Source organism: Phaseolus vulgaris, chromosome 5, assembly GCF_051622355.1.
Source record: "Phaseolus vulgaris cultivar YP4 chromosome 5, ASM5162235v1, whole genome shotgun sequence".
Lineage (NCBI taxonomy): Eukaryota > Viridiplantae > Streptophyta > Magnoliopsida > Fabales > Fabaceae > Phaseolus > Phaseolus vulgaris.
In genome coordinates this window covers 35,593,805-35,737,983 of record NC_143502.1, presented here as the reverse complement: position 1 = coordinate 35,737,983, position 144,179 = coordinate 35,593,805, and the positions used below count along the sequence as shown (strand labels likewise).

Genomic DNA, 144,179 nt, shown 5'->3' with positions numbered 1-144,179 from the left:
GCATGGATTGTTAAATTTACCATGTGTTTTCATAACTGAAGAATATGTGGGGTCCATCATGGATGATGCAGTACATGATGATGTAGATGATGATCGATTGGAGGACATGATTCGTGATGTAGGAGCTCAGTCTTTTGTAGAAGCGCATGGATATGGAAGTATGTCAAGTGATACATAGACTCCATTGTATCCTAGAGCAACTAACTTCACACGGTTGTCGGCGGTGATAAGATTGATGAATTTGAAGGCAATAAATGGATGGACTGATAAAAGCTTCACGAAATTGCTTCAATTGTTGAAGGATATGCTTCCAGAGGGAAATACTCTATCTAATCGTAGTTATGAGGCCAAAAAGATTCTTTGTCCAATGGGTATGGAGAACAAAAAAATACATGCATGTCCTAATGATTGTATATTATACCGGAAAGATTTTGAATTATTGAAAAGTTGTCTGAGGTGTGGGTTATCACGTTATAAGTTGAAACAAAAAGAAGATGATACTATTGAAGATATAGAAAAGCGTGGACCCCCAATGAAGGTTATGTGGTATCTTCCCATCATTCCAAGGATGAAGCATTTGTTTGCAAACCCAAACAATGCTAAGAATCTTAGATGGCATGCAGATGAAAGGAAATGTGATGGCATGTACCAACATCCAGCTGATTCTATTCAGTGGAAGAAATTTGATGATGGGTTTCCAGAGTTTGGTAAAGAATCAAGAAATATCCGACTTGGTTTAGCTACTGACAGAATGAATCCGTTTGCTAATATGAGTACAAATCACAGTTCATGACCTGTTTTACTAGTTATTTACAACTTACCTCCTGGATTGTGCATGAAGCGAAAATACATGATGTTGTCTATGATGATATCCGGTCCGAAACAGCTAGGGAATGACATAGATGTTTATCTAAGTCCTCTAATTGAAGATTTAAAGTTAATGTGGGACCAGAGTGTTGAAGTATTTGACGAATTTGCTAATGAAACTTTCAAGCTTCATGCCATGTTATTTTGCACCATCAATAACTTTCTAGCATATGGTAACTTATTAGGTTATAGTGTTAAGGGTCATAAAGCATGTCCAATATGCGAAGAAGACATTGTTTCTCAACAATTGAAACATGGAAATAAGACAATATATCTTCGGCATCAGAGGTTTCTTAGAAGTCATCATCCTTACCAGATGTTGAAAAAAGCTTTTAATGGACACCAAGAGACTAATGGTCCACCAACTCCATTAACAGGTGTTGAGGTTTACGAAAAGGTAAATAACATAGACCACACCTTCGGTAAGTAAAAAAAAAAGTCATCTGCGACAAATATTTGGAAGAAGAAATCAATCTTCTTTAATCTTCCGTACTGGTCGAGGTTAGAAATCAGACATTGTATAGATGTAATGCATGTTGAGAAGAATGTGTGTGATAGCTTAATTGGTACACTTCTTAACATTAACGGGAAGACGAAGGATGGTCTAAATGCTCGTTTAGATTTGATTGAGATGAACATACGCGGCGAGTTGGTGCCCATAGAAATGGGTAAGCATACATATTTGCCCCTAGCCTGTTACACCATGTCAAAAGATGAAAAAAAATAGTTTTTATCAATGTCTAAAGGGTGTGAAAGTGCCACGAGGACGTTCCTCAAATGTGAAAAGCCTAGTGTCAATGCAAGATTTGAAGTTAATTGGGTTGAAGTCTCATGATTGCCACACCTTGATGCAACAGTTGTTGTCGATAACTATTCATGGGATCTTACCAAAAAGTGTTAGGCATACCATAACCCGTTTGTGCTCATTCTTCTCTTCCATCTGTTGTAAAGTCATTGATCCATTAAAACTAGATGAACTTCAAGATGAAACTGTTGTTATCTTGTGTGAACTGGAGATGTTTTTTCATCCATCTTTTTTTGACATCATGGTTCATCTAGTTATGCATCTGGTACGAGAGGTTAGATTGTGTGGATCAGTGTACTTAAGATGGATGTATCTAGCGGTATATGAAAATTTTGAAAGGTTATGTGAAAAATCATTATCGTCCAGAAGCTTCAATGATTGAAAGGTACATAACTGAAGAAAGTATTGAATTTTATTCAGAATACATGTCAAAAGCAAATCAATAGGTCTTTCAGCTAATTCATGGCACCACAGGCATTCTACAAGTAAATGTTTACGTGGTGTGAATATTCTAAGCAAATCTCGATCAGAAGTCTTGCAAGCACATTCGTATATATTGAATAACACAAATGAAGTTATACCTTACACAGAAGCTCATAAAGCCATGGTGAAGGCAAATAACCCAAGACAAGCAGAGAAATGGGTCTTGATGGAACATAATAGAACTTTCATGCCTTGGTTTAAAGACAAAGTGTTAAAGGATTCAACGGCATCGGAGACCTTGATCTGGTTGGCTGCTGGATTGAAGTTTGGTGTCATTTCTTGTAAAGCGTACGAAGTGAATAATTGTATATTTTACACGAAGTCTATGGATGAAAAAAGTACAGTTCGAAATTCTGGTGTTACTCTTGAAGCCGAGTCAATGCAGTTTTCGACTTCGAAAGATACAAATCCAATACTTGGATCAATGGCATACTATGGGATTATAGAAGAGATATGGGAGGTTGACTACACTAAGTTTTCCGTTCCAGTTTTCAAGTGTAAATGGGTTGAAAATAAAAGTGGGGTTAAAATTGATGAATCAGGATTCACACTAGTGGACTTTCGAAAGATAGGGTATCGAGATGAGCCATTTATAATGGTTCAACAAGCATTTCAGGTTTTCTATGTGAAAGATCCTACGTCTGAATATTGGTATATCATTTTACACGAGAAAAAACTGTTAGGTCTATTAGTGTCTAAGTTCAAGAGGGGAGGGGTGAATTGAAGTTATAAAATTTTCGCAAACACAATCTGGTTTATGTTGAAGATGGATGTTGTCCCTTCAAGACTAAGTGTTTGATGAAGCCAAATGTGTCTTTTTCCTTAGTGTTTGTATTTGCTTTAAGGATGTCTTAGGTATAGAATAGAGGTTGTTTAAAGTAGGCTTTTTGATGGGTAACTCACCTCTTAACCCCTGACCATGTGATAAGAACAAGCACAAGTTTTATGAAAATGTTTTTCACATGTTTTGCAAAAATATCCTTTACTGCATAGAAAATGAATCTGTTCTTCTCTAAATGAATAGATTCTTTTCTTAAACTGATGCCTTGATTAAGTGTTTTTGAAAATAATGTTTTATGCATCAAGTATCTTAACTAAGTTTTCATTCCATCAAAACGATTGTGTTTCACTTGTTAAAAAGTTATTGTTATCGTTTTGAAAATGAATATGTTCTTCTGTAAATTAATAGATTCTTTTTAGTCTGGTGACAGGTTACTCTTAAAAAGGTTTTTCACAGTTTTATCCTTGCACCAGGGAGTTTGACTAAGTCTCCTACATATAATAAAATCTCTCACTGCCTTTGAAAATAAATCTGTTCATTTTATTTTCAATATGTTCTTTTTATAACAACTTTAACTGTTTTTTGAAAGTTTGTTATAAAATGTTTCCTATAAAAAGAGAGTTTGTTCTGGCTTTAAAACGTTGTTCATATAATTGAGAAAACTGGTTTTTACAACTGAGATATAAGATTTTTCAGACGATTAGCACGAGTTCTTGAAAGATTTTTTCAAATTCCAAAGTGTGCTTGTTCTTGGTTGGTTCTAAGGCTTGGTTAGAGGTGTTGTCCCTGTGTGAGCAATTTGTTCTACTGGTCTAAGGCAGATTTCTACATTCTTTATCAGGTGTATTCGTTTCATATTTCAATTCCTTGTAAAGTGTGTTTGTAAACTCTTCTTGATAGGGTTTCTTGAAGAGTTGTGTGTGTTGGAATAGTGTTTTTCAGCAAAGTGTGTCATGTTCTTGTAGGGTTCAAGAACAGTGGTTTTTGTAATTGTTTTTGAATTGTGGTTTAATGGATTTTACCTTGGATTAGGTGAAGACTAGATGTAGCTCATTTGAGTGAACCAATTTAATTGTTTTATGTTCATTCTCTCTTAATCCCTGCACTCAATAACCGTTGTTTAAACTAATCTGTCAAGAAATAAATCTATTCAATTGTGTTTGAATCTGTTCTTTCTGGGTACGTTTATATTGTTCTTGATTTTCTAGAAAACCTTATGAAGAACTTCTGTGTAAATATGTATGTGTTGTGGAACATAATTAGAATTCGTGTTCTGTAAAAGTAAACTCAATTTGTTAATTGGTTTAATAAACGAGAATTGGTTTTTGTCTTCAAGGTTGTGATTAATTGTTTAGCCCTCTGATTTTATCCTGTGGAAATCAATTTGAACTTTGCCTGCAGATCATCTTGCTCAACATTTGAAATCACTGCATTGTGTTATTGTTTCATTAAAAAGAATAAGAAAAATAAATCGATTTATTAGTCTCTGTTCTGTGATAAATTCAAATATGTGCGAAAGTTTTAAAAGCTCAATCCACGCCCCCACCCCCCCCCCCCCCCCCCCCCCCCTTCTTCTGAACTTTGACACTATTGAACCCAACAATTGGTATCAAGAGCTAGGACTTGTATTTTACTCAAGTTTGTTTGCAATAATGTCTGAGTTTAAAGTGGTTTTTGTTGAGGGATCGTCTATCAATAGACCCCCTATGTTCAATGGGATGAATTATGCTTTTTGGAAAATTAGAATAAAAATTTTCATGGAATCTATTGACTCTTGTATTTGGGAGGTTGTGGTCCATGGACCTTATGTGCCAATGCAGGTTGTCAAAGATGAAGAAGTGGTAAAGCCAAGATCTGAATGGAGTGAGAGTGAAAAGAAGAAGGCTCAATATGATCTTGTAGCCAAAAACATCATAACTTCGTCGTTAACAATGGATGATTTCTTCAGAATATCTCAATGCAGTTCAACTAAGGAGATGTGGGAAGTCTTGGAAGTTATTCATGAAGACATTGAGGATGTGAAGAGATCAAGAAAACATTCTCTCATCCAGAGTATGTGAACTTTTCAGAATACAACCCGAAGAGAGCATTGCTGATGTGCAGAAAAGGTTCACCCACATTTTGAATCATCTTACTGGATTGGGAAAGGTATTTGACAAAGAGGAACTTAACATAAAAGTACTGAAGTGCCTCGATAGAAGCTGGCAACCTAAAGTGACTACCATATCAGAAAGTCGTGATCCGTCAAAGCTGTCCACTGCTGCACTATTTGGGAAATTAATGGAGCATGAGCTGTAGCTCAAAAGACTCAAAGAACAAGAAACAGTGGAAAGGAAACCCAAGGGACTTGCACTGAAAGCAAGGGCACAAAGTGACATCAATGGGGAGAAAGAAGATGCCGAACATGATGAAACAATCAACCTACTTACAAAAAGGTTCAGCAAATTCCTAAAGAAGAAAAGCAGAGATAGGAACCAACAGAAAAGAAGGTATCCCAAACCGAATGAATCCAACTCCTCTAACTACATGATGGAAGATGAAGGATCAATCTCTGATTCGGTAAGTGAATTTTCTATGGAATCTGATAACTATGATCAATTGCTTGCTGCTTTCAAAGAAACACATGATGAGGCAAATAGATTGGTTGTAATATGCAGTAAGTTGCAAAAGGTAAATAATGTGCTTGCACCTAAAGTGAAATCACTTGAGGAAAAACTGCATAAGGCTAAGACTGATCTTGTAAGTCTTAAATTAACATGCTTGCATGCTTCTATTAAAACCTGTGAAAACTGTAAAAAATTGGAAAAACAAGTGGAGTATTTGCTAAAAACCCTATCTAATTTTACTAAGGGAAGAGAGAATCTTGAGTCTCTTCTAGGTTCACATAATGTTGTTTTTAACAAAAATGGAATTGGTTGTGGTGTAAATAGCATAAACTTGATTCCATGAGACTTGACCTAGATTTGCTAAAGATTTGGTCACTTTCTAGAAGGATTCTCCACATGGCCATGTGCTCCTTTGATGTAAATTTGCATTTCATTTTGATTAGCATTAGGGTTGCATTATGGTCCTCCTTAGCCTATAAAAGGAGGAGCCTACACCTTGTATTTTCAAGATTGAATAGAGTATTGTTATGCTGCCAATTTAGTGTCATACATTACTCCTTGCCTAGCTTCTAGGTTTTAATCTTCATTTCACCACCTTCAAAGGGGTTGGCCGAACCTCCCCATTTCCACACTCTTCATGCACCTTCAAGGTCACCACACCTCTTAGGAGGACCTTGTTCATCTCTTCCATTAAGCTTCCGCACCATCTTCCACAAACATCCAAGAAGAGCTCATAGGAATGTCATCATTTGGTATCATGAGCTATGGTTCTTCAAAGATGAGTATCTCTTTGTGTCTTTTCTTTTGAGTTCTTATTATTTTCCTAGTTGTTCATCTTGTTTCCATATTGTCTTGCTGTTTTAATTTTCGTTTTGAATTGGTGTGCTGTTTGGAATTTCCAATCGGTGCATCTTGTTCAATTGTTCTTGAGCAATCTTTGTGCAATTTTTGGTAGGATTCCATATAGTTTGTGTTGCTGTTTTTATTTTAGGTATTTGAGTCCTTATTGCAATTTTAATTGGTTCATATTGTGTTCATTTGAGTCTTTTAATTTCTGAATCTATATGTGTTTTGTTTAGTCATGTTTCTTCCAAAAATGTCATCAAATCCTAGTAGTACTTTTTTTGGCTTAGTTGTTTCTTGTTTTTGGTATAAATGCTTGATCTGAATCTGCTGTGTTTTTTATCCTTTGGTGCTTTTTATTTTTAGTTTGAGTTCATATTTGTGTGTTAGATCCACACAAATTCCTTTCACTAATTCCATTGTGTTTCCTTTGGTATATCATTCTGTTTTTATTTTCCAGATTTACAGAATCCTCTGTTTTACACCATTCTGTTTTGGCTGATTTTGCTTATGAAAATTAAAATACACATAAGAAATTTCTGAGCCTCTGGATTTTGCAAGATTGAGGTGTTAGCAAGAGGACAAAAAGAGAATCAGTTCAAAAAAACAAATAGAGAAAAAATGATAAATATTACAAAAACAGTGTGCAATCTTGACGCTACAACTAGCGAATCTGAGCACTGATTTTAGAAAATTTATTAAAAAAAAATGGTGCATGCGTTTGGAGTGAAACCAACGCCAAAAATTTGTTGAGATCTTGATCTGTTTGAATATCAATTTTCAGAAGCAAATTTTAAAAGGCCAGCTCAGCATAAATCTGGGAAAATCACGCTTTCTGGACCACAACAACTTGTTTCAGTGGTGCTATTTTTTATTTTTAAATCAAATCTAGTGCTATTCCTTAGGTTCCATTTTGTGTGCCATCCTTTCTTTGAGTACCTTTTATTTGCTTGTCTAATATTTCATTGAAACTCTTTCTAGTTGTCACATTTAATTCCATTTGTGTGGTACTGTTTTTCAAATTAATTTGTTTCTTGCTTTAATTCTTTGACATCTAAGCTTGGTGGTGGATTAATTATCAATTGGTACTTGATTGAGTGGGAATTGACTTGAGAAGAGTCTAGTTTGCTTAATAGGTGCTGGATTGAAGAATTAATTACCTAATTCCAAGAGGAACAGAGGCAAGGGGCAGAAACAAACACTTTCTAAATACACCACATACATTGGAGGGCCCAACAAAGAGGAAACAACAAAGGAAGTGCTAATAGAAAATCAAAAAAGGGAGTTTCATCTAATTTCTTTGCAACTTAACTCTTGTTAATTACTTGTTTAATTACGGAATTAGACGGTGAGTGTGTCTTCAAGGGCTCCAAGTGTCCAAGAAGCCTCACCTAGGGCCGACTAGTTTAGAAATATCTAGCTTAGCAATTCTTAATTGTTTTAATTGCATCTTTTTACCTTTAATTAGCTACGCTTATCAAACTGTTTTGTCCTGTTTAAGCTTTGTTAATTTTGCTTGGTTGATTAGATAGTTTGCATTGTTTTCTTGCATTAAAAATTTGATTTCTCCAACTTAATCGTGTTTTAAGTGGTTTACCAAGAGAAATATTTGTGTGAAGACATTGAGGGATAGTTTTTGGCTAAGGCAAGACTTGGTATTTAAGTAGTCCATTGTGACTCACCTCTCTTACCTAGAAAACTATCTTCTTTAACTTCCCTCATTTTTCTCAAAGTAAAACATTTCTAGACCCAAAGCTCTAGTCATGTCTTCTCATTCTTCAAAGTCTATGGAAAGTGATATGAAATCCATCAAATCCCTTTTGAAACAACTCTCCAAAGATATTCAATCAATTTCATCTAAACAATTGGAGAATGAGGCTAAAACTAATAAATTGACTAAAGCAAAGGATGAGAAGTCTCAAATTTCAAAAAAATTACATTCTCATTCATATAGCTCTCAAGTTTATGATTCTTTTGGGGAAGAAAGTCTTGGGATAAATGAACCACCCCCTAGGAGAGCTAGAAAAGAGAGACAAGAAGACCTAAAGGAGGTTAAGGTAGAGCTACCTCATTTCTATGGAAAAGAAGATGTAGAAACATATCTATATTCGGAGATGAGGGTAGAGCAATTGTTTGCTTACAACCATGTGAGTGAAGAAAAGAAAGTACCCTTAGCTACCTTAAGTTTTCAATGTGATGCTCTGTATTGGTGGAATGCCCTAAAAAGAGAGAGACATCTCCACAAGGACCCTCCCATTACATCTTGGAATGACCTTAAGGGAGCCTTGAGATGTCGCCATATTCCCTCACATTACAATAGGAAGTTGATGGACAAGCTCCAAAGACTTCATCCAAAAGATATGAGTGTAGAAGAATATTGGCAAAAGATGATATCATATATTGAGAGGGCAAGGATTAACGAGGACAACCATACCACCATAGCTAGGTTTCTAAGTGGTCTCAAACTTGAGATAAGAAACAAAGTTGAACTTTTACCTTATAGAGATTTAAATGACTTGATTCAACTTAGCATTAAAGTTGAAAAACAAATTTTGAGAAAACAATCAAGTCAAAAACAAAGTTCATACTATGTATCTTATGACAAGGATGAGTTCCATAGAGAGGAAGAACATATACAAGAACCATCTCTAGAACTTTCCCAAAACCTAACCAAGCATATCTCTCACACTCAAGCTAGAGAAATTCCATGTTTAGAATACCTTGGCAATGATCAATTAGCATCTCACTGTTCCAATGAAAGATCTATGATCTTAAGGGACAAAGATGAGAATAGTAGCCAAGAAAAAGAAGCTAGTGAGAGTGATGAAAATGTAAAAATAGAAAAGAAAGAGAACCTTGTGAAACAAAAGGCGTGGGAGAAGAATGTTCCTTCCCACAAGGTCATTCAACAAGGCAAGCACATTGAAAATACCCTTGAAAACATGCTTCTTGTTGAACAACCTAGCCTTACCTCTTGTAAAGGAACACTTGCAAGCATGAGCAAAAAAGAAGAGTCTTTAAAAGAAGCTTGCATAGATAAAGATAAAGTAGATTATTTCTCATATGTGCTAGGATATCACCAAGTGAATGTCAAGTTATCTATAAGCATCTACAAAAACAAATTTTTATGTGAAGTAGTGCCTAAAGAAACTTGTCATGTCTTATTGAGACAACCATTGCAAAGTGTACAAATTCTCATAAACAATGGTTGTAACAACGAGACTATCTTTACACAGAAGAGAAAAAGTCTTCATGAAGGAGAACTCATGGGCAAATTAGAGTTGATAAAACTCTAGAGCTTTTAAAAGGAAAACTTTTGTCACCCATGAGAAAAGAGGTTCAAAGACATTACCTTAGGTACAATTCTTGTTTTCAAACTACACCTAAGGCAATGTCTCTAGAACTCTATACTCCTTCACCTTTTGTAAATGATCCTTGGGAAGACACAAACTTCATATTAGAGCTTCCTAGGACAACAAAAGGTTTTGATTCGATTTTCATGGATAAACTCTTCTCTAGAGAAGTGCTACATCTTCATGGTTTATCCTCAAGCATAGTGTTGGATAGAGCTCCAAATTTCACAAACCATGATTTGAGGATTCTCTTTGGAAAACTTGCAACTAAGTTGTACACTTTAAATTCCTATCATCCTCAAAGGCATGGTCAAAATACATTTGAAAATCTAGCTCTTTCTACTATGCCTAGAATAATCATAAAGGACAAACACAACTCTAGAGATGAGCATACTTACCATAAAGTAGTTCACAAAACTACTTGTATTTCTACTTTTGAGGTTATATGTGGGCTAAATCATCTTTCTCCTTTTAAGTTGTTACCATCTCCTATAGAATTTATGCCTAAAGAGAAAGTAACCATAAATGAACATTTCAAAATGCATAAGATGATTAGAGAACACGTACAACAATCAAAAGAGAAACATTGTCCAAAGTTGCCAAAACCTAAAGAAAAACAAAAATGGCAACATAGTAAAATTGATTTTCAAACTAACACCTATGCTTTATTTGATGATTTCTATAGGTGGACGTTTGATCCAGGAGAACAAGCTTTGGCGAAACAAGAGGCTGCTATTCGAGATCAAGTCTATAGATCTGAGGATAGATCTTCTCAAGAAGGAGGAGATGATGGACACCATCCAGCCACATCCATCCCCCTAGTGGAAGAAAAAGTGTTGGATTTGAGGACAAATCCTTTTCAAGAGGGTGGGGATGATGGAAGAGGGCCAAGCACAACCTCATATAAAAAGACAAGAGCCAAGACGTGAGCATCCAAAGCCAAACCAAGAGCGTCTAGGCCAAAGGAAGGAGCGTCTAGGCCAAAGTGAAGAGCGTCTAGCACAAGGTGGAGAGCGTCTAAAGGGAGAGCGTCTAGAAGGAAGGGTAGACCGTCTAGGACCTATTACTAGGTCCATGACCAAGCTACGGATGTGAGACTTGGGGCAAGCTATGGATGGGAGAAGAAGCAACTTGTGTATGCTACATGAAGGCCCATTAAGGATAGCTTAATATTAGTTGTGGTGTAAATAGCATAAACTTGATTCCATGAAACTTGACCTAGATTTGCTAAAGATTTGGTCACTTTCTAGAAGGATTCTCCACATGGCCATGTGCTCCATGTGATGTAAATTTGCATTTCATTTTGATTAGCATTAGGGTTGCATTATGGTCCTCCTTAGCCTATAAAAGGAGGAGCCTACACCTTGTATTTTCAAGATTGAATAGAGTATTGTTATGCTGCCAATTTAGTGCCATACATTACTCCTTGCCTAGCTTCTAGGTTTTAATCTTCATTTCACCACCTTCAAAGGGGCTGGCCGAACCTCCCCATTTCCACACTCTTCATGCACCTTCAAGGTCACCACACCTCTTAGGAGGACCTTGTTCATCTCTTCCATTAAGCTTCCACACCATCTTCCACAAACATCCAAGAAGAGCTCATAGGAAATCCATCACCTTAAATACTATCACGCACATTTTTCTCTACATGCATGACATTTATACAATGTCTCACATTAAGCACCCTCCATTATTGGAGATTAAAGAAGATGGATCTTTTCTTCCATATATTTTTTTGTTGTGACTTGCTTTTGCGACTTTCTAGTCACAACTTGAATGTCCTTCACACGTTCATATATTTGTGACCCACTTAATGTCGTCAAAGCTATTTCATTCTCTTGACAACCGTTAAATGCTTTCTTTAATTTACAAAAAAAGGGATGGATTGAACTAAGAAATATTCAATGTCCAAGTTACATAGTTTTTCTTCCATGTTGTAGTTGATAGCGACATGTGTCTTCTTCACATATAGGGCATGCTTTGTGGACTTTGGTGTTGTACCCACTCAAATTATCATATGCTGAAAAGTCAATGATTGTATAAAAAAACATGTCATGTAACTTAAAAGAGTCACATGTGTACTCGTCAAAGACATCAATGCCTTCTTCCAATAACATTTTCAAATCTTCAACTAATGGGCTTAAATAGGCTTAAATAAACATCAATGTTGTTTCCCGATTATCTTGGACCTGAGATTATCAAAGATAACATCATGTATTTGGGTTTCCTGCACAACCACGACGATAAGTTATAGATCACTAACAAAACATGTCATGAACTATGTTTACTACTCAAGTTATCATATGGGTTCATTCCATCTGTAGTAAGTCCAAACTTGATATTTTTTAGATCATTGCAAAAATGTGGAAACATCGAATCAATTTTTCGCCAATACAAACATTTGTTGGATGCCTTAACATACCATCATTTTTACATTTGCATGCCATCTAATCAATTTTGCATCATTTACATTAGTGAACAATCGTTTCAACCTTATAATTATAGGAAAATACCACGACACCTTTGCAGGAACACCCTTTTTAACATCATATTCAGAATCACCATCTTTCTTCTGATATCGTGATACCCCACATTGTGGACATTGACGTAACTTTTCATATTCCTTCCTATAAATCACACAATCGTTTGGACATGCATGAATATTTTTACCGTGCAAACCTATTGGACAATAATTTTTTCGCATCATAATTACATGTTGGCATCATGTTACCTTCAGTAAGCATGTCACTTAGTAACTCAAGCAATTTTGTGAAATTTTTATCAATCCTCCCATTTTTTGCCTTCACATTGAACAATTTTAATATCCCCAACAATCGACTTTCTCTCTCATGAGCAAAGAAAGGAGAGCAAAACCATGTAAACCATGTGCATGTTATTGAAATACCCTTTGTTACCCTACGTATGCATGTGAAATCTAGGGCACTGAGATGTGTAAGAGCAATAAGAGGAATCCATGCATCAAAGAAAGGATTTCTGGAAAACATGGAAATTTGGATCCCGAAGTTCGAGGTGAGTGAAATCGATTATCATGCATGATACATGGAAGGAAGAATCGGTTTTAAGGTTCCAAAGATGTCGAAAATCAATTAGCATGCACCTTATGTTGAAGGAAGAATCGATTTTAGGGTTTTGTTGGTGTTGAAAATCGATTTTGATGCACCTTATACACTAGCAAGAATCTCACGGACGTTATACACAACATATAATCGATTTTGCTAGCTTTAATTTTTTAACTTCTTCATTGTTATTTAGGATTTGTACTTATTTAAGATTTTGAATATTTTAAAAAATTTATATGTTTCATATTTTTATTTAAATAAGATTTTAAATATTTAAAATTTGTATTTATTTATTTATGATTTTGAATAGTTTAGGAATTTCATATATTTTATATTTTTATTTAAATATGATATTAAATATTTATAATTTTTATTTATTTATGATTTTGAATATTTTAATAATTTCGTGTATTTCTTTAAATAGGAAAAAAAATATTTAGAATTTATATTTATTTAAGATTTTAAATATTTTAAAAATTTTATATATTTCAGATTTTTATTTAAATAGGACATTAAATATGTAGGATTTATATTTATTTAAAATTTTGAATATTTTAAGAATTCATATGTTTCAAATTTTTAATTAATTAGGACATTAAATATTTAGGATTTGTATTTATTTAAGATTTTGCATATTTTAAGATTTTTATATATTTCAAATTTTTTTTTAAATAGGACATTAAATATTTAAGATTTTATTTATTTAGGATTTTAAATATTTTAGAAATTTTATATATTTCACATTTTTATTTAAATAGGACACTAAATATTTAAGTTTTTTAATATTTTAAGAATTTTATATATTTCAATTTTTTCTAAATAAGACTTTAAATATTTAGGATTTGTATTTATTTAAAATTTTTGAATATTTCAGGAACTTTATATATTTCATATTTTTATTTAAACAGGACATTAAATATTTAGGATTTGTATTTATTTACAATTTTAAATATTTTAAAGTTTTAATATATTTCATATTTTAATTTAAATAGGACATTAAATATGTAAGATTTATATTTATTTAAAATTTTGAATATTTTAGGAATTTATATATTTCAGTTTTTTTTATTTAATTAGGACATTACATGTTTAGGATTTGTATTTAGTTAAGATTTTACATATTTTAAGATTTTTATATATTTCAAATCTTTATTTAAATAGGACATTAAATATTTAAGATTTATATTTATTCAAGATTATGAATATTTTAAGAATTTTATATATTTCATATTTTTATTTAAATAGGACATTAAACATTTAAGGTTTTGAATATTTTAAGAATGTTATATATTTAGGATTTGTATTTATTTAGAATTTTGAATATTTCATAAATATTATATATTTCATATTTTTATTTAAATAGGACATTAAATATTTAGGATTTGTAATTATTTAGAATTTTGAATACTTTAATTTTTTTATATATTTCATATTTTCATTTAAATAGGACATTAAATATGTATGATTTATATTTATTTATATTTATTTAAAATTTGAATATTTTAGGAAATTATGTATTTCATATTTTTATTTTATTAGGACATGAAATATTTAAGATTTGTATTTATTTAAGATTTTTGAATATTTTAAAAATTTATATATTTCAAATTTTTATTTAAATAGTGTAAGGACCAAGAAAAATAGTGTAAACACATTCTCGCTTATCAGTTCGACGATCAGAGATTCGTGACAGCGAATACTATAAGAGTGTCTGATTATAATCTTTAATAGAGTAGGTTCTCTTAGCTCAGGGTTCTAGTGATATAGTTAGATTTTTTAAAAATAATAAGCTATAATAAACTAGGCTTTTAAAAGAAAAAATAAAAAAAAATTAAGATTTTTTTTTACAGAGAGTTTAGCTTGAGCGAAAATTTGCTCATTTGAGCAAGAACGGATCTCGCCCAAGTGAAAATTCTCTTGCTTAAGCGATATCGAACTCGATCTCGCCCATTTTTGTCTGAATGAGATTCCTTCTTGCTTAAGCGATAATGAACTTAAGAGCACCCCATCTTTCCATTCTATTCTCGCTTGAGCGAGAATTAGCTCGCCTAAGCGAAATTTGCATAAAAATCTGCATAATTATGCCTAATTTCATCATTCATAGTCAAACAAAAATAGTTTTAAATAACTCATTTCACTTCAAAAGTAACTTACACTATATCAACCATACAAATCAACCAAATTTTAAATTCAAACAAAAACATCTACCATAAATTATTCATAACAAAATCAAAATATTCAGATTTTATTTCAAACAATATTCTGCATTACTCATAAACAATCATTCCTACAAACAAAATTTGGAACTAGTGACCACGACCCCCGCATCCAAATCTTCTAGCCTAGTGTTCTATTGAAAATTTAAACTAGCTTCCCTTACCTAAACTGGAGTAGATTCTCACTGAGAGCTCCAAACCTACCAAAAGCTCAATGATAGCTTAACCTGTACCATAGAGTTATGATAAAAATCTAACTATATCACTAGAACCTTGAGCTAACAGATATTAACCCTGAAACTAAAAGAGTCACATGCAAAGTCTATGCAGACACAAACCTAACAAGTTTAAAATTTGACTAAACAAGAATAGGAAAAATGAACTTACTCTATTACATATTCTAATAAGACAGTCTTGTAGTATTCACTGCCAGGAGTATCATCAGACAAACTTTTTTTTACAAATAGGACATTAAATATTAAGAATTTTTATTTATTTAAAATTTTGAATATTTTAGGAATTTTATATCTTTTAGATTTTTATTTAAATAGGACTTTAAATATTTATGATTTTTATTTATTTAAATATTTAAATATTTTAGAAATTTTTATATTTCAGATTTTTATTTAAATAAGACATTAAATATTTATGATTTGTATTTAATTAATATTATTATTACTAATTAGAAAAAAAAATACATAAATAATTTAATTAGTTTTTTAAAATAATAGAGTAAATTTGTAATATTAATTTTATTAGGTAATAAACAAATCAATCACTCATCACATCACTCACAAACTTATTTTTGGAAAAAAATTTCATGTTTGAAGAAACTCATTTTTTTTTCAAAATAAATATTCAATGGTTCTGAAAATAGTTTACAAAATTTTAATTAACTCAAATGTACACAAAAATACTTCATATTTGGTTACTCAAATATTTTTAAAGAAAAGGGTAAATTGGTAGTATTACATTTTACACAAGTGAATTTTCCTCACACATTCACAGTAACATATCCCATTCAAAATACATTTACTTTCTTTACACTTTCTTTTCAAATCCTCGCACATCTACTCCCTAAATCCAAACACACCAATGGTGTTTGTTATAGTAATATGCACCTGATTTACCTATCTTACAATACAAGTTTTTTACTTGAGTGTAGCTCTTAGAATTAGTTATATGTTTTATTTTTTAAGCTTAGTACGACAGAGTACTAATAATTTCCTTCTTTACATTTGTACTGGAAGGATCTAGACGACCGACATCATGGCACAAGGCTTGGTCATTGGGTCGATCGACGCCTTAAATCCAATTACGCTTAAGCAAAAATTAATGAGGCTAATAAGCAGTCAAGAGCTAAGTAATGTATTTCTAAACATGACCCAAGTTCCCTAATCTGGCCCACTAAAATAATATCAATAACACAAATTCCAAGATCCAAGTACGTCATCATATACAGTGCTCTAACAACCGAGTGTCAAATACTAAACTGACTTGAGCATCAGAGTGCCTTCTACAGATACTATCCGAGTCTGGGTTATGAGAAAACTGAGAGTTAGAAAGAGTAGAGAAGAGGAAGGAGCTTTCTTGGAGAGGAAGTGATGTGTTATCCAACCAACCGACTAAGGAAGCAAAATAAATTGTCTCAATAGTTCTCTGAGCCCCAACCCCGTTCGGAAACAACATTTAAAACTGAAACCCTTCATTGCTAGGATTCTTATCATCAACTTTTACAATCCAGTGCTTATTGTTAGTTGTCATTGTTACAATTTGTTCTGAGCTCAATCAGGATTCCTCTCTTTTTCTTTTCCTAATTAGATATTTAACTGGAGATATTAAGCTAATTACTTGGATCAAAGTTTGATGTCTGGCATCTTTGTGTCATGGGAACTAGTAACTGTTTTGTTATATTTATATTTTCCCAATTTAGCAATACTTATTAATTTGCATTTTGTAAGGAATTTAGTATGTGATCTTCTTTTGAGGTGTGAACTTCATTTTTTCACCTTTAAATAAGATACTCTATCATTACGTGTTTTTTGCATGAGTTCAACTAGAGAATAATGGTAAAGATGGATTCCTCTCAAAACTTACATTACCTATTGTTTGTTTGTTATTATAGGTTATGAAATTTTCCACAGCTTATCATTTTGGGAAAATTAGAAACAGTATTAGATATATTTTTAAATAATCGAGTTGGTAGCATATCACGTAAGAAGCATTTAGATTGGGTTAAAGAACTATTACATGGAGTTTGTGTTAGTCTTGCATTCAAGAGATTCATAAAAAGGTTAAGGAGTATGACTACACTTCCTCTAGTCTACCTTCACCAAATATTGAAGAGAAGGTAGTGAAGATGGAAAGTGAGTTTGCATCTTGTAAGAAATCAAATGCATACATTGCTAGTCTACATTGCTTCTAGACTAGACGTACCGGAACATTTTGCTGCAATGACACCAAATTTGGAGTATAAATTAGTATGCTTAAAATGTTATTATAATATTATTTTCATTTATTTTATAAAAATTGAAAATGAATAATTTTCAACATATTTTTATTTATTTCAGACACCTAATGTTGGAAGTGGCGCTCTATCACCAAACCAAAACATTATAAGATATCAAGCAAAGGGAACAAGACAAACTAAGATGTGTCTAGTATTGTGTCAAATGTAGAACACTAGTTAGTGTTCTTACAAAGTCGGGTACCTTCTAGAGTGGCTTCTTTTGTCTTCTTCTTCTGGTCTTCACGGTCTTCAGGTGTGGTAGTCTCCAATTAGGTCTTCCTTTTTACCGAATGATTATTGAGAAACCTGCAAAGGCACTCTGACGATTAAGTTAGTCTGAGTACAATATGCACTTGAGTTGAGAGAAATAAAAATTACCTCACGCACTTGGCTACCTTTGGTATTTATACCTTTTGAATGAGCCTCAACTGCCAAGGGCCCACTCGTTGGTCCAAAAGAGGTCCCAATTGTGCCTTAATCATGCTTTACAGATAAATTGGCTTTATTACGGTTAAATGAGGTTTTATGGGTTTTGTTTGGATTAGGTGACTCATTCGTCCTTCTCTACAATTCAGCCATTTTGGCTATCTGGTATTACATTTGCCCCCCAGGCTTGAGTGGAATGATTTTTTAGTGTCACGTAGAGTTTGTTTTAAAGAAAAATTGCTTTATCTTTAGCTAGATGCTCGTCCCCTAGGCTATATGCACACCAGGCCCTAGTAGAGGAACTCTACGCAGGGTCTATCTGGATGATAAGCGGTTAGACGATAAGCGTTTAGTTGTTACGCCACGTGACTGGTATATCCACCTAATTATGACTCCTTGTGATCGTTTAGATGCCCCGTAAGCTGAGTGGAGAAGCTCATTGTGGCATTCGAGGCGCGTGGATGTGACATGCTATCAGAGGTGTAGGATTAGGTGATCTGGATCGTTGACACCAAAATGATCCAATGGTTCAGATTGAGTATGACGGTTAGTATTCATCCCTTCCTCCACCTATAAATATGAGTGATGGTGGGATTGATTTCTCACATTTTACCCGTGAAATTGCTCTGAAAATTTGAGAGTCGAGAGTGTGTGTTTTTATAAAAATTTTGGGTGTAGGGTTGAAGAGTCTTCAGAGGTAACCATGTCTTCCCTTTTCATTACCACTTTGTTTTCTTCTGCGTGAGGGGTCTGAGTGGGGGAAGGTGATGTGATTTGATTTTAGGATTGCACATTTTATGGGTTGCACTTTGTTTATGAGTTTTTGTTTTAAGCAACATATGGTGTGAAACCCAAAAAAGACGTAAAGTTAAAGAAAGCTTATGGAGGAAGGTAATGAATCATGCCACTTGGAGGATGGGCTACACCAAGATAAGTGGTGAAGAGTCGCCCCTTGAGGTGTTGTGCACTCAAGATATGACCCAAGGATAATAGGAGACTGAACTCACTAAAGACTTTGACAGAGTTTCTTTACTTTCAAAATTCAATGTGTGAAATACATGAGGAAAGACACTCTATTTATAGGAGAGAGTGTCTTGGAGAACAAGATAGAGGGGTATGGGTTTGATTTGTGAGAAGCCTTCTAGAAAGTAGGTCAAGGGGCAGTTTTGGAAATGGCTTCTAAAAGCTAGGATTTTTTTATGGGTTTGGCACAAGCCCAATATTATACTAAGTACACCCTAATATAGTTTATTCTTCTATTTTGCACCCCTAAAGTGAGCCCAATTTATTTACATAAACTTGTCTTTTAAAACGACCAGAAGAAAGAACATTTGATGCTTTGGCCTATGTTCAGTTCTTCTTCTACTAAGGTCCTTCTGAAGTTTGGTGGGGCCTTGTTTTGGATGTTGAGATGACTGACTTAATTGTGAAGTGTCTGTTGTGTCCTTACTTATCACCTTGTCTAGTTGGGTTGTATCAGAAGGCCAATGGTGGTAGATATTAGTACCACTTCTGATGGTACCGAGAGTATTGGCAAATCCTCTCGAGTTGTTGTTGATCCTGTAGGTAGGAGCGACATAGCGTATGTGGCGTCCTTTTCTTCTTCCCTAGGTGCATATGAGGGGGATGAGGTCCGGAAGATCGACTACGCATGGGTGGATAACCGTGTCTGCGAGGTTTTCTCGAAATTTCGACAACCATCCATGCTTCAAACCTTTGTCGATAGTGTAGATATTCTTTTAGAAGGTACCCCTGATGGGATATTATTCTTGCGTAGATGTAGAGAGTATAAGACTGTTTGTCTGGGTAAAGGGAGTGAACCCAAAGATTTTTTTCTATTTCTATTCTTGCTTGATCTCGGACATTCATGTCCACTTTCCTTTAGATAGTTTCAGCATGGAGGTTTGGCACGTCTTAAACGTGGCTACATCCAAATAGTTGGGCCGCGATGCAAGCCTTTCAGTTGCTTTATAACGTGCTTAGACTTAAGCCCACCCCTAGATCTGTTTTACATTATTTTGGTACGAGGTCGGGAGACCAGATAAGTTGGGTAACTTTAGTCGGTCAGTAAAAAACCAACGTCCTTACTCCTTTCACCACATCTTATAAGAATTTCAAAAAGGAGTTTCTTCAAGGTCGTGATTGAAGAGGAAGGCCGCCAGTTTTTTTATGATGGCGATACTTCCAGGTTTCCCTTTTATTGGAAAAATGATCCGACACACTTTCATATGTGATCGAGGTCCCAAATGATCGAGGAAGACCTAAGTGTTATCAATTTTGGATGGGCTTTCCCGCAAGATTCCAACTCGACCTCTCGTCCGTGCCTATTTGTCCCCCCAAAAAATCGTTGACGTTGACGGTATGCTTTTTTACTCATCTTGACTTATTCTTAATTTGGTGTTGACTTAACATTTTATTGTATGCAGGGATAATGGTTGGCTTGACACCTGGTGGTGGGAATAAGGACTACTTCCAAGAGCGTCGGATGCATTGACAATCCTAGAGGACCGAAAAAGTAGTCGGATCCGGCACCCCTACCGCAGAGGCTGATATTTCTATATTCGTGATAATGACAAGATAACACCTAAACTCCCATCAATCCGAAAAAGAGATCAAAGGAAAATCATGGGAAGGATTGTTGTCGCTCTTCTCGGCATCACAAAACCAACTTTATAGGCCACCACCTTTGATTACTTTTTACAGCAAGTGCACCGCGTTGTCATAAGTAATAATATGTCCCTAAGTACAGATGTTCCCGTCGGTTGACCGGGGTCGTCTTCGGGCGTGGCTTGTCCTCGCGAGCTAGGACACCTTCGTTTTGCTCCGTCTGTGAGTACCTGAAAAGAAGTGAACAAAGGGGCGCCCTCGCGGCCGTTTGCTCTCCGACGATTAAGTCAGCTAACGAGAAACATCAAAAGTGACACACCTCCGTATCGGAACACCGTAAACGAATGCTCTGAAGGTGGTCAGAAATAATTGAGTGACCAAAACTGTGTTGCCCTAATTGCCTTGTGCTCACCGTGGGTGCGCAGCAAAAACAACTAGCGTTTGTGCTCTGTGTAAAACTGCGAGAATTAGGTTAACACTCTCCTCCCCTTCAAATGCCCCAAGGTCCCTTTTTATACATCTCTCATGTTTAAAGCGCGTTAAAGCGCATTGAAAGCGTATAAAAATATTCCTTGGAATGTTCAAATCTTAACTGAATTAACGCGTACCTTGGCAAACTTTCACTGAAACCTTTAATGAGCACGTGCGCATCGTCACGTGCCCTTCTGACTTGATCGTTATTCTGCGCAGAGGGTCCCACAGCGCCGCAACCCAACTTAGGGTTATTCCACTGTGTGAGCCCTCTTTCCTCGAAGTGCTTCTGGCGCGTGGGGTGACTTTCTGGGTGCCAACTCATGCGCCCCAATCGCTAGTCACTCGCCTTGGGGGTGTATCTACCTTTCTCTCGTATCATGCACGTGGTTCTCCCCTGGTCATGGCCCTCTCATGGGTCGTATCTGTCCCAGGATCTCCCAGTAGTAGCGTGGATACTTCACGAGTCAGGTTTACCCCCTACTGGTATTAGAACTTATGGCCTTGAAGCCACCTTTCGTCGTTACTGTTCTGAGCTATCAAGGTCCAAGGCTTCCTCACGGTGTCGCCCCCTCCACACTCTTTCCTACCCATGGGCATCGGGGGGTAACACCATCGATATCTCCGCTTGGCTATGTCTTCTCTTGGCGACGCCTTATCTTGGCGACGCCTTCTTTTGGCGAATGTTCCTCTTGGGCGATGTCTTTGCTTGGCGATGCCTCCCTCGGGCGATGCCTCTCTTGGGCGATGTCAGACCACCTGATCTTCCATTATCTAACACGTCGGTGACGCACAAAGCGGCGACAACCGATTATGTATGTCGCAGAACGCCACTTCCATAAACGGCGACTATGTACTCCGCAGAACGCCACTTCCGTAAACGGCGACTATGTTGACTTCTTGACCACCCACATTTCTCTTGTCTACGTCATCACACCCGATGACCTAATCGGTACACAAGCCCCCAGTCTTGAGCTGATAACTTGTTTCAGCAAAAAGACTAAGGCCTCGCCCTATCGTCCACGTGGCATTTTGATGTGTATATGATGTGATTGCCCTTTGCTTAATTTACATCTGTCATGGACTTTATCTGTAACTGTAACTCTTGATCCTTACCTAAATGTTTATTTGCTTTATCTTTGCATACTTGCGTCTGCTTCTGCTTTCTTTGCTATATCGCGTGCGTTACCTTCGGTACTCCTTGTCATTGTGTTCGACTTTAACTCTTAAGGTAGCACGTGATCTCTTCTCTTACTCTTCCCGTTTAAGTCGTGATGCGTACCCTTCCTTTGGCCTCTCCACCAAGAAACTTACTTGGCCTTTGTCTCTGCGAGCAATCTTTCCCATGAAAGCGTCGCTTACCGCGTCATTGCTTAAAGGCAAAGAAGGATTTGGTCTCTACTATGGCCTCAATATAGCTCAAAGGCGAGGAGGACTTATCTGCTCGTCTCTGGTGCCTCAATGTCGCTCAAGGGCGAGGAAGGCTTATCTTACCTCTGCTAGGTGTCCACACTCAAGGAGGGACCTGCTCTGGGTGTCCTCAGGGCGCCTAAATACTTTGGGACAAAGGTCGCACTCTGGTGCCTACGCCCATGGAGAGGTCTAAACAAGGACTGGGCTCCCGGATTTTAACTTGTACTGATATCTGGTACCGGGGCTAGCTGTTCATACTTGAGGAGGGGGCGTCCTGAAGGAATCCTTTAACCCCTGCTCAAGGACTAGGCTCCCGGATTTTAACTTGTACTGATATCTGGTACCGAGGGCTAGCTGTTCATACTTGAGGAGGGGGCGTCCCGAAGGAATCTTTTAACCCCTGCTCAAGGACTAGGCGCCCGGATTTTCAACTTTCACTGATATCTGGTACCGGGGCTAGCTGTTCATACTTGAGGAGGGGGCGTCCTGAAGGAATCCTTTAACCCCTGCTCAAGGACTAGGCGCCCGGATTTTCAACTTTCACTGATATCTGGTACCAGGGCTAGCTGTTCATACTTGAGGAGGGGGCGTCCCGAAGGAATCCCTTAACCCCTGATCAAGGATTAGGCGCCCGGATTTTCAACTTTCACTGATATCTGGTACCGGGGCTAGCTGTTCATACTTGAGGAGGGGGCGTCCCGAAGGAATCCCTTAACCCCTGCTCAAGGACTAGGCGCCCGAATTTTCAACTTTCACTGATATCTGGTACCAGGGCTAGATGTTCATACTTGAGGAGGGGGCGTCCCGAAGGAATCCCCTAACCCCTGATCAAGGACTATGCTCCCGGATTTTAACTCATACTGGGCATACCTGTCATCTTGCTCTAAACTCACTCGAGGGTGAGAAAGACTTTTCCTGATGCCTCAACTTGCCCAGGGGTTACATCTCCTCCTCCCCTGGATGCACTGAGGACTTTCAAACTTGCCTCAATTTGCTTACGCAAAGAGGTCTTGTAATCTGTTCTTGCCTGTACTCGCTCAAGGCGAGGAGGACTTTAATCTTTTCTCGCCTACACTCGCTCGAGGCGAGGAAGGTCTTTTTAATCTCTTCTCGCCTACACTCGCTCGGGGCGAGGAAGGTCTTTTAAATCTCTTCTCGCCTACACTCGCTCGAGGCGAGGAAGGTTTTTTTAATCTCTTCTCGCCTACACTCGCTCACGGCGAGTAGGACTTTTTAATCTTTCCTCGCCGGAAGGCGATGAGAACTTAAAAAACTTTATACTTGTGCCTCCGATCTCCAGGTGGCGATGAGGACTTAAAACTTAACTTTCACCTCCGATCGCCAGTTGAAAACTTTGATAAACTTCGAAACCTTTTTTATTGGGTGGCCTCGTTAAAAACCCTCCTTAGGAAAAAAAAGTGCCCCCTTGAAAAACTGCTTTAACTGAAACTACTTTAAACTGTTCAAGTTAATCACTACTTACAATGCTTTAACCCTGCACCCACCACCCGAGAAGCCACCAGCTATAGTGTGGATCTCACCGTGAATGGGTACCTCGTGCTGTTGTCCCTCACTGCTCGCCGGTTGTGACCCTAATGATTGACCCGTTCGCTTCTCGAGCAGATAATCCTTTAAAAACCCGCACTTCACCAACTCAGCGAGTTGATGTCCCAAGGCTAAGCACGAGTTAATGGAATGGCCAAAGCCTTTGTGGAATTCGCACCACATATCTGGCTTTGGCCCCAACACCTTATCTGACGTTTCCTCAGGCACTTTAAGCCTGACAGCAATGTTTGGGATGGTAATAAGATCAGTCAATCCCATCACAAACTCATACCTGGGAGGGCGATTAGATTCCCTTGGCCTCCCTTGCCCTTTCCCCTTGTTCTTCTTTGGGTCATATGGGTGATACACCCTCTGATCCTTCTTTCCAGGTGCCGCCTCCATCACTCGCTGCGGCTGAATCCTCGTTTGAGCTCGTGGTTTAGCTGGAGCCACGTTTCTCCTCTTTTCAGAGACTTCACTCTCTGCAGCGATGTGAGCCACAGCACGTCGCCGGATTTCAGCAAACGTGACGGGTTGGCTCCTGATCAGCGATTCACTAAAAGGCCCGGGACACACCCCCTTCCTGAATGCGTACACGATCATGGGCTCATCTGTAGTACCCACTTTTACCACCTGCGCTCCGAAGCGGCTTATGTACTCTTTCAAAGTTTCCCCTTGGTATTGCTTCACGTCAAAAAGGTCGTACGAAACTGGGGATGGGGCCCTGTTGCCTAAATACTGCTCTCTGAATAGTCGTGAGAGTTGTGCGAAAGACGTGATGTGACCCTCTGGGAGGCTGATGAACCAATCCATAGCCATCCCAGTCAAAGTGCTCATGAAGAGCTTGCATCTTACGACATCAGAACCGCCAACCAACATCATCTGTGTGTGGAACGCAGTGAGGTGTGCCTCAGAATCCTCCATCCCTGTGAAGGTTACCTTGGGCCCCGTGAACATGTTGGGGATCGTTGTCTCTAGGATCGCCTGTGAGAATGGTTTTGTGAATTCTCTAGGTTGGGAGGCAGCCTCGGGCTCGTCTACATCGCGTCATATACGGCGTAACTCCTCGTTGGCACGGTAGAGCTCATCGTTTCTCGCCTGAGAAGCTGCGAGATCTGCCTGCATGCGCTCTTGCTCCGCTTTCAACGCTGCCATTGCTTCCTGCAGCCCTTGCATCATGCCCATGAGTTGTTGCATGGTCTTCTCTTCAATCTTGGCGCGTGCAGGTCTGGTGGTCATGGCTTTCTGGAAACCCTCTTAACTTATCTGGGTTTTGAGAACTGGAACTGAAAAACGTGTGTGGTGGGACTGATGTTTTATATCTGCCCCCACGGTGGGCGCCAATGTTCCTGCCGGTTGACTGGGGTCGTCTTCGGGCGTGGCTTGTCCTCGCGAGCTAGGGCACCTTCGTTTTGCTCCGTCAGTGAGTACCTGAAAAGAAGTGAACAAAAGGGCGCCCTCGCGGTCGTTTGCACTCCGACGATCAAGTCAGCTAGCGAGAAACATCAAAGGTGACGCACCTCCGTATCGGAACACCGTAAACGAATGCTCTGAAGGTGGTCTGAAATAATTGAGTGACTAAAACTGTGTTGCCCTAATTGCCTTGTGCTCACCGTGGGTGCGCAGCAAAAACAACTAGGGTTTGTGCTCTGTGTAAAACTGCGAGAATTAGGTTAAAACTCTCATCCCCTTCAAATGCCCCAAGGTCCCTTTTTATACATCTTTCATGTTTAATGCGCGTTAAAGCGCATTGAAAGCGTATAAAAATATTCCTTGCAACGTTCAAATCTTAACTGAATTAACGCGTACCTTGGCAAACTTTCACTGAAACCTTTAATGAGCACGTGTGCATCGTCACGTGCCCTTCTGACTTGATCGTTATTCTGCGCAGAGGGTCCCACAGCGCCGCAACCCAACTTAGGGTTATTCCACTATGAGCCCTCTTTCCTCGAAGTGCTTATGGCGCGTGGGGTGACATTCTGGGTGCCAACTCATGCTTCCCAATCGCTAGTCACTCCCCCTGGGGGTGTATCTACCTTTCTCTCATATCATGCACGTGGTTCTCCCCTGGTCATGGCCCTCTCATGGGTCGTATCTGTCCCAGGGTCTCCCAGCAGTGGCGTGGATACTTCACGAGTCAGGTTTACCCCCTACTGGTACTAGAACTTATGGCCTTGAAGCCACCTTTCGTTGTTACTGTTCTGAGCTATCAAGGTCCAAGGCTTCCTCACGGTGTCGCCCCCTCCACACTCTTTCCTACCCATGGGCATCGGGGGGTAACACCATCGATATCTCCGCTTGGCTATGTCTTCTCTTGGCGACGCCTTATCTTGGCGACGACTTCTTTTGGCGACTATTCCTCTTGGGCGATGTCTTTGCTTGGCGATGCCTTTGCTTGGCGATGCCTTTGCTTGGCGATGCATCCCTCGGGCGATGCCTCTCTCGGGCGATGTCAGACCACCTGATCTTCCATTATCTAACACGTCGGTGACGCACAAAGCGGCGACAACCGATTATGTATACCGCAGAACGCCACTTCCGTAAACGGCGACTATGTACTCCGCAGAACGCCACTTCCATAAACGGCGACTATGTACTCCGCAGAACACCTGGCGACTATGTTGACTTCTTAACCACCCACCTTTCTCTTGTGCACGTCATCACACCCGATGACCTGATCGATACACAGGAAGGATCGTTGTCGCTCTTCTCGGCATCACAAAACCAACTTTATAGGCCACCACATTTGATGACTTTTTACCGCAAGTGCACCGCGTTGTCATAAGTAATAATATGTCCCTAAGTAGAAATATCGTTCCCACAAGGAACAATTGACTATTCAAGTAAAAGATTCGCTAAATATAAAAACGGAATAATAAAAGTGTGTTTGAGAATTGTTATGATGACAAGAATTAACAAGAAAACAAATCAAAGAGTTGTTGCTTCAATTGGCAAAATAGGGATTACGTTTCATCTTTCTCATTCTCATGTATTTTGATTAGCATGGTAACATTATGTTCTTTGATTGAAATTGATGTCCGTATAATTCATTTATATCGATTTCTCGCATATAAAATTATTAAGAATGTTTCCTAAATATCGATTCCTCACATATTTATAAAAACAACTTAGAATCAAGCTCACACGTTGATAGCAAAAAACATTTCAAGTCTATTCCTAGCACTCAAATATGTTAAGTATTATTGTTTAGGTCAGAACCATAAAAATACTTTCTAGTCAGATTTAAGATTCTAGATCAAGCATTAGAAACAAAACAACAGTACCAATAATCAATCAAGAACAAAATACTATATCATATTTAAATATCACCTCAATACATAAGAGATTGAACAAACTACTCCTAAATTCACAGGGTAGAATTAGTTACACATCTTCTAGCACCTTCTATTCTCCCAATTGGGTTACAAGTCACTCAACGGTGTTTTCCTCTCAATCTTGCACACTAGGGTTGTGCCTCAAGCCTCCTTTTAGCTTATATTATTCCTCTTTAGCTCATTCATCTCCATTCTTCCCTAAAAACCGAAAATTAACACCAAATTTTGGAATCAAATGTTCTTATTCAAATAAAGATCATAAAATATGTAAAAAGGTATAAATTCATAAATTAAGGATTATTATATATATTTTAGCAATTAATACTCATAAATGCCTATATTTTTATATGAAATATGATTGAAATTAGGCACTTATTAACCTTCAAGTGGACGACGGCGTAACGATAACGCTAAACTCATATGAGCATGGAGCATACCTGTTGGTCCGCGCATGACTTCCGACCTTATGAACTTCCATTAAGTTGGTTTACCACCAAAGGTTTCATAACCTCCGTTAAATAAAAACCCAAGCCACCAACCAATTAATATTACAAAGAAAGCGCACAACCAGGATTTGAACCCAAAACCTTCCAATAACCAAGGAAGAGTTAACCACTAGACCAAAGAAGTTCTTTGGTCATGTTATCATTTTTATTATACTTATTATTATTAACATAATTTATACATATTAATATTATATTAACATTATTATTAATATTATTATTATATTAACATTATTATTAATATTATTATTATATTAACATTATTATTAATATTATTATTATATTAACATTATTATTAATATTAGTATAAATATTATTATTAATATTAGTATAAATATTATTATTAATATTAGTATAAATATTATTATTAATATTATTATTATTATAAATATTATTATTATTATTATAAATATTATTATTAATATTATTATAAATATTATTATTAATATTATTATAAATATTATTATTAATATTATTATAAATATTATTATTAATATTATTATAAATATTATTATTAATATTATTATAAATATTATTATTAATATTATTATAAATATTATTATTAATATTATTATTAATATTATTATAAATATTATTATTAATATTATTATTAATATTATTATTAATATTATTATAAATATTATTATAAATATTATTATTAATATTATTATAAATATTATTATTAGAAATATTATTATTAATATTATTATAAATATTATTATTAATATTATTATAAATATTTTTATTAATGTTATTATAAATATTATTATAAATATTATTATAAATATTATTATTAATATTATTATAAATATTATTATTAATATTATTATAAATATTATTATAATGAATAGTTTTCAGTGTCTGATTCTTCAAAATTTGATACTGCAAATGTAACCAAAAAATAAATTATGATGATATATATATGTGATAAGTTAATGTCACTTCACACACAACTTATTTTTACTTATTGAAATTCATAAAAACAATCTTTAAGAATTGAATAATAATTTCAATTAATGAAGTGCCTTCTAACTTCAATTAATGAATCAACCTCTAAGACCTAAGTTCAAAGCATATTTAAATATGTATACCAGTTTAGGCTAAACTCACTAAAAAATTTAATTATATCTATTTATTAAGAATTGAGAAAATATAAAATATTTTATTGATGTTTTACAATAAACTTTTGACACTTAAAAAAAATTAAAAAACTCTATTATTTTGATGAGATTTTAGAATAAATATTTAGAATTTAACGAAGGTTTTAAAATAAACCTTTGGAAATTAATGAAGGTTAAAAAAATCTTTGTTATTTTATGGAGGTTTTAAAATAAACCTTTGTAAATTAACAAAGGTTAAAAAAACCTTCGTTATTTTGTGGAGGTTTTAAAATAAACCTTTGGAAATTAACGAAGATTAAAAAAACCTTCGTTATTTTGCGGAGATTTTAAAATAAACCTTTGGAAATTAATAAAGGTTAAAAAAACCTCTGTTATTTTACTGAGGTTTTAGAATAAACCTTTGGAATTTAGCTAAGGTTAAAAAACCTCCGTTATTTTGTTGAGATTTTAGAAAAAACCTCCATTAATTAAATCAATTCCTAAGGTTATATTAACCTCCACTAAATAACCTCTATTAAAACCTTTTTTTTTTGTAGTGATAGTCTTCGCTCCTAGCTGGAAGAGTCAGCGGCTACCCTCCAATCGGCCTTGGATGAAAATAACAGTCTCTTGGCTAGAAACAAACACTTAGAGGCCAAGATGAATCATTGGAAGGGTCTATGCGTTGAAGTCAAAAGGGTGGGGAAGGATATGGTCACAAAGGCAGATGAGGAGATTCGAGGGCTTAAGGAAAGCCTTTCATACATGACCCTTTCGAACTACCGATCTGAGGAAAAGGTTGAGAAGTTGTTGAAGGACCTGGAGATTGTCGAGGACAACATATTGGACCAACATGAGCTCGGCTTCCAGAAGGCTCTTCAACAAGTGGCTTGCATTTATAGCATTCCTTTGGACGAGGGAAAGTTCGATGTGAGCAAGGACTTCTACCAGGGCCAACTGATTACCATTATGGAGATTCCAAGTGCTCAAGAAGTTGTCTCGGCTCCTCTTAGGACTCCCAGGGCCAATAGGATAAATGTTGACCCTTAGTCATCTTCTTTTATTTCTTTTTTACCAGGCACACGTGTTTGTTTTTTTGTAAACTTGTGCCCTATTATGTGTAAACTGACAATCTATCGATCTTTTAATGAAATTTGCTTGACCTTCATAACATTTTCCTTCTTTTACACTTTACTTATTGTGTAAATTGACTTTTCTTCCATAACCGAGTGGTTCTTTAACGTGTTCTCGGCAGAGATTCACTTAGGTAAATTCTTTCTTAAGAGGTTCTTTAATGTGCTCTCGGCACGCTTTCATATGTGGCCAACATGGTCGAATGTTAACCAAAGCAATGGATGTGAGGTTGTGTGGACGAATTTTAACAAACTACGCTCCAAACTTTGTCACCAATGTGTCAAAACAATCAATGGAATGTGTTGGCAAGCGAATAAACCAACTTAAAGTCATCTCCTTAAGAGAGGGGAGGAATATCCGACACAACAGCACATCATCTGTAGTATGCAGTCTAACTTGCATTATATAGGCGTCCACGCATTCATCTTGGTTTGTAATACCATCATACATGTCAAGTGTGGGTTTTTTCCAGGTACTCGACAAGGGTACTTTTAGGATACATTCCACGAAATAACTCCGCTGAGAGGTCGTTCCCAAGGTGCTCGCTGATGTCTGCCAAGTATTTTCGACAATACAATTAGTTTGTGTATATATCATAACTTTTTTATTATAAATTTGTGTATTTATTATCAAATTATTTTATTAGTATATTTATGAATAAGTTTAACTAAATTATGGAATTAATTTATGAAAACAAGGTTAATTATATGAAAACATGTTTAATTAGATTATGAAAACATGTTCAATTAAATCATGAAAATACGTTTAATTAAATATTAAAAATTATAATATTAAAATTTAAAATATTTAATGCTTAAATTATAATAAATATAAATAAAATAAAATATTTCAAAATTTATTATAATAATAATCAATACAGACGTCGTAACATATAAAGTGACATTTAGATGTATTGTTATTTACGTTCGTTTTGAGCACTTAAAAAATTACAATATTTAGAACTAATAAAATCATACACTTAAAAACGTGCCTTTATATAAAATATTAAATAACGGATGCTACAGCAATTTGCAATAAATCACTATATTATATCATGGTTATAAAATGAAAAAATTTGAAAGTCACTAATTAGATTACAAGAAAGTGGTGTGACAATAGAGAGAAGTTATCTAACAAGATTCTTTTCAATTAATTGTACTCCCCTCTAACGTGTGGAAGACAATATTGAGTGGTGAGATATTAGTTGAATATTCAATTATCAAGTTAGTTAATTTCCAACCATTCATTCCATTATTATTTTTTAAATTTAACTTTTGCAAAAAAATAAAACAAATCATTGTACATCACAATTATTGCCTTTCATTGTCATCCACGAACTCGTTCATGATCTGAGCACAAAAGCCACCTGTTCTTGTTTTAAGAAAATGTGTTTGAGGAGAAGTAATCATTAAACAATTTTTGAAAATTTAAAAAATTTATTCGTAAATTAGATTAATAAAAACATGTGCGAATTATATTCGAGTCAATAAATTTTAGAATCAGATTTTCTAATTATAAAACTTTTAACTCTATAATGTTTAATTTATTTAAAACTTGTCTTTTCTTCTTCCTAGGCCAATATATGGTAGGGAATCTATTCAATATAAGATGAAATAATCTCCGTTCTCTCTCTTCAAAAGGTGCTAACTACACAAATTAAATTATCTGAACGAGTGGAGCACATGAAATACTTTGTTAGTCACGGTAGTTAGGAGGAGTGAGATAGTATTTTTAATATTTATTTTAAATTTAAGATAATATTCATTATTTTTTTATTTATATCCTTATTTTTATTTGATATTTTATTTTTCTTTTATTTTTAAAATTTAATACTAGTTATTTTGTTATTTAAAACCTTTTTTATTTAATATTTAACTATTCTACATATATTTATTTATTATAATATAAAAAATAAAAATACACACTACTACAATACAATCATTAAATATAAACATATTTTAAAAATAAAAAATAGTTAATTGTTATATTATTAAATTAGATACTATTTTAAAGATTAGGGTTAGGAATAAATTTTTTTTGGGTGAACCCACTGTTCACCGTTAATCGCCACTCACTATCGCCGCCATTGAAGTCGTCACGGTCATCGAAGCAGCGACCATAATCTCGTCGGAGTCTTCGTCGTCGCCGTCGTCAGATTTTTTGTCTGAATCTCGCTGAAGCCGTTGTTGTTGTCGCTATTGTCACCCATTTGATAACATGTAGATCTATGGATCCATCTCCTACTACTAGGCCCAATCCATCTCCTACCACTATGCCGTTGGCAACTAGGTCTATGGCTTTCTAGGTTGCCACTTTGCCCAATCCATCCATCTATACTAATTATGTCAATGTTCATCTTTTTATTGACAATTTGGATAAAACTAATTATGACACTTGGACCTCAGATATTAAATTATGGCTTAAGAGTCAAGATTATGTTGATCATCTTACCCAATGTGTTCACACTATTACTGCAGATGAGGCTTCCTGTTGGTTGAAAATTGATGCTCAATTATGTATTGTTATTAAATCTAATATTCACTCATCTTTTAAACAAAATTTTTGTGTTTTTGAGACGTATTCATAAGTTTGGGAATAGGCGAAATTATTATACACCAATGATACTTAACGTCTTTATGGAGTGTGTCAAAATCTCCTTACCGTTGTTGTTCCAAAACGTCTTGATGGTACAATGGTTGAATATTTGGGTAAACTACATGCTCTTCTTCATGATTTTAATGAATTATTGCCTCCTGTCTCCACTCCTACTCAAGAACTAGAGCAACGGTCCAAGTTCTTCATGTTATTGGGCTTACATGGCCTTCCTGATGATTATTCTCATGTCCGTGATTAGATTTTGGGATCTCCTATTGTTCCCAATTTTACTTCCACATTTTCTACCCTGCTGCATGTGCCAAGTAAACACGTCACTAATATACCTTTTCCAGTTGATGACTCTTCTGCTTTAATCTCTCAGCATTATGATCGTACTCTTCCTTCCAAGTTGGGCAAAGGGCGTCACAAGTGTGACCATTGTGGCAAACTTAGTCATAAAATTGATTGGTGTTATGCCTTACATGATCATCCTCCTAGACCTGTTGCGGTTGCCCAAAATGTTCTTGTGCAACCTTCTACCATGGACCCTACTTCATATGATATATTAGGTCAACCTACAATTTTCAATAGATTTCTTAAATGGTATAAGGATCGTTAAAACTCTGGTTCCACTGCTTTTGTTGCACATTCAAGTACACCTTTTGCTAGCCTTACTCTCTCCAATTCTTTTGGTCCTAGGGTTCTCGACTCAGATTGCACCGATCATATTACTGATAATATATATTTTTTCTCTTCTTTGTCTACCTCTGGTTATTTACCAACCATTAACATGATCAATGGCTCTAGGGTCTCATTCCATGGTGTTCCTACTATTCATCTTCTTCCGTCTTTATCTATTAATAATGTACTTTATTTTCCTGGGTCTCCCTTTAACTTATTATCCATTATTCTTCTAACACGTTCCCTTGACTGTGTTATTTCTTTTACCAAAGATTTTATTTGTTTACAGGACCGAAGTTCGGGATGGATGATTGGCATCGGATGTGAGTCTCATTTTACCACCTACGAACATTTGCACACGTTGGCACGGTTATGGATTCTCCATCTCTTATTCATGCTCAGCTAGGTCATCCTAGTCTTTCAAGATGCAACACCTTGTTCCAAGTTTGTCCAAAGTGTCTAGTTTGTCTTGTGTGTCGTGTCATTTAGGTAAACATAGTCTCAGTTCTTTTCCTAGTAGTGTCTCACAACGTGCTTCATCCCCTTGTTCCTTAGTTCACTCTGACATTTGAGGATCAAGTCGTGTTAAGTGTAATTTAGGGTTTTAGTATTTATTACTTTTATTGATAATTATTCAAGATGTACTTGGTTATCTTTAATGAAATCTCGTTCTGAGTTGTTTTCTATATTTCAATATTTTTATAACGAAATTAAAAATCAATTTGGTGTTTCAATTCAAACCTTACGCAATGATAATTCTCGTGAGTATCTTTCTCATTCTTCTACCACTTTTATGAAATCTTATGGCATTCTTCATCAAACCTCATGTGCTTATACCCCTCAACAAAATGGGGTGGTTGATCTCAAGAATAAACACCTTTTTGAAACTACTCGTATTATGTTACTTCATGGTGACGTTCCTTAACGTTTTTGGGGTGATGCTATCTTTGGTTTAGAGAACAAAATTTCTCATTCTATTTTATTTCCTCATGCCTATACTTTTGTGGCAAGATCTAGTGTTGAAGCGGAATATAGAGTTATGGTTTCAACTACTTGTGAGCTTATTTGTCTTAAACAGTTACTCAAATAATTGCAATTTTGAGAAGTCATTCAAATGACACTCATTTGTGATAATGAGACTGCTCTTCATATTAGCTTAAATCCCTTCTTTCATGAAAGGACCAAACATATTGAGATTGATTGTCATTACATTCGAGAAAATATTGTATCTAGAGACATCAAGATTGAATATGTTAATTCAAATGATCAATTAGAAGATATTTTCACTAAATCTTTATGAAGCCTAGAATTGATTACATTTGTAACAAGCTTGGCACATATAATTTATATGCACCAGCTTGAGGGAGAGTGTTGAATGTAACAGGTTTAGCCCATAGTTTATAAAGACAAATAGTTGTTAAACTCAATAATAATACTTAATAATAGTTGTAAGGACTTAAAAATTATTTAAAAATAGAAGTGGTATAATTGAATGGAGTTTGAATATTTTAATATTAAAGGGAAAAGCTTGTAAATAAATAAAAGTTAGTTATTCAATATTCATTTCAAAAGAATCATCATTTCTCTCAAATATCTTTCATTTTCTTTTTTGTCTTCTCTTTAATGTTATGTTTGGATTGGAAAGAGGATTTGAGGAAGTGAATTTGAAGTGATCTGAGACAAAAGTGTGAAGAAAGTGAGGTTGTTTGGATTTGAGTATATTAGAGTGGATTTCTCAAGAAAGTTTATTGAAATTTGTGAGTATTATAATAGTTGTGAAAGAATTTTTAAATTTTGTAAAAGGTATAAAATGCAAGTTTACAAATTTATCATAGTCTTTAAAAATATTTGAATAATAATAATAATAATAAAACAAAATTAATTTATATATTTATTTTTCTATAATTAATATTATTATTATATAAATTTATTTTTTTATATAAATAATTTATTTTTTTATTTTTATTAATTATATCATTAAATATTTGATTCAAATAAAATTATTATTCTTTAAGAAAATTATTTAATTATTATTAATAATTTTATAAATATATATAATATTTTATTTTTATTATAAATATATAATATTTTATTTTATTATAAATATATATAATATTTTTATTTGATAATATAATTAATTATTTTATATTTTTTTTAGGGGGTACTTGTGTAACTGATATAAAGTTGGATTTCTCTACAATTCTTACCTAAGGAGTAAAGAAGGCTTTCTCCAATTTCTTCACCTTTCCACGCTTTTCTTCACATATTACTAGATCCAAATAGAAACGAATCTCGCAAATCCATCTGGATGAACAGTATTCACCCAACCCAAATTGATAAGTACCTAATTTCAGTAATATTTCATATTAAAATATAGACATTATGAGTATTAATTGTTAAAATAAATATAAAATAATCCCTAATTTATGAATTTATATCTTTTTACATATTTCATGATCTTTATTTGAATACGAGCATTTTATTCCCAAATTTGGTGTTAATTTCAGGTTTTTAGGGAAGAATGAAGATGATTGGGCTAAAGAGGAATATTATAAGCTAAAAGGAGAAAGTTGGAAGGCCCTGGAACGCACAACTGCACAAAAGGCCCAAATCAGCATCAGAGCATCTCGTTCGAGCGAGATATATCTCACTTGAAAGAGATAGTGATAGACACATTGTGCCTTTTTATGTTTTATTCACCCAAACAAGCCCATCAGCGCCATGCAAGAAGTCACTTAACCTTAGCAAATTAGGTTAAATAGGGGGCTTGAGGCTCAACCCTATTGGAAAAGATTGAGAGGAAAAAAACCATTGAGTGACTTGTAACCCAATTGGGAGAATATAAGGTATAAGAAGATGTGTGACTAATTTTACCCTGTGGTTTTTGGAGTAATATGTTCAATCTCTTATGTATTGAGGTGATATCTGAATATAATATTTTGTTCTCGATTGATTATTGGTATTATTGTTTTGCTTCAAATTCTTGATCTGAAATCTTAAATCTGACTGGAAAGTATTTTTATGGTTCTAACCTAAACAATAATACTTAACATATTTGAGTGTTAGGAATAGACTTGAAATTTTAATATCAACGTCTAATCTTAACGATAAGTTATTTTTATAAATATGCGAGAAATTGATATTTAGGAAGCATCTTAATACTTTTATATGCGAGGAATCAATATAAATGATTTTTATACGGGCATCAATAGCAATCAAAGGGCACAATATTGTCATGCTAATCAAAATACAAAAGAGTGAGAAAGATGAAACTCAATCCCTATTTTTTCATTTGAAGCAACAAACTCTTTGACTTGTTTTCTTGTTAATTCTTGCCATCATAACAACTCTCAACAAACTTTTATTATTTTTTTTATTACTTAGTGAATCTTTTACTTGAATATTCAATTGTTCCTTGTGGGTTCGATATCCGTCCTTAGGGACATTATTACTTCTGACAACGCGGTGCACTTGCCGTAAAAAGTCATCACAAATACAAATGAAGCATAAGAATCTTACCAATTTTTTCATCCTTTTAAAGATTAGAGTTTAACATAGGAATCATAGTGAATAATTGAACAAGTTTATCTAATCAGTTTTTTCTTAAGAGTAAGTTCCTCTCCACCCCTTTTTTCTTGTTTTGAGAAATTATGCATGTCTTGGGGGAAATGTGTTGCATGTAGTTTTTTTAGAGTTAAGACGAGTCTCTACTAGTTCAGGATCGTAAGAATATGTTCATATCATTTATTAGGTTTCTATGTACATGATCAACTTCTTGTGTGTCTTATGGAGGGTTTGTGTGTTGATCTTATTTGAGCTTGAAATGAACTTGTTGACTTTTGAATGATTTTGAATTGTTGTATGCTTTTATCAATTTTATGTTAGAATACTAGACATGAACAACAAGTTCAAGTTAGTTTGAAGTACTTTATTCTATGATAGGTAGAAAATGAATTGAAAAACACATCTTGAACTACACTGGATCCATATTATATTCTGCAAAAAAAAAAAACACTTATTTTTATGCAGACTCGTTGAAAAAAATTCATTCAATTAAAACCTGAGAGCTTTGGTCGCTCTGTAAGCCAAATTCATTGGACAAGCCTTTTAAATAAACAATCCCAATGTTTTAGTCACTAGGTGAACCATTTCTCGGGTGAAATGTTTTTATGAAAAACTCCTAGTGGAGTAGTTGTTGGAAGAACGTTTTGTTTGTTGGACGACTAAAAGTGGTTGCTTGTGCTGATGCCTTTGGCTGAATGAGCATAATGGTGGTTGGACGATTTGCAAGATGTACTTAATTTGTTGGGCGAGAGGGTATTTTCTAAACTTTGAAGAAATGTTTTTAATTATATCTAAATTATAAAATTAGTTTATCTTTCACTTTATTCTCATAATCGATTAATATATTGCTTTTGAACATCATTATAATGTAATGGTTGATAAATTTCAATTTATTAGCATTTAAATTGAGTTGGATGTATATGTATGAATGAGTTTTATACCAAAAAAAAGGGTTTTTTTTTATCTTTCAGTGTATGATTATATTAGATTATGAAATGTATGGTTGATTTATCTTATAGAATAAAGACATGACAAAGTTTTCATATTATTGACATTTGAATTAAATTTGAAATGCATAAATAGCTTGCATATGATATGAAGTACGATGTAGACATAACTATTTTCAAGGAAAGGAATACTGGATATGTATTGAATTTGATATTAGTACAAAGGAGATAACTTAACTCTACTTGTATATTGAAATCAGATGAATAAAGATTATCAAGTGATGAGAGTCGATAGAGGTTCTTATGACTTAGTTTATGGTGTGAAAAAGAACTAGTTTGCCAGGTCATATGGATTTTACCCTTTCATATGAGAGGACTTAGTTCCTATTGATGTAGTTGTATTTGAGAGGCTAGTGAAAGTAGTATGAGAAGTGCAGATCTCTGAGTCAAAATCAATGCATGTGTCTTCCATAAGTAAAGTCAATTATTTGTGATATTAATGTCTTTGAGTTATGACATGAGAGATAGTCAGTGGGGCTGAAATTTAAATGTTTGGTTCTAATAAATGTTAATATTTGAAATGAAATTGTATCCATTATAGTATATGAGATATGATTGAAGTGTGTGTATATGATGGAATTTATACATGTATATATTTTTGTTTTAAAATTTTGGCTTATCCCATGTGGTTTGTGTTTAAAATTTTATGTTACATGAGAATAGAGAATGATGCAGGAGAATCTCAACAAAAGTAGGTTAAGGAATTAGAAAATGGTTTTACTATGTTTTGTATATTTTTCTTTTGTTAGATATGTTTATGTATATATGTACTTTTATGTTTATAAGTAAAAGTTTATTTTGAAAATTTTAAAAATAATAAGTATAAACGTATGTAAATATAATAATGATAAGTATTATAGATGAATGTTAAATAAATAATATAATTGTAACCGGGGATGTTACAATAACAACTTTTAACTTTTATTTAGGTGTATTTTTTAAATTATTATTATTATTTTACTTTATCTTTTATACTGATTATTTATAATTTGTATAATTGATAACATATGATAATTTATTTGAATTTAAATTAAATTATCATGAAAAGCCATTTTTTTAAGAAAAAATACTATATAAATTTAAAAGTAATTTTTTTTATATCTAAATAAGAAAAACTAATCTAAATATTTAGATGAATAGAACTAAGAATGATATTAATATCCTAATGCATTTGATTAAATTAAATAATATATGTTTTATTTTAGATGTTCAAAGAAAAACTAAAATATTTATGTAAAAGTTGTGATATGTTTGTTTTGATTTTCTATTTTGGTATCCTATTTTGATATCCTTATGATGAAGCTAATAGTTAAGAGTTGATGAAGATTGTTTTAGAAGTTGTTATATGTTTTATACTTGTTATGTTTTATTTATATTTGTACATACTACTTGATTGTTCGGTTGGTCATTCAAACAATGCTCAAATGATAACATTAAAAGTATGAACAAAACACTATTGTCAAGTGTCTAATGGTCGTTTAAGTGATAATGTTCATTGTTTTCAAGTTGTGACTTAAAGTTTGAACAAAAGAGATGTCAAAATATTTCCCTTTCCTCTTAAACTATGGTCACTCAAGAGGTAGTTGGAAGTTTAAGTGAGAAAGAGAAAAAGTTAATATTTATTCTCTCTCCTCCAAAAAAAATAGATCCTTCAAACATTGAAATAACACTCAATTGACATATCTATTCTCAAGAAAAATCACACTCAAGTGATGATGAATTATTCAAATAACATTTCTCAAATTTTAAAGACGTGTTTTATTTATCAATTTAAATAATTTATATAAGTACATTTTTCTATTTCCAAAGATATGTTTTATTCTAAATTTAAAGGATTTATATATGTATATTATTGAATCGTGTGATTTTAAATTGGTATTTGGTTGAAAATTATTTTAATAAACTGTATGAAGTGATGTAATGATTTGCCTATATTAAGAAAAGGTAGATATTTAGGATGATAGTATACCTAAATTATGGACTTTAGTATTAAGTAAAAGAATTTATTAAGGAAAGAAAATATCTTAATTTTATTAATAGTCTAAATTGCGTAGATTAAGATCATATAGTAAGAAGTAAAAAAAAAAGGTCTTATACTATTTATGTATAGATTTTGTGTAAATAATTATCTTAATATCATTGTGTTGAGGTCAATATATAAAAAAAAGCCTAAGTATATCTACAAATAAAATGTAAAAGAAATTGTGCATTGGGTTGATAACTTCAGTATATTTTAATTAAATTGAAGTTGTCAACAAAATTGGAACCTTCGGTTGAAATTAATGATAATTAAATAAAAATATAACATCCCTAATTTTATCCATATATAATAAAATAAAAACAAAACAAGCAATATTTAATTAACATATAAACATATACTACTTTCTCATGTTTGTATCTCAAAAAGATATCCCTCTTCATAGAGATTTAATATATATACAAACGTTTACAAAAATAAACATTCAACATAAAAACATTTGTTTCTCTGGTTGCTCAATGAGGAACTCTATCACCTGCAACTTCATATGCTCTAGTGTAAATTAACACTATCATCACAGATTAAAGAAAACAAACACAAAACAAAGCACTCAGTAAGCTAGCTATTTTTTATTTTATTTTATTTTATTATTATTTTTTTATCGGCAGCTGGCTATTTTTAATAATTCTAATATAAATTTGACTTTTAAGAACAAACATAGTCCATCAAATTTTCATAATTTACACAAAGTCATCAAGTGTTTATCACTTTTATCATCCACATTATTCCTTTCAGATTTCTACTGACTCACACACTCAGACACTTGACTCTACTTCCGGAAGACTCGTGTATTGAAATTAAAATCCCGAGACCTGCACTGGTCATACTACTAGCTATGAATCCACACAGTCATGCATATAAACATCTCAATATTTCATCATCTCATCATTTCATATGACAGAGTAAGTTCATATGACCTGAAAGACTAGATTATATTTCAAATCGCAGACAAAGTCATATGAACCTCCTTCGACTATCACTAGATGAATAACTTCATCTATGTGATTCCATTATATCAGTAGAGTCAGAATCGTCTCATTACAGGCCTAATAAATCAATACACCCTAACAACAATCTCAAGGTATTTCCTTTCCTGAAAATACTATGTCTTGATCACACTTTCACACCATTCCATAACTCATTTAATGTCAAACAACCAATTCTCATTAAATATCACATTTGAATTAATTCAACAAACTATTCAAATACATTCGTTAACTCATTAATTCCAAACTCATATACATTCTACAACATCTATTATATCTACAATTTCACATTTCTATCTCAAACAAATTCCATTTTAATTCTCAATTAAAAACACTTTCAATTCTCAATCACAAACACTTTCAATAACTTATTCACTTTAAAATCAATATATAATATTCAAAATTAACCATTTCAGTAAATATATTACTTTACTCTTTGAAAAGACAATCCTGCAAGCAAAATTTGAGAATGGTAACCACTTCACCCCCACATTCATATCTTCTAACCTAGGGTTCTATTGAAAATAATAAGACTACATTCCCTTACCTTTACTTGAGCAAATGCTCACTAAGAGCTCTAAATCTACCAAAAACTTAAAGATAATTAACCTACAACACAGAGCCATGATAAAAAATATAACTATATCACTAGGACCTTAAGCTAACAGAGATTCACCCTGAAGCTAAAAGACTTACATGCAAAGCATAGACAGAGACAACCTAACAAGTTCAAAATTTGACGCAAAGAGAAAAGCAAAAATGAACTTACTCTATCTGAGATTTTGATCAAGCAATCCTGTAGTGTTCACTGCCAGAAGTTCAATGGTAGACTCTGATCGTCAAACTAATAAGCGAGTATGTGAGAATCTTAGAGAGAAGGAAAAGAAAATGAAAAAAAGGAACAAAAATGAACTTACTCTATCAGATTCTGATCGGGCAGTCTTGTAGTCTTCGCTACTAGGAGTCTAATGGCGTACTTCGATCGTCAAAATGATGAGCGAGGAGGTTAGAATCTTAGAGGGAAAGAAGATGAATGGGAAAAGAAAACTTCTAAAGAGTTGTGATTCTTTTAAAATAAAACTTAAATAACTGAATTTTCTAGTTATATGCTCTTTTCATTTTTAATATCAAAATATTCAAGTGTCATTTAAATGTAGCACTTCTACTCTAAAGTTATTTTCTAGATCCTTACAAAACATATATATGTAATAATAATTTATAAATTATTTAAAATTACATGAATTGAATAATAATATTGTGAAATTTGTTATTTTATAAATAATAACAAAAGTTTAATTTTGTTTTATTTAAACAAAGCCTTTATAAAGTTGAAGAATTAAAACAATTTTTTTCAAAAAAATAAACTTATCCTAAATCATTGATATATTAAAAAATTGTATATGAAGTTTTTCAAGTTTATATACATTATTGAGTGATTGCAGTCAACAATAAGATATTATTTTAATATTTAAATTTTATGTATACTTTTCTTAAATAAACTAAATTAAAGAAATAATTTAACAACATTATTATTTAGTTCATATAATTTTAAATAATTATTACATATATATTTTTATTTTAAAATAATAATTATATTTTTTTATGGAAAAAAATTTCAACAAATTGCAAATTGAGTTGTGAACTTCAATTTAAATAAAATATGATTTTGACTATAAAATATTATTTATATAATTTTTTTCTGCATTTTGACAATTTCATAATTAAATTGCATCATTTATGTGAATTTGCCATTAGTTGAGTGGTCTACTATCAAACCAAGCATTAGGGAGTACCAGGTAGATTTGCCCCCTGTTTGCTTCCATGGATGTACTGTTCAAGAGGAAGGATGTGAGTGGATATCCATGGTTTGGATCAAGGGATGTGCAGGGAAGTGAAGGAGAGGATATACCTGTGAACAGTAAATATCCTCTCCCCTCAAAATGAAGAGATGTAGAAGGAAAGCCATGTCAGCATCCCTTATTTCCAAATTTACCCTCATTTGAATGTATCACAATGCTTCATTGGAATGTATTAGTATTTTAAAAAATTTATTGTACTATGTTTAAAATATATATATATATATATAATATTTAAAATGAAGAAATAAATCATAATAAATTTTAAGGAAGTTTTAAGTTTGTTTATTATTTTATAAAATATTATAAATCAGTGTAAAAAAAATATAATTAAATAAAATATTTCATTTATATATTAGTTATTAGAGTAGATCATGTGATACCTATTTTTCAAGTTCTAATCAGATATTTTATTAAATGTGGTTGAATTTAGTTTTTTTTTAAAGAAAAAAATATACTATATCTAATTAAAATTGAAAATATTACCTGGGTTGGATCATGGTCATCACCAAAAGTTATACTAAACATTTTTCATTTTATTTTATACTAAATATTTTATTTGTTTAATACAAAAAAAATCCCTAAAAACAATCCATCACTTAAAATAATTTTATTCTAACTTAAATTATTCATTAGAAACTGAAAATATAATTAATATATTTTCACGTATTTTTACATAATTTATTGATAAAAACTACACTTTATTATAAATATTAGTTATTAAATAAATTTAACTAACACAAATATTTAATAAAGATAATAATAATAATTAATTATTGAACTATATCGGATTATACTACTAATACGTTTTTATCCTTATTTTTTATGAAATCCTTTTCTATGATTAATTAAGTTATATTTTTGTTATGTTGTATTTTTTAGATTGCTTTATTGTGAAGTTTTTTAATATTAAAAAATAGTAATTTTTTATTTATATAAGATGTGATTTATTTTTTAATTTTATAGTATATGTTTAATATTTAAAGAAATTATTTGAAATTCTGTTTTTATTTTTTTGTTATGTTTATATTAATATATTTCTATATATAGTTATTATGTTTATGAATTATAATTTATTTTATTATAATTTTTTATGAAATTTTTTTTATTGTTAATTACATTCTATTTATGTTGTTGTAGTATTTTTTATTTTTCATTTCTAGAGGGTTTTTAATATTAAAAAATAATATCTTTTTATTTATATAAGATTTGATTTATTTTTCAATTTTATTACTTGAAGTTCTGTTTTTATTTAATTTGTTGAATACATATTTTTTTTTCTAATTATAATTTTTATATTATACATATTTACCTTTAACATATATTTTTTTAATTATAATTTTTAAATTTACGAAATGTGTGAAAGTTTTTCATTTTTAAACAAAAAAACTTATTTTATTATTAATTTTTTTAATAGGCAAGGGTTAATCTGTAAAGTAACAATTCACACCTTTAAACAAAATTAAAATTTCATCATAACCATCACATCACTCACAAACTCTCATAAACTTTCCTCACACATCCACCCTAACATACCCCAATCCAAACACTCTCACTTTCTTCACACTTTCCTCACACATCCACTCCCTCAAATCCTCACACATCCCCTCCTCAATCCAAACAGAGCCTTGATGTCAACGTTAATAATTACTACTCTTTGACATATTCTTTTTAAAGAAAACATAACATGTGGGTGTGGGTTTGTTCTCAGATCATCAACTAGTTTGCGGATTTTTTTTTTATCAGCTAGTTCGTGAAAATATAATTTAAATAAAATGTAAAATTTATTTTACTACTTTTATTCATTTTTATTTTTCTATCTTTTATTATGTTATATTAAATCAATAAAATTTATACATTTGAAAAATCATAAGCACTTTATGACTTTTTTTCTCCTTTTAACACTATTTTTATTTTTATTTCTTATTTAACACTGTTTTTTCTCATGGTTTTATTTTTTATTTAAAAAAAAAAACGTTTTAGAATATGGTTTTTGAGGATGGTGCTTTTAGAATTTTTTATTTCTTTATCTAGAGTAAATGAAAAAGAAAAAAAGAAATATAAAATAGAATAAAAATAAATTTAAAAAACCAATAAAATAATTAAACTTTTATATGTTGTTGTAAAGTTTGATTTTTTTTTCTTCATTTTAAAAGAAAAATTAAACTATACATTTTAAATTTATTATTTTTATTTTTATTTTGTAAAAACTCATTTCTTTTTTCAATAATTATATTTCTAACTATTTAAAACATTAAAAATCACCAATACAATAATATTTTTAATGCATTCAAAATTTTATTTTTTTAATTTATTAATTCTTTTTAAAATTTATTTTATTTTATTTTATTAGTTGTTAAATTTATTTTTATTCTATTTTATATTTATTTTTTTCTTCTCCATTCACTCTAGATAAAGAAATAAAAAATTCTAAAAACACCATTATGAAAAATCTTTTTTTCAAAATAAAAAATAAAATCATGAATGATATTAAATAAAAACTAAAAAACAAAAGAACACTAAATAGAAAAATAAAAAAAAATACTAAATATAAAAATAAAATTAAAAATAGTGATATATGAGAAAAAAAAAAGTCTCAATTTGTTTCTTACTGCACGTGAATAATGTTTACTTGTTGAACATGTGGGCAGGCATAACTGGTGACTAAGTCTATATAAGTCTACCTCAGTAACTGCTGAGGTCTATCTCACTCGTCATTCCCATGTTTATATATATATATATATATATATATATATATATACTGTAATAAAAAGTTAATATAATAAAAAAACAATTATGAAGTGGGAGATATAGTTATAAAAGTAAAATACAATCTGAAAATGTTTGCGTCAAATCTTTTATCTTTAGGGTTTAGTTATAGATTATAAATATTTTTTAATTTTTAGTTTTAATCAACTCAAGTAAAATTATCTTCTGTATAAATAATTGTATTCTATATTTAAAAATGGACTATATCAACTTTCAAAAGAAAATAACTTTATTTTATTTATTAAAATAGGAAGAAATGTAGAAAGATAAATATTTTTATAATGTCTCGAAAATGAAAAAGACAAACGAACGGCAAGAAAGAAATATATGCACATAAGAAATAAAGAAAGTTGTATTTATTTGTGAAATGGACGTTAATAGATGATCGGTACAGGTCTTTTACATTATTTTATTCATCTTTTAAGTTTATAATTTAGTATAGATAAGTATTTGTAAATTAACACATACACGTTTAATGTATTCATAGAAAAAAGTTGAATCTGAAGAGTCTCATAATAAATTATTGGTACAGTTTTTTATTGTTGGTACAGTCTTTTGTTGTTGGTACAATTTTTTATTGGTTGAAATTGAAACCTTGACTGAACATTTTAAATATGATGTGACATCAAGAACGGAGTTGAAACCTTGACTGAACATTTTACATTAAATAATGTTGTTTAAGAAATTTTATATAAATGTTAATTTTTTTAAGTTTTAAAAAAAAAATGTTTTAATATTAAAACGAGGATCAGTAATAGAACTTATAAGATCAAATTAATAACTCATATTAGCAATATAATATTATTTAATTTTTTGTGTTTCCTAAAAGTTATACTATAGACCAAGAACAAACTTTCAATATCTGAACTCATATTTGCATCTGTTCCTCACAAAGCCCTCACCATGTGTGTTGTAGTTGCTTTTCTTATAGTGATCTTGAATCATCTTTCACTGAAGGGCACAGATTCCAACTTGAATTACTTATCATTGTGCCAATAAAGAACAGAAACCTGGGCATAAAACTTCATCCATTACAATCCCCCAGTATGTGGCCTCCAGCATCATCCTATTTGTGTTAATCAACTCCCCCCTCAAACACCTGTTTGTTCTTGTTCTTCACTTGCCTAAACTCCACTCTACACCAAATCACCTTTCATTTTTGTTCCTCCACTTTATTTGCAAAGGTAAGAGTTTGTTGACAAAATTTCGCAACTAGATCACAAGGCAAAGAAGTCTTCAGATTTAACCACTCATAACAAGTATACATAATTGTGAGACTTCTTGATAAGTAAAGAATATGTGATAGGAAAAAGTTGTTCTAGGATATCCTCTCACATACCTTGACAACCTAGATTCACTTTTGTTAGAAAAAAATATGTTTATGGTGTCATGGTTCTAATTAAAAAAAATTCTACCAAAATCATATGACATATGCAATGATTCATAATTTTTTCATCTAATAACTCTAAAGATTTGCGTTGTTTGTAGTTATTTTCTTTTTCTTAGTTTTTTTTTTCTTGTACGGGTTGGGAAGGTCTCATTTTTAATGTTACTTAGATGTCTAGGCGTTGCTGCTAGATAGGTCTTGGCTATCGTCTTCGATTAGAATGGGGATATCTGCAAAAGGTTTTCCGACGTTTAAGTTAATACTTGGTATTCAGTGGTTATAAGGGTATTAAATGTGTACATTGGCTTGATGTTGATCAACATATTTACATATATGTGTTGGGCCCTCATAGTGATGAACCTAAATTAACACGGATCCCACAATTAATCTCTGCATTAGTTTGACATCAAATACAAATTCTTTGCAAAACCTATGTTTGTGGCTTTGTTCTGGGTTACTGAGATGTTCTCGTCCCTGGTAGTCCTGATCTGCATGTACAGGAGTTTCTCGACCATATCGATGCATTGCCAAAATCATCTCGACAACACATTACAAATTTTATTAACAATAATATTTTTTTTGAGTGGGTTCTTTTAGGTGATAGTGTTACATATATGTATGATTGTGTTTTGGGGAACACACTAACATGATTTTTACCAGTTTCCTTCATTGAATTTCTTCATGGTGATAACATTACAGGTGCCTAGTCAAACTAATCCCATGCTGACAAGTTTGGTGCAACTTAAAATAAGAAGCCAAGAGGTATTACTAAAATCAAATGATTCATTGAGAACATTGAAGTTGATTGACACCATTCAAAGACTAGGAATTAAGCACCATTTCAAAGAAGAGATTAACTTACAACTTGGAAGAGTAGGAGATTGTAACAATGTTCAAGACCTCTTTGCCACAACTCTTCAATTTCACTTGCTGAGACATAAAGATTGGTCTACATCTTCATGTACACTTATTATTTGCCCTACATTTGTTAAACTTATTTAAGTGCTTTATTCTTTTTTTAAAGCATGAGAAAATTTGTGCTTCTATCTTCCAAGAAAGATATTGTTTGAATATTAAAGACTATTCAAAAGCCAATTTTCATGAATTATAATATCATTTTGTTTTCATCAATACCTAGCTACCTAATTGTTGTTACACAAACATACTAATTTGATCATGTATTGCTTATTAGATGCAGATGTTTTCAATAAGTTTTTGGACAAAAGTGGAAATTTCGAGGAATCGGTCACCGGAGACATTTAGGGCATGTTAAGTTTGTACGAGGCATCATATTTTGGTGCACAAGGTGAATAAGTACTACATCATGTCTTGGAGTTCTCAAGGGCTCATCTGCACCAGTCAGTCACTACCACTCCTAAGTCTTAAAGTAGGAATAGTAGTTGTTGAAGCCTTAAAACTTCCAAGACACCAAAGAATGAGTAGGTTGGGAGCAAAAAATTACATGGTACAATATAACAAAGAAAAGAGCCAAATTCCTGCTCTTCTAGAATTTGCAAGGCTAGAGTATGACACAGTTCAATCGATGCACTAGAATGAATTAGTAGATATCTCAAGGTAATTTTGTGTTCCACCCAATGATAATAACAAAAAATTGAACCAAGATTGAGATTGTTTTCAAATCGAGATGAAAGATGGTCTTAAATATATATCAATATACGTCTAATCTACATCAAAATATTTTATCAAATGTAAGATGATTTAATTTATGCAAAACCAACACAAATCATGTCATCATATGGAACTCCATGTTTGATGACCCGCAAACATGAGTTAAAACTACAAGAGAATAACAAACAATCTACAAATTATTTTTAATTTTCAAAACATTTATGTTGAAAAGAATTCATTTTTACAACGTAACATGTTTCAAATGAAAATTGGTTGTGTAGCTTAATGTTAAATTTGTCCTTAGTTTTATTCTTACCATTTTCAATTTATTGTTGTATGACATGATTTAAATATGCAACATAAGACTGCTTCTTTGATTTAGTTAGGTGGTGGAAAAACATGGGACTTATCGAAAGACTTGGGTTTGGAAGAGATGGACCAAGAGAGTGCTTCCTCTAGATGTTGGGAGTATTTCCAGAACCATGTTATTCAAATTGTCGTATTGAACTTGCGAAAGCTATTTGCATTTTGCAAGTTCTTGATGATATGTTCGACACTTATGGAACATTAGATGAACTTATTCTTTTCAACGAGGCAGTACAAAGGTTTGTATCTAGAGTTTTTTTCAATCAAACTTAACTAGCCAAATTAATAATCAAAATGTGAAACTATCGCTGTTTACAGGTGGGATCTTCATGCAATGGGGAAACTACCTGAATATATGAAGATATGTTACATGACCTTGTATAACGTCACCCATGAGATTTCATACAAAATTCAAAAGGATCATGGGCAAACTGTTGTTGCTTGTTTGAAAAAAACAGTAAGATTATACCATCGTCCTTTTAAATTGAAACATTGATGAAAATAAAGGTAAAAGTACGAGGTTAATGAGAGAATGGTGTTTAATTGTTGCAGTGGATAGACTTACTAGAAGCTTATCTAATAGAAGCAAAATGGTTCAACAACAAATATGTTCCTGCTTTTGGGGAATATTTGGATAATGGGGTGATTTCTTCAGGATCATGTTTGGCCTTGGTACATGCAACTTTCCTCATCGTGGATGACCTCTCAAAAGAAACCATTTCCATGATGAGTCCATATCCAAGACTCTTCTCTTGTTCTGGAGAAATTCTTAGGCATTGGGACGACTTAGGAACCTCCAAGGTATCCCACTCTATATTCACTTGTAATTATGCTAAATTTTTAAATTATAATATTGTTATATTCAAACATGAAACTAGAGAACAAGATGAGAAGTGAATGATGTTTCCTTTCTAGGATGAACAAAAGAGAGGTGATAATGCTTGTAGCATACAATGTCTCATGAAAGAAAATGATATCTTCGATGAAACTTTTGCTAGAAAGCATATAAGGCGAGTCCTGGGAAACTTATCACCTGAGCTAAGTGGTCTAGTTATGGCCACGACCACTCTACCTTTCACTATTACGAAGACTTCTCTCAACATGGCTAAAACTTCTCAATTTATTTATCAACATCCCAAACCATGCCTACAGTTAATGATATAGTGAAAGTATTACTTTTTGCACCTTCTTCCAAATCCGAAGAAGAAAGTGATACCAATTATATTGTATGATTCAAATTTTAAAAAATTACAATTTTTTTTAGTGATGAGTCGACTCACCTAAAATATGCTAATAAATATAAACCCTAAATCCTAATAAATATAAAGTTGCACATTAAATAAGAAAGATATACCATTAGTACGCTCCTTATAATATATTTTATTATTTATTAAAATTTATTGAACACTATAAATACAAGAGAATAAAAAAAAATATAAGAATGACTCACTAGAAATTAAATTCTATGCAAAAGTTATCGAAAGAAGAAATGTTATAATAAAATTATATAAAATATTAAATATAAAGTCGGTGTAAAATATGAAATTAAATGTTAATAAATATATATAAAAAAAATAGAAATTCAATTCAGCTCTTGTGCAGTAAAAATCGTGTGCGATTGGAGTAACAACTCGACAATGAAAGAAGAAAAAACAATATTAATAACGAAGAGAGAATTATTCCTAACATTAATGTTAAAAAAAACATATATAAAAGAAACTCTTTAAATATAATAGAAACTCTTTAAAAGCTTCTCTCAAAACTAGTAATTATGAGTACTAGCATAACGCTGATAAAAAAAAAAAATACTGGCATAATCATGCTAATTTTAAATTTTAAATTAATTTATAGTGTAACAATATTTTTATTTTTTTACATTTTCATTTGATTAAAAGTTATTATCAAAATTAAACGCTTCATATGGAATTTTTTATTTATTTATAAGAAAATGATCATTAACTTACATTTACACTTCAAATGTGTATTAAAATTAAATTAATAAATTATATTTTTCTCATAAAAAATAAATAAATATATATATATATATGAACGTGAATATTGCTACAACTTTATTTGGTGGATGAATATTGTTTTTTCACATTGTATAAATAATATCTTTTATGCATAATTTTGTACCAATGGTAAATGAGTATCAAATTAAATAAATTAATAAGTTGGATATTGTACTGGATCAGAGCGCTCAGAGCTCAGTGCTTGGTGGTCGGACCTCAGCACCTGTCATAAACAGATCAATTCGGCTCTTGGGCCAAGTTGGCGGGTCATGTGATTGGGCCACAAATGTATATATTAGTCCCTTCTTTCGTATAACCTTTCATGCATAAGGCCTAGGCGGATAGCGAGGGGTAGTAATGGACCTAGGGGTGTGCTTAGTGCACATGGGGTCTAGTTTAAGTAAATACTTTCTTTTAAACCTAAGCCCGTGTGTGCTAGGACATGTAAGGGTTAGGTTGCATGCATGATGAAGAGGAGTGTAGTGACAAGTTGAGGGTGCCTATGTAAACAGACTGGACCCTTGATGTTGGTACATGAGTTGGTACCCTGGTAGTTATTCTGTTATTATTTTATGCACTCCCTGGAGGAAAGATTCCATAATATCTCAATGTGCTTTGTTCTTGAATGTTGAATCTGATTTTTTTCACTTTCTTTCGAAAACATATCTTTTTCAAAAGAACTTGAATCAAGCAACCTTGGATCATAACTATGAGCGAATTAACAAATTCAAACTACAAAACACACACACACACACACAAGCAGCAACAGAGTCTTTAAGCAATCCACTTGGATTTGGAAACATCAAAGCCTATGGTCAACATCTTATACTTGATAATTCATTTGTTCCTTGTGGATTCCATATTCGTTCTTAGGGACACATTATTACTTCATACGCAGTACACTTGTTGTAAAAGAGTCATCAGGAACCTTTGCACCCCTTAAAAACTCACATAAACTCTTGTTCTCTTATTTAGACAACGTGTGAAATGTTGGAGGCAAGTATGTCCTTTTACCATGAGACTATAGAGTTAATTGTTGTCTTATACCCATTTCAACCATGTCCAAACTACCATTAACACCTTTTTTGTCTTGCCTTGAATATTGAGGAGTGTTCTGATAATACTATCACACACATTTTTCTCTAGACGCATGACATCTATACAATGCTGAGCACACTAAGCATCATCCAATATGAGAGATCAAAGAAGATGAATCTTTTCTTCCATGTGTTTTTTGTTGTGACTTGCTTTTGCAACTTACTAGTACAACTTGAATGTCCTTCACACATTCATATACTTGTGACCAACTTAAAGTCGTCGAGCTAATTCATTCTCTTGACAACCATTAAATGTTTTCTTTAATTTACCAAAGGGATGGTTCGAACTAAGAAATCTTCAATGTTCAAGGTACACGTTTTCCTTCCATGTTTTAGTCGATAGTAACATGTGTCTTCTTCACATATATGGTATGCTTTGTGGCCCATGGTGTTGTACCCACCCAAATTACCATATGATAGAAAGTCATTGATTGTACAAAATAACACAAAATGGAATGCAAAGAGTCACTTGTGTACCCGTCAAAGACATCAACGCTTACTTCCCATAACATTTTCAAATCTTCAACTAATAAGCTTAAATAAACATCATTGTTGTTTCCTGATTGTCTTGGACCTGAGATTATCAAAGATCACATTATGTATTTGTGTTTCATGCACAACCATGATGATAAGTTATAAATCACTACCAACACATGTCATGTACTATGTTTATTACTCAAGTTATCATATGGGTTTATTCCATCTGTAGCAAGTGCAAACCTTAACATACCATCTTTTTTATGTCCATATGCATGCGATCTAATCAATTTTGCATCATTTGCATTAGTGAACAATCGTTTCAACCTTAGAATTATAGGAAAATACCACAACACCTTTGTAGGAACATCCTTTTTTAACATCATATTCAGAGTCACCATCTTTCTTCTTGTATCGTGATACCCCACATTGTGGACATTGATGTAACTTTTCATATTCCTTCTTGTAAATCACACAATCGTCTATGCATGAATATTTTTACACTGCATATCCATTGGACACAATATTTTCTTCGCATCATAATTAGATGTTGGCATCATGTTACCTTCAGGAAGCATGCCACTTCGTAACTCAAGAAATTATGAGAATTTTTTATAAGTTCACCAATTTTTTGCCTTCACATTGAACAATTTTAATATCCTCAACAATCTAGTTCCTCTCTCATTTGTAGAGAAAGTCGAGTAAAGGGGAGCAAAACCACGAAGACCACGTGCGTGTTACTGAAATACCCTTCGTTACACCATGCATGCATGTGAAATTCGAGGCATTGAGACATGTAAGAGTTGTAAGAGGAATCGATGCATCAAAGGAAGGATTTTTGGAAAACGTGGAAACTTGGATCTAGAAGTTGGAGGTGAGTGAAATCGATTATCATGCATACATAGAAAGAAGAATCGATTTTAAAGTTCTAAAATTGTTGAAAATCGATTAGCATGCACCTTATACAAAGGAAGAATCGGTTTTAGGGGTTTTTTGGCGTTGAAAATCAATTTTCATGCACCTTATACAAAAGGAAGAACCGATTTAGGATTTTTGTTAATGTTGAAAATCGATTTTCATGCACTTTATATATTTCATATTTTTATTTAAATAAACATTAAATATTTAGGATTTGTATTTATTTAATATTTTGAATGTTTTAAGAATTTAATATATTTCATATTTTTATTTAAATAGGACATTAAATATTTATAATTTTTATTTATTTAAGATTTTAAATATTTTAAAAAGTTTACATATTTTAAATTTTTATTTAAATAAAACTTTAAATGTTTAGAATTTGTATTTGTTTAAGATCTTAAATATCGAATTTTTTTATATATTTTGAATTTTTATTTCAATATGCCATTGAATGTTTATGATTTGTATACATTTAAATCTTTTATTAATTTAAAAAATAAAATTTTAATCACTTATCACATCACTTATAAACTTATACTTATGAAAGATTTTCATGTTCTAAAAAACTTGTGTATTTTTTTAAATAATTATTCAGTGATATTGAAAATAATTACAAAGTTTTAATTAAATTGTTTATTTTAAATAATTATTCTAATAAGTGTTGTTACACTACAAGAAAATTATCAAATAGAAACCAATTTTTAGAAACCAAAATAATTAGTTGTAATAGTAATTAAATTAGAAACCATTTTAGAAACTAAAACAAAAATTGGTTTCTAAATTAGTTTCTATTATTTTCTATTATTGTTAAATAGTTTATAAATTGGTATCTAATTAGCAACCAAGGTTTTATCTACCAATTATTTAGTTTCTAAATTTAGTCTCTCTAAAACCTTGGTTGCTAATTAGAGACCAATTTAGAAACTATTAACAATAATAGAAAATAATATAAACTAATTTAGAAACCAATTTTTGTTTTAGTTTCCAAAATGGTCTATAATTTAGTTACTATTGCAACTAATTATTTTGGTATCTAAAAATTGGTTTCTATTTCATGATTTTCTTATAGTGTTATATCTAGATTTTTTCACTTTAAAAATACTTATTAAATTGCATTTTGTAAGGAATTTGGTATGTGATCTTCTTTTGAGGTGTGAACTTCATTTTTTCACCTTTAAATAAGATACAGTTGTTTGACCATCATGGAGTTTTGTTTTTGTTTTTACCAAAATGGGTTGCTGTCAAAAAAATTATAAATCTGGGGCAAGTCGTGCCAAGTTGGCACGACTATGTCCACGTCATATTTTAAAAAAAAATTCTTATTTTTAAATAAATATATATATTATAATTATTTAATTAAAATTAAAATTATAAGTTATGTAATATTTGAAATTAATTTGATAAATAAATTTTTTATAAAGGAATAAATACTTAGGTAAAGAAAATGAGAAAATTAATAATCAAACTTGAAATTGAATTTTATTATCAAGCGTTTGTGCGGACAATTGTTTCTATTGTGACCTTCGGTTCTGCAATATGAACATTTTTTTTTGTTTATTTAGAATTGAATCGTCTATTTCATGGATTAAATTAGACCTCATAAGCTTAGAAATATTATGGAGACTGTACAGTGGGGCGATAAATGTCGTTAGCTGTAAATGACAAAATGAGCAAACAACAATTACATGTGGACAAGGCAGACGTATAGCTTGAAATTCCCCACAATTCTCTATTTATTTTTCAAATAATTAATTCTCATTTCTATTTATTTCCAAATGCAATAACAATTTTTTCATATTTTTTATTAATCTAATAACCAAATTAATATATTACATTATCGTCAAACATGATCCATACACAATTATTCATTTTTTATTGCTTAAAACTAACACCCTTAGAAAATTATGTATCAAATTAATTTTAAACATTACATAACTTACTACTCAATATATAAATAAAAAATTTACAAGAAAAATTAATATATATATATATATATGACGTGGACAAAATTGTGCTAAGTTGACACAACTTCAGAAATTGACGTGGCAGAAATCATGCCAACTTGGTACGACTTCATATGTAGAAGTTGTGCCAAATTGGCACGACTTGCACAAATTTATAATTTTTTTAAAAACAGACTCCATTTTAGTATAAAAAAAAAAAACATGATAGTCAAAACCCCAATAAGATACTCTATCATTACGTGCTTTCTGCATGAGTTCAAATTGATAATGATTGTAAAATGGAGTCTTCTCAACCTGTTGTTTGGTTGCTATATTAGAGGCTCTAACATTTTCTACAGGTTATCATTATTTCTACTAGTGAAACAACTCATTGATTTCAATTGAATGGAAATTGCCAATTGAATATATTATTTATATTCAATTGAAACAGACTCCATTTTAGTATAAAAAAAAAAAAACATGATAGTCAAAACCCCAATAAGATACTCTATCATTACGTGCTTTCTGCATGAGTTCAAATTGATAATGATTGTAAAATGGAGTCTTCTCAACCTGTTGTTTGGTTGCTATATTAGAGGCTCTAACATTTTCTACAGGTTATCATTATTTCTACTAGTGAAACAACTCATTGATTTCAATTGAATGGAAATTGCCAATTGAATATATTATTTATATTAAAAATAATAAATATAAAGTAAATATTATATTCTAACATTTATAGAATTAATATAATATTAAACGATATGTTAGAAGTAATGATTTAATCAGAATTAAAAAAACTATAATGTAAATTACAAATCATAATTAATTTAATGTTAATTAATATTAAAAATATTTACACAATAGTTTATTATTATATCACTTTAATCTCTAACGGGTATTGTATGATGTGAAAGAGATTTCGTAGAAGACAAAAAAATATGTTATTCTAAAATTTTGTGGGATTTCTCTGGATCTTGTCAGTTGTAGAAAGGTAAAACACGGAGAGGCTAGTGGTTTTGATTCAAGGGTTGAGTTTGGGAAAAGACAGAAAATTGAAAAGCTCTTTCATGATAGAAAGATTACTTTTTGCTGAACCGTACAAAACGGTTAATAATATGCACCTCTTGATGTTTTATAAATATTCACCAGTTAAATGAACGTTTCACATTATATAGCCTTTAAAATATTAATAGAAATCCCCGCATAAGATATGATTTAGTCGGGATCATGTAAGTAATTTACTTTTATTTATCATAAAATTCTATCTCTAAAATCATAAATTCTTTATATTCTTTCTAAAGTTTTTTTATTTATAATTTTCATGATGAGATGGAATTATGTAGAAGGTGTATGAACTTTTGTACTCTACATGTTTAATCTAGCGGGGCTGTTTTATTTTTAGAAGTTTTTATACTTTAGAGAAGTTAAGTTTTCTCTACGAACATGCACTTTAAAATATGAAAAACTAATCTATATCTTTAGATGAATAGAGTTAAGAATGATATTAATGCCCTAATTTTGACAAATGATTACAAAAAAAAAATTTATATTTACAAGCTTCAACATTACAATAATATCATTAGATAAAAATTAATTTTAAATATCAAAATAATTAGTTATTATTTAATTAAATTAAAAACTATTTTATAAAATTATAATTAAAATTTTGATAATTAATGATTAGATATTAATTTATAAACTACTTTATAGTTTTTTATTAATAATAAAAACTACTTTAGATATTAATAAATTTTGTAATTTATAAAATGTTCTCTAATTTAATCAATATAATGACTAATTATTGTTTGTCTCTAAAATTGATTATTATTTAATTATTGTCTTGTCGTGCTAATGGTTGTTTAAGTGATAATGTTCATGGCTCTCAACTCTGACTTAAAGTTTGAGTGAAATGGGTGTCAAAATAATTATTTCTCCTTTGAAACTATGACCACTCAAGAGATAGTTGTAAGTTTGAGGGAGAAAGTCAATATTTATTCTCTCCCCTCCAAAAAGTAAATTATTTAAACAATGAAATAACACTCAATTTACATATTTAATCTTCAATTATTTGTTGACAATTTTAATAAGTAAGAATTATCATTGATTTTCTCTTAAAGAAAAATGTCACTCAAGTGATAAATTAATCAAGCAACATTTCTCTAATTTGAAAGACATGTTTCATAAATAAATTTAAATAGTGTATATAAGTACGATTCTCTATTTCCAAAAAGATGTATTTTATTTATAAATTTAAATAATTTATATATGTATATGATTGAATCATGTGATTTTAAATTGGTGTCTTCGTTAAAAATTATTTAAAATAAATTGTATTAAATGATATAATTATTTACATAAATTAAGAAAAATGTAGATATTTAGAATAATAGTAAGTTCGGTTACGTAAAGTTATACTCAATTCGGTTTGGAGTAGGTATGGGTCCAATGACACATTACGAGGTTGTCCTAGATGTTTGGTGGTTTATACGAAAAAGATAATTAAAGAGAAAACAAGAAGAAATAATTGAACTAGTTAAAGTATATATATATTAAATATGAATAAAAAATTTAATATTTGAGATGTTAGCATAGTTGAGATATCAAGTTGTATAGTAATGCCTAACATAAAACTTTTATTTAAAAAATAAAAATAAAAATACGAATAAAAGCTGTTGGGACAGAATATTCTTATTGTTGACTTGTATTGTTAACATTATATTCTTGTGGTTGAATTAATATTCTGGTTGATGAAAGTTGTTGAAGGAATGTATATAAAAGGGGTTTAAGACCCTGGGTAAAGGTGCGGTCTTTCTGAATACTTTAGATTGAAACAAATTTTATAGTTTGATTGATCGTCGGAGTGTGATCAACAAGTAGAACTTCCTTTTTCACAAAAACAACAATATCTCAGAGCATCCATTAAAGACAAATCAAACGGAGCTCACCATCTAGTTCAATCGAGATTAACGGGCAAGAACAAAATAAATAAATAAATATATTTACAATTATATTTTATGTGATGTTACATATATAATATTTAATATTTTTGTACTCTAATTTTTATTAACTCAAGAATATTTATATTTATATTTTAAAAAATATATTGATATATAAATATACTTTTTAATTTTATTTTCATTTTGATCTAATGAAATGAAAGATACTACTTGTATTTCTCTCTTTTTTTCCTTTAACTTTGTCTCATAATAAAATTTAAAAGTAATCTATTTTCTACTCTTTTTTTTCAATTTCCTCTTATTTTCTTTTATTTAATTAATAAAAACCTTGAATAAACAACAACAGAAGAAATGAATTAACCTCTGGAGCTTCAAATTAAATAGTAAAAATATAGTAATTTAATAGTGTGAAACGGGAAGGGCTGGGATTGGAGGGGAAGGGCTGGGATTGGAGTGGTCTACAATCAAACCGAGCATTAGTAATAATTATCTTTTAACTTAGGAAAATGATAGTTTAAGAATTTTTAGAATGGTAATTTTTTATGTAATGGATTTAAAAATAAATTTGTAACTAAATAATATAAAAAATATTAAAATAATAATATTAAGAATTATAATGTGATTATATAAAAAATTGAGATTGTTAATGTATCAATATCCTCTAACTTATTATTTAAAAAAAACATATCATGTGCTGTGTCAGATCATCATCATCACTAGTTCGGGGAGGATTTTTTTTTGTCAGCTAGTTCATGAAAAATTATATTTAAAAGAGATGTTTATGGTATGGTCGGCGAAGAGGAAAAATAATTCAAATAAAATGTAAAACTTGTTTTACTATTTTTATTCATTTTATTTTTCTATCTTAAATCAATTAAATTTACATATTTTAAAGATGAGCGCTTTGTTTCGGACTGCACGTGAATAACGTGTGTGCTTGGTGAACAAGTGGGCAAGGACATTAAGTTTGAGCGAGTCTATATAAGTGGTGTATCCCAGCCTAGAGTTTACCACAAAAACTCATCAATGTCTTCTTCAACCATAATCACTGCAATTGCAGAACCTGGAGTTTCATCTTTTACCTCGTTTGGTTATCGCAATCGACCACCATTGATGAATAAAGTACGGAACTTATCCTGCAAAACATCAACACCAACCATCATGCAATTATCCATCAACTCTCTCCCTCTCACTCAAAAGGTCTGTACCTCTTTCCACTTTTTTCTTCTTCCCTTAGACAAACCTCCACAACACCTTCAATTCGCTAGCTACCATGTTAGGAATTCTTTTTCTTCATAAACCGTCCGTTTTATTTTACTTTTCTTTCTAACCACTGTAAATAAAAGTAACTTTTAGTTTTATTCAACTCAGGTAAAATTATCTTCTGTATAAATAATTGTATTCTATATTTAAAAATGGACTATATCAATTTTCACAAAAAAGAACTTTATTTGATTTATTAAAATAGGAAAAAAATGTAGAATAGATAAATATTTTTATAATGTCTCGACAGATGAAAACGACATAACGATAGAAGGAAAAAGTTTGTTGCATGCACGTAGTCAACAACACTATTCAACGACCCTTTATAATAATATTATAATATTTTAAATTAAAAATAAAAATAAAAGCAATTAAAATATTAATTTATTTGTTTGTTAAGTATATATGATCGTTATTCATTTGTGAAATAGACGGTAATAGATGATCGGTACAGGTCTTTTACATTATTTTATTCATCTTTTAAGTTTATAATTTAGTAAATTATAAATATTTGTAAATTAACACATACAGGTCTAATTTATTCATAAAAAAAGTTGAATTTGAAGAGCCTCATAATAATAAATTATTGGTAGAACTTTCGAAAGGTTGAATTTCAAATATGATGTGACATCAGGAACTGAGAATTATAGAAAGTCTTCCTTAATTATTATTATTAAGGGAGGTTAGGAAAGTAAGAAGTGAACAAATTGAATCCAAATATTTCTGGATTAAAACTGTAACAAATAATATTGATGTTAATAATAACCAAACATGCCATCTTTATATATATATATATATATATATATATATATATATATATATATCCTTAATCAATGTTTTTATGCTTTGAAGTATGACATCACGAGGTTAATTTTACATTAAATGATGTTGTTTAATAAAATTTATTACTAGATTATATAACTTAACAAATTTTATATAAATAAAGTTGTTTAATTTTTTTGAAGTTTTAAAAAAAAATCTTTTAATATTAAAACGGGTTTGGTAATACAACTTACAAGATCAAATTAATAACTCATATTAGCAATATTAATATTTTTTAATTTTTTTTTGTCCTAAAACTTATAAAGTTATACTATAGACCAGGAACAAAGTTTCATCATTACATTGATTTGCATATTGTTCCTTTTCTTGAAGCTCCCTATCCCTCTCAATATCTGAACTCATTTGTATATGCTCTTCACAAAGCCCCCACCATGTTTCAGTTGTTTTTCTTGTAGTGATCTTGAATCATCTTCCAATGAAGGGCACAGGTTCCAGCTTGAATTACTTATCATTATGCCAATAAAGAACAGAAATTTGGGCATAAAACTTCATCCATTACCATCCCCCAGTATGTGGCCTCCGGCATCATCCTATTTGTGTTAATCAACTCCCCCCTCAAACACTTGTTTGTTCTTCACTTACCTAAACTCCACTCTACACCAAACCACCTTTCATTTGTGTTCCTCCACTTTATTTGCAAAGGTAAGAGTTTGTTGACAAAATTTCGCAACTAGATCATAAGGCAAAGAAGTCTTCAGATTTAACCACTCATAAGAAGTATACCATAATTGTGAGACTTCTTGACATGTAAAGAATATGTGATGTTCTTCACACATGGGACAAAGTTGTTCCGGGATATCCCCTCACATACCTTGACAACCTAGATTCACTTTTGTTGAAAAAAATATATTTATGGTGTCATGAATCTAATTAAACAAAATTCTACCAAAATATTTGACATATACAATGATTCATATTTTTTCCATCTGGTAACTCTAAAGATTTGCATTTTTGTAGTTATTTTTTTTCAGTTTTTTTTTCTTGTACGAACTGGAAAGGTCTCATCTTTAATATTACACAGATTTCTTAGCGTTGGTGTTTGATAGGTCTCAGTTAGAGTCGGGTACCTATAAAAGATCCTCTCACGCTTAAGTTAATACTTAGTATTCTGTGGTTAAAAGTATTAAATGCTATTAATTAAGTGCTATTAAATGTGTACATTGGCTTGATGTTGGCCAACCTATTTGTAGAAATGTGTTAGACCCTCGTCAGGATGAACCTAAATTAACACGGATACCAAAGTTAATCTTTGCATTAGTCTGACATCAAATACAAATTTTCTGCAAGATATATGTTTGTGATTTTTATTCTAGGTTGTTGAGATGTTCTCATCCCCAGTCCCGGTTTGCATGTACAGGAGTTTCTCGACCATATCCAATGCATTACCTAGAATATCTCGACTACATATTACAAATTTTATTAACAATGTTATTTTGTTCAAATGGGTCTTTTAGGTGATAGTGTTACATATTTGTATGATTGTGTTTTGGGGAACACACTAACATGATTTTGACCATTTTCCTTCTTTGAATTTTCTCGTGGTGGTAACATTACAGATGCCTAGTCAAACTAATCCTATGACGACAAGTTTGGAGCAACTTAAAATAAAAAGTCAAGAGGTATTACTAAACTCAAGTGATTCATTGAGAACATTGAAGTTGATTGACACCATCCAAAGACTAGGAATTGAGCACCATTTCGAGGAAGAGATCAACTTACAACTTGGAAAAGTAAAAGATTGTAACAATGCTAAAGACATCTTTGCAACAGCCCTTCAATTTCGCTTGCTGAGACAAAATGGTTGGTCTACATCTTCAGGTATACTTATTGGCAATATAAATGAACATTATATTAAATTTTTATGGTCTTTTTTTTCCTTTCCCTAAACCTTCATAATATTATTTGCACTACATTTGTTAAACTTATTTAAGTGCTTTATTCTTTTTTAAAGCATGAGAAAATTCAATTATATTAAGTTGTTTTCTATCTTCTAAGAAAGATATTGTTTGAATATTAAAGTATTCAAAAGTCGATTTCCATGGATTATATTATCATTTTGCCTTTGCATCAATGCCTAGCTACCTAATTGTTGTTTCACAAACATACTAATTTGATCATGTATTGCTTATTGGATGTAGATGTTTTCAATAAATTTTTGGATAAAAGTGGGAATTTCAAGGAATCGGTCACCAGAGACATTTGGGGCATGTTAAGTTTGTATGAGGCATCATATTTTGGTGCACAAGGTGAAGAAGTGCTACAACGTGCCATGGAGTTCTCAATGGCTCATTTGCACCAGTCACTACCACTCCTAAGTCCTGAAGTAGGAAGAGTAGTTGTTGAAGCCTTAAAACTTCCAAGACATCAAAGAATGAGTAGGTTGGAAGCAAAAAATTACATGGTACAATATAACAAAGAAAGTAGCCAAATTCCTGCTCTTCTACAATTTGCAAGGCTAGAGTATGACACGCTTCAGTTGATTCACCAAAATGAATTAGTAGAGATCTCAAGGTAATTTTGTGTTCCACCCAATGATAATAACAAATAATTGAACCAAGATTGAGATTCTTTTGAGTCGAGATGAAAGATGACCTTAAAAGAAATATATATCAGTATACGTCTAATCTATGTCAAAAAATTTTATCAAATGTAAGATGGTTTAATTTATGCAAAATAAGCACAAATCATATTGCCATATGTAACTTCATGTTTGATGGCCCGTAAACATGAGTCAAAACTATAAGAGAATAAGAAAACATCTCCCAATTATTTTTTAATTTTCAAAATATTTATGTTGAAAATAATTCTTTTTTAGATAGTAACATATTTTAGATGAAAATTGGTTGTGTAGCTTAATGTTAAATTTTTCTTTAGTTTTATTTTTACCGTTTTGAATTTATTATTGTGTGACATGATTTAAGTATGCAACATTAGACTCTTTCTTTGATTTGATTAGGTGGTGGAAAAACTTGGGACTTATCGAAAGACTTGGGTTTGGAAGAGATGGACCAAGAGAGTGCTTCCTCTGGATGTTGGGAGTTTTTCCAGAACCATGTTATTCAAATTGTCGTATTGAACTTGCGAAAGCTATTTGCATTTTGCAAGTTCTTGATGATATGTTCGACACTTATGGAACATTAGATGAACTTATTCTTTTCACCGAGGCAGTACAAAGGTTTGCATCTAGAGTTTTTTTCAATCAAACTCAACTAGCCAAATTAATAATCAAAATGTGAAACTATCATTGTTTACAGGTGGGATCTTGATGCAATGGAGAAACTACCTGAATATATGAAGATATGTTACATGGCCTTGTATAACATCACTCATGAGATTGCATACAAAATTCAAAAGGATCATGGGCAAACTGTTGTTGCTTGTTTGAAAAAAACAGTAAGATAATATCATCGTCCTTTTAAATTGAAACATTGATGAAAGCAAAGGTAAAAGTACGAGGTTAATGAAAGAATGATGTTTAATTGTTGCAGTGGATAGACTTACTAGAAGCTTATCTAATAGAAGCAAAATGGTTCAACAACAAATATGTTCCTACTTTTGGGGAATATTTGGATAATGGGGTGATTTCTTCAGGATCATGCTTGGCCTTGGTACATGCAACTTTTCTCATCGGGGATAACCTCTCAAAAGAAACCATTTCCATGATGAGTCCATATCCAAGACTCTTCTCTTGTTCTGGAGAAATTCTTAGGCTTTGGGATGACTTAGGAACCTCCAAGGTATCCCACTCTATATTCACTTGTAATTATGTTAAATTTTTAAATTTTGTTTTTGTTATATTCGAACATGAAACTAGAGAACGGGATGAGAAGTTGATGGTGTTTCATTTTCAGGAGGAACAAAAGAGAGGTGATAATGCTTGTAGCATACAATGTCTCATGAAGGAAAATGATATTTCAGATGAAACTTTTGCTAGAAAGCATATAAGGCAAGTCATTGGAAACTTATGGTCCGAGCTAAATAGTCTAGTTATAGCCACAACCACTCTACCTTTCACAATTAGGAAGGCTTCTCTTAACATGGCTAGAACTTCTCAATTTATTTATCAACATGGCGATGATCAAACCATGCCTACAGTTAATGATCTAGTAAATGTATTACTTTTTACACCTTCTTCCAAATCTAGAGAAGAAAGTGATACCAACTTTGTTGTATGATTCAAATTTAAAAAAATTACAATATTATTTTAGTGATAAGTTGACTCATATAAAATATGCTAATAAATATAACCAATTACATGTTGAATACAAAAGTGTACTATTAACACACTCCTTATAATTAATATATTTTATTAAAATATTGATCACTATAAATACAAAGAGAATCAACAAATATAAAATATGACTCACTAGAAATTAAATTATATGCAAAAGTTATCGAAAGAAGAAATGTTATAATAAAATTGTATAAAATGTTAAATATAAAGTTAGTGTAAAACATGAAATTAAATTTTAATAAATATATAAAAAAAAATAGAAATTCAAGTTAGCTCTTGTGTAGTAAGAATCGTGTGCTACGATCTTTGTCGCCCTTGACAATAAAAGAAAAGAAAAACATTATTAATGACAAAGAGAGAATTATTACTAATATTAATGTTAAAAAAACATATAAAAAAAACTCTTTAAAAGCTTCTCTAAAAACTATAGTAATTATGAATACTCACATAATCATGCTAATTTAAAATTAATTTATAGTCTGACAATATAATTTTTTTTACATTTTCATTTGATTAAAAATTGTTATCAAAATTAAACGCTTCATATGGGAAAATGTTTTTTTTTAATTATTTACAAGCAAATGATCATTAAACTTACATTTACACTTCAAATGTGTATTGAAATTAAATTAATAAGTTATATTTTATTATAAACAAAATATATATATATATATATATATATATATAACGTGAATATTGCTACAACCTTTTTTTGGTGGATGAATATTGTTTTTTCACATTGTATCAAATTAAATAAGTTGGATACTGTTAATATAAAGATTGATCCAAAAAGGATTTCAAATATTATTTTTATTTACGAAGATATTAAAATTGGTTAGTAGAAATTTATGGGCCGAGCCCCTTGATCTACGAATAGACCCATTATATTTTAACACTGACAGAGAAAAGAAAAAGAAATCTTATGGGCTTCGTTCTAAAATGAAGGGTCAAATAAAGACATCAGTGAAACCAGAAAACATTAGTATGGATTTAGAGGGTGCGTGTTAAAGATTAAAAATATTGTTTATATGTTTAAAAATATATATTTATTATAAGTTTTAATTATAGTATTGATATATATTTGAACTTATTAATTTATTGTAAATTATAGTAATATAAACAAATATTTATTATGTATAATGCATATGCAAGCTAAAATAGTGATGATATATGTAAACAAATTTAGATTTTTCACAAATTTTATCTTATTAAGAACTTAAACTTATTTTATATTTAATCTTTTAATTTTTTGGAACCAATTTGTTTCTTCTGCATAAGAGTAGCATATCAGTTTGTTTTATGGAACAAATTACAATAATAAATAGTTTTAATTATATAAATTATATTATAGTTTAAATTTACAATAAACCAATATTCTTTAATATAAAAATTATAAATTTTTTTGGATAACTCACATTCTTTTATATAACTCCCATTAGACTTGATATCTAAATACTTCAACAGTCAAATATCATTTTATAAAAAATACACTAAGTTCAATAAAAAAAATAACAAATAAATATGAAGTGACTAAATCAAACTCATGTAAATAAATATAAAAGATTATAATTTATACTGTGATAAAAAAATTATCTATTGAATTTTTTTAAAATAAATTAAATTTAATGTTTTAGCATCTTTATTTGTGAACTTATATTTTAAACGTATACAATTGTACAAAATAAATGTCTTTTTAAATAACTAAAATTTACAATAAAAAATACTCTTTAATATATAAAGTGTATCATAGCTGAACTTGAGAATCCAAATAATTTTAAGCATGTAAATCATATTGTAAATTCATGATAAATAAATTATGTTATGAATTGTGTTATTTTTAACCATTAATTTTTTTTTTAAAAAAATAATGAAATTTATAATTATCTAAAAGTTATATATATATATATATATATATATATATATATATATTATTCACATCATCAAATAGTATTATAAAAATAATATCTCTCATCATAGGAAACTTTAAACATGGACATATACCTAAAACAAGATAATAAAAAGAAAACTAAAACATTAATTATTCATTGTGGAGTTTTACTATTTGCAACATTCCTCATTCCCGTCACATGATTATCACATATTTAAACAACCACAATAAAAAATAGATAAGCTAAATATTTTTAAAACATATCAACATGAATTTAAATTGCAATTGAAATAAATTACAACATCTTAAACTTTCATACTTCATCCTTTTCAATATACTAAACAATCAGGTGTCTACAAATATCTCATATGCCACTCATACCAAAAATTCATTAACATACATAAATAAACATTTGACTCTACTTCTAGAAGACACATACATACATTGAATTTGATTGGGAGATCTACATCAGTCATACTATCCTCACTGTGTTATATCTTCTCACATGTACATGAACATAAGAACTAAGTCTTCTCGTATGACAAGGTAAATTCACTTGACCTGCCAAATCACCTATCTTTCAAACTATAGACTCAGTCATATGAATATCCCTCAACTCCCACCACATGATACTTTTCTTTTATATGATTCTAATGGTTTTTTGACTATGATGGGGTTATTTTTTTTGGTTTTTACTTAAACGGGGTCCGTTTAAAAAAAATTACAAATTTAGGCAAGTCGTGCCTAATTGAGACGACTTCATATGCAAAAGTCGTTCCAATTAGGCACGACTTCTGCCATGTCATACTAAAGTCGTGCCAACTTGGTACGACTTCTGCCTTATCATACTGAAGTCGTGCCAACTGGGCACGACTTCTGCCCTGTCATACTGAAGTCGTGCCAACTTGGCAAGACTTCTGCCATGTCATAATTTTTTATTTTATTGTTTATATATTGGGTAGTAAGTTATGTAATGTTAAAAATTAATTTATTCTCATCATTACGTGTTCTGTAAAATCATTACTTCTCAAGCTATTTATTTTGCAAATTCACAACAATAATTCTCTATTTATTTTTCAAATATAATAATTTTTCATTTATCTATTTATTTCCAAATTCAATAACAATTTTCTTCATTTTTTAATTAATCAAATAATCAAGTTATTGTATTACATTACCGTCAAACATGATCCATACACGATTATCCAATTTTTTGTTCCTTAAAACTAACACTCTTAGAAAATTATGTATCAAATTAATTTTTAACATTACATAACTTACTATCCAATATATAAACAATAATTTTTTTTTAAAAAATGACGTGGCAGAAGTCGTGCCAAGTTGGCACGACTTCTGTATGACAAGGCAGAAGTCGTGTCAAGTTGGCACGACTTCAATATGACGGGGCAGAAGTCGTGCCAAGTTGGCACGACTTCAATATGACAGGGCAGAAGTCGTGTCAAGTTGGCACGACTTCAGTATGACATGGAAAAAGTCGTGCCTAATTGAAACGATTTCTATATATGAAGTTGTGCCGAATTGGCACGACTTGCCTAAATTTGTAATTTTTTTTAAACGGACCCATTTTGGTAAAAACCAAAAAAATTAACCCCATCATGGTCAAAAAACCGATTCTAATATACTAATAGAGTTAGGATATCTCCTTACAAACAAATATCTAATTTAATGAATATCCTAAACAATCTCAATTTGGTATTTTCTTTCCTTAAAAACACTTTCACATGATTCATAATTTATATCACTCAATCACACTGAAACCCAAATTTAAAAACAAATAAGGAATATTAAAAATCACATAATTACATATGTAGAACAAGCATTCTCGCCCAGCTACTATTCCCCTTCGATTAAATTTCCCTGGAAAGTTGCAAGCTTGCGCAATGACCAAATCATTGGGACCAAATTTGCCCAATGAGTATGGCTCGCCCAATTGCCAATGCTTTCAGGTTTTTAATTCCCTACTCAACAAGAAGATTCTCGCCTAACGACCAAACTACTCAAACTAAATCGATAAATCAATCGATTCTTTTTCTAAAAACCTTAAATAGTGTAGCTTGTAATCTAGGGTTGATTAAATAGTGATTTCTCAGTGGTTTCTGAGGACTGAATGTAACTCTTGGTTAAGAGTGAACCAATATAAACATTTTGTGTGAATCTCTCTATCCTTACACTTTTACACTGCTTTAACTTTGATTTTTATAAACTGCTGATAAAAACAACCGATTGTTTCATAAAAATAATAGGTTGATTATCTGCATCAAGCTTAAAAACAATTTTATATTTGGCTGGACAGATTTTCTATTTATTAATTCTTCATAGTTTTTCACTTTACCTTCAATACTTGCGAAAATCTTTCAAAAACAATTCACCTCTCTTGTTTTAGCCCTATAATTCTAACATTTATTTCTTTGAGTTTTTGTCACATGAATGTGAAACATTATAATATTTATATTTTGTTCTATAAAATTAAAGTATCTTTTATTTTCTTTTTACAAAATTAATAGTTAAAGTTGTATTAAAAAATATATCCTATATTTGAACAGTAGAATCGATATCAAAATCATACATAGACATCTTAAGTGAGTGGTGGTAGTAGGAATAGTTTTACCTGCCGTACTGTGGGCGACAAAAGTTTTTGCCAAAATGAGGTCGGTCGGAATCCGAGTTGGCTCCGAGTGGTATCCTTTTAAGCTCTAGTGATTTAGCTTCCAAGGAATGAGGGGACTTCCACCTGCAAAAAAAATACTTCGACGCTCAAGTCAGTAAGAGCATCAATTTTTGTGTATATAGTGAATATAGTGCTAAAAATCGAGTTGAGAGTACTCCCTAGTGATCATCTATTTATAAGTTTTCATGGACTTGGATCTTTGTTGCTGGTTTCTTAAGGTTTTAATGTGACATATTATAGTATCTTTTCATAAAATCTAAATATCATATATATAAATCGGAGTTTTCTTTATGGACATTATGTAAGTAAATTAGAGCATTCAAACAAGTCAGAATATTGTGTATTAAAATCACATTAATAGTGCATTAAAAAATTAATTTCCATAATATATTTATTTAATTAATATTATTATACTAACATAATAATTATGTGACGAGTTGATACAATGAATCTTTTGTTATTAGGTTAAATTAAAGATTTAATTTATAATTAAAAATATATTATTTAACATTTAAATTTTAATTAATTATTAATTCTCTATTTAGACTGTGATGATCTCGATTGATCTAATCACTGGACTTCAATACAGTCAGTCGTACGCATCAACTGAGTCGTACGGATCGACCTTACATTCATAATTATAAAATGGAAAATATCAAAATCATTGATTACCGGGAAGGGAAGTGATATGACAACAAAGAAGTTGAAAGAAGATTCTTTTCGATTAGTTGTACTGTCCTCTGATGTGTGGAAGACAATAATATTCAGTGTTAGTTGAATATTCAATTATCAAGTTAGTTAATTTCCAACCATTCATTCGATTATTTTTTAAATATAAATTTTGCAAAAATAAAACAAATCATTGTATACCACAATTGTTGCCCTTTCATTATCATCCACGAACTAGTTGCCCTTTCTAAAGTTAGTAAATTTTAGAATCAGTTTTTCTAATTATAAAACTTTTATTATATAAAAGATGCATTTACTTCTCCAGCTTATATATATATATATATATATCAATTTGCACAAAAAGTAAATTTCAATCAATTATAAAATAAATAGTGTCGATTAGTTTGTTTAATTGAAAAATGTTCCTATTAACTTTTTATAAAAAGAATAAAATATGTTAATATTTTTAATTAATTAACCATATTGAAAAAATAAATTGAAGACAAATAGCTATTAAACTTAACTAATAATAATTAATAATAGTTGCGTGTACCTGAAAAATTATTTAAAAATAGAAGTAGTATAATTGAAATGAATTTTGAATATTTTAATATTAAAGGAAAAATCTTATAAATAAATAAAAATTTACTTATTCAATATTTATTTCAAAATAATCATCATTTATGTAAAAACAATTCATTTTCTTTCTATACCTTCTCTTTAAGAATATAATAAATTTGTTTGAAGATTTGAGTCTAACATAGGAATCTTGGTGAAGATTTGAACAAGTTTATCCAAACAATTTTTTTTAAGAGTAAGTTCCTCTCCACCCCTTTTTTCTTGTTTTGAGAAATTATGCATCTCTTAAATGTGTTGCATGTAGTGTTTTTAGAATTAGGATGAGTCTCTACTAGTTCAGCAGGATAATAAGAGTATGTTCATATCATTTATTAGGACTTTCTATGTACATGATCAACTTCTTGTGAGTCTTGTGTAGTGGGAGTCTATTAGGGTTGATCAAGCTTGTTGTAAGGGAAACTCGTTTTAAAATGAACTTGTTGACTTTTGAATGATTTTGAATGTTTGTGTGCTTTTATCAATTTTATGTTAGAATACTAGATAGGAACAACAATTTCAATTGTGGTTAGTTAAAAATACTTATTCAGTGATAAGTAGAAAATGAATTGAAAAACACATCTTGAACTACACAAGATCTATGTTATATTCTACAAAAAACACTTATTTTTATGCAGACTTACTAAATGAAATTCATTCAATTAAAACTCAAGAGCTTTGGTCACTCAATGAGCAAAATTCATTGGAGTTACCTTTTAAATAAAAACTCCACATGTTTTTGTTGGTTATTAATTAATATTTTATTAGCCTTAAATGTTGGTTATTAATTTTGATTTTATTATCCTTAAACTATTTACCGTTATTATTGCATTAATGGTTAGTTTACAAGGTTGTTGTCAGTATTCCTATTTTATAGCTTCTAGTAATTGTAATTTTATTATATATATTATTGAAGTAAATCAAAATGAATGAATTAGTTCAACAGTTTTGCAATTTCGTGCAATTACGTTCAATCAGTTTCTACAACTTTATGCCTTTTATTATTTCCTTCAATTATTTTTTACAACTGGTATCAAGAGTCAGTCTGTTATCATGAACTCTACCCAATTATCAGTCTCTATCCTTGATGGAAAAAATTATAATCGATGGTGTGTGCAGATGAGAGTTTTGTTTGATTATCATGAGTTATGAGATGTCGTTGAGAGTGGAGTGTCTGCATTAGCTGATAATGCAACTGAGGCGCAACGAGTAGCACATTGTGATAAGAAGAAGAAGGATAAAAAGGCTTTGTATCTCATCCATCAAGGGATGAATGACAAGACGTTTGAGCAAATAGAAAGAGTAACAACTACAACTGAGGCTTGGATCATTTTGTCAACCAATTATAAAGGTGATGACAAGATCAAAAGGGTGCGTCTTCAAACCCTAAGACGTCAATATGAATTGTTGCAGATGGAAACCATAGTGACTGTTGATGTTTATATAAATAAAGTTCTTGCCTTGACAAATCAGATGAAGATCAATGGTGAAACACATTCGGAGCAGGCAAAGGTGGAGAAGATTTTGAGATCTTTAACTCCCATATTTGAACATGTAGCCGCAATTGAAGAGGCCAATGACATTTCAACAATGACAATAAGGTTATTGTCTGGTTCCCTACGAGCGCATGAGCAGCGGATGAATGACAATAAGATTGGAAAACCAATTGAACAGGCTTTACAAGCACAAGCCTCAATTGGTAGCTACTATCATAAACACGGTAGTTCACGAGGCAAAGGACGGGGACGTGGTGGTAGTTATTCCATCAAAGTTTGTGGTGGTCAGAATCATGGAGGTGTTGAGCAAAACAACACTGGTTCCAATCACAATCCAAGTTCAAATAGCTCTTGGCGCGGAGGACGTGGTCGCGGAGGACAATGAGGCATGTATAATAAATCAAATGTGAAGTGTTATAACTGTCATAAACGCGACCATTATGCAAATGAGTGCATATCAAAAGGTAATAATCATGATGTCAATTATGCTCAAGAAGATAGTAATCACGAATAAGATGAAGAGGATCATGCAGTACTAATGGCAGCCACATCAAATGAAACTCCAAACAATCAGACTTGGTATTTGGATATAGGTTGCACTAATCATATGTGTGGTCAGAAGGAGCTGTTTGCAGATTTGAATGACTCATTTCGCACAAAAGTGAAATTCGGTGATAGCAGGTTCGTTTCGGTGACTGGAAAATGGCGAATTCTTATCACATTGAAGAATGGTGATCACATGTACATCTATGGTGTTTTCTATGTACCTGATATGAAAAGTAATTTGTTGAGTATGGGACAATTGGCCGAAAATGGTTATGTGATGCACATAGTTGAAAATCAATTCTCAATTTTTGATAAAAAAAGGTAATTTGATTCTTAAAAACTTTTTTAACAAAAAATCGCATGTTTCCAGTAGATTATCATATAGGTGATTTCAAGTGCTTGAATGCAATAGTGAATAATGAATTGTGGTTATGGCATTTATGCCTTGGGCACTTAAATTTTCCGAATTTGGAAAATCTCTCCAAACGAAATTTAGTGAATGGTTTATCCCATATTCATCACCCTGATAAATTGTGTGAGGCTTGTATTTTTGGAAAGAATCACAAGATACCATTTGTTAAGGAGCATTGACGTGCGAAATTTCCTTTGGAGCTTGTTCATACAGATGTTTGTGGCCCGATGAACATATCATCAATTGGAGGTAATAAGTATTTTTTAACCTTTATTGATGATTTTTCAAGGAAAACCTGGATTTATCTATTGAAAAGCAAGGATGAAGTATTCCACTGCTTTAAAATATTTAAAGCATTTGTTGAAAGACATAATGACAGGCTAATTAAGATGGTGCGTAGTGATGGAGGGGGTGAGTACAAGTCTAATGAGTTCAAGAGGCACTGTGAAGAACTTGGGTTGAAGCATAACATAACTTGTCCTTACACACCTCAACACAACGGAGTTGCCGAGAGAAAGAATAGAACAATCATGGACATGGCGAGGAGCATGCTTAAAGCGAAAGGTATGCCAAATTATTTTTGGATTGAGGTTGTAACATGTGCGGTATATTTGATAAACAGATCACCCACTCGGAGTGTTCCTAACACAACTCCGATTGAGGCATGGAGCGGATTCAAACCCAATGTGCAACACTTGAAGGTATTTGGGTCAATTACTTATGCTCATGTTCCTAAGGCAACAAGATCGAAGTTGGATGATAAGGCAGTGAAGACCATTTTCATTGGATATAAGCATGAGGGATACAAACTGTACAATCCAATGATAAAGAAGGTGATTGTTAGTCGTGGTGTTACATTTTTCGAAGATGAGGAATGGCAATTGTCCCGACCAGTCCTCGGTCATTGACTTAGAGGCTGAGCTCAGACATCGCGCCCCGGTACTTAGCAATGAGAGGGGGCCACGCGAAGTGGGTCCCAGACGCATACCCGGGAGGCGGTCAGTCTTTGAGATTGCTACCCTAAGCCGGATGTCAGAGATCGATATCGGACCTCACCAGTAAAGGGAGAAGATCGGACATCAGCCGTCAGGATGAGGTGAAAGTCCCGTAAGGTGGGCCCTAGAATTTCATTAAGATAACAGTTAAAGACAAAGATGGATGGGAAGCCTAAGGCACGAGAGACCCATGCATGAGGGGTGCATGACGTATGAAGGCGCAACATCATGGATAATCCTAGGGGGCGTAAGAGTCTAGTAGAATTAGGGTTTCCCGGGAAGTTGCATGCATGGCACGTGTGTACATAGGGCACCCGTGAAACAAATGGCGCTGGATATTAGGTGCACCAAGTTGGGACCTAGGCGACACTCTAATTATTCGTTGCACTCCAGTTAAAGGAAGTTCATATGCCAGATATGCGAAGATTACGCAATAGCGGCACAGGGACACTCCCCAAGGAACCCTAGACAGTGGTAACAGAACAAAGGTAAACCCTAGTTTCAACCTATATAAGGGGTGCTAATAACCCTAGTAAGGTACGCAGCTTTTGAGGCTAAAGCTATTTTATACACTTGATGTTCTTTGCCCTAATACTGACTTGAGCGTCAGAGTGCAAACGGTCGCTAGGGCACCCCTTTGTCTTTGCAGGTGAGAAGTTTCTTGTGGAGAAGTCATGATTCTCAGGCAAGGATAGAAGGTCCCAAGCAGTTGTAGAAGATTACCGGCGAGGCAAGTTAACCAGACATAACAATAATGGAATGCAATAGCTGAAATGGATTTGATAAAACGATATATTTACGTTTTGAATTATGATGTGGAAGATGAAGTCACTCTTGAAGTACTAGTAGTTCAACCTGAAGCTGTAATTCAACCTGAAGTTGCATCTCCAATTGCAACTATGATGGAGCGACCAAGAAGGCAACAACGACAACCTGTACACCTTCAAGATTGCGAAGCATATCTTGATGATGAAGTTGATGACAATGGAGATTTGGATCACTTTGCTTTTCTTGTAGATTCAAAACCTGTGAGACTTGCAGACAATGATTGGGGTGGAGATTTAGACAAGAGGAAGAGCACTAGTGGTAATTGTTTTATGATTGGAAAGACTGTTTGCTTAGTCAATTGTTGCATTATCTACTTGTGAAGCTGAGTATCTAGCAGCAGCAAGTGCTTGTCAATCATTTTGGCTCAGCAATATCATGACTCAAATTGGTTTTAATCTAGATGTTCCAATTAAGATTTATGTTGACAATGTCTCTGCCATTAATCTTGCAAAGAATCTGTTTTTTCATCAAAGAAGTATACACATTGATATTCGATATCACTACCTGCGATACCATGTTGGGAAGAACATGATCAAATTGGAATACTGTAGATCAGAAGATCAGATTGCAGATATTCTCACTAAGCCATTGAAGATCGATGCTTTAGTTAAGAGATATGCTGGGCATGAAGGTTGTTCCAAATCAGAATTAAGGGAGAATGTTGGTTATTAATTAATATTTTATTAGCCTTAAATGTTGGTTAATTCTGATTTTATTACCCTTAAACTATTTACCGTTATTATTGCATTAATGGTCAGTTTACAAGACTGTTAGTATTCCTATTTTATAGCTTCCAGTAATTGTAATTTTATTATATATATTATTGAAGTAAATCAAAATGAATGAATTTGTTCAACAGTTTTGCAATTTCGTACAATTACGTTCAATTAATTTCTACAACTTTTTGCCTACTATTATTTCCTTCAATTAGTTTCTACAGTTTTAGTAACTGGGTGAGCCACTTCTGGGGCGAAATGTTTTTATGAAAATTTCCTAGTGGAGTAGTAGCTGGAAGGACATTTTGTTTGCAGGACGGCGAAAAGTGGTTGCTCGTGCTGATGTCTTTGGTTGAACGAGCATAATGATGGTTGGACGAATTACAACATGTACTTAATTTGTTGGGAGAGAGAGTTTTTTTTTAACTTTGAAGAAATATGTTTTTAATTATATCTAAAAGCTAAAATTGGTTTATCTTTCACTATATTGTTATATTTGACTAATATATTGCATTTGATATCATTATAATGTAATGGTTGATAAATTAATTAAATTGAGTTGGATGTATATGTATAAATGAGTTTTATATATATAAAAAAAAGACTTTTATCTTTCAGTATATGATTATATTAGATTATGAAATGTATGGCGATTTATTTAGCTTAGGTTTGTGTTCAAAATTGTGTGTTACATAGAAAGAGAGGATGATGCAGGAGGAAACCTTAAACTAAAATAGGTTGAGGGGTTAAAAAATGGTTTTATTATAATTTATATATTTTTCTTTTTTTAAAATATGTTTATATATATTCTTTGATATTATTAAGTGGAAAGTTTATTTGAAAATTTTCAAAATAATAAATGTAAATGTATGTAAATATAATTGTGATTAGTATTATAGATGAATGTTAAATAATATAATTGTAACAGGGGATGTTACAATAGCAACTTTTAACTTTTATTTAGGTGTATTTTTTAAATTATTATTATTATTATTATTATTATTATTATTTTACTTTATCTTTTATATTGATTATTTATAATTTATATAATTGATGATATATGACCAATTTATTTGAATTTAGAAAATAAATTTAAATTAAATGGATCATGAAAAGCCATTTTTTAAAGAAAAAAGTACTATAAAATAGATTTTAAAGTAATTTATTTTTTATTTATCATAAAGTTCCATCTCTAAAATCATAAATTCTTTACATTATTCTTAAGTTTTTATTTATTTATCATTTTCATGATGAGATGGAATTATGTAGAAGATGTATGAACTTTTGTACTCTACATGTTTAATCTAGTGGTGCTGCTTTGATTTCTAGCGATAAAGTTATTTAGAAGTTTTTATACTTTAGAGAAGTTAAGTTTTCTCTACGAACATGTAATTTAAAATATGAAAATCTAATTTATATCTTTAGATGAATAGAGTTAAGAATGATATTAATGTCCTAATTTTGATAAATGATCACAATAAAAATGGTATATTGTTCAACGTCAACAATACAATAAAATCAACAAATAAAAATTATTTTTAGAAATTAAAATAATTAATTATTATTTGATTAAATTAGAGATTATTTTATAATATTAGTAGTTAAAACCTTGGTAGTTAATGATTAGATACTAATTTAAAAACTACTTTATAAATTTTTTAATAATAGAAGGGGAAACAAAAACAACTTTATGCAATTTTTTTGGAAGATTAGAGCGCTTCCCTCAACACAAGTCATAACTTAGAAGGTATTTGAAGATAAAATTGCTACAAGTGTAAATTTGACGAAGCGAGGGGTGCCTTTACCGAGTAATCAATGTGCTTTGTGTGGGGAGGAAGAGGAGTCTGTTGATTTTGGCTTAATCCCAAGTCCCACATCGGTGGGTTCATTGTTTGGGAAGCAGGTTTGAGGGTTATAAATTAAACTCTTCTCCTTCACTGTTAGATATCCCAATTTGTAATATCTTCTCTCATAATAATAAAAGGGAGTTGTTTTTGCTGTGCTCGGAGATTAGGCTAAACAGGCCGAACTCCGTTAACAATTTTCGGGTGTGTTTTTTTCCTCTTTATCTCTTTTATTATTCCGCTTTATTTATTCAATATTATTTGTCGGGTAGCTCTGTTAGGGTTTTGTTTTAGTGGGAAAATTACCCGTTTTTCCCAACAAGTGGTATCAAGAGCCGAAGGTTCGCCTTGGGTTGTTTGAAATTATTTGTAATATTGAATATTATATTGTGAGTCTGTAATGGCAAATAAAGATCAAGAAGGGAAGGCTCTGCAAGATGCAAATGTTGCAGAAAGCAAAAGTGATGTGTTGATTGTCTCGCTTTCAGCATCATTGCATCCAGATGAGTGGATATTGGATTCAGGTTGTACCTATCATATGTGTCCCATTCGGGAATGGTTCTTTGATTTTCAAGAACTCGATGGCGGGGTTGTTTACATGGGTAATGATAATCCATGTAAGACAGTCAGGATAGGTTCAATCAAGCTGCGGAATCATGATGGATCCACCAGAATTTTGCGGGATGTACGGTACGTGCCAAAGTTGAAGAAGAATCTCATCTCATTGGGGGCTTTAGAATCTAAAGGCCTAGTTGTGACGATGCGAGATGGAATTCTTAAAGCAACTTCAGGAGCACTGGTGATGATGAAAGGTGTGAGGAAGAACAATCTGTATTACTACCAAGGTAGTACAGTTGTGGGGACAGTAGCGGCAACAACTTCTAGCACTAAGAAGGATGTTGAGGCAACGAAGTTGTGGCATATGAGGTTGGGACATGCTGGAGAGAAATCCTTGCAAATTCTTACCAAGCAGGGACTGTTGAAAGGTACGAAGGCTTGCAAACTTGAATTTTGTGAGCATTGTGTTCTGGAAAACAACGAAGAGTGAAGTTTGGCACTGCAATTCACAATACCAAGGGTATTCTGGATTATGTGCATTCAGATGTGTGGGGACCTGCCAAGACTCCGTCAATCGGAGGTAGGCATTATTTTGTCACTTTTGTTGATGATTTTTCCAGGAGAGTTTGGGTGTTTACTATGAAGAACAAAAATGATGTGCTTGAAATTTTCCTTAAGTGGAAAGCTCAAGTTGAAAACCAGACAGGAAGGAAGATTAAGGTTCTCCGAACAGACAATGGAGGAGAATACAAGAGTGATCCGTTCCTGAAGGTATGCCAAGATTGTGGCATAGTTCGGCACTTCACTGTTAGAAAAACACCACAGCAGAATGGGGTTTTGGAGCGTATGAACAAGACACTTGTGGAGAAAGTTCGTTGTATGTTGTCTAATGCTGAGTTAGGCAGAGAGTTTTGGGCTGAGGCTGTGACATACGCTCAACATCTCGTCAATCGTTTGCCATCATCTGCTATAGATGGCAAAACCCCGTTAGAGGTATGGTCTGGAAAACCTGCAACTGATTATGATTCTTTGCATGTTTTTGGTTCTATTGCATATTATCATGTGATTGAATCAAAGTTGGATCCACGGGCAAAGAAGGCTCTTTTCATGGGCTTTAGGTCTGGAGTGAAGGGATAGCGTTTGTGGTGTCTAGAGGCAAAGAAGACGATTATCAGCAGGGATGTTACCTTTGATGAATCTGCCATGTTAAAGAAGGTAAATCCAGAAGGAGCTGATAGTACTCCGCAACAGGTGGAGTGTGCCCGGAAGCAGGTGGAGTTTGAGCCGACAGTGGTGATCCCAACACGAAATACCACAAGTGACTCTCCTATGGCAGAAGAAGAGTCAGATGAGGAAGAGGTTCCTACCCAAGAATCTCAACAGCAATCAGCGCCAATTGCAGTTAGAAGACAGAAACGAGATATTCAGAAGCCTGCTCGTTTCATGGATATGGTTGCCTATGCACTTCCAGTTGTTGATGACATTCCATCCACTTACCCAGAAGCCATTCTGAGTTCAGAGAGTGGTAATTGGGCAGGTGCGATGGAAGAGGAGATGCAGTCTTTGAAGAAGAACAAGATGTGTAAGCTGGCACAATTACCGAAAGGTAAGAAGGCAATTGGGTGCAAATGGGTATTTGCAAAGAAAGAAGGATTTCCTAATAAAGAAGATGTTCGCTACAAGGCAAGGTTGGTTGCTAAAGGCTTTGCTCAGAGGGAGGGAATTGATTATAATGAGGTATTTTCTCCAGTTGTTAAACATTCCTCCATTCGAATTTTGTTGGCCTTGGTAGCACAGTTGAATTTGGAGCTTGCTCAACTTGATGTAAAGACCGCGTTCCTACACGGTGATTTGGAGGAGGAAATCTATATGACTCAACCAAAAGGATACAAGGTTGATGGTAAAGAAGATTGGGTTTGTAAACTTAGCAAATCGTTGTACGGACTGAAACAATCTCCGAGACAGTGGTACAAACGATTTGACAAGTTCATGAAGGATCAGAAGTACAAGAGAAGCAAATATGATCACTGTGTGTATTTGCGCAGACTTGAAGATGGTTCCTACATTTACTTACTCTTATATGTTGATGATATGCTGATTGCAGCAAAGAGCCAAGTTGAGATTGACAGGTTAAAGGCTCAGTTGAGTAAAGAGTTCGAGATGAAGGATTTGGGGGAAGCCAAGAAGATTCTCGGCATGGAGATAAACAGGGACAGAGAGAGGGGAAAACTTTGGCTGTCACAGAAGCAGTATTTGCAGAAGGTACTACAACGTTTTGGTATACACGAAGATACAAAACCTGTAAGTACCCCACTTGCTCCTCATTTGAAATTGAGTAGCCGTTTATCTCCGACGACTGATGAAGAACGAGAATACATGGCGAAAGTCCCATATGCAAATGCAGTTGGAAGCTTGATGTATGCAATGGTGTGTACAAGACCAGATATTTCATAGGCTGTGAGTGTTGTTAGCAGGTACATGCATGATCCGGGCAAGGGTCATTGGCAAGCTGTGAGATGGATTCTACGGTACCTCCAAAATACCTTAGATGTTGGATTGACATTTGAGCAAGATGAATCACTTGGTCAATGCATAGTTGGATATTGTGATTCTGATTATGCAGGTGATTTGGATAAGCGACGGTCTACAACTGACTATTTGTTCACTTTAGCAAAAGCGCCAGTTAGTTGGAAGTCTACCTTGCAGTCTACGGTGGCTTTGTCTACGACAGAGGCAGAGTATATGGCGATTATAGAGGCTGTGAAGGAAGCAATTTGGCTTCATGGGTTGCTTAAAGACTTGGGAGTTGGTCAGAAACAACTTGAGTTATATTCTGACAGTCAGAGTGCTATTCATTTAGCAAAGAATCAAGTCTTTCATGCACGGACGAAGCACATTGATGTTCGCTATCACTTTGTGCGTGAGATTCTCGAAGAAGAGGAGATTGTTCTCCAGAAGATTCTCACTACGGAGAATCCTGCAGATATGCTCACCAAGGTGGTTACAAGAACCAAGTTTGAACACTGTTTAGACTTGGTTAATATCTTGCACATTTGAAGTTGGCGCCCGGAGGCGCAAATTTGAAGCACTGTAAAGTTTGTTTTTGTTATGTTTTGAGAAGATTTGTTTTAGGTGGGACTTGAAATTAAGCCAAGGTGGAGATTTGTTGATTTTGGCTTAATCCCAAGTCCCACATCGGTGGGTTCATTGTTTGGGAAGGAGGTTTGAGGGTTATAAATTAAACTCTTCTCCTTCACTGTTAGATATCCCAATTTGTAATATCTTCTCTCATAATAATAAAAGGGAGTTGTTTTTGCTGTGTTCGGAGATTAGGCTAAACAGGCCGAACTCCGTTAACAATTTTCGGGTGTGTTTTTTTCCTCTTTATCTCTTTTATTATTCCGCTTTATTTATTCAATATTATTTGTCGGGTAGCTCTGTTAGGGTTTTGTTTTAGTGGGAAAATTACCCGTTTTTCCCAACAGAGTCCACTAATCATCAGTTCTTTAGTTGTGAATAACTTAGTTGGTTTGGTATGAATGTTACAAGTGGTTAGGAGTGTCTTCGGTTGATCATTGGAAACTGAAAAACCATTCTCAACAATTTAGAGTTGCCATCTCGCAGAAAAGCTGAATTTGATTTGGGGAGACATATGGATTGCAATTATAGGTGAGATTTGGAAACACGGAAATTTTTTCCTAAGAATGGGAGAGTTGATCATTATGAAATCTTCACTTTGGCATAGTTAAAGGTATGGTCTTGGCTGTTGGCTAAAGAAAAATACGCAAATTTCTCATATTCAGACTAGTGTTTGGAACCTATCTCTTGCATGAAATCGATACATAAATAACAAGCATGTTTGAAGTTGCATGATGGAAAGGATGGATTGTTTCATCCTCTAGTCTTTGCCTTGTTTGAGATCTTAATTGTATAACTATCATCAGTAGGTAGAATGATTGGTCGAGAATAGGCACAATTGACTTTGAGTTTGTTGTAGTTTTGGTTTTGAGATGGATGTAGTTTTGGTTTAAAAGGGTAGTATATATCTATGGTGAACTTTTTGCGTAGTAGAAAATATGGGAGTTTTATCTTGTTTGAGATGGATTTTGTTCTTTGTGTAAGGATTGCGGTATTCCTAAAATACCTTTATTATTTATTATTTTTTAACTGAAAAAAAAAACTTTAGATACCAATAATTTTTTTAGTTTATAAAATGTTTTCTAATTTAATTAATATAGTAATTAATTATTTTTTGTCTCTAAATTTAATTACTATTTAATGATTTTTTTTGTGTTATGGTGATTTAAGTTATAATGTTCATTATTCTCAACTTGTGACGAGATGTCAAAATATTTCTATAGCGTGTTCAACTATGATAACTCGAGAAAGTTGAAAATTTGAGTTAGAAAATCAATATTTATTCTTTCTCTCCAAAAAGTAGATTGTTTAAGCATTAACGTAAGTAATCTTCAATTGTTTGTTGAAAACTTTAATAAATAAGAATTATTGTTGATTAAGAATTACTCAAGCAATTTTTTTATATGTGATGCAAACTTTAATTATGGGTGTAATTATTTTGTATAATAAATAATAAATTACGAGGAGGGTGCTAATGTGATTAATAGACTTATTAATTTATATTTGAAAATTAATTAAAGTTATTTTTGTTTGTTTTTTATGATGATTCCTGTGATTTTACTTATACAAACCAGGTCAAAGTAACTGCACAAGAGATTTACAAATTTATGTTTTATTTATTAATTTTTCTTTTAAAAAACTCTTTAAACCCAGTGTTTCGGTAATATCGAATATATATTTGCAATTATAGTTTATGTGATGTTACATATGATATATTTAATATTTTTGTTCTCTGGTTTTTATTAACTCAAGAATATTTATATTTTTATTAAAAAAATTATATTGCTATATAAATATACTTTTTTAATTTTATTTTCATTTTGATCCTATGAATGAAAGATACTACTTGTACTTCTTTTTTTTCCTTTAACTTTTTCTCGTAATAAAATTTTAAAATAATCTAGTTTCAAAACCTTGAATAAACAACAACAGAACAAATGAATTACTCTCTGAGTTTAAAAAGAAAATGTTGGTTTGATATCCATTACTCATTTTACATCCCACTAAATATTAATATTTTAATTATTTTTAATTTTAAAAATTATTTTATAAATATTAATATTTTAGTATATGGGTAAACTGGAGGTGAAAAAATATAATCATCTTTTAAAAAATTAAATACAATAAAAATATAGTAATTTAATAATGTAAAACGGGAAGGGCTAGGATTGGAGTGGTCTACGATCAAACCTAGCATTAGGTCCAATTGTTGTCAAAGCTGTTTGTGTAATCATTACTCTTTTAACTTTGTTCCTTTTATAGAAAACATATCATGTGACTTTGTGCTCAGATCATGACTAGTTCGAGAAAGATATTTTTTTTTTTTCAGCTAGTTCATGAAAATTTATATTTAAAATAGATGGTGGGCGAGGAGGAAAAATAATTCAAATAAAATGTAAAACTTGTTTTACTATTTTTATTCATTTTATTTTTCTATCTTAAATCAATTAAATTTACATATTTTAAAGATGAGCGCTTTGTTTCGTAGTGCACGTGAATAACGTGTGTGCTTGGTGAACAAGTGGGCAAGCGCATTAAGTTTGAGCGAGTCTATATAAGTGGTGTATCCCAGCCTGGAGTTTACCACCAAAACTCATCAATGTCTTCTTCAACCATAATCACTGCAATTGCAGAACCTGGAGTTTCATCTTTTACCTCCTTTGGTTATCGCAATCGACCACCATTGTTGAATAAAGTACGGAACTTATCCTGCAAAACATCAACACCAACCATCATGCAATTATCCATCAACTCTCTCCCTCTCACTCACAAGGTCTGTATCTCTTTCCACTCTTTTCTTCTTCCCTTAGACAAACCTCCACAACACCTTCAATTCGCTAGCTCCCATGTTAGGAATTCTTTTTCTTCATACACCCTCCATTTTATTTTACTTCTCTTTCTTATCACTATAAATAAAAGTAACTTTTATTTACTTTATGAAAAGGAATTCCTTTTTTACAAACTCATCAAATCTTCAAAATTCGACATCAATATATTATGAAAAAAATTATTTATCATAAGATCACAAGACAATCCTCACAAAGTTCGACATGTAATTATACAAACTCTTCATTCCAATGTTTATCTCACTTTATATATACTGTAATAAAGAAGTTAATAAAATAAAAATCAATTTATAGTGAGAGGTAGTTATTAAAATAAAATAAAATAGGAAAATGTTTGTGTCAAATCTTTATACCTTTGTGTATATAATTATAGATTATAAATATTTTTTAAATTTTAGTTTTAATCAACTCAAGTAAAATTATCTTCTGTATAAATAATTAAATGGACTAAATCAAGTTTCACAATAAAAGAACTTTATTTTATTTATTAAAATAGGAAAAAATGTAGAATAGATAAATATCTTTATAATGTTTCGAAAAATGAAAACGACAAAGTAGCGGCATAAAGAAAGAAATATGTGTACGTAACAAATAAAGAAAGGGTTGTATTTATTGTGAAATGGACGTTAATAGATGATCGGTACAGGTCTTTTACATTATTTATTCATCTTTTAATAATTTAGTATAGATAAATATTTGTAAACTTACACATACACGTCTAATTTATCCATAAAAAAAGGTTGAATTTGAAGAGTCACATAATAAATTATTGGTACAATTTTTTATTTTAAATGTGATGTGACATCAAGAACGGAGAATTACAGAAAGTCTTCTTTAATTATTATTATTTAATTAATTATTATTATTATTATTATATTATCATTATAACTAATTTACTGAAAAAATCCAAATATTAAGGGAAGTTAGGAAAGTAAGAAGGGGACAAATTGAATTCCAATATTTCTGGATTAGAAATGTAACAAATAATATTGATGTTAATAATCATTAAACATGCCATCTTATATATATCTCCTTAATCAATGTTTTTATACTTTGAAGTATCACATCACAAGGTTAATTTTCCATTAAATAATGTTGTTTAATAAAATTTATTATTAGATTATATAATTTAACAAATTTTATATAAATGTTGTTTAACTTTTTTAAGTTTTCAAAAAGATGTTTTAATATTAAAATGGGAGATTAGTAATAGAACTTACAAGATCAAAAATTAATAACTCATATTAGCAATATTAATATTATTTAATGTTTTGTGTGTCCTAAAAATTATACCATAGATTAGGATGAGACTTTCAATATCTGAACTCATATTTGCATATACTCCTCACAAAGCCCCATTGAAGAACACATTTCTAGCTTGAGTTACTTATCATTGTGTAAATAAAGAACATAAAGTTGGGCATAAAACTTCATCCATTGCCATCTCCCAGTATGTGGTCTCCAGCATCATCCTATTTGTGTTAATCAACTTCCCCTCAAACACCTGTTTGTTCCTCACTTGCATAAACTCCACTCTACACCAAACCACCTTCCATTTTTGTTCCTCCACTTTATTTGCAAAGGTAATAGTGTTACATATTTGTAGGATTGTGTTTTGGGGGACACACTGAAATGATTTTTACCATTTTCCTTCATTTAATTTTCTCATGGTGGTAACATTACAGGTGCCTAGTCAAACTAATTCTACGATTACAAGTTTGGAGCAACTTAAAATAAGAAGCCAAAAGGTATTACTAAACTCAAGTGATTCATTGAGAACATTGGAGTTGATTGACACCATCCAAAGACTAGGAATTGAGCATCATTTCGAAGAAGAGATCAACTTACAACTTGGAAGAGTAGGAGATTGTAACAATGCTAAAGACCTCTTTGCCACATCTCTTCAATTTCGCTTGCTGAGACATAATGGTTGGTCTACATCTTCAGGTACACTTATTAGCAATATAAATGAGCATTATATTAAATTTTTATGGTCCCTTTTTTTTCTTTCCCTAAACCTTCCCGATATTATTTGCACTACATTTGTTAAAATTATTTAAGTGCTTTATTCTTTTTTAAAGTATGGGAAAATTCAATTATATTGTTTCTATCTTTCAAGAAAGATATTGTTTGAATATTAAAGACTATTCAAAAGCCGATTTCCATGGATTAAATCATCATTTTTACTTTGCATCAATACCTAGCTACCTAATTGTTGTTATATAAACATACTAATTTGATCATGTATTGCTTATTCGATGTAGATGTTTTCAATAACTTTTTGGACAAAAGTGGGAATTTCAAGGAATCGGTCACCAGAGACATTTGGGGCATGTTAAGTTTGTACGAGGCATCATATTTTGGTGCACAAGGTGAAGAAGTACTACAACATGCAATGGAGTTCTCAATGGCTCATCTGCACCAATCACTACCACTCCTAAGTCCTTATGTAGGAAAAGTAATTGTAGAAGCCTTAAAACATCCAAGACACCAAAGAATGAGTAGGTTGGAAGCAAGAAATTACATGGTAAAATATAGCAAAGAAAGTAACCAAATTCTTGCTCTTCTAGAATTTGCAAGGCTAGAGTATGACACGGTTCAGTCAATGCACCAGAAAGAATTAGCAGAGATCTCAAGGTAATTTTGTGTTCCACCCAATGATAATAACAAATAATTGAACCAAGATTGATATTGTTTTAAGTCAAGATGAAATACGGCCTTAAAAGAAATACATACCAGTATTCGTCTAATCTACGTCAAAATATTTTATCAAATGTAAGAAGATTTAATTCATGCAAAACCAGCACAAATCATGTCGCCATTGCAACTCCATGTTTAATGACCCAAAAACATGAGTTAAAACGACAAGAGAATAAGAAAACATCTTACAATTATTTTTAATTTTCAAAACATTTATGTTGAAAATAATTATTTTTAGAATGTAACATATTTTAGATGAAAATTGGTTGTGTAGGTTAATGTTAAATTTTTTTCCTAGTTTTATTCTTACCATTTTCAATTTATTGTTGTGTGACATGATTTAAATATGCAACATAAGACTATTTCTTTGATTTGATTAGGTGGTGGAAAAACTTGGGACTTATCGAAAGACTTGGGTTTGGAAGAGATGGACCAAGAGAGTGCTTCCTCTGGATGTTGGGAATTTTTCCAGAACCATGTTATTCAAATTGTCGTATTGAACTTGCGAAAGCTATTTGCATTTTGCAAGTTCTTGATGATATGTTCGACACTTATGGAACATTAGATGAACTTATTCTTTTCACCGAGGCAATACAAAGGTTTGCATCTAGAGTTTTTTTCAATAAAACTCAACTAGCCAAATTAGTAATCAAAATGTGAAACTATCGTTGTTTACAGGTGGGATCTTGATGCAATGGGGAAACTACCTGAATATATGAAGATATGTTACATGGCCTTGTATAACACCACCCATGAGATTGCATACAACATTCAGAAGGATCATGGGCAAACTGTTGTTGCTTGTTTGAAAAAAACAGTAAGATAATATCATCGTCCTTTTAAATTGAAACATTGATGAAAGTAAAGGTAAGAGTGCGAGGTTAATGAGAGAATGATGTTTAATTGTTGCAGTGGATAGACTTACTAGAAGCTTATCTAATAGAAGCAAAATGGTTCAACAAGAAATATGTTCCTGCTTTTGGGGAATATTTGGATAATGGGGTGATATCTTCAGGATCATGCTTGGCCTTAGTACATGCAACTTTCCTCATCGGGGATAACCTCTCAAAAGAAACCATTTCTATGATGAGTCCATATCCAAGACTCTTCTCATGTTCTGGAGAAATTCTTAGGCTTTGGGACGACTTAGGAACCTCCAAGGTATCCCACTCTATATTCACTTGTAATTATGTTAATTTTTTAAATTATATTATTGTTATATTCGAACATGAAACTAGAGAACGGGATGAGATGTTGATGATGTTTCATTTTCAGGAGGAACAAAAGAGAGGTGATAATGCTTGTAGCATACAATGTCTCATGAAAGAAAATGATATTTCAGATGAAACTTTTGCTAGAAAGCATATAAGGCAAGTCCTAGGAAACTTATGGTCTGAGCTAAATAGTCTAGTTATGGCCACAACCACTCTACCTTTCACAATTAGGAAGGCTTCTCTCAACATGGCTAGAACTTCTCAATTTATTTATCAACATGGCGATGACCAAACCATGCCTACAGTTAATGATCTAGTAAAGTTATTAATTTTTACACCTTCTAAATCTGGAGAAGAAAGTAATACCAATTGTGTTGTATGATTCAAATTTAAAAAAATTGCAATATTTTTTTTAGTGATGAGTTGACTCACATAAAATAGCTAATAAATATAATATAACCAGTTGCATGTTAAACAGAAAGGGTACTATTAACGCACTTTTTATAATATATTTTATTATTTATTAAAAATTATTGAACACTATAAATACAAAGAGAATCAACAAATATAAAATATGACTCACACGAAATTAAATTATATTCAAAAGTTATCAAAAGAAGAAATGTTATAATAAAATCGTATAAAAATTTAAATATAAACACGGTGTAAAATATGGAATTAAATGTTAATGAATATATAAAAGTAATAGAAATTCAAGTTAGCTCTCGTGTAGTAAGAATCGTATGCTACCATCTTTGTCGCAATTGGAGTAACAACTCGACAATAAAAGAAGAAAAACATTATTAATGACGAAGAGAGAATTATTACTAACATTAATATTAAAAAAAAACATATAAAAGAAACTCTTTAAAAGCTTCTCTCAAAACTAATAATTATGAATGCTAACATAATCATGCTAATTTTAAATTAATTTATAGTCTAACAATATAATTTTTTTTTACATTTTCATTTGATTAAAAATTATTATCAAAATAAAACGCTCATATGGGAAAATGTTTTTTTAAGCAAATAATCATTTAACTTATATTTACACTTCAAATGTGTATTGAAATTAAATTAATAAATTCTATTTTTCTTATAAACAATAAATAAACACACACACACACACATATATATATATATATATATATATATATATATATATATATGAACCTGAGTATTGCTACAATTTTATTTGGTGGAAGAATATTGTTTTTTCACATTGTATAAATTGTAGTATAAATAATATTTTTTATGCATAATTTTTTACCAGTGGTAAATGAATATAAAATTAACTAAATTAATAAGTTGGATACGTTTAATATAAAGATTAATCTAAAAGGGATTTCAAATATTATTTTTATTTACGAAGATATTAAAATTGGTTCAAGTAGAATTTTATGGGCCGAGTCCCTTTATCTACGCATAGGCCCATTATATTTTAACACTGACAGAGAAAGAAAAAGAAATTTTATGCGCTTCGTTCTAAAATGAAGGGTCCAATAAAGACATCAGCGAAAGCAGAAAAAATAGTATGGATTTAGAGGGTGAGTGTTAAAGATTAAAAATATTGTTTATATGTTTAAAAATATATATATATTTATTATAAATCTTAATCATAGCATTGATATATATTTGAACTTATTAATTTATTGAAAATTATAGTAATATAAACAAACATTTATTATGTATAATGCATATGCAAGCTAAAATAGTGGTGACAAAAAAAAAAAATAGATTTTTCACAAATTTTATCTTATTAAGAACTTAAAATTATTTTATATTTTTATTTTTTGGAACAAATTTGTTTCTTCTACATCACAGTAGCATAGCGGTTTGTTTTATGTAACAAATTACAATAATAAATAGTTTTAATTCTATAAATTATATTATAGTTAAATTTGTAATAAATCAATATTTTTTAATATAAAAATTATATGAAAAAAATTATAATATATAATTTTTTATATAACTCACATTAGACATCAATGTAAAACCTAATATCTTAACTAGGTTGACACTTATACTTCAACAATCACGTGTCGTTATATATAAAAGACAATAATCCAATAAAAAAACAAAAAAATATGAAGTAATTAGATAAAACTTATGCAAATAAATATAAAAAATTATAATTTATATTGTGATAAAAAATTATCTATTGAAACTTTTTTAAATAAATTAAATTTGATGTTTTATCATCTTTATATGTGAACTAATAAACTTATATATTAATGAATTTCTAGCAAAGTGATATTGAATATGAGCTATTTGTAGACACCTGATTGTTTAGTATATAGAAAAGGATGAAGTATGAAAGTTTGAGATATTGTAATTTATTTCAATTACAATTTAAATTCATGTTGACATGTTTTAAAAATCTTTAGCTTATATAATTTATTATTATGGTTGTTTAAATATGTGATGATTGTGTGTTACACAAACGTAGTGGATATTGCAAATGGTAAAACTCCACAATGAGTAATTGATGTTTTAGTTTTTTTTATTGTCTTGTTTTAGGTATATGTACATATTTAAAATTTCCTATGATGAGAGATATTATACTATTTAATATATATATATATATATATATATATATATATATATATAACCTTTAGTTAATTTAACTATACTGGTTACAAATTTCATTAACTTTTTTAAAAAAATTAATGGTTAAACATAATACAATTCATAACATAATTTATTTATCATGAATTTACAATTAATATAATTTGCACGCTTAAAATTATTTCGATTCTCAATTTCAACAATTTATAAATTAAAGAGTGTTTTTATGTAAAATTTAGTTATTTAAAAAAGACATTTATTTTGAACAACTGAATACGTTTAAAATATTAGTTCACAATCAGGTGTCTACAAATAGCTCATATCCAATATCACTTTGCTAGAAATTCATTAATATACATAAATAAACATTTGACTCTACTTCTAGAAGACATCTACATTGAATTTGATTGAGAGATCTACATTAGTCATACTATCATGACTGTGTTATATCTCTACACATGTACATGAACATAAGAACTAAGTTCTCTCATATGACAAGGTAAATTCATATGACTTGCCAAATCACCTATCTTTCAAACAACAGACTCAATCATATGAATATCTCTCAACTCCCACCACCTGATACTTTTATTTTATATGGTTCTAATATACTAACAGAGTCAGGATATCTTCTTATAAACAAATATCTAATTTAATGAATATACTAAACAATCTCAACATGGTATTTCCTTTCCTAAAAACACTATGTCTCGATCACACTTCCACATGATTCATAATTCATATCACACATAATATATCACTCAATCACTGAAATTCATATTTAAAAACAAATAGGAAATATAAAAACACATAATTACATATGTAGAACAAGCATTCTCGCTCAACAACCAAGCCCTTTCAATTTGTTCTCGCTGAGATGATGTCAGTCGGAATCCATATTAGCTCTAAATAGTCTCCCATCAAGCTTTAATGAATCAGCTCCCAAGGAATAAAAGAGACTCCTTGTGAGTGGTCATCTATTTATAAGCCTTCATGAGCTTGAATCTTTGACGTTGGTTTCTCCATGTGTTTAATGTGGCATATTATAGTATCTTTTCATAAAATTTGAATATCATGTATATAAATCAGAGTATTCTGTAATATAATCGGAGCATTTATGTAAGATAATAATGGATATTGCGTAAGTAAATCAAAGCATTTATGTAACGTAATTGAGGAAATTATGCATATTGTACTGGCCAGATGTGCTCGGGTCCTCGACCAAAGCGCTTGAGTGAAGTAAGTCCAGTTAGAAAATAATGTATCCAACTCGGTTTGGGGTAAGTATGGGCCCAATGACACGTTATGTGGTCAACCCTGATGTTTGGTGGTTTATGTGAAAAAGATAATTAAAGGTAACAAAAGGAATAACTGAATTAGTTATAATGTATATATCTAATAAATACAAATAAAAGTTGTTGGAAATGATATGACATAACACCCGAAAATAAAGGTGCCCAAAACGTTTTATTGTTGAAATTATATTCTGTTTGTTGAGATTATATTCTCATGGATGAAAATCGTTGAAGGAATGTTTATAAAAGGGGTTTAAGACCCCGAGTAAAGGTACGCTTTTCTGAACCATATACTGATATAGATTATAGTTTTAATGCTCTCACTGGCTTGATCATCAGAGTGTTATCAACAGGTAGAACTCCCTTTGTCCCAGTAAAAGTGGAGCTCAACTCGGATACCGACCGAAGTCAGCCGGTGAAAAAACATTATTTCAATTAAGACATTTGGATTTTTATTCTTTTCCATTGAACATTATGCTAATTATGGTGATGCTCTTTTTCCCAAGAAAGGAGTTTTTTAATGAGGTCATCTATTAATAAATTTGTTCTTGGAAGATGATGTATGAACTAAGTTAGCTCGAATAGAGTAGCGTAGATGATACAGGTAAGACGACTTAGCTCGGCATAAGTACGACTACCTGAGTATAGGCGCTCGACGAGATGAATTGATTGGATGAATTATTTGGTTTGGCACATGGTAAGACGACCTAGCTCGGAATGAAAGAGTCATCCGAGCATAGGTGCCCTGTGAAGATCAATCTATTTGATGAAGTACATGGTAAGACGATTTCGCTCTGTGTAAGTACAACTACCCGAGTATAAGCACCACGTGAGATGAATTTATTTTGATGAATTACTTGACATCATAAGGGTAAGACGACCTAGCTCGAAGTGAATAGAGTCATCCGAGCATAGGTGCCCTGTGGAGACAAATCTATTTGATGAAATACAAGGTAAGACGACTTAGCTCGGCGTAAGCACGACTACCCGAGTATAAGCGCCCTGTGAGATGAATTTATTTTGATGAATTACTTGATATGATACGTGTAAGAAAACCTAGCTCATAATGAATAGAGTCATCCGAGCATAGGCACCATGTGAAGACGAATCTATTTGATGAAGTACATGGTAAGACGACTTTACTCGGGGTAAGAATGACACACGAGTATAAGCGCCATGTGAGGTGAATTTATTTGGATGAATTATTTGATTTGGTGCATGGTAAGACGACTTGACTCGTGTAAGCGCGACTATCCGAGTATAAGCGCCCTGCACTAGGTATTAGAAAAACAAGGGAATCATTCGAGATAGTGCACAATAAGATGACCGATCTCGGAGTAAATGTGACTATCCGACCAGGAGCCCTGCGAGGTGGGATATCGTGGAACAAATGCAATATTCACGTTGTAAGGCATCTCAACTCAAAGGCCATGGTGACTCAACCATGCCCAAGTTTGGAATAATCCAGAGAATTCAAGATGTCATGCCCTTACTTAACTTGTGAAATAAAGTTATGTGGTGAATGCCCAAGTAGAAAGAGGGTGCATCTCAAGTTGATGTGAAAGTTTGTCTTAGCCACGAAGGCGTCGGCTATTAAAGGTTAGATTTTCTATTAAGAGAAATAAGTTATTACCTTTCAAACTTGAGTTAGCAAGACACTTTTATGTTAATTGTGTTAGGATGAAAGGGATGAGCTAAGTTAATTGGCAAAGCATTGTAGCATGCATTTGTAGGGATGAAAAAGAAACTCTTTAGAAACCCAACAGATAGTATGCATGCAAGAGTTTAAAAGCACTAAATAAACACAAGTAAAAAGTTTAAAGTGTCAAATAAGTTCGGCAGGTGAATAAATGTTACAACCCATAAATGTTCGAATTAATTTCCCACTAGTTGACCATCGACCACGGTTTTACTCGGGTCAAGTTCTGAAAGGTCCATGGTGGGATGGACTATCGCTGCTTGTTCCAAGGATTGGGCAACATCTTGCTTGAAGGACTTATCCTCTGTGGGTTACCTCCTTCTTCAACTCTTACACTTTAGATAAAAGTTTGCTCCTCTCTTCAGCTAAGCTTGATGCCACTTGGGTCTTCTCTGCTTCGAGTCGCTTAGCCTTTTGATGTAGATCGTCCAAGCGGTTAATTTCAGCTTGGAGGCGTTCTACCTCCTTGTGGAGCTCCATGTTTTCCTTAATTCTCTGGTCCTCGACCGACATTTGATCTTTTTCCTTAGCATCAAACAGGCAAACCATGGCGAATGCTTTCCCAAACAGCTTTAAGGTATCATGACGAAGGTGATCTTCGTCATGAACCATGAGCCTAGCTTTATCCTCACTGGGCAAGAAGAAGGCTTCACCATGGGCTGAGACATCGAAGTCACGATCCCACAAGCTTTTTGCCTTTGAGCTCTCAGATTTGCACTCTTGAATGATTTTGACTTCTTGATGGGGTGCTCGGTCTCCTGAGTGTGAATTCTCGGTAGGGGGAGTGGTCACCTTTCTCTTCCTCTTGAAAACGAGCCTTGAAGTGGTTTGCTCGTCCGAGTCAATTAGGGTATGGGTGATGACGACAAGAGCTTTCCTTTTCTGTGTCAAAGACTCCTTGGGCAGGCTAGCGGCCGCCCTCATCTTCCTAGTAAGCTCGGCTAGCTCAGACTTGCTGATGTTGGAAAGCATTTTCTCTGCAAAACCGAATAGATGATTAGTGGCAGTGATTTAAGTTTTTTTTTTTGTCAAGAGTAGGAAACGAGGAGTACTGGTGTAGGCTCTCATGGCACTAGGGAGATATTCTTTGGTCAACAGGAAGGAGGTATCAAAGATGACTTTCAAGCTTGTCAAAAACTCGTAAATCCCTTGATCCTTTGGTGACAAGTCTTCCAAGCGCTGAGTACTCTAGAATCTTGGGTTAGGTGTCCAGTGCAAGGGAAATCTGTCCAGCATGTCCTGTTGAAACTCGGATCTTAAGAAATCGGCCTTTAAAGTTTTTACACGACGAATGGAAAAGGGTAAGCAAGCCTCTCTTAGGGGCACCATTAAGGGAAACCCACAATTGGCGACCCAAATGCTTGGCTTCAAAGAAGTATAAGAAGACTTCCACAGTAACCAAAATGTCGAGTTGTGAACATAGGATTATAAAAGCTCGGATAAATGCCCAACTATTTGGATGTAGCTAGGCACGAGCTACGTGTAGCTCGATCAATAGTTCCTTTTCGAAAATGGATAGAGGTAGGCGAAGAAGGACCTTCTTGAAGAAAGTGGCATAAAAGAAACAAAACAGACCATCAGGGTCCGATGACTCATCACAACATGCTGGTTCTCCTTCCCTACACTCTACTGTTTTAACGAATCCCTCATGCTTTTTACCCAAGACACACCACCTTCCCTTAACTCTCTAATGCGTAAACGGGTGGTATAGTAAGAAGTTTCTTTTAAGAGTTCTTTCTTAGCACAGGGGGTACACGGAACTATAATCCATCGTTGATTTAAATAAAGCATAAACACAAACAGAATACGAGCACAATTTAGGCCAAGCAGAATAAACGAATTGGAGTAAGTTAAAAATGCATTCATTTCACGTAGTACAATCAACAAGATAAATGATTATCATCAATGGATATTAGTGGAAGAAGAATACCTGGTGTGACCGCGAGGTGTGGTGGTGCGATTGTGAAAGAAGAAGTGTTGAAGGAGGATCTGTGAGTGAGAGAGTTTGGGAGCAGAAGAGTTGTGAATCAAGTGTGATGAGAGGAAAGAGGAAATTAGTATATATTCGAAAGAGGGATATGAAGCGGTAGCGTTTCCTGCCGTTGATACATGTGCCACGTGTACGATTCACAATTAGTAAGGTGAGATGTCTTGGCACGTGTACGATTCAAAGGCACACTCTTCATTTTCCCTTTTAGCTTGGCAAAATGGGTTTAGGCCTATTTTACTACGTTTTGGGCCTGTTCAGAAAACTTTTAGTGCTAAACCTAGCATCACACACTATTAGCGCTATTGGACCACCAAATGGGCCAGCCTACTCGGTCATGGGTTGAGCAGGCCCAGGACGGTCAAGATTAGATTTACCTAGCGAGTTGCAAGCTCGGCCAATGACCAAACCAGTTGGACCAAATTTGCCCAATGAGTATGGTTTGCCCAGCTGCCAATGCTTTCAGGTTTTTAATTCCCTTTTCAACAAGAAAACTCTCGCCCAAGGACCAAACTACTCAAACTAAATTCGTCCAACGATAGTGGCTCGCTCGACAAATAATTCTCTTGGGTTTTCTAATTTACGAATTTTGCCCAGCAAGCATATGGTAGCGAGTTTGCATAATTATGCAAATTTCTGAAATGGTCTGAGTGACTCAGAGGCTTTGAATGCTAGCAATAAATTTGAAATGTTAATTTCATTATAACATTTGTTCGTAATGATAATGAGATTTTATAAATATGCAAGGAATCAATATTTAGGAGGCTTAATAATTTTGTATGTGAGGAATCGATAAGAATGATTTTTATATGTGCATCAATATTAATCAAGATTGAATATATCTTTTGAAAAAAATAGAGTGAGAATGATGAATCTCAATCCCAATTTTCCCAATTGACTCATTCCAATATTTTAAATTGTTTTATTTAATTTCTTGCAAATTCATCATACACACAACTTGTCAACAAACTTTTACATATTGTCTTATATTTAGTGAATATCATACTTGAGAATTTAATTGTTCCTTGTGGGTTCGATATCCGTCCTTAGGGACAACTTATTACTTCTGACACGGTACACTTACCGTAAAATAGTCATCAATATCTAGGTATATAAAAAAGTCAAAACTAGCTCAAAGAAAAAAGGAACATAATTAAACTTACTCAAATAAAAAAATTTGATCATGCAATTTTACTTTATTCAATGCGAGAAATTTAAAGATAGTTTCTAATCATCTATCTAATGAAGGACTGAGTTAGATTTTAAAAAAGAAGAGATAAGAGAAAAAGAGTATTTTTAGAAATATAATGATTTTTTTATAATAAAGCTTGAATAACTTATTTTTGTATTTATATAAATTTTCCATTTTAATAATAAAATATTTAGATACTGTACCGGTACGACCAGACGACTCAGTGACTTGGCCAGCACTCAGACCAGCTAACCACCTAACCATGATGAGAGGGTCACATGACATCACGTGACCGACTGACCCTTGGCGACGAGCCAAGGGTTGACTAAGTCAGCAGGGTTAATCCATAGTTAAGGGTTGTTTAGTGCAATCCTAAACATGAACCAACCTCCTAATCCGACCCACCAATGAAGGCCCATTAAGGTAATATAAATAGAATGCATTTCAAGGAGAAAGGTACGTTATTATCTACAGTAATATGACACCCGAGTGCTAACACCCCTACTGACTTGGCGTTGCAGTGCCTTCTACAGGTACCATCCCCGCCTATGGAGACGATCGAGAGGAGGAAGGCGTAGTATGAAGCTTGGAGCATCAGTGACCGGCTGGAGGTGGAAGCAGGAGCAATCGATCTCTAGGTCCCAAACCCGTTCGAGAACAATTGGCGCCCACCGTGGGACCGAGAGAATAGTGAGAAGAAGCAACAGTAGATGGTATCGACCCGCAGTATTGCTAGCGAAAGGATGTCCGAAGCAGACCAAGCAACAATGATGTTGGCCCTCAGACCGAGAGAGAGCTGAGGAACAAGAACCTCACCCTGGAGATGGATGGCGAGTCCCACTAAAACAAGACGATGAACACGATCGGTACTGTTGTGACAGACCGTCGTCACCCTTTCACTGACTTTGTAATGGAGGCTCCTCTACCGGATAAGTGGAAGGGATTCAACAAGGATCGATATGATGGGACGACCAATCCCGATGAGCACTTGGATGCGTATACCACTCATATGAGTCTGTATACGACCGATGACACGGTCCTATGCCGAGTCTTCCCAACTTCTTTGAAGGGAGGAGCTTTGAGCTGGTTCACAAAGCTCTCTCCGAACTCAGTGGATTGTTTGGAAACATTGGTGGTCAAGTTTGATGTCCAGTTTGCAACGAGCCAACCCCATCACCTAATGTCCATTGCCCTGGTCAGCATCCGCCAGGAGAAGGGAGAGTCCCTAAGAAAGTTCATCGACCGGTTCAGGAAAGTCGTTATGAGTATTCGAAACCTCAGTTCTTAGGTGGCAATGCATCATATGCTGACTGCCCTCCGATAGCTTGTGCATGCAGCCTGCAGCAAGCTGTGATGAACTTAGGTGCCGAGCCGCCAAGTTCATGCAGTTGGAAGAGCTGCGCGAGTTCAGGAACTAGGCTCGGGCAAAGGCGAGCAACAAGAAGAAGGACGAGAAGGAGCGGCAGGGAAGGTTCGGGTATGGACGAGGCGATCTCAAACGAGACAATTGTGGGCCTCGATTCTCATGATACACACCCCTCAACGCCGATAGAGGGAAAATATTGTAGGAAGCCCTTAGCACGGAGCTGATCCCGACACCCAGAAGGGCCTTGAGCCCCGATTACGCCAACTGCAACAAGAAGTGTCGGTATCATAAGAATAACGACCATTCAACCGAAGAATGCAGGCCTTGAAGGACAAAATAGAGGAGTTGATTGAGGCAGGGCACTTCCGCCGCTTTGTGCAGGGTGGCCGCACCACCAGGCATTCCCCTTGCAGGGAGGAAGCCCCAAGGAAGAGAGACTGCACCCTCCAGGGCCGAGGGAGGATGATCGCCGTCGGGAACACCGCAAGAGGAGGGACGATCCTCCCAAAGACGACCGTAGAAGAGGCCGCGAGGTCATAAACACCATAGCCAGCGGGTTTTCCAGGGGTGGGAGATCGAACAGTGCGCGAAAGAAGCACATGCGTGTAATCCACAGGTGAACTCCGTGACCATCCGGCCAAGTATGCCTCCCAAAACCTTTACAAACGATGACTTCAAAGGGGTAGACCCCTCCAGGATGATCTGATGGTGATATCAGTCGACATCGATAACTTCACCATCATGAACACCCTGGTAGATCAATTGGTATACCCTCCCAACACCTTGTTATCATGGTTTGGCTAGGACAAAGCCCTAACTGACATTCCCTTCCGAGACCAAAGCACGAGTGTTGGCCAGGATGAAGCCTCAATTGGCATACCCTCCCAACAACTTGTCACCACGGTTCGGCCAGGATGTAGCCTTAACCAACATTCCCTCCCGATACCCACCCAAGCGTATCGGTCCGCCCTGATATTGCAAAAACTACACTGATCCCATAATTTAACTTGTCGAAACAAGACGCTCTTTACACTATTACGTTCTCATGGTCGACCGCCCTTAATTTGTCTAGTAACTTACTTACGAGCGACCGATTGCCTCAACCTACACCGAGAGAATTCATTAATTTAGTTGTTATTAACTCACACTCATACCGACTGAAGTAAAAGACTTGTGCAAATATTTGAAAGCGAAAACAACCAAATTAATTTATCAATAAGAGGTGGAGGCCACACCCCAGCCTCAAGGGAACAAAAAAGAACGAGTCTACAAAACCTAAGAGCCTAAGCTTTGGTCTTCTGCATCCTCGTTCGGCGTAGGCTGGGCGACGCTTTGCAAATTCTGGACCTCAAACGCAGGGACCAATCGGCCTTCAAAGAGCTCTATCTCTTGGTCGAATTGTCTAGAAGGTGGAGGCCCACTGTACAATACCCTAGCTTGTCGGACGGCCAGGTCGAAGCTCTAGGTTATCAAGACCATGGTGTCCTCCATGGTCTTCAGCACTTCGGCTTCTACCGCCTCCTTCCCTTATTGCAAAGAAGCAACCTCTCCCTCCAGAGATGCCCCCTTGCGCTCGGCATCCTCCAACGCCCGTCTCAGCCGAGCAATCTCAGTCGTATTCTCAGCGTCGGCCTTCTCCAGCTCGGCCACTCAAGTTGCACCGAGCTCCAACTTGGCAGCCTTTGAACACAACTTCTTCTCTTAAGCTGTGTTGGCATCAACGGCCTGCTTCAGGTTGTTGGACGCCTCCTGAAGTTCATGCTCAAGGTCCGATAGCTCCTCGATGCAACACCTATGCGCCTCCGCCCCTGGCGGGTCAGTATCATGCCTCGGCACATCATCTCGACGCCACCGTCGAGCAGGTCGTCCTCAGGGATCGACTCGATAAGCTCCTCAATGCTAGAGGGCAGGGTGAAATTCATAACCCCTTTAAAACACAAGTCAACCCCTACTGATAAGTGCCTAATTTCTATAATATTTCATATTAAAATATAGGCACTAATGAGGATTTATTGTTAATTTACATATAAAATAATCACTAATTTATGAATTTATACATTTTTATATATTTTATGATCTTTATTTGAATAAAAGTATTTTATTTCCAAATTTGGTGTTAATTGCAAATTTCTAAGGAAGATTGGAGATTTTGATTTAAAATGAATGATTTGAGCTAAAAAGATAAAGATAGAAGGTCCCGGAATGGAAAAAGATGCAAAGAAAGATTGAGCCTTTTTTCTGTTTTATCATTTAGCCCATTAGCACGACACAAGAAACAACCTAACCCTAGAAAACTAGGATAAATAGAGGGCTAGAGGCTCAATTGTAGTGTGCCAGATTGGGAGGAAAACACCATAGAGTGAATTGTAACCCAATTGGGAGAATGGAAGGTGATAGAAGTATGCGTGGCTAATTCTACCCTTTGGGATTGTGAGTAATTTGCTCAAACTCTTATGTATTGAGGTGATATTTTATATATTAATATTCAGTTCTTGATTGATTATTGGTATTGTTGTTTTACTTTTAATTTTTCGTGACAAATTGAGAATCTTAAATCTGACCGGGAGGTATTTTTAGGGTTGGAACCTAGACAACAATACTTAGCATATTTGAGTGCTAGGAATAGACTTGAAATGTTAATTGCTATTAAACGTCTGAGCTTCGTTCTAAGTTGTTCTTATAATTATGCGAGGGATCGATAGTTAGGGGACATTTTTAAGGATTTTATATGCAAGGAATTGATATAAATGATTTTTATACGGGCATCAATTTCAATCAAAGAACTTAATATTGACATGCTAATCAAAATACTTGAGAGTGAGAGAGATGAAACTAATCCTTATTTTTCCAATTGAAACAACTAATTTTTTGTTTGTTTTCTTATTGATTAGTGTCAACCCATTTAATTCAAAAATCTTTTAATTGTTCTGTTTTTATATTTAGCGATTATTGTACTCGATAATTCACTGTTCCTTGTGGGATCGATATCCGTCCTTAGGGACAATTATTACTTCTGACAAACGCGTTGCACTTGCCGTAAAATGTCATCAAGTTTTTGGCGCAATTGCCCGAGAACAAATTTGATTTGTTGGGTATAATTTCCTAAATATTGTAAATATTTTAAATTTTTTGATTTGTTTTGATTTTATTTATTTTATTAAAATTAGATTTGATTTGATTTTATTAGAGATTTACTCTTTTAAAAAAAGAAAGTTGTTGTTTTTATATTATTTTCTTTTCTTTACGTTATTTATTTTAGTTTTTTTTTTTTTTTTTGGATTTACGTAACTGTTATTTATTTGTTTTAATTATATTTTAGTTTAGTTTTTTTTTAGGATTAGTTTACGTAGTTTTATTTAGATTTAAGTAACTGTTATTTATTTGTTTTAATTATATTTTATTACTAGTTTTAGTTTTTATTTCTACGTTAGCTAGTTAGTTAGAATATTGGTTAGTTGTTTACCATTATAGTTTTCAGTTTTATTTTTTTAGCTTTATTTTATTTATTTTTTAGTATTTTTTTAAGTACGTTATTTCTTGTTTTTAGTGTTTTCTTTTATTCTGTTTTTAGTTTTTATTTTATCTATATTTTTTTTTAAATTTTTTTGTTATTTTTCTCTTAAAGTCATTTTAGTGTTTTATTTTTGTTTTTGTTTTATTTTTATTTTATTTTACATATTTTATTTTTATTTTTATCTTCAAATTTATTTTGAATTTATTTTATTTTATTCTTTTTTAAAAAAAAAAGTACTCTGTTTTTTTTTTCTCCACTAATATGTTCTAAGAAGAAAGCAACATGGCACAAGAACAAGCACCACCTCCTAGGAGAACACTTGGAGATTATGTCATGTACCAAGGACCAAGGCATTTTTCTAGTATCGCAATACCTGCTACCGCTAAGGCCTTGGAAATAAATCCCAATTTTCTCACTCTCATCAATACCCATCAATTCACAACAATGGAACATGAGGATCCATATTCACATTTGGACACATTTTATGAATTGGTGGGAACAATGGGTTTTCAATTCGCTGATATTAAAATTGTTTATATGCGCTTGTTTCCTTTTTCATTGGCAGAAAATGCTAAAGATTGGCTCAGATCCCTTCCAAATCAGAGTCTCACTAGCTGGAAGGATGTAGAGGAAAAATTTCTGCAAAGATTTTTTACAATCTTTAGCTACATCAAAGCAAAGTCTGAAATTTTTGTGTTCAGACAAGGAGCAGATGAATCATTCTGTGAGACATGGGAAAGATTTAAAATGATGCTTAGAAAATGCCCAAATCATGGGTTTGAAGATATTGCTCAACTGAGCATATTCCTAAATGGTCTCAGATCTGACATAAAGATGCTCCTAGATGCTGCAGCTGGTGGCACAACGATGACCCTTGATGTAGAACAAGCGACAATAATTATTGATGCATTGGCATCAACTGATTATAAAGCCCAACATGATGGACAAGATCTTAATAATAAAGGGTTGTTAGAAGATGCATTCTTGGCTAAAAATAAGATTCTGACACAGCAGATTGAGCAACTAACTGCACAAATGGCTAAATTGCCCCAACAATTATATGTTGTTCATTCATCTCAAAGTCAGAGTAAGTCAATCAGGTGTGATTTTTGCGGAGGTGTTCATCCTAATGGTCATTGTTTTTATCAGAACAATTCACCTGAAGCTGATGATCCATCCATGCTTGAAAGAATGAGTAAGTTGAAGACGCCCTGACAAAGATTGTGAGCGCGCAAGACAATATTGTGAGAGCGCAGGACAATAATATGGCCATGATTAAAAGTATAGATATCCAGATGGGACAACTAACCAAACAAATTGCAGAGGAACAAAATGGCTAGTTTTAAGTCAATATCCAAACCAATTCAAAAGAGCATTGCGATAATGTAGTGGCTGAAAAAGAAGAAAAAGATGAGACAAAGGGGAAGAGAGATGAGAAAGAGAGAAGTGAGGAGGAAAAAATAAAGACGAAAAGTGAAAATAAGGAGAGAGGAGTTCTTGAAAAAGATTTATCATATCCTCATTCTCCTTCAAAAAAAGAGAAGGAAAGAAAATTCTTTGATAAATTGCTCCCTAAAAATTATTTTGCAGGAAATTTGAAGCAAGATTCAACATTTGAAAGATTTCGAAAGAATAGGAGCTATATTGAAGAAAGAAATATAGAGCTGGAGGATAGATACAATGTCATTATTAAAAAAGGCTTGCCTCAAAAATTCAAGGACCCAGGGAGTTTTAACCTTCCCGTGTCTATAGGTGCTTTATTAGTAGCCAATGCTTTATTGGATTTGGGAGCAAGCGTAAATATAATTCTTTTGGCAATGTTGAAGAAAATAGGTGATTTGGAGATTAAACCCACTAAGATGACTTTAAAGTTAGTTGATCAAGTAACCAAGTATCCATATGGTGTGGTTGAAGATGTTCTCGTCAAGGTGGATAAATTCACATTCCCTGTGGATTTTGTTGTGATGGACATGAAAAAAGATGAGGAGGTTCCCTTGATACTTGGATTACCCTTTATGAAGACTGCTAGAATCATAGTTGATGTCGACAAAGGAGAACTTCAAGTTAGAACTCAAGATGAGGAGGTAACTTTAAATCTTTTTTATGGTCTTAAAAATTTTAATGCAAGGGAAGAATGTGTATAGAAGGATGGATCAAAGAGATATTCCACCTTGAAATAAACAGGCGTCAAGCTAGATGACGTTAAACGAGCGCTTACTGGGAGGCAACCCAGTCCACATTTTAGTTTTATATTGTTACCTTTGTTTATTTAATTTTAAAAAATAAAAAAATATCCTGTATGCCTTCTAATCATTTTGCAGGTTATGTATTTTGACCTGGGGACAAGTTCTATTATTCAAGGGGGCAAATCCAACAAATGAAGCAAGACTATAAATAAAGATTTTAACAAAAAGCTGGATGACTTCTTAAGAAGAGATGATTGAGCAAAAATATGGTTTTATCTTTCTAATTATCTTTTCTTTTCAATTATTTGAATTTTTATTTTCTGTTTAGTTTTTATTTATTTTATTTTATTTTATTTTATTTTTCGGTTATTTTGTTTTTTGTTTATTTGCTTATTTTTTTTAGTTTGTTTTAATTGCTTATTTTGTATTTTGAATAAATTTTTTGTTTTTGTTAGTTTGTTAGTTTTAGGTTTTGAATTATCTTTCTTGAATAAATTTTAGTTTTAATTTGTTTGTTTTCTAGTTTATTTTTCTCAAATAAAAAAAAAACTAGAATATTAATTTTGAATTGTGGAAAAAAGAATTTGTGTTTAGATATTAAATAGTGAGATGCATTAGACACAGGTTAGAAAAGAAAATATGATTGAATTCCTATTCAAATGTAGTTAAAATTATGATACATGAAAATTTAACAAGATGATTGATTAGGACAGATAATGACAAGACAAAAAGGAATGAGACCATTTAAACCAAGTGAGTGTGTGAATCTTAAACAGTTTTGAGAGTTTTACTGATGAATTGACATTTGTGGTTACTTAATTTTTATTTTTGTTGCATCATAAAAGAGCATGAAGATGATTGAGGCATTTGTTTGTGTTAATTAGGAGCCAGGGCCAAAAAGCCAACCTTTATATTAGAATTCCATTTTTTATATATATCCCCTTTGGGCCAAGAAATTTTTTGTTAATATTGCACCTTAACCTTTATTGATATAATTTCCTACCCTTTAGCATGTTTAAGGAAGGAGAACATACATGCAATACATTTAGAAAAGGGAATGGTTGGTTCTGATTTTGAAAGTTCAAAAAGTTGAAAATAGGAAGAATCTTTTCCTATTATTGAGAACAAAAAAAAAACAAAAAAGAAAGAAAAACAGAAGAAGAAAAAGAAATAGAAAAGAAAGATAGAAAAAATTTCATGAAAATCATGAAAAGAAAGAAAATGAGGTAAAAGGTGACATCGAAAGAAAGTGGTAATTAGATAACATATATGTTCTCTATAATTGAATTGTAGGTATGTTCTTCTTCTTTAAGATGTGCATTTTGTCATCTAAGAAAAACCAATATTTTTTGGAAGCCCAGCCTCATTACAACCCTGGAAAAGACCTCATGATTAATGTTTCTAATATGTTTGTGATTTGAAGATGAAATGAAAAGCAACCATGATTTGTTATGATTCAGTGAAAACAGAGAGAAACACTTACCTGTGAGCATATGAGAAAATATTTCTTGATGAATTGTCATTTGTTTGTTTTGATTTGATCTTGGAAGTTGATTGTGTCTATATTTTTCTATATTTGAATTTGGAAGCATCATAAGTTTCTAATTTGATCTGTTGTTTAGTGAATTAAGCTGTTTGATATTTAAATTCAAATATATTCATTTACTTTGCTTGAAGACAAGCAAGATTCTAAGTTGGGGAGGGTGATAAGTGCCTAATTTCAGTAATATTTCATATTAAAATATCAGCACTTATGAGGATTTATTGCTAATTTACATATAAAATAATTCCTAATTTATGAATTTATACCTTTTTATATTTTTTATGATCTTTATTTGAATAAGAGTATTTTATTCCCAAATTTGGTGTTAATTGCAGATTTCTAAGGAAGATTGGAGATTTTGATTTAAGATGAATGATTTGAGCTAAAAAGATAAAGATAGAAGGTCCCGGAATGGAAAAAGATGCAAAGAAAGATTGGGCTTTTTTTCTGTTTTATCATTTAGCCCATTAGCGCGACACAAGAAGCAACCTAACCCTAGAAAACTAGGATAAATAGAGGGCTAGAGGCTCAATTGTAGTGTGTCAGATTGGGAGGAAAACACCATAGAGTGAATTGTAACCCAATTGGAAGAATGGAAGGTGATAGAAGTATGTGTGGCTAATTCTACCCTTTGGGATTGAGAGTAATCTGCTCAAACTCTTATGTATTGAGGTGATATTTTATATATTAATATTCAGTTCTTGATTGATTATTGGTATTGTTGTTTTACTTTTAATTTTCCGTGACAAATTGAGAATCTTAAATCTGACCAGGAGGTATTTTTAGGGTTCGGACCTAAACAACAATACTTAACATATTTGAGTGTTAGGAATAGACTTGAAATGTTAATTGCTATTAAACATCTGAGCTTCGTTCTAAGTTGTTCTTATAATTATGTGAGGGATCGATAGTTAGGGGACATTCTTAAGGATTTTATATGCGAGGAATCGATATAAATGATTTTTATACGGGCATCAATTTCAATCTAAGAAATTAATATTGACATGCTAATCAAAATACTTGAGAGTGAGAGAGATGGAACTAATCCTTATTTTTCCAATTGAAACAACTAATTTTTTGTTTGTTTTCTTATTGATCAGTGTCAACACAATTAATTCAAAACTGTTTTAATTGTTCTGTTTTGATATTTAGCGATTATTGTACTCGATAATTTACTGTTCCTTGTGGGATCGATATCTGTCCTTAGGGATCATTATTACTTTTGACAAACGCGGTGCACTTGCCGTCAAATGTCATCAAGTTTTTGATCGCTAGGGATGACTCTTGGACGGCCGCCTCGGGCACGGCGACTACTGTTGGGATTGTCCGGTTGAACTCGTCGGTTGGTGGCGACCCGGCATGGACAGGCGCTCGCCTCGGAGGAGGAGCCGACATCTCACCCGGTGGACGGAAGGTTCGAGCGATGTTGCCGCTCTCCCTAACCCTCTTTTTGGGGTTCTTGGAAGATGACCCCACTCGGATAGTAGTAACAACTGGAGGGGGCCAGTGTCGGCCGCCCCCCTCTTCTCCTTCAACTTGTCTTTGAATGTCGTCAACATGCCGACCGCCTGCGGTATCTCTCTCTTCGTGATAACTGCAACAAAAATAAAACCTTAGTCACAAACGTAAAAGTAACTACCGAAGGACTAAAGGTTCAAAACGTACCCTCAAAGGCTACTTCACGATCGGTCTCTGTGTACAATGACATCAGTGGCCGAGCGGGGAGCTTCCTTAGAAGGCTATCAAATAACGCATAAACCTCCCGCTCGCCTTGCTTGGATTGACCGGAAGTGGCCAATCCTTTATTTTGGTGGGATTCCTCGTCCAAAACAAAGGAAACCTTGAACGACCGGCCGCGTAAAAAAAGGGAGACATTTCATCCGTCTCCACGAATACCTTAAAGAACTTCTCTTTAAAGTTCTTATAAGAGGCCGTGAAAACTTTGAATAAGACGCTACCTACCCGGCTGACCAAGGAGTGTCAACCGACCAGCTCAGATGGATGGGAGGCGTAAAAATGAAGAAAGCATGATGATAGAGGATGCACCCCGAACGTCCCGCAATGCGAAAAGCTTGCACGGCCGCCCACGTGTTCAGGTGCAACTGACTTAACGCCACGTTGAGTGCCTGAGCAGAAGGACGCCCACCGTGAGCGTGTTGAAAGGAAGCGACACGTGCAAGTCTGAAAAGAGACAACTATACATGAAGAAAAAGGGGGGTTCGGTAGATGACCGCCCCCTGTACACCCGGTTGTCCAGAGAATAAGGACCGAACGACAACAAGGACTTCTCGGCCGAAGCCTTCAAGACAGGAACCTTATCCAAAAATTCAGCTAGTGAGACGTCCGTATGGAACTCAAACGCGATCTCGCACACCTTGGGATCGACCCAGGCAGGGCCCTCATGGGGTCTCGGTTGCTCAGATGAGATCGACCAGTCTGACGCGTTACCAGTGTCATCACCCCTGACTTCCTCCACCTGCGGGGAAATGGCTTGAATTGCCCCGACCGAGATAGCTTTGCTGGAAGAGGAAGTGGAAGAAGAAGAGGACGAAGAAGAGGAAGAAAACGAGCAACAAAGGAGATCGGGAAGAGGAGACCGAGCAGGAGAATAAGATGTAGCATGCGAGCGGCTAGACATGACTAACCTCAAGACGAACGAGGAAGGCAACAAAGATCGCTTGGATTTATTCGGGTGTCGGAGCTCAATGAATATCAGAACGCATGAGAAGCTACTGTTCCCAGTCCCTATTTATAGTCTGAAGATGTCTCGGAATCCCAAACGTAAGATCTCAACCGTTGGATCTGCTTGATCCAACGACCCACATCGTTTGGCGCCCAAAAAACTACTCATAAAAGCAAGTCATATCATCCGCTCAGGCGTCGCTTCCAGTCACCTCACTCATCATTACACCACCGACCGAATCCCAACTATCAGACTCTTCGGCTATACCAGCTCTCGAGCCTGGGAGGCAAGTGTACCGATACGACCGGACGACTCAGTGACTCGGCCAGCACTCGGACTAGCTAACCACCTAACCATGATGAGAGGGTCACATGACATCACGTGACAGACCGACCCTTGGCGATGAGCCAAGGGTTGACTAAGTTAGCAGGGTTAATCCATAGTTAAGGGTTGTTTAGTGCAACCCTAAACATGAACCAACCTCCTAATCCGGCCCACCAATGAAGGTCCATTAAGGTAATATAAATAGCACGCATTTCAAGGAGAAAGGTACGTCATTATCTACAGTAATCTGACACCCGAGTGCTAACACCTCGACTGACTTGAGCATTGAAGTGCCTTCTGTAGGTACCATCCCCGTCTGTGGAGCCAGACGATCGAGAGGAGGAAGGCGTAGTAGGAAGCTTGGAGCATCAGTGACCGACCGAAGGTAGAAGCAGGAGCAATCGTTCTCTTGGTCTCAAACCCGTTCGAGAACAGATACAATTTTAATTATATCACTTCTATTTTAATTTTTTTTAAGTTCTTTACAAAATTAAATTAAAACAAAAGATATAAAATGGTATATTACAATTGATAATATGCTTAAAAAAAAGTCTACAAATATTTTCATTGAAACAAAAGTCTATAAACGTTTTGATAATGAACGATTCGTAAAAACGCGTTTTTTTAAAATAAGCATTCTAACTTGAATTATTATCTTGAATAAGTACATTTTTACGAGTAATTTTTTTTTTAATTTTTTTTTCAAATATGCTTGAATGTGAACACATTTACAAATTTACTTTAACCCTTCTCTCAATTTGTCATTTTTCTCTCGACTCTTGGTTTAAATCTCTGAACTTTTAAAAATATCAATATGTAAATGTAATTTTACATCTCAATACAAATATTTATTATAAATCTAAAATATGATTTATACATTGAAAAAGAGTTGTTGACCGGGTTAAACTAGGGGTGGCAAAGTGGGGTGGGTCATGCGAGTCGGCCCGCGGCCCGCTGAAAAAAATGCGGGACAGGTTGCTTATTTCAACCTGCTGGCCCGCTTAGGCTCGTCCCGCATAACCTGCAACCCGCGCGAGTTAAGTGTGGGGCGGGGTAGATTGGCCCGTATAACCCACAAAACTTTAACATGTAGAAATTTTTTTCTGCACCTCCATATTTTCTTCATGTAACCTCATATTTCACATTCCGAAAATTTTAATAACATCTTACTACGTATGTCTCGTGAAAATAATATTATGAGATCATTTACCTAATGCATCTAAATAAAAAATCTCAAAAATTTTATTTTAAAATATATATATTTCTTATGCGGGCTGGCCCGCGAGCCCATCCTTATACGGGACGAGCTAGAAATATCAGTTCACACATTCTATGCGAGCCAAGTACGGGGCGGGCCTATGTGGCGCGAGCCAGCCCACATTGCCACCCCTAGGCTAAATGTGGCCCTTTCCCTGTTGCATTCGAACAATTGGGCATTTATCCGAGGCTTTAGCATTTTTTGTTCCCAGCTCGACATTTAGCCGACTATGGAAGTATTCTTTTATTCTTTTTCGAACTCAAAAAATTTGGTCGGCAGCTATGTGCCTCCTTGAATGGTATTCCTGGGAGGGGTTTGCTTACTCTATTTCAATCATTCTACAAAACTTTTAAAGGTCGATTTATAAAAGTTCATGCCTCAGGAGATCCCACCCTCACTTCCAGAGTGCTCAGTGCCTTGAAGAAATGTCCCCGAGAGAACGAGTTATCTGCGAATTTCTAGAGAACCTCAATGTTGTCTTTTACATGTCAACGCTTTTGACGAAAGAATACATTTCGGGTTCTCTCCCTTTATTGGTATACACCTATTTCATCCTCAGCTTTTAAAAGATGTTTTGATTCATGAACTTTGAACTAGCTTCTTTTTTTTTTTTTTTTTTGCAGAGAACATGCTTTCTTCGATCAGCAAAACCAAGTTGACTGAACGCGCAAAGCGAATGACTGCGGCCAAGGATTCTTTGGTGCCCAAGGAAAAACCCCGAACTGGTCTCATACGCGTTTAGTGTGAACGAGACGAGCACACAACTTTTGGGCCTGTCTTTAGGAGAAAGAGATCAGTGGCTGCGAATCCCTCTGAGCACTCACACTCGGATGGCCGAGCTCCTAACCATGATGCTCTAACAATCCAAGAGTGTGAAGTTGTAGAAAGTTCAAAAGGGAAAAGTTTGTGGGATCCGAGCTTTGACATCTCGGCTCACAGTAAATCATGTTTCCTGTTGGACGAGGATAGAGCAAGGCTGAAGATTTATTATGTAGATTGACTCTGCCACTATTCTAAAAGCCTTCTTGGCCAAGAAATTGCCTTGACATGCTGGTTTATGTCAAGGCAGAGGAGCGAAAGAAGACCAAAAACAAGAAAGCTCAACAGATTGTCGAACTCCAACAGGAGATCGAGCGCCTTCGTGCCAAGGTCACTAAGGTTGACGGTTTGCGCTTGGATTTGGCTTGCAAAACTCAAGAAGGGCTTGTATTATCTAAGGAGAAATTTGATTTAGCTAGTAAGATTGAGAATTTAGAGAAGAGATAATTCGTAAAGAAAACAAGTTCTCAAAGACGATGGACACTTTGAAAGAAGACGCGACCCGATCATACATCGTCGGCTTAAAAGCCGCCCTGGAACAGCTGCTCTTGTCCACTCCATGGTGGACTTCTTCGAGTTGAGCCCATGTAAATCAATAGTGGATGGGAAACTCATTGGGGACTCCTACTTTCTAAAATTATGAACAATATTTTCACCTTTATGCGTATATTTGAGGTTTGAACCTAGACGATATTTGGGATCATAATCGTTTTGTGTATCTTAAGCTTGTGACTTCCTTTTAATTATGCCCTTTTATCGCATCAATAGTTTCGCTTATAAACATATAAATGAATGTTGTATTCTAAAAATGACTTACAAAGTAAATTTGCTTACACACTAAGCGTAGCATGGTTAATGATGGAGATCAAGCTCAAGAGGAAATAGAAGCCGAAGATCAAGGACAAAAGAAGGTAGAGGCCGAAGTTGAAGAAGCTCAAGGAGACACTACCTTACCTCAAAGGCTTACAAGGAGCAAGTTTAAGGAATTAGGAAGTAGTGGTAGATTGTTTTCTCTTTTTATAGTGTCTCTTGTATAAAAAGTAGAATGTTTAAATACATAGTCTTTGGGAAGGTGCTTAGAGGGAAACATTAGATACCTCTTTTGTAAAAGCATCTTTAGGCTTTAGCTTAGAAAATTCTAGAAGCTTAGGCATTAGTTTAAGAGGGGCGGTAGCTTAGGAGACTCTTGAGTAGCTTAGGATACAAGCTTTGTAAGCTAATAACCGGCCCTTGCTCCTATAAAAAGAGGGTTTAGGTCCTTCATAATTCAGAATTGATATTTGAAGTAACAAAACTCTCCCAAAGTGGTGATTGAGTGTAGTGAGAACTTGCCTTCTGCTCTTCCTAGTCTCATCTTGAGAGCCTTGGTTCCCTCAAGTGGCGGCAATTCACACTTATCTTGGAGCATTCACACTTCAAGTGGCGTGTTCATCAACCAAGAACTACAACCACATAAGTCATCTTTCTTCTTCATCTACTCATTCCATTTTCGTGCCTATTTGAATTCCTAAACATGTTTTAGGTTTCTTTCTTGCTTTCTATTCGGTGTTCTTGTTTAGTTTTATGTTTCAATCGGTTCATCTTCTTCCTTCCTAGCTTTTGTTCGGTGCATTTCATTTGTGAAGCTTTTCAATCGGTTCCTTTCATTTCTTTAGCAATTTAATCGGTTCATTTGCTTTCCTTCATCTTTTAATCGGTTCAATTGACAAGAAATGGAACTTCCATGTGAGTTTGGTGTTTCGTGCAAGTTTTGGTGAGTTCTTGAAACATAGAACATTGATCCATTTCTATAAAAGTGCCTCTTCATTCTCCAACTCAATTTGATTCCATAAAATGTCAAAGAATCATCTATATCTAGCTATTGGAATCATATCAGTTAAGAAGATTACGAATTGCTTACCTGAGTTTGGATTAAGCGCCCAAGGTGACGGGGATATCTCATAGTAACAAGTTAGGTCGTTGATGGGTGGCCCCTTCAAGGTTAGCTAAGTTGCTTGTCTTGCACTATTAGTCAGTTTGATGCATATAGTAGATATGTTACTGAGTTAGTTTGACCTTAAGGTTTGGCTAAAATGGTGTGTACATATCGATGTCGACGTCCCCGAGTTAGTCCAACCTTAGGGTTCGGTTAAACGGTGTGTATATGTTGATGACGACGTCCCCGAGTTAGTCCGACCTTAAGGATCGGCTATTCGAGGTGTATATGTTGATGACGACGTCCCCGAGTTAGTCCGACCTTAGGGTTTGGCTAATCGGGGTGTATATGTTGATGATGACATCCCCAAGTTACTCAATACTTCTATGATCTTGTAAAGTATAAAAGTTTGGTGTTGTACTGCCTTTTACTTGCTAGCTATGATAGGACATTGACATAATCATTTGTCATTCTTGACGCAAGAGTTATGGAGAATTTGTCAAAGTGTTTGATCTTTGTTGTATATATCTCTTTTTTTTTCTTTTGCCATAAAGTTAAAATCAAATTATACACTATGAATAATAATGTTTACTGGAACAATGATTGTAGACCGTGAACTAGTACAACAGGTAAATTCTCAGGAAAGAGAGGTGGGACACCAATGGACGTGCTTAAATACCAAGTCTTTCCATGCCAAAAATTTCCTAGACATGTATTACTACGCTCTATATCTAGTAACGAGAATAATTTCTCTCAGGTAAGAGATCATGATAATGATGATGATGAAGCGACAACTTAGTTTCTACTGGAACAATGATTGTAGACCATACATCTATTAAATTTATGAGTGATCTCACATAAAATTTGTTTAACCTCATTATTTGGCTCACATCTCAACAATTATAATTAAATATTTTTGCCACCATCATAAATAATAAATAATCATTTATTTTATAATTCAAATATATATGTTATTTTCATAATAATATGATAACATATTTTAATAATAATAATTATATTTTTTTTTATCTTTAGAATAATATCATAATAGATTTAAATGATAATTAATTATTTATGTTATCTTCAAAATAACATGATTACAAAGTTAAATATATTTGTTATTTTCATTATAAAATGATAACATATTTAAATAATAAAAATTACAATTATTATCTTTAGAATAATATCACAACATACTTAAATGATAATAACCATTTATGTTATCTTTAGAATAATATGATAATAGATTTGAACAATAAAAAATATATTTCTTATTTTCAGAATAATATCACAATAGATTTAAATGATAAAAATCATTTATGTTATCTTCAGAATAATATGATAACAAATTTAAATAATAACAAATATATTTGTTATCTTCATAATAATATAACAACAGACTTCAATGATAATGATTACTTATGTTATCTTCATAATAATATGATAACAGATTTAAATATAAAAATTATATTTAATATCTTCAGAATAATAACACAACAAACTTGAATTATAAAAATATTTATGTTATCTTTGGAATAATATGATAACATATTTAAATAATAACAATTATATTTTTTATCTTTAGAACATACTTAAATGATAAAAATAATTTATGTTATCTTCAGAGTAATATGATAACAGAAAACATATTTGTTATTTTTATATTAATATGATAACAGATTTAAATAATAACAATTATATTTGTTATTTTCAGAATAATATTACAACAGACTTAAATGATAAAAATTATTTATGTTATCTTCAAAATAATATGATAACAAAATATATATATATGTTATTTTCATAATAATATGATAACAAATTTAAAAATAACAATTATATTTGTTATCTTCATAATAATATCACAACATATTTAAATGATAACAATCATTTGTGTTATGTTTAGAATAATATGATAACAAATTTAAATATATATGTGATTTTCAAAATAATATGAAAACAAATTTAAAATATCACAGCAGATTGAAATGAATTATCATTTATGTTATATTCAGGATAATATGATAACAAATTTAAAATATCACAACAGATTTAAATGATAATGATCATTTATGTCACGGGTAGTTAGTGGGATCGGTTTTGTCTTCCCCACGGGTAGGTGCCAAATGTTCTTGCCGGTTGACCTGGATTAGGTCTTGGTGGTGGATTTTGGGCCAACTTTTCTTTTATGCTATTGCTGTTTTGAGATGCTTGAAATTCGTAGTGAGGGGACTTCCATCTGTTGACAAGACTCCGACGATCAAGTCAGTGAGAGCATATAATTATGAGTATAATGAGTAGTGTATGGAATGACACTTCCCTTTGTTAAGAGTCTTGAGACCCTTTTATAGTACTCGTAGATCCTCCATTTAGGAGTTAACAACCATAAAGATATGTTGTTAATATATGCCCTTTATTTTAGGGGTATTGATAGAGCATTATCTCTAATTGTTTATTTTCATCGAATTTTAGAGTAAATATTTGTGCATAGCTGATTCAGTTATTCATTTAGTTGTTTTTATTTTAATTGCCTTTTTAATATGTCTTGCAAGCTGTTTGGGTCGACTACTTGACACATCATTGGGCCTATTATTGTTTTCGGCCGAGTTAAGTATTTTTCCTTTATAGACTAGGCGGGTCAGGGTAGTGTGCTTAAGTGCTCCGGTTGGGCCCCGATCACGTCCGACCAGTACAGTAATAAAAAGTCAAAAATACAAACATACATCACCATTGTCTTAAAGAAAGGAGGAAAACGAATTTATTTTGCTCTGTATACCCATGAGTAAGTCCATATTCATTAAATAAGTTTTACTAAATTATTGAAATAAGAGAAACTAAGTGATTTGTTATATAGGCGTCACTGACAACTATTGATCATATCTATTCAATATCATGCTGCTACATGGTTTTGCTCCTTGCATAAGAAATATCCTAACTATTTTGAACACATTTTCATTGGATTAAAATCATTGGATTTCTTGTTTCCATACCTATCTTTGTTGTTGTCTTTGTTGCAGTTTCTCTTTAGGAATTTGCTGAACTTTCTTGACAGCAAGCTAAGGTTTTCCTCATCACTGGAATCTTGTTTCCCTTTGTGCTTGGATGCTTTTAAGGCTATGCTCCTTGTGTGCTTATCTTCACTCTCTTGAACATTGAGTCTATTCATCTCTAGCTCATGTTCCCTAAGTTTTCCAAACAAAGAAGCAACACTTAATGATGTTAGATCTTTAGATTCGGAAATAGCAGTTACCTTTGGTTGCCATGCTCTATCAAGACATTTCAAGATCTGGATGTTCAACTCTTCTTTATCAAAGGTCTTGTCAAGGCTCATAAGGTGATTGATGATGTGCGTGAATCTTTTCTGCACCTCAGCAATTGTTTCTCCTTTAAGCATTCTAAACATCTCATACTCTTGGATTAGAGCATGCTTTCTAGCTCTTTTCACCTCATTTGTTCCTTCATGAGTGACTTCCAAGGTGTCCCACATTTCTTTTGATGATTTGCATTGCGAGACCCTGAAAAACTCATCAGAATTTAAAGCAGAGGTTATAATATTTTTGGCAATGCAATCGAATTTGGCCTTTTTGCTTTCTGCATCAGTCCATTGAGACCATGGTTTCTCAATGACAGATCCATCCTTTTCAAACTTTGGGACAAAAGGACCATTTTCAATTGCATCCCAAATTCCTTTGTCAAGAGATTCCATAAATATTTTCATTCTTACTTTTCAAAATTGGTAGTTCAAACCACAAAACAGAGGTGGTCTATTAATTGAAGCACCTTCCCCAAAAGGTAGTCTATCAGCCATTAAAAAAGATTTTTAGGATCAACTTGAATAACTTTCAAGAACCAAGCTCTTGATGCCAATTGTTAGAATGGATGGCTTTAAACTAGAGGGGGGGTGAATTGTTTAAAAAGAATTTTTGTAAACTTTTTAAACAAGAATGAATTTATCTCAGGAAACTATTGATAAGAAATTCAGTTTACTAAAAACAGCAAGCAAAAGCTGCAGTACCAGAAAAAACAATCAGTTGTTTCACAGAAAAAATCGGTTGTTTATACCAGCAAACAACAAATAAAACTGAATTTAAAGAGTTAGAGATAGAGAGATTGTACACAGATGTTTATACTGGTTCACTCCAAACCCAGAGCTACATCCAGTCTTCTCAGAAACACTGAGTAAATTCACTAAGCAATCACACCTTGATTACTTACACAACAACCAAGAGAATGACCTTGAACACCTCAAGAAACACACTCTCCTTGGTCAACACACGTACACCAAGATTGTTGATCTTGATCCCCTCAAGAACACACAGTCAATCTTAGCAAACACAGAAACGAAACTTGTTTCACAGCGTACAAGGATTACACTTGTTACAAAAGATAATCTGAAATCAATACAAGCAGAATCCTATTCCACAAACTTTGATCAATCACAAACTCTTAGCAATCTCAGCTCTTTGAAAAACTCAAAAACTCTTAGCAAAAACTTGTCAAAGATTGTTTCTCAAATCTGTTATTCTGAATTTATTCAAAGATGTAGTTTGTTATCAAATCTTAACAAACTCTTAAATTGCATTAAAAGATTGGTCAAAGCATTTAATGACTGGAGCGTAAGCAGTTAAATCATTTAAAGCTCAGTCAAAGATAAAACAGTTTTTCTGTTATGGTCCCAAAACAAACAATCGGTTGTTTCCTCAAATCAATCGGTTGTTTTGGTTCTTAACAGTTCAACCATTTGAAAAACAGTTTTCAATCTTTTTCTCAAAACACCTAAGTATAAACAATCGGTTGTTTTAACTTAGTTTGAAAACATTTTACTTTCACAAAGATTGAGAATGCCTATGCTTTAGATTTAATCAAAGGGTGGATTACAACACTCAAACTACCCCAGAACTATACTAAACAAGCACAACAACACCAAGCACAGCCAAGGCTTCAACATCCTTCAAAGGGTTTGGATTCTTCAAAGCTTGAACACCACTTGGTTCAACAGTAATCATCCATTGATACCAAATTCAACAGCCCAAGCAACATCTAGTAGCAATGTGTTGAAGTTGTGAGAGGCATCCATGACTTTAATGTTAAATTGATGTCCACAACTTCACTTAACCTCGATCATCTTTTCTAATTAAAGTCGTGTCACATGTACACAGTTTCAATGTAATTTTTTAATCAAAATCATTCTAACATAATACAACTTTGACTTTGAATTTCCCCGACCTTGAAATCATCTTTATTGATGATGACTTTTTTTGTGTCATGTCCCAATTATCTATTCTCACCATTACTAAGTCAAATTACACCATTTTTATATAAAAAAAAAACAACACAATTGATATAAATCTAAAAATGCATAACAAATAGTTAAAAAATTCTAAAATAATGCTAAAAGTAACAAGTATGATAAAAAATATAAAAATTGTAAATTTCTTATCTATGCTCGGTTTGTTTATGTGTATTTATTGTGAACGAAGAAAGATTTGCAGGATAATTTGTGTTTGTTTTCACAAATTGGCAAAGATTTGCGAGCGAAGAAATGAACAGATTGGTTGGATTGTGTTCTTTGCATATAAGGAAAGAAACCTTACAAAAGAGAGGAGAAAGACCCCTAATATTTATTTTTCCTACTTTGCCCATAGTTCATTTTTTTTATTTTTAAAACATAACCAAATTTTAAAAAGATAAATAAATTTACATAATATTCAATTTTAAAAATAAATTTATGAATATAAAAATATAAATATTTTATTATATGTATTTATAATAAAAATAAATATTTGTTTACATCAAATATTTTAATTAACTCAAATATTAACAAAAATATCTTATATTTTATTATTTAAATATTTTAAAGATAAGGATAAATTTGTAAATTTATATTTTACATATTTTAAAAAAATTAAAAATTTCATTACCTTATCACTTACAAACTTCAACAAACTTTTTTCATAAATTCAGTTTAACATATCTTAATCCAAACAATCCACTTTCTTTACATATTCTTCTTAAATCATTTCAAAGTCAATCTTTCAAATCTTATCCTCAATCCAAACACAACCTAACCTAAGTGTAATTAACCTAAGTGTAATTTATCTATCTCAACGAAGTCACTTAATAATCACATTGACAAATATTTAGTCTCCGTTAAGAAATTAATACGGTGAGAAATTCAAATATTACAAGTTACAACAACCATATGAAAAAGTTACAAAATATATCTATAAAAAAGAAACATGTAAATATATATATTTTTATTTTAAATTGATTTCCTGACGAGGTGGTGTAACAGAATAATGTAGATTCCCAATAAACACAGTGCACAGATCTCTAGAAATAAAAATGTAGTAGCATGATAAGACGAAGATGGAATTGATGAATGAATATAAAAAAGAGGAATTGGTCCCTTTGTATAATTGCTCTTTCCACTGTCCAGCTGGAAATGCTGTCACAAAAGCAAAAAGGACAATAAAGTAAAGCACATATCCCACTCCAATTTTAAAACCACTCATGAATCAAGGAATGTTGTTACCCTAATCCTTTTTTGGTAACTCACCAATTTTATTACTCTACATTGTTCTTTGCAACACATTCTATGTAATATTAAAATACCATTTGATTATTAACTAATGTGGTATTCTTAGCATATCTAAATTGTTGTTTGCTAGAGCCACAAATTTTATTGAAATTTGCAAATTATGTGTTATTTGATATAAATTTTTCTCATTGTTTCTGAAAAAGTATGTTCACGATTTTTAAGTGAAGAAAAAGTATATATTCATTGTAAGACACATAATGTCGAAAATTAAGTTTATAAGATTGTATTATATTTATTATGAATGAGTATAAGAAGTTAGAAAAAAGTAGCATAAATAAAAAATAATGATGGAACCCCTCCATGTTTGAAGGGATGGGGGACCCAACGGTGAAAGGGGAAAGCACGAGAATTTTATGCTCATACAGCCGGTGACAACTGTTGAATTAAGACCCTCCAGCTGGATTTGTCCACGTGGCGACAATGTATTGGCGGGAATCTGGCATCATTCTTTTTAGAATCAGTGGTACTACACACTCCCTGTGAACAGCTTTTGACAGCTATCACTGCCACAGTAACGGCTATATTTTTTAATCTCGCATCAATCTATGTTTTGTAATTTTTCTTCATTCCTTGGAATTTGAAACCCTGAACGTGGCACGTGACATGGCACCGTTACGTGGAATGAATGAAAGAATGAGTGAACTGGGCTTAAATAACACTTAACACCCACAGGCCTCTCTCGTGAGTCCTCACAGAGAAAGCATTTTGAGTAGGAACTAGAAGCTTCACTTCACTCTGTTCATTGCTCAGTTGCATAGAATCTGACTCTTTTTTTGTTATTTTCTTTCGTCTTCGTGATTTTAAGGAACTCCTCTCAGTTACCACAATGTCCAAGATGTTGGGACTGTTTGTTGGTCTTTTGTTTGTGGGGTTGGCTGCCTCAGCCAAGTTTGATGAACTCTTCCAGCCCAGTTGGGCCATGGATCATTTCATCCATGAAGGAGAACTCCTCAAACTCAAACTTGACAACTATTCTGGTAATTAATCCAACACATTTCCCTAGTGTTCTTTCCTTTCAAGGCCTTTTCAGCTTAACATGTATGTATTTTGCGACATTACAGGTGCTGGATTTGGATCCAAGAGCAAGTACATGTTTGGGAAAGTGACCATCCAGCTCAAGCTTGTGGAGGGTGACTCTGCTGGAACTGTGACTGCATTCTATGTAAGTGGAAATTTTATCAAGTAAAATATAAGTTTTGAATCCGCAATTCAATTCCACGTTCTGTCCAATGCTTTGAGCGTTCATAAGTGCAGACAGACAGCTTTAGATCTGCGTGATGTATAGAGAAGAGTTTTAACCATCACTCACAAGAGCCATTAGTGTCACCTACCTAATTCATTTCGACCCGTGATTTTGCATACGTCCAACTTATTCTTGCATTTATTAATTGTCGCTGTCCCTGTCCCCGTTTTCGAGCCTCGATCTAATACTTTTAATGTAACTTTATCCTTCCACTATCTTATAAAATATGTTATATCGGTAAACTATATCTAGTTAATCTAGTTTAACATCTTAAATGTTTATATTTTTATGACCTGGATCAACATAATAATCATACGTAATTTATTCCACTTTGCATTGGCCATGACCTACACAAGGGACCGGACCGTGACATGTTTATGTCAATAATTGATGGCATCTTAAATGACCCAAGACATTGATCATTCATTTTTCATTTGTGTGATGCAGATGTCATCAGACGGTCCAACTCACAACGAATTTGATTTCGAGTTTCTGGGCAACACCACTGGGGAACCTTACTCGGTGCAAACGAACGTGTACGTGAACGGTGTTGGTAACAGGGAGCAGAGACTGAACCTGTGGTTCGACCCCACCAAGGAATTCCACACCTACTCCATCTTCTGGAACCAGCGCCAAGTTGTGTAAGTATTATATATATATGCCATCATCATTCCATTCGAGTTAATTAATTAAACAGTCATTATCGAAAGTATTCATAAGTTAGCAAATGCAGTGTTTAATGAACCTAGAGTCTTTACAAAACACGAAAAGCTGTCACGAAAATGCATGCTTTTGTCAGTTGAGCTAGTGCTATCAAAGCGTCATTATGTCCCCCTTGGGTCCCAACTATTTATAAAGACGAATTCCATGGTAAAAGCTAAAGCAAAAGGAATCTTACACAGTTAAAATTTTCATGAGAAATCATCAAGAAGTATTGAAGGAAAGACTTCATCTTGCATATATTTTTGAATGAATAGAAGATAAAAGTTGTGACATTGGGATGTGTGTTGTGAATGTTTAGATTCGAAGTGGATGGGACGCCAATAAGGGTGCATACAAATCTGGAACACAAAGGAATTCCGTTCCCAAAGGACCAAGCCATGGGTGTTTACAGCTCAATATGGAACGCAGATGATTGGGCCACCCAGGGTGGTCGTGTGAAGACAGATTGGAGCCACGCACCCTTCTTTGCCACCTACAAGGACTTCCAAATCGACGCGTGCGAGTGTCCCGTGCCAGTGTCCTCAGCCGGTACCGCCAAGAAATGTAGCAGTAGTGAGGATAAGAAGTATTGGTGGGACGAACCCACGATGTCGGAACTGAACCTGCACCAGAGCCACCAGCTTCTCTGGGTTAGGGCTAACCATATGGTCTATGACTACTGCACCGACACCGCTAGGTTCCCTGTCACACCTGCTGAGTGTGTCCATCATCGCCACCACTGAACACAACAAACTCTGAACATGTCCTTCATGTTTTACGTTGTAAAATATTGTTCTTAGCGTTATCTAATTATGTGAATTCTTTTATTCGGTTGCACATCTTATTCTTTCTTATTATTATCAACACGTTCTTCCATGCTCATTCTTTATTGGTGACGATTTGTTCCAAAGAAGGTTTAAGATATTAATTAGTGTGTTGTTATAGATAATAGTGAAAACAAAAATAATGATATAAAAATTATTTCAAGACAAAGAAAGTAGTTTATTTTTAATACATAACTTTTAAAAACTTTTTTTCAAGATTGAGATTACTTAAAGTATCTTTAATCATTCTCAAAATACAAAGTTTGTTTTACAGTACAAACAACTACTTTATACTTCTTAAAATAAAATATTATACGCAATAAATGTAAGTATCCACCTATTTTTAAATTCTAAACTTATCTGAATCGGTCTCGGGTACTGTGGATGTTTCACTCCCAAAATTACCTCACTACTACTCACATGATTTCATATTTAATTTAAATAAAATTAATTTTAGAAAATCGTTCCCTTATAATTTATGCAACATCGTGTTATTTTACACTTTCACGTCTTAATGGGCACAAATATTGCTTATGGTGTAAGGGTAGGTCCGAACTTGACAACGAACACGTGAAAAATATGCTGCTAACTGCAATTAACGTGTTTCGCCACAACATTAATGCCCATAACATTTTGCTTAGGTTATGTTTCCAAAAGTACTTTTTATATAAGACTTTTAAAGGAGAAAATCTAAAAAAATATATTCACAAAATAAAATAATATTTTATATAAACTTTTCTATAATTTATGGCGAAGTCAATTTTAGTTTTCATAATTTTCTCTATTTATATCCTAAATGTATTTGTTTCTAACGGAGTACTGCACCCGAAAAAAAGAAAACAAAAATGTATTGAATTTGGATATTGATTTATATGGAAAAGAAGATAAGGAAAGGTGTGAATACAATAAAATCATTCTCTCCCTCACAGCTCACAGGTTGAGAAAGTAGTTGAAAGTCACCTAGGCAGTTTTTTTTATTTGTGCATGTCACAATGTTTTTATAGAAAAAAATCAATTACGCGTTTCAAATGATTAATATTTTTTACATAATCAATTATCCCTTAAAAACATTATCACACATAATCCATTATAGCTAAATATAGCTTAAAAAAAATAAGAGATAATCGATTATCCTTTAAAAACATCATCACACATAATCAATTATGACATAATTTATTCTCTCTTAAAAACATCATCACACATAATCGATTATGACTGAAAAAATAAGGAGTAAAAGATTATTCCTTGAAAACATTATCACCTATAATCGATTATGGCTAAAAAAATATGGGATATTCGATTATCCCAGAGCCTTAATCGATTATCTCAGTGTTCCTTGTTTCTAGTTGTGATTTTCTGATAAATTATATGTGTGTTAAACATGTAAAGAAAATGATGATATAGAAAATAATTTTGTTTATTTAGTTGTATGCATGTCAAAATTGATGTTCAATGAATTGAAATTTTTTTTTTGTAAGTTAATACATATGTTAACAATGTGATTGTGTATGTAATTTGTGTTATAGAAATGGTTTTGATAAATACATTGCTTATTCAAATTTATATTCAAAATTTATAATTATTGAAAGTAATCTTATTGCTAAGACTAAACCCTAATGCTTAAGCTAATTATGACACTAATTCCAAAAGTAAACCCAAACCCTAACCCTAACTTTAATCTTTAGCCTAAATAGTGATCCTAATCATAACCATATCTCTTACTTGAATAGTAATCGTAACTCTAACCTGACCATGACTAAGCCCCTAAACCTACCTCAACCTACCTCAGCCATTAATATTAACCATAACTCTAGAACTAACCCTAACTCTTATTCAAATATTTTTAAAGACAAGAGTAAATTTGTAAACTTTCATTATATATATTTTTTTAAAATTAAAAATTCCCTCAACCATCACATCAATCCAAACTTCAATAAATTTTCCTCATAAATTTACTATATATACCTTAATCAAAACAATATTACTTTCTTCACAATTGCCTCTCAAATACACTCCCTCAAATCTTCACACATTCTCTCCCCAATCCAAACACAGAACTAGTTTAATTAGATTCTTACTATTTTTATTGAGAAATAAAATAAAATTGATAAAATGGAATTTTGTAAAAAAAAATAAAGAGGAATATGTTTAGCGGTAAGAAAATGGGATTGATACTATATTTTTTTTTTATTTTCCTTTATTTTTTATTTCTCATATATTTTTATCATTTTTTTTTATCTATTCTATTTACCAAATAGGGTCGTAAGCATATTAAGAGACCTCGTGTGTGGGGGACATGGAAAGCTCCTTTAGCTGTAGAGAGGCAATGATTGGATTATCCAATTAAAATTAATGATTATGGACCATCATGGATACTCTCTCTTTTTTTGAGTCCAAATGATTTAGTGGAGGGCCCTGATTTCATTAGCTATTGGAAAATACAAAATCAATGGAAGAGTTTGTTTAACACCTTTAGTTAAACATTATAAAATTAAAAGGAATATTTATTAAATAAGATATAAAAATAATAATATTTATAATGAATTTGAACTGGAAAATAAAGATGTATTTAGAAAGAGATTGAAGTGCATTGTAGAACTCGAACAACCAAATATTTTTTATCCCATTTCCCTCCTTTGTTCTTTTCCCATTTTTCGTAAAGTGCCCTCTAAATATCTCTTATAACTTACTTTTCTTCACCACTCAACACTCTTCTTAAAAAATACCATGGTTGAGACTACTCACCTAACAAAGGGCATCATAACTTTAATTGTTTATAATTATAGCTATAATTGCAATACACACAACGCTGTTTTCTTTACAAAATCCAAGCAATAGGGATAAAAAAAAGTTAGGTGGCCGTTTTGTGATCAGTGGTAAAATAAGATTAATTGAAAGTTATAAGAGTTGATAATATATGAAATTTTGAGTTCAAATTTTTAAAATAGTTATTCTTGAGAAAAAAAAATTATTTGCTATTTTTTTTTATCAGTAATAAATTAATAGAATAAATTGAACACTTTAGGGGTGTCTCAACCCTTATACATAAGTTACTCCTAGTTTAAGCAATCAACAAAGCAAAGCAAGATTAAGTGACACACCACTTAACTCAATAATCTTAAACTATTTAAACCGCTTCTACCCAAATAGAACTGGTTTTACAAAAATCAGCAAACCTTTTGATGGCTATCTAGCTACTAGAATTTTAACAATCTAAAAACTTGAAGTCTAGATAGCTCCCTACCCATTGCAGCAATACCAAACCTACTACCTTGTGTACTACATTTTATTGCCAAAGTGAGGCACGACCTCTGCTGCCAGTCTACTTCCAATAGCTAGAAAAAAATTCCGCACATCCTCATCTTTTAAGCACCAAGAGTTGGTCTACCAACCACACAAAACATGCATATACAAAAACTGCATAACGTTGACTAGCATTGACAACATTTGGACATGGGCTTACAGGTCAGATTTTTGCCTAGCAGATCCCTCAACAAACCTTTGTCTTGCTTGCTGCTGCAAAAATTAACCAGAACCCTTTTCTGCTTAATAAATCACTTCTACACCATCATCTTCCTTGTCCCTTCCTCAACGCCCTTCTTGTAACATATATATGACTCCACCACTAAGAGAATCATTATCCTTGCATCCCTACCATAAGACCTTTCCAACTAATAGACATAGATATACAGTTCTAACCAATAACTAATGCACAGAACAGGTAATCCAGATACATATGAAGTTAACGAAAAAACAAAGGATCCCATCCAGCACCTAACCCCACCCTAATACTACCCTTCTAATTTCAAACATATAACATGATAAAGAATCCAACCAGAGAACCCAACATGAAAAACATTCATCATATCTTTCAACCATAACCAAGCTTTGAATCACCTTTGTCGTGACTTCAGTTGGACCTGCAAACAAATAACAACTAGCTCTCTAAGAGCATTAGTAGCACTAATCTCATAAACATCACGATAAAAAAATTAAAAATAGTTTACAACTATAAATTACGAGACTTCCTCCTATTAAAACAAACCCCTCCTTCTTCATCTTCTCTTCCGAATAGATTTCAGACATTTCGTTATGCACCAAGTAAATTCAGCTAGATTACGTCCTCACCTTTAGTTGAGCCAAAGTGAAGATTTCTTATAGTTGCACCATCTTACGATGTGTGTTTATTCTTATCACTAGTGAAGAAAAGTTGTTCAATGATAACCTTAGAATACCGGTTTACAATCAAACATTGTTCATTAAAATGAATCTATAGACGGTGATTCATGGTAAAACCGTTGTCAATAGTTATGACCAAGCATATAGACAACGATTCAGGTCAACAATCGTCATTTATAGTTATGACTAAACACATAGATAGTTGTTCTTGTCAACAATCGTCGTCTATGAGTCTCACGTAGACTACGGTTATCATAAAACCACAATCTATTTTTTCGTATTTCAGCATAAACATCTGTTATTAGTAAGAACCATCGTCTATGTGTTTTTTATTTTATCCTTACCAGAACTCGTCTATCTTATCTTATGCTCTCATCACTTTTGTTTTCGTTCTCTCTCGCACTCTCATCTCCCTGTTGCCTTGCTCGCCTGCACTTTGCTTCCATTCCTCTATGTAAGTTCTTACTCTACTGTTCCATTGGTTGTATATTGTTCCTCCGTTGCTCATATTTGATGTTTTCAGGTTCTCCATTGTGCAGGACATATTCTTTACTACGTTTTGGTCTATCCCACATTGCTCATTTGCGCCGCTGCTGCCCACCACCCCTACTACCTCGTTGATCATGTTTTTAATATTGTTAAATATTTGTTATTTTTGTTTTTGGAATTATTATTATTTATGAGTACATTAATTTATAGATTACTAGAATAAAAAATTTAATAAGTAATTTTAAGATTTATATTTAAAATTATTTTAGTTAATATTATTTTAGTTATATAATTAAGCTTATTAAAATTTAATAATTAATATTAGAATTTATAAATAAAGTGATATTATTTTATAAATAATTTTAAGATTTTTAATTAATATTAAAATTCAATAATTAATATTATTTCTTGAAAATATTATGTTTCGATGATATTTTTCATATTTCATATCTCATCTCTCATATCACACATAATTAAACCATTAAATGACACCAAAACTTAGATTTTAAACAAAACAAAAATTATATCAGAAATCACGTTAACACATAAACTAAAGGATTTTCAATTAAATATATAGTTAAAATTCTACATAGATTTTAATTAAAATAATAAACTGGTATTTCAAAAGTAAAATTAAAATTAATTTTTTTAGCTTGAGTAAAAATGGGTCTTGACTAAGAGAAAACCTCATCATTTGAGCAAAAATGAACCAAAGAGCACTCCAAAATTTCACCCAATTTTCGCTTGAACGAGAATCCTCTCGCTTGAACAAATTTGGACCCGAGAGCAACCCAATTTTTACTGTCATGCGAAAGCTGCAAAACAAAAACGTATCAGAAAACGATTTCTTTAAGATGATACCAAAATTTTATATTCAAACTTGTATTTTATAAAACCTATCATACCAAAATAACATCACTTTGCTTAGAGTTGTACATGTACTCTCATTAATCTTCTATGTCAACCTATATATCTAAGTATTCATTATTTATAAACCGAATTCACTCAGATTCAACATCCAAATTCGAACAACCAATTCTCATCAATCTTTACACTCAAATGATTCATAATACAATTCAAATATATTGAATGACTTGTTCAGATCACAATCAACATGTAATTTACCAAATCCACAAAATATATATAATTTCACATTCAATCTAAATCAACACGTGCTAATTTACTGAAAATAATCTTAAAAGAAAAAATGGAACTAGTGACCACATCACTTTCACATCCAAATCTTCTAACATAGAGTTCTAATGAAAATAAAACTAGTTTCCCTTACTTGAGTAGAAGTAGGTGTACTCACAAAGAGCTCCAACTCCTAAAGATTATAATGATAGCTTAACCTACACCACACAATCCTGATTAATAATCCAATCATATCATTAAGACTCTGAACTAACATAGACTAATCATGAAGCTAAAATTATCACATGCAAAAATATATCCAAAACAATTCTAAAAGTAATATTGACTCAAAGGAAAGAAAAAATGAACTTACTCTAACTAAAATTCTGATGGAATATTTTTGTTCTAATCATTGTGAAGAGTCGTGACCTTTGATCATCAATATAATGAAGGAGGTGGTCAGAATCTTTGAGAGAAGATGAAGGAAGAAAAAATAATAGTTTTCACAGAGATGGTATTTTATTAAAATGAAATTTGAATAACTGAAATTTCTATTTATATACACTATGTACTTTAATAATAAAATATTTAGATTTCATTTTGATTATATCACTTATATTCTAAAACTATTTTGTGGGTCCTTAAAGTAATATACAATTAATAATACTAAAAAATATTAATGTTTTTGTTAATATTATTTATATTATAATTAAAATTATTTGTAATATTATTAATATTATTACTATTAATATTAATATTATAAAATTATTAATGTTATTACTAATTTTATTTATGGATATATATTTATAGATATTACGTACGAATTAATATTTGTACAAAACATTATCTACATGTAAATTTTTTGAATCTATATTTATAACTAATATTATTATTATTAATAATAATATTATTATTAATTTATTAATAACGATACTAACAAGTGTTAACATCATTACTAATATTATTTAATATTTTATTAACATTATTAATATTATTGTTTGTAGTTGTATTAATATTTTTAATATTATTATTATTATTATTATTATTTCTATTATCTATGAATATAGATATGTAGATATTGTAAGGACAGAGAAAAATAGTCTTAGAGTAAAAGTGGTACAATTAGAATGACACTAGAATATTTTATTATTAAAGTTAAAAGAGTATATAAATATAAATTCAGTCATTCAAGTTTCATTTTAAAAGAACCATCATCTCTCTAAAAGCTTTTTTTTTTCCTTTCCTCTACCTTTTATCTAAGATTTTAATCTCCTAACTCATCAGTTTGACAATCGGAGTCCGCGATCAGACTCCTGACAGTAAATACTACAAGATTGCCCGATCAGTATCTCTAATAGAGTAAGTTCCTTTTTTGTTCTTCTTCTCGAGTCACATTTTGAAATTGTTAAGTTTGTTTTTCTATATCTTCAGGGTTAATCTTTGTTAGTTCAAGGTCCTAGTGATACAATTAGATTTTTTATCAGGACTCTTTGGTGCAAGTTAAGTTACCTTTAAGCTTTTGGTAGATTTGGAACTCTTAGTGAGTATTTGCTCAAGTTCAGGTAAGGGAGACTAGTTTAAATTTTTCATAGAACTCTAGGCTAGAATATCTGGATGTAGGGGAGACGTGGTCACCAGTTTCAAATTTTGTTTGTAGGATTGATTGTTTAGGAGTAATGCACAATATTGTTTGAAATAAAATGTGAATATGTTGATTTTGATATGGATGATTTATGGTAGATGCTTTTGTTTGAATATGAAAATTGGTTGATTTGTATAATTGATATAATGTAAATTACTTTTGAAGTGAAATGAGTTATTGAAATTATTTTTTTTTTTACTATGAATGATGAAATTAGGCATAGTTATGTAGATTTTTCTACATATCTCGCTCAGGCGAGCTAATTCTCGTTAAAGCAAGAATAGAATGGAAAGATGAGGTGCTCTTGGGTCCGTTTTTGCCAAAGCGAGAAGAAATCTCGCTCAGGCGAGACTTGAGATGAAATTTTGGGTGCTCCCAGGTTCAATCTCGCTCAAGCAAGAGAAAGTTCACTTGAGGGAGATGCATTCTCTCCCAAGCGAGTAAATTTTCCCTTAAGGTAGAATTTGTAAAAAAAAAAAAAACTTAAATTTTTTATTTTTGCTTTTGAAAGCCTAGTTTATTGTTGCTTATATTTTTAAGTGAAAATTCTAAATTTTATTTAAAAATATAATTAAAGGAAATTAGTTATGTGTTTAAGTGAAATTTGAGATATATTTGGATTGTTTAAAAAGTTTAAAATATGTTGTGATTGAATGGTGTATTGATGTATGAAATGAAGTGTGTAATGATGTGAAAGTATGATCAAAACATAGAATTTTCAGGAAAGGAAAAACTGTGTTGAGATTGTTATTAGGGTGTATTAATCTGTCAGGTCCCATTAATGAGACGATCCTAACTCTACTGATATAATGAAATCACATAGAGATGAAGTTATTCAGTTGGTGAAAGTCGAAGGAGGTTCATATGACTTAGTCTACGATTTGAAATATAATTTGGTCTTTCAGGTCATAAGAATTTACCCTGTCATACAAAATGATGAGATATTGAGATGTTTATGCACATGAATGTGTGGATTCACAGCGAGTTGTATGACATGTCCAGGTCTCAGGATGTTGATTTCAGTACGTGAGTCTTCTAGAAGTAGAGTTAAGTGTCTATGTGTTGTGACTCATTAGAAGTCTGACATGAGAAAGATAAATTACGATTTATGATAGACACTTGATGATTTATGAAAATATATGAGAATTGATGATTTTATGTTGATGTTTAAAGTTATAATTCTATGAGAAGTTTTAAAAATAGCTAGCTTACCATTTTCTTTGTTTTGTGGTTGTTTTCTTTAATATGTGATGATCGTGTATTTACACGGAAGTAGATGATGTTACAGGTGATATAAATAAAAATATTTATTTTCTTTTAAATATTTATTTTAATTTTATGTAAATATTTAAAGAACTATGAAGAAGGATATATTTTCAAAACACTATACGAAAGAGTTGTAAAGATATTTGTATTATGTTTATATATTTATTTTGATATTTCATGCTAATATGGTTATTAGATATGGAAAAAATACAATGATGTTACAAATATTATCTATACATATCAATTTATATTTATGAATAATATTAAAAATAGTAATAATAATATTAACATTATTATTAATTTGTTAACAATAATAATATTAATAATATTATTATTACTATTATTACTGTTTTATTATTAATATTTTTGTTAATATTATTAATATCTTATTTATATTATTATTAAAAATATTATTAATAATATTATTTTTATTTTTATAATTAATATTATTATTATAATTAATATTAATGTTATAATTAATATTATTATTATTATTATTGTTATTATTAATATTATTATTATTATTATTGTTATTATTAATATTATTATTATTATTAATATATTAGTATTAATATTATTATTGATATTAATAATATTATTATTATTACATTTTATTATTTTTTTAACAAAATAAAACTAATATTATAATTAATAATATTAACAATAATAATATAAATAATAATTATAATAAGTATAATTTTATTAACAAAAGTAATAATCGTAATACATTATAAACTTTGTTTGTTGTCATGATTAAAAATTCATCTTTCAGTCAAAGAAGAACTGGGTTCAAGACTTATTTATTTTTTAATAACATTAATAAATAAAAAAACATAATTTTGTTTTACATTTTGTAGATGTTTTTATAATTTTACTATATATAAATTTATCACTTTATATATATATATATATATATATATATATATTATTTTATCTCTATTCTATATACAGATTTTATTTATTTATTTTGATTCTTATAAATATGTCACTTTTTATCATTTGAATAGAGTGACAGGTAGGAATATAGAGAATTTAAGTTGAGACAAAATATCACCATTTGATACGTGTCAAATACTAAGAAGATTAATTTTTAGGTTTAACAAGCATATAATTTTTTAAACCAAAAAAATAAAACACCTTTGTTTTAGCATACGATCATGATGTTTGGCCTTTTTTTTTATAATAACACTATTCTTTACTAAATTTGATATTACCATTATATATACCGAAGGAAGAAACTAGTAGTACACATAGCAAAACAAAAGATTATCAAAAAGCTTTAAACCCAAATATCTATTTATAGGGAAAAATAAGTAAATTTTAGTATATTTGAATAAGAATTTTTACGATATTTATTTATTTATATAAAAAATTTATTTTATAATAAAATACATTGTTTATCTAAGAAATTTAATATTTAAAAAAATAAAGAAAAAATTAAATTTATTTTATACTTTTAAATTTAGGCTTTTTCTCTTTATTTTGTATTTAGTTCATTTTTGGTTTGATCGTCATCATCATCTTTATTAAGACCAATATATTACCCAAATGACTTTTTCCATTGAGGTTAACTAGAATTATTTTATTATTATTTATAGAAGTTAGTTTATAATTTAAACTATTAAAATTATTTTTTGTTTGTACACCAATGTCATTTCTCATTCAATATTAGTTAAACTTTTTCTCAACTAGTGCGAAAAAAAAAATATTTTTTACTGGTGTAAATTTTTAATTGATATCTGTTATAATTAGTTTTTTAATCGTTGTTTACCATTATATTTTATTATTGACACAAATGTTATTATTTGCCAACATTTTGATAGCATTTTTTTAAAATATTGACAGATATCACTTAAAAATATTGACTAATTTAAAGAAAATCAATCCAAAATAGATATTTTTAAATATTTAATAATTATTTTATATTTAAATATATTTTTACATTTTATGGTAATTAAAGTAAATAATCTTTATATTATTTCGAGATAAGATTTTTGCTATGTTCTCTCTCTTCTCAAGGATTTTCGTGCGGTTAGAGTTTGTGTTGGTGATAGTTCATTCTCTAACTTGGTGGTGGACGGTGGATGCGTAGGGGTCATGGGTGTTGGTTGATGGCGGTGCGGCAGTCTGCCAAGACGCTGGTGGTGCGACGACTCTCTACGTCTGCATCCAAGGTGTATTCTTTTCTTAAATTTCTTCTTGGAAATTCTATTGCACACAATCAAAGTTGTCACCTTTTTCATGTAGCCAGTTCTAATTTGTGGTGAAGTCTAAGATTTTTACCAAAATTTGTGGTAAAGTCACGATTTTTATCAACATTTGTGGTAAAGTCAAAATTTTTATCAAGAAACGTGTGTGGGTGCTGTTGGCGGGGTGTAAAGACATTGCATACAAAAAAGTTGCCTCCTTTTTCATGTAGCCAGATCTAAATTGTGATAAAGTCAAGATTTTTATAAGAAACGTGTGCGAGTGCTGCTGACAGTGGTGTCAAGGCATTGCACACAATAAAAGTTGCCACCTTTTGTGCCTGCTCTAGTGCGACTGGTGCGCAGCGGTAGTGCGGCCATTGGGACGGTCGCGGATGGGGTGGGCTGGTCGACAACTTGTTAGCCTCTGAGAATGGCGGAGGACTCTACGAGTTTCCTTATCCCATGAGCTTGTTCGATGGATCGAGAAGTGTTTCCTAATAAGAAAGCGTATGTTATACCAAGCCAAAGGAAGAATTTTGCTCAGACTTTGGGAAATACATGTGACACTCCTTTGTCCCAGCTACCTACTCCTTGTATTATGGGAGAAATGGTTGTTGTCAGGGTTGATAAAAAAGATTACTTGGTTGGTCTTGAGGATTGCAAGACTCATCTGTAACATCCCTATATTTTCCCACATCTAAAAATAATATAATATGTATAAATTATTAAAAAAATGAAAATATAAACACAATACAAATATGTCCACAAGTCTTTCTTAAAATGTTTCAATACATATTTCTCTTCATAAAAATTTAAATATCTACATAAAATTAAAACAAATATTCAAATTTCAACTAAAATAATTTCATCATCCAGCTTCTCACTGAGGAGGAGCTCAATCACCTGTAACATCATCTACTCCCGTGTAAATACACGATCGTCACAGATAAAGAAACAACACAAACAAATAACAGGGTAAGCTAGTTATGTAAAACAAAATTCTATAAAATTTCAATTAGAAATTAATAAACATAAATAATTAAGTTTCATACAATTTCTCAAATCATCAAGTGTCTATAAAATTCAATATTCATCTTTCACATGTCAGACTTCCACTGACTCATATCACATAGGCACTTGAAACTACTTCCGGAAGACTCGTGTATTGAAATTAGAATCCTGAGACCTGCACCTATCGTACTACTGTTGTGAAATCCACACAGCCATGCACATAATTATCTTAATATCTCATCATCTCATCCACTCATATGACAGGGTAAATTCATATGACCTGAAAGACCAGATTATATTTCAAACCCCAGACAAAGTCATATGAACCTCCATCGACTCTCACCAACTGAATAACTTTATCTATGTGATTCCATTATATCAGTAGAGTCAGGATGTCTCATTACGGGTCTGACAGATCAATACACCCTAACAACAATCTCAACACGGTATTTCCTTTCCTGAAAATACTGTCTTGATCTTACTTTCACATCATTGTACACTTCATTTAACACATCAATACACCATTCAATCATAACATATAATTTAAACTTTCTAACAATCCAAATATATCCAAAAAAGTTATTTAACAATAATAATCCAAAATAAAATATGCTAAAATAATAATAATAGTAATGTTTATATTTGTATACGTAATTGGATTGATCGAAAATAATTTATTGTGAGCTAAATGACACCAAAGTGCATCCATTAATTTTGGATTGATTGAAAATATTTTAGTTTGATCTAAATTACACCAAAGAGCACCCAGAAATTTGGATTGAACGAAAATAGTTTAGTTTGATCTAAATGACACCAGAGAGCACCCATGAAATTTGGATTGATCGAAAAGAGTTTATTTTGATCTAAATCACACCAGAGAGCACCCAGGAAATTTGGATTGATAAAAAAGAGTTTAGTTTGATCTAAATCACACCAGAGAGCACCTAAAATAACAAAGTTCCTGCTATAGCTGAAATTACTCTAAATCAACATCAAACAACCCATACTTAACAACATTATAATTGTATAACAGCAACCATATATCAAAATTTCACATTCAAATCTCAGTCAATTTCTAATATACTTAAAACAAACAATCCTAGAAGAAAGTTTGAGACTGGTGACCATGTCACCCCCACATCCAGATCTTCTAGCCTAGTGTTCTATTGGAAATTCAGGCTAGCTTCCCTTACCTAAAATCTAGCAGGTATTCGCTAAGAGCTCCAAAACCACCAAGAACTCAAAGGTAACTTAACTTGCATCACAGAGCCCTAATAAAAAATCTAACTATATCACTAGGACCCTGAGCTAACAAAGATTAACCCTAAAGCTAAAAGGGTCACATGCATAACAAGAACAAAACAACCTAACAAGTTCAAAATTTAACTCAAAGAGAAAAACAAAAATGAACTTACTCAAAGAGATTCTGATCGGGCAGTCTTGTAGTATTCACTGCCAGAAGTCTGATGGTGGACTATGATCGTTGAACTGATGAGCGAGGAAGTCAGAATCTTAGAGAGAAGGGAGAGAAAAGGAAAAAGAACTTTGTAGAGAGATGGTGGTTCTTTTTAAAATGAAACCCGAATAACATAATTTCTATTTATATGCTCTTTTAAATTTAATAATAAAATATTCAGGTGTCATTTTAATTTTACCACTTCTACTCTAAGACTATTTTTCTTAATCCTTACATCATCTGCATGGTTGGATTATTCTATCTAAGGGGGATAAACCTCACACACACTTGATTTAACTAAAAAGTTGTAGCTTGTGTGGAAGACTATTGGACCATGGAAAACAATTCTTCTTGGAAAGGGTTTCTATGAGTTTGAGTTCTCTTCTTTAGAAGACATGCGATGTGCTCTAAGGATGGGTTCATTGCACTTAACTCCTGGTTTCTTGAGATTGTTTGCCTGGACAAAAGACTTTGTTCCATCTAATATGAAACTAAACCCCAATCTTGGGTTAGAGTCTACCATTTGGATTTGGAATATTGGAGACCAAGGGCGATATTTTCCATCACCAGAGGCATTGATATTGATCTGTTGTCCCCTCTTCCCGATCACCTTTTGGTCGAACGTTCAAACTTTGCTTGTGTAGCTGACGTGGAATATGAATGGCTCCCTCCATTTTGCTCTAACTGTAAAATAATTGGGCATGAGCTTGCTTAGTGCCGCATGATTCATGATCAGGGTCGTGTTCCTAGACCTCAACATAAACCTTCTCAAAAGACAACTCCTAATGAACGGGAACAAGGGAAGGTCGCAATTCCTAAACAACATAAAGAGTATCGGAAGAAAGATCCGCAACCGAAACTCGTGGTCTATTGGTAATTTAACAACTAATGCTCCTGGCGGGACTAATGCAGGGTCACTCTTGGGTCACATTGCTTCTGATAAAATAGATAGAGGGGAGGATGATTTTGCAGATATGCCTCATCTTGAGGATGTCTCGGATCATGATAGGTTCTCACCCAGGCAAGGGTTGTTCACGCCCACTTCTGATACAATTAGGGTTTCGGAATCGGGGATGGCAAGGAATTCACCAGCTGTTATGCAAGACAAGGACTTAGAGTCACAACTTGTAGTACATTCAGTTACGACTCCTATTGATGGTCATCATATGGAGGTCTCTGCTCCTGTGGTTGTACCATCTCCGTCGCGTCATACCTCTCCTTGAAAGGCTAAATCACTTGGGGATGCTACAACACCAGTTAAGACTCCTATTGATGGTCATCATGTGGAGGTCTCTGCTATTGTGATTGTACCATCTTTGTCGCGTCATACCTCTCCTCAGAAGGTTAAATCACTTGGGGATGTTAAAGCACTACTCCCCTATAATGATACGTTGGTCCTACAAAATCACTTTTCCTCTCTTGATGGTTTGGAAACTACAGATGTGGGAGGTGATCTTCATAATGGTGCGCCAATTATTTCGACTGCCATTGTTTAATTTAATTCTGAACATATGTTGAAAAATCGAGTCATCTCCAAATTTTGGATGGATCTTAATGAGATGAAGGAGAATGCTAGTTATACCGGGGAGGAAATTGTTCGCACTAAAAGACAACCAGGGAAACCACCTAAGGGATTGGTAAATCCAAAAAGAATACTAAGGTAGTTCTCTCTACAACTTCGCAATGAATATGTCTTCATTTTTTTGGAATGTTAGAGGATTGGGAAACCACAAAACTGTGGAGATGTTGATTAGTTTACTTAAACTACATAAACGTCTCTTTGTTTTTCTTGCTGAACCTATGATGTTGTACACCGATGCTTTTGATGTTCTTTTCAAATATGTTAATATGCATTTGGTGGCTATGTCTCCTATTTTTAATGAAGTTGCTAAGCTTCAGTGTTTGTCGGTTCCAAATCTTGTCCAAAATTTCTTGGTCCATGATCAGTTTATTTTTGTAACTTGCCTTCTGCATGATAAATGCTTTAGCTTGGCAAGTGTTTATGATGCTAACACATACTTGGCTAGAAGATTTTTGTGGAGGGATCTTAGTTTCTTCACATGACCTTGGTGTATTATGAGAGATTTTAATGTTGTGCTATCAACGAATGATTGCAAAGGGGGGGGGGGGGGGGGGGGTGACTCCTAATCAGATTTCTTGTAATGAATTCCTTGATTGGATTAATACTAATGATCTTTCTTGTATGCCTTTTACTGGACCTTGTTATACTTGGTGTAATGGAAGGAGAAGGTTGCATAGAATTCATGGAAGACTGGATAGGTGATGTGAGTTGATTTTATATGCACATTTTAAAGGTTTCGCTTTTGTTTAGATTTTGGATTTTAGCAATTAAAAGGTGAAAACCCTAAGAAGATCCTCACTGAACACGAACTTAACCAAGTGGTTAAGTAAGTGTGAAGGTTCACTTTGCAAGGGCAAAGGGAAAAACACAATAATATGGTAACAACGATGCAATGGTGCAGAATTGAAGAGAACATAAAAGAGGAAACAAAACAAGAATAAAATGATAAAGAATAACCGAATGGAAGGAACATTAAAGAACATGAAATGGAAATTGATAATGACACAAATAAAGAAGGAAAAAGATGAAGGAATGAAAAGAACTTATGGATTAGAAAGAGAATTCACGCCACTTGGAGCAGAGGGACTCCAAAATGAGTGATGCAAAAGCCGCCACTTGATATGTCACTCACTCAAGATAAGACTCAGAGTCGCCACTTAGGATACTACCACCTAAGATAAAACCCATATAAAAAGGAGTACTTAGAATCTCAATTCACTCAAGTAGAGTTTCTTTACTTAAAATTTCAATTTGTAAATACATGGAGGAAGACACCCTTTATATAGGAAGGAGTGACTTGGAGAGGAAGATGAAAGAGGGATATAAATGTCCATGAAGAGGGGCGACCCTAGGGTTTGACCAAGGTCAATGTCTCCCCCTAGACCTAGTTTCCAAAAGCTAGGGTTTTCCTTCCCAACCTAGGTGCCTTGTCTTGAAAAAAATGGGCTTGGCACATTCCCATTTATCTTAGTACACTCCCATTTATGATATATGAACCTACTCTAGCCTATTTTCCTATTTGGACTCCTAAAGTGAGCCCAAATTATTTAGAAGTAGGTTTTTGTAGAACACAAGAAGGAAGAACTTCTGATATTCTGGTTTGTATTTGGTTCTTCTTTTGTTGATGCTTTCTCGAGGTTTGGTGGGGCATGACTTTGTATACTAAGATGGTTGATCTATTTGTGAAGTGCTTGTTGGGTGCTTAGTTATCTGCTAGTTTGTATCAATAGGGCTTTATGTAATGGAGTCCGTATGGATGAATGAGATTCTTGTACTTATCAAATTCTTGTTAAAAATTGTTCTGACCATTCCCTAATTTTGCTAGTCTTGCTAGTAATTCTGTAAGGAAGGTTAGCATTTTTTGTTTATTTTCTATGTGGCTTCAGGACACTTCATATATGAAACTTATTCATGATTCTTAGGCTAATAAGGTTGTTGGTTATTCTATGTTTATTTTACACCATAAGTTAAAAGGATTGAAAATTAAGCTTCGAGACTGGAATAAAATTTCTTTTGGTAATGTTCACATTGCAGTTTTTCTTAAGCAGGGTGTCCTCCTTGGTATTCAACAAACCTTATAGACTGCTAGTTTTTCTAATATTGATGTGCTTTTCTGTTAAGAAAAGATTGCTAAGGAGGAGCTTGATCATGCTCTTCAATGTCAATATTTGTTTTCGAAAGAAATTGCTAAGATGCTATGGTTTAAAGATGTGGATATAAATACTGCTTTTTTCCATGTTGTGGTCAAGAGAAGAAATAATTCTAGTGGGATTCATTGTCTACGAATTGATAATAAGGTTATTGAGGATCCTAAACTCATTGAGGATCATATTTTGGACTTTTATAAAAATCTTTATGCTGAGTTTATTTCTAATGTTCAGGATACAAGTAATATGGAAGATTTTATTGGTACTTATATTCCTGAGCTGATTTCCTCTGAGGAGAATACTATATTTTTTTTAAATGTTCTGATTTTTTGAAAATCAAGAATGTTGTTTTTAATATTAATAGTAGTAGTGCTCATAGTCTTGATGGTTTTGGTGGTGTTTTCTATCATTCTTGTTGGGAAATTATTTGGACAAATGTTTGCAATGTTGTTCAATAGTTTTTTAAACAAAACTGGGTTCTTCCTGGAATGAGCAGTAATATGGTATCTCTTATTCCTAAGATTCAGGGTGCTGATTCCATTAAAGATTATAGACCAATTATTGTTGCTAATTTCAAATTTAAGATTATTTTCACGATATTGGCGGATAGGCTTGCACTTGTGGCTGCTATAATCATTCTTCCTAATCAATATGAGTTTGTGCAGGGTAGACATATTTAGGATTGTATTGGAATTACTTCTGAAGCTATTAACATGTTTTCTAAAAAGGTTAGAGGAGGTAATGTGGCTTACAAAGTTGATATTCATAAAGCCTTTGACACTCTGAGTTGGAAGTTCTTATTATTAATTTTGACAAGCTTTGGTTTTCACCCCTCATTTTTCGATTGGATTAGTACAATTCTTCGTTCAACTATGTTTTCTATCATAATAAATGACAATTTGGTGGGTTTTTTTTCCTTGTAGTAGAGGTGTCAGACAAGGTGACCCTTTGTCTCCTTTACTTTTCTATCTTGCAGAAGAAGTTCTTAGTAGAGATATGTCTAAGCTTGTGAATGATAAGAAGATTCTACGTATGGCTAGTCCGCAAGGTTATCTCACTCCCTCTCATATTTTATATGGTGATGACATATTTGTTTTCTGTAGGGGGGATAATAAGTCTTTTAGAAATTTGAGTATTTTTCTTAAAACATATGGTGATTTTTCTGGTCAATATGCTAATAATTCTAAGACTAGTTTTTTCACCATGGATAATTCTGCAAGATTTGTCACCAAAATTCAACGCATTCTTTCTTGTAGTCATGGTTGTTCGCCTTTCACTTATTTAGGAGTGACAATCTTATTTGGTGCTCCAAACTTTCAATATCTTCAACCTTTGGCTGATAAAGTCAAATTGAAGCTAGCGTTTCTTGGAAAGGTAAATCTCTTAGCATGGTGGGTCGAATTTAGTTGGTTAATACGATGATTACTGGATTTCTAGCTTATAACTTTAATATGTATAAATGGTATGTTTCACTTCTTAAACAAGTTGAGCAATGGTGTCAAAATTTTATTTGGACAGGTGATATTCTGAAAAAAGACACAACTATCGTTAATTGGGCTACGATTTGTTCTCCTATTGAGAATGGAGGTTTGAAGATTATTAATCTTCATCATAAAAATAATGCGTATCTTCTTAAGCTTGCTTGGAACTTTGCTTATAGCAATAGGCCTTGGTCTTTTCTCCTGAAAGCGAGGTTCTTAAATCAAAATATGAATTTAGAATAATTTATAGATCCTCATATATTTGGCATGGAATTAATCATTTTTATTCTACTATACTTGATTAGACTTCTTAGACTATTGGTTGTTAGAATATATGGCCTTAAACGAAGGGGGGGGGTGAATTGTTTAAAAGGGATTTTCGCAAACTTTGAAGGTATAATGAAAATCAATGCTGAATTACAGAGAAAGAAATCAAAGAAACAAAGAACCAAAACTGTTTCAAGATGATATCAGAAAAACAATCGGTTGTTTTTATCAGCAGTTTATAAAAACAACTTAAAAACAGAATTTAAAGAGTAAAGGGTAAGAGATAAGCACGCAAGCAATTTATACTGGTTCAGTCTTACACCAAGAGCTACATCCAGTCCCCAGAAACCACTGGGTATTCCACTATGCAATCAAAACCAGATTACAAACACCACACACCAAAGTAGTGACCTTGAACCCCTCAAGAAACACACTACCTTTGGCAAACCACACCAAGAGTGTTGATCTTGAACCCCTCAAGAACACACAACACTCCTTGGCAACACAACTACAGAAATACAGTAATCAAGGAAGAAGGGAATAGAATACACCTGGGTATTACAAAGCTTAAAGATCAGAATTACAACCCAATCCTATTCCACACACTTCAGAATGATCCAAAGCTCTTTCAAATCTTGGAAAAATTGTTTTGATAAAATCTTTCTGTTACTCCAAGATTAGGAGCGTAAAACTACCTTTATATAGACCAACCAAGTGGTCAAAAGCATTTAATAAAGGAGTCAAGTTAGTTAGGATCATTTAAAACATATTAAAACCGCTTAACAGAATTCTGTTACGGTTTGCAGGAAAACAATCGGTTGTTTTGTCGAAACAATCGATTGTTTTGGTTTGACAGCAAAGTCAACCAAGTTTTTCAAAAACAGCTAAGGCTAAACAACCCGTTGTTAGGTAAAACAACCTGTTGAATTTTTGACAGCTTTTTAGAAAACACATCTTTTCAAAAGGTTAAAGATTCAAATGAACTTGGATCATCTTAAGAAGTGAATTAACAAGTTTCAAACAACTAGACAACACACACACACACCCAGCAACAAGGTCTTCAAGCTTTCCTCTTGGATTTGGAGACATCAAAGCATCTTGTTCAACATTGGTTAGGTACTTTTATTAATTTTTAGAATGATAAATGGTGTTCTACTACTTCTTTAGCAAATATTGCAAGGTTATCTTATGGTTCTAGCATTCCGGATACAATCTCTTAGTTTTGGACTGGTTGTGATTGGAATATTTCTTTGTCTTTACAGTAGATGCCTCATTTTTTTAATCATATCACGGTTAGGGAGGAACATGATATTCCTAACTGGATTCTAGATGAGTCTGGTCGATTCACTCTTAAATCGGCTAGGATTTTTTTCTTGGAACCATGAGTTCCCTGTGGTTGGGGTAAATTCATTTGGTCTTCATATATTCCGCCTTCCAAAACTCTAGTACTCTGGAAAGTTTTTCATGGGCGGCTTCCTATAGATCAACATATTCGTTATAAAGGTTTGCATGTATGTTTTATATGTACGCTTTGTGAACAACAGGGAGAATCTATTCAACATTTATATTTTGAGTGTTCTAATGCTTTGCATATTAGGAGTTGGGTTCGACGGATTTTTCTTACTTCTTATTTCTTTGATAAGGATGTATTCTTTCTTTTATTAAGAGTGATGATTGTCCTTTGGTTAAATTGATTAAGCTTGTTGTGATAACTTTTTCTATTTGGATGATATGACGTATGAGGAATTATGCTAGATTTCGGGATAAAAATGATGTTTCTAGAGCTATTTCGGTAATTAAAGATTTAACTTGTCTGGTGGGAAATTCGTCTAAAGCTTCAATGAAGAATGATATGTTGGATTTCAACGTGATTAAGTTTTTTGGTGTTAATACTCGCACTGGTAAAGTTCTTCGTCCTCTTTTTGTTAGATGGAAGTTCCCTTCACTAGACTGGGTTAAAATTAACACTGGTGGAGCTGCTAGGGGATATCCTGGTCTTGCTACTTGTGGAGGTATTTTCTGTGGGAGTATAGGGGAGTTTATTGGTGCTTTCTCTGCGTTTCTTGAAGTTCAGACTTCTATGGTTGTTGAGTTTTATGGAGTTATACATGCTATGGAGGAAGCTCAAAAGATGGGGCTTACTAATGTAGGGCTTAAATGTGATTATGCCTTGGTTTGTGCTGCGTTTACCGCTAGGACTAATTTTTCGTGGATGCTTCGTAATCGATGGAATACTTATCTTAATTACTGTTGGAAAATCAGGTTTAGGGTTACTCATATTTTTCGTGAAGGGAATGTGTGTGCTGATAAGTTGGCTAATTTATGATTTATTCACAGAGAATCATTTCATTGGTAAAATTGGCTTTCATCTAGTATGTTCTTTGAATTCTTTATGAATACGTATAGTCTATCTATGTATCGTTTTTGTTAACATATGGGTTTTGGTCTAGTCCCCCCATTTTTTTGTATTTTTTTTAATAATACTTTTTTCATGTGATGACAGATGATTGTTGTTACTTGAGGTGTCAGCCTAGCTGAGATGTCAAGTTGCATAGTGATGCCTATTTCTCCTGTAGGGATGTTGTTTGTTTATATTTATTGCTTAAACTTGTAAAAATATTAGATTTTGATGATTTAGTATTTAAGTGTTTTTGTTTTTAATGTTAAATAGGATTTTCAATGTTGTGGATTGCATTTTGAATAATATTGTATGATAAAAATGGTATGGAATTGAATTAATACATTTGGGATAATGTATGGACTGATGTTTGTTTGTGTATTAAGTATTGATGCCTATGTGGTAACAAAGATCTCTGAGCTTCACTGATGATCTAAGTCACATAAACTAAGATATGAGGTGGTGAGAAGTTGATGGGGGAGTTCATGCACATCATAATGAGATGCACGACTTGGGTTGTATTGAACTTACCATGATCCTTTCTCTTGGATTTGCTGGTGATCTTTGGATCAGGTGTTAGTCTCTCGTAGGACTTACTTAAAATGGTTCTTCCGGAAGGTGATAATTGTTATTTTGTTTGTTGAATATCCTGGATGCGTAGATCCATGTGAGATCTATGTGATTATTTTATATTGGGATTTGAAGAAGATTGAATAATTGAGAAATTGATCCATGTAATTTGGTTTTCTCTTTTGATTTAATTCTATATATTATAAAATTTTATTTTCACTAGCTTACCCTTACTTTTTTTGCTGTGTTGTGAACTGCGATGATTGTACTATGTACATGAGCAAATAATCATACCAGAGTTAAATGTTCTAGAGGGTTTTAGGATGTTGTTTTGAATCTTATTTTTTAATATTTGTATTTCTATAAGTCATAATCTTGTAATAGAAATATTTTGAAAAACTTTGAATTTGTATAGGAATCGGGAAAACATGTATTGTAATAGTGAGATGTATTTTTTAGAACGTAACATTATCAAATTAGTGTATTTAGAAAAATAAAATAGTATAAAACGAGATTAATTTGTTTTGATGTATTTAAATATTTTTAAATTTCCTGTACTATAATATAATAATTTTATCATAAGAGAATTCCTTTATTTTATCCTCTGTTTAAATTATCTAGATAAAATTAACATTTAATTCATATGTTGACAATCTTTTAGTAACTATTGATATATTATCAGTTTATCTCACACACACACATATATATATATGATTATGAATTAAAGACAAACAATTATTAGCTTTAATAAATAAAAATTTAATCAAATAATTACTAGTTGATTAAACAG

General features: G+C 32.6%; 3 protein-coding genes and 3 pseudogenes across 4 annotated transcripts; 5 read left to right on the top strand and 1 right to left on the bottom strand.

Annotated features, from left to right (window-relative positions):
- The first annotated feature begins 32,765 nt into the window (after window positions 1-32,765).
- Window positions 32,766-33,341, top strand: LOC150027597 (uncharacterized; annotated as a pseudogene).
- A 14,300-nt stretch (window positions 33,342-47,641) lies between these two features.
- LOC137834357 (putative terpene synthase 11) lies at window positions 47,642-50,187 on the top strand (annotated as a pseudogene).
- Window positions 50,188-59,357: 9,170 nt separating this feature from the next.
- On the top strand, window positions 59,358-64,685 carry LOC137835519 (putative terpene synthase 11). Its single transcript, XM_068644058.2, has 7 exons — window positions 59,358-59,565; window positions 62,028-62,289; window positions 62,610-62,982; window positions 63,428-63,646; window positions 63,726-63,864; window positions 63,960-64,208; window positions 64,323-64,685. Exons 1-7 carry the CDS (start codon window positions 59,392-59,394, stop codon window positions 64,644-64,646), a joined length of 1,740 nt encoding a protein of 579 aa, XP_068500159.1. The 5' UTR covers window positions 59,358-59,391; the 3' UTR covers window positions 64,647-64,685.
- Window positions 64,686-83,677: 18,992 nt separating this feature from the next.
- On the top strand, window positions 83,678-88,276 carry LOC137835518 (putative terpene synthase 11). Of its 2 annotated transcripts, none has more exons than XM_068644057.2 (7): window positions 83,678-83,872; window positions 85,631-85,892; window positions 86,210-86,582; window positions 87,026-87,244; window positions 87,324-87,462; window positions 87,558-87,806; window positions 87,921-88,276. In XM_068644057.2, the coding sequence occupies exons 1-7, from the start codon at window positions 83,699-83,701 to the stop codon at window positions 88,239-88,241; spliced, it is 1,737 nt and encodes a 578-aa protein (XP_068500158.1). In that variant the 5' UTR covers window positions 83,678-83,698; the 3' UTR covers window positions 88,242-88,276. The 2 variants fall into 2 exon arrangements, with proteins under 2 accessions (XP_068500158.1, XP_090158895.1); XM_090302769.1 differs by lacking the exon at window positions 83,678-83,872 and adding an exon at window positions 85,274-85,528.
- Window positions 88,277-102,153: 13,877 nt separating this feature from the next.
- LOC137836286 (small nucleolar RNA R71) lies at window positions 102,154-102,259 on the bottom strand (annotated as a pseudogene).
- A 17,122-nt stretch (window positions 102,260-119,381) lies between these two features.
- Window positions 119,382-121,591, top strand: LOC137835517 (xyloglucan endotransglucosylase protein 6). The gene is made up of 4 exons (XM_068644056.2): window positions 119,382-119,786; window positions 119,871-119,971; window positions 120,500-120,693; window positions 121,074-121,591. The coding sequence occupies exons 1-4, from the start codon at window positions 119,636-119,638 to the stop codon at window positions 121,495-121,497; spliced, it is 870 nt and encodes a 289-aa protein (XP_068500157.1). The 5' UTR covers window positions 119,382-119,635; the 3' UTR covers window positions 121,498-121,591.
- Window positions 121,592-144,179: the final 22,588 nt, after the last annotated feature.

Bases quoted from the DNA above. Each gene is read 5' to 3' on its own strand.
- LOC137835517 (XM_068644056.2), top strand. From the start codon at position 119,636: ATGTCCAAGATGTTGGGACTGTTTGTTGGTCTTTTGTTTGTGGGGTTG. The intron at 119,787-119,870 runs GTAATTAATCCA...GCGACATTACAG, and splicing joins CAAACTTGACAACTATTCTG to GTGCTGGATTTGGATCCAAG. The intron at 119,972-120,499 runs GTAAGTGGAAAT...TGTGTGATGCAG, and splicing joins GAACTGTGACTGCATTCTAT to ATGTCATCAGACGGTCCAAC.
- LOC137835519 (XM_068644058.2), top strand. From the start codon at position 59,392: ATGTCTTCTTCAACCATAATCACTGCAATTGCAGAACCTGGAGTTTCA. The intron at 63,647-63,725 runs GTTTGCATCTAG...CATTGTTTACAG, and splicing joins TTCACCGAGGCAGTACAAAG to GTGGGATCTTGATGCAATGG. The intron at 64,209-64,322 runs GTATCCCACTCT...TTTCATTTTCAG, and splicing joins ATGACTTAGGAACCTCCAAG to GAGGAACAAAAGAGAGGTGA.
- LOC137835518 (XM_068644057.2), top strand. From the start codon at position 83,699: ATGTCTTCTTCAACCATAATCACTGCAATTGCAGAACCTGGAGTTTCA. The intron at 83,873-85,630 runs GTCTGTATCTCT...GTAACATTACAG, and splicing joins CTCTCCCTCTCACTCACAAG to GTGCCTAGTCAAACTAATTC. The intron at 85,893-86,209 runs GTACACTTATTA...TATTCGATGTAG, and splicing joins TGGTTGGTCTACATCTTCAG to ATGTTTTCAATAACTTTTTG.